Raw genomic sequence first — 124,618 nt, 5'->3', positions numbered from 1 at the left:
TTTCCCACTGAGCTACAGTCTCAGCTCTACCTTCTAAGTTCAGAGTCCAACACAGTTAGTCTTGGTCTTAGAGCCCTTTAGTTAGTCTTATGGAGGCTTATAACACAAAATCATAGACTGCTTTCCCGCCAATGAGCTACCTGCTTTTGGGTCAGGCAATTCCTTGGCCCTCCCAAAAGCTTCTGGGAGTCAGCAATGTTTGAATGGCCAGGGTTTGACAGGGCCTTAGCAGTGACCTGTTTCTGCTCCTGACAGATTAAATGTTCCCAGCTGGGGCCATGAGCTGAGCCCTCCTGCCCCATGTTGGCTTACAAAGGGGAGCTAGCTTTTGGTTAGTTGGTGCTTGCCGGACCTGCCATTTCAGCACCCAGACTTCTAGTTCCCCCTGATCGTCTGGTGACTCCTCATCTATAGAGTGCGTTTTCCAGAATACAGGCTGTGCATATTGAGTCTGAACCAAAGACCCTCTACTTAATTAATTAGTTTTGAGTACTAAGAATCTAACTCAGAGCCTCATACACGCTAGGCTGGCATCCCGTCACTCAGTAACCACCCAGAAGACCTCTGACTCCAGGCAGTAAGAATTTGCCACGACAGGAGTGTCTCTGTGCATTTGAAGCCAGCCCGAGCTCCATAGTTGGTTCCAGGACTACCAGAGCTACTGGTGAGATCCTGTCTTGAAAAACAACAGAAGGATTGTCATGACTGTGCACAGGTAGAGACTCGCCATTCTCCAGCCTCATCACACCTGATGGTTCTTTTCATTGTGTGCAATGTTGAAAAAGCAGATTTTAGGGCATCCTTTCTCCCACCTCTGCAAACCAGCCAAAACAAGCTGACACAGCTCCAAAGGGGCATATGAAGGAATTGTGTGTTTCTGACATGGGCCAAAGCAACTGTGCCATTATTTTTCATAGAGAGATTTTGTCATTTTTCTGGAGACTTATGTCTTCTAAACTCCTTGCTGACTGATCAGTAGTCTGCTGTTCATGACCATTTTCCAGCTCATAGAACATGTTCAGGCTCACCAGCATCCAAACATGCATTTACTTGCTCAACTAGATGTGACCCATTGAACATTCGCTTGGGTATCAGGACAAGTCAAGCTGTCGAGAAAACATTCTGAACTGATAGTCTCATTGACAATACTTATCTTGATAATGCCTGTCTTACTGTGCTGTTGCCATGGCAAAATAACATGACCAAGGTAACTTATGAAAGAAAGCATTTAGTCGGGGCTCACAGTTCCAGACAGAGTTCACAACTGTCATGGCAGGGAGCGTGGCAGCAGGGAGGCAGGAGCAGTGGCTGAAAACTAACATCTGATCCACAAGTGTGAGGCAGAGAGAGGAAATGGCATGGACTTTGTGAGAGCTTACCCCTGGTGACACACCTACAACAGGCCACACCTCTTAATCCTTCTTGAACAGTTCCACCAACTGAGGACTAAGCAATCAAAAGTTTGAGCCTGTTGGGACCACTCTCATTCAAACCACCACAGAGACCCTTGAGGAACCTTCTCTGGAACTGTCTTAGGGTTTGTATTGCTGTGATAAGACCTGACCAGCAACAGGTTTCAGAGGAAAGCTTATTTCAGTTTATAATTCCACAATCATATATAATTCTGGGAAATCAGAATAGGAACTCAAACAGGATAGGAGCCCACAGCAAGAAGCTGATGCAAAGGCCATGAAAGAAGTGTCATTCACTGACACATTCCCCATGGCTTGCTCGGCTTGTTTTCTTATAGCGGCCAGGGTGAGGGTAGGTACCACCTTCCGTGAGGTGGGCCCACCCACATCCATAATGAATCAAGACAGTTCAGCACAGACTTGCCAGAAATCTTATAGGTCCATTTTCTCAAATAAATCTCAAATGACTATAGCTTGCGTAAAGTTGACAAAAACTAACCACTAAGGACAGTGGTCTGATAGCACTTTGTGGACCACATTTAAGAGTTTTATTCTTAGGGGCTTGAGAGAAGCTCAGAGGTAAAATGTGCTGGCATCCAGGTGTGCTGGCTCAGAGTTAAGCATGGTACTCAGGAGGCAGAGGCAGGTGGATATGTGAGTTTGAGGCCAGCCTGGTCTATATAGGAAGTTCCTGAGCAGCCAGAGCTACATAGTCAGACTCTCTCTTAAAAAAAGAGTGCTCCCTGCTCCAGTGCTCCCTGCTTTTGCAAGCCTAGAGCTCAGTCTCCAGGAATTTGATGACATACTCTTCTGACCTCCAGGGTGCACACACACTAATAAAAAAAAGTTTTTAAATTATTTTTATTTTATGTATGAGTGTTTTGCCTGCATGTATGCCTATGCCACACATGCCTGCCTGATGTCTGAGGAAGCAAAAAGAGGGAGTCAGATACCCTGGATCTGGAGTTGCAGATGTTTGTGAGCCCCTGTGTGCTGGGAATTGAACCTGAGTGTCCTGGAAGAGCAGCCAGTGCTCTCAACTCCCAAGTCTCTCCAGGTCCTAAAAATACATCTGAAGAGGAAGAGGAGGAGGAGGAGGAGGAAGAGGAGGAGGAGGAACCGGAGGAGGAGGAAGAACCAAGATCTATATTCTCTGCTTTGTTTATATGTGGTATAAGAACTTTGGTTTGTTGTTATTAAGAGTATTGCTATGTAGCTAAGGCTGCCCTCAAACTTAGCAATCATTCTATACCTTGTGAATGCTGGGAATATAGGTATGTACAACTATGTCAGGGTAGAGAAGGCCTACAATCGCATTATTGCTAGCACACTTACATCTGTCCTCATATGGATAAGATGTTAGAGACTCATGCCAGAGTGGCTCTGCCTCTGACAACTGTGACATAACAGCACTGGGAAAGGAATGGCAAAGAGGACTTGTGATCTTCCAGTGATGCACTAATGTGACAGTATTTGGCCACTGAGGAAAATTCTGAGATCCAGTCCTAAAAGCACACCATGAATTGGTGTCTGATCTACACACCAAAGAATTTATGCTTTAAATCCCTCTTATAAAAGCTTATTACTTGGAAGCAAGAGAAAGAGGTTCCAATGAGTTTTTCTCCAGAGGCTCAGTTGGCAGTGGCAGACTTATGCAACTTGAAAATGTCAGCTTGAAGGTACCTGTCCAGCTATTTTCTTTGCCAATCTTGTATGCCACTGTAGAAGGTTTTAAACTTTCAAGGACCAGGGTAGGGGCTGCCATTTAAAGACAAAAGGAGTCAGAAATTCTGCTCCGGCTTAATTTGGTAATCTGTGGTCACTGGTGGCTTCATTTCTTCAGGTTGCTGAGGTCTCATTCAGTTCTCCATTCAGCCAGATAATTTTTACAAATGATACAAAGAAGTTTAAAGCACTGACATGACTTTATAATAGCTTTAAATTTATTGCTGGTTTATAAAAGCTGCAACAAAGCTGAGATCAATCAAAGACTTTGTTATCCCAGCTATTCCTAAAGGACGTAAGATCTACCAGAATATTTATAGAATAGTTTTACATATTCTATACATGGTTTTATTTATTTAATACAAAGTTTGAGTTAGAACATTTTTTAAAGATTTATTTTATGTGTATGAGTACACTGTAGCTGTACAGATGGTTGTGAGCCATTGTATGGTTGCTGGGAGTTGAAGTCAGTGCTCTTAACTGCTGAGCCATCTCTCCAGCCCATGGATTTATTTTATTCTTTTAAAAAGAAATCTAAAAACAAAACAACAGTTAACTACCAAAAAGCTCACAATGAACTTGGTGATCTATAATTCCGGACTTGGACGGTTGATTCAGTAAGATGGGTGCAAGTTCAAGTTTAGCCTGGGCAACATAGTTTCAGTTCATTCTGGGCTACAGAGTGAAACCCTGTTTCAAACAAAGCAAAACAAAACAAAACAAAACAGGAGAGGCATCTAAAAGAAACTGATTTTTTTCTTTGTTTCTCAGGGTCCCTTTTAATAAAACAATCATCTTTAGTAACGTATCTGTGAAATTTTCTGTGTAGGATGTCGAGAGTTTTCTTCAACCTTTCTTGTGGATGTATTTTGTGCAGCTCAGCTGGCCAGTCAGCTGATCCCAGGAACCCTCAGGAGGACCAATGTGGTCTCTAACTTGAGGTGGATCCTTTTTGGCTTTTGCTTTCCAAGTGCTGGGTTTTAATGCCTCACTACTCATGCTTTTTAGTTTTATTGATAACGATACTTAAGAACGTTACAGAATGGCGGGACACGCAAAATAGGGTTTACTGTGCCTAGACTGGAGATCCGAGGAGAATTAACTAGGTCCTTATACTGAGAGTTAGTCCCGGGAAGTCGTAGAAAAGCTGGATAGAAAAGCTGGATGTTAGCTATGTAATCTGCTTTGGGAAACGGGGAGAGGAGTTAGGTTAGAAGGAGACTCAAAAAGGTAAAACACCCAAGACAAACAACTAGAGCTGGTCTCTTTGGTCTTATTGCGAAGACATCGAACTCGCTTCACTTTCTCGGGGAACTCAGAGAACTTGGAGAGCCCCGCCAGAATCCAGCTTCTGAAGGGCCAGGCGACTCCCCGGCAGCTAGGAGGCGGAGCAGTCAGTTGCTCCCGCCCCCTTCCTCCGAAGTCGAACAGGGATTGGTCGGGAGCGTGTCGAGCTGCGGATCCCGGGACGGGCTCGGGCCGACTGCTGCGCCATCTTGGGCTGTGCGAGCGGTCTAGAGGTTCCGGGCGGTTTCGCTGGATAAAGGGCCCGGGCGAGGGTCAGGTTGGAGCCGGGAGGCGGCGGAAGCAGCGGCGGCGGGGGCAGGATGAGCGCGGAGGCGGCGGACCGGGAGGCGGCCACCTCCAGCCGGCCCTGCACCCCGCCGCAGACCTGCTGGTTCGAGTTCCTGCTGGAGGAGTCGCTGTTGGAGAAGCATCTGCGCAAAGCCTGCCCGGGTGAGCGAGCGGGCGTGGTCCGCGGCCCGGCTGAGCTCTGTCCCCCGCGGGCTGAGGCCGGGCTGGCGCGGCCGGGCCCAGCTCCACCGAGCCCCAGCCCAGAGCGTCGCCGCACAGAGTCTGAGGAAAGTTTCAGACAAAGGCTTCTCGGTCTGCAGCGGTCCTCACCGCGTCGGGCGCCCGCACCCGCCCTGCGGGGGTCGGGTCGCCGACGTCGCACGGTTCTGGGGGGCTGATTTCGTGGGGGGAGAGCCGGAGAAGGTAGCCATCGCGGCTCCTCGGAGCCTGGAGCCAGCCGTAGCCTTAGGTTCATGTTTATTCAGCCAGGGGATTGTGTACTTCTCTGTTGAACCCCGAATTAATATAAAACCCCCGAAAACAGCTGCTTGTGCAGTCGCCAGGTGGCTGTTGTGCAGGGATACAAGTGTTTGCATAAATGTTGCTGCGCAAGGTACATGTTCTTCTCCTCTTTGCGGGCATTTTTGTAAAGATACAATGTAAGTTCTTTACCTTTAGTTTGCTCAGTTCTCATCGGAATATCGCCTTGCTTGTAGGAAGGAGACTACTTTGTGAAAAGTTGGCATCGGTAGTGGGGCCGTTTTATCAAGTGTATCTAATGCTTTTAGAGTTTTCTTATTGATACATTGTTAAGGGCTTGTAGGGTGCTAAGTCTCCGAGCATAGCTCTTTACAGAGGTTATCTTCCTTAAAGAAGCCTTCACAATAAGTGGCATTAGCCTCTACTCTTCCTTGTGTGAAACAAGCCAGTGACAGCTCAATAAAAGACCCCTAATTGTCAAAACAATAGTTCTTTCTTCTAATTAGCATCCGTCTTATCTTGAACTGGGAACCTGTAGTGCTTAGTTCTTCCCTGTGAAATGCTTTATTATGAATCAGTTTCCCCCTCCCCCCCCACCTCCCCTCCCATCCCCGGACCCTCTTGCATATTAAGCAAGCCGGCAAACACTGAGCCACAGCTGTCTCTGACCACACCTCCAGATGTTGGGAGCCCCCGTGTATCATATTCTTTAGTATATTCGAATCTGTTTGCATTTTTATAATGAAGACTTGAAGAATTTAATTTCTTTTACATCTTAGATCCTGCACCCGTCCAACTTATCGTTCAGTTTTTGGAGCAGGCTTCCAAACCTTCAGTTAATGAGCAAAACCAAGTCCAGCCTCCACCCGATAACAAGAGGAACCGCATCCTAAAGCTTCTGGCTCTTAAGGTTGCTGCGCATTTGAAGTGGGATTTAGACATACTGGAGAAAAGGTATAAAAATTTAAATGGCATATTTGGAGCAGTGTTTAAATGTCTTTGTTTCTGTCTGTATTCTAGTGTTTTGCTGATAGTGGCTTAAAATAAATTACTTTTCTGCATGTTCATGGCAAAAAGATAATTAAGAACGTATTTAAACCTAGAAGTGTGTGTAGTTCCAACATCTCTAGGCTGAGGCCACAGATTGACTAGAGCCCCCAAGTTAAGAGACCAGGCAGGATAACTCAAACCATCCAACTCTATAGCAAAGGTGCTTGATTGTTTGAACAGTAGATAAACCACCCTTCAAGGTCACAGGAAAACTTTCCTCTTGTGGTACTGGAAGTTGCAGCCAGGGCCTCTGGTATCCTAGACGAGGCATTTACCACTAGTAGGCTGTAGCTGAGGTAATTATTACTTCAGGCTTCATAACATAAGAAAATCCAGACTGATCGCTTTAAATGTTTTGATTAGCCTAAGTGTCTGATGACAGTGAATAAAAAAAGTTAATGATGGATGTAGCGGATGATTTATTCTTGAATTTGGTTAATTTTTTGGCCAGGAATCATTTGCTCCTACCCCAAATCGGCATTTACTTGCTTAAAAGCAAATAGTTTCAAAGCTATGGTTGGAAAGTTGGTTATTTTAATCCTTTCTCTCAATTTAAAAAAAGAAAAGGAATACCTGAAGGACTTAGACGGAGATAACATTTTTGTGTTTTTTTTTTTTTGTTTGTTTTTTGGTCCTGGTTTGCCCAGTGTTCTGGTCTAGTGTCACACTGAACAAGCCTCAGAAGTACTAGGGACACATTGCCACCAAACCACGTGTCAACTTTTTCCTCTATTTTTATTATCTTTGTGTTGTTTAGAAAATTTGATTTTTATTGAATACTTTTTTATTTTATGCATATGAATGCTTGGCCTTCATGTATGTACATGTATCATGTGAGTGCCTTCAGAAGTCAGAAGAGGGCATCACATCCCCTGAGTTATGGATGGTTGTGAGCTACCACTTGAAGTGGGAATCCCACCCACATCTTCTGAAAGAGTAACATGTGCTCTAACCACTGAGCGTCTATCCAGTACCTTTTCTTTCTCTTTCTCTCTCTCTCCCCTCTCTCTTCCTCTCTCCCCCCTGTCTCTTTCTTTCTTTTTTTTTTTAAGATTTATTTATTTATTATATGTAAGTACACTGTAGGTGTTTTCAGACACACTAGAAGAGGGTGTCAGATCTTGTTACAGATGGTTGTGAGCCACTATGTGGTTGCTGGGATTTGAACTCAGGACCTTCAGAAGAGCAGTCGGTGCTCTTAACCACTGAGCCATCTCAGCAGCCCCCCTTTCTTTCTTTTGACATAGGATCTTGTGTAGCACAAGCTGACCATGATCTGGCTGTGTAACTGAAGAGGACCTTGAATTCATGATTATCTTGCCTTTACCTCCAAAGTTGCTGGGATTTTGCCTACCTAACTTGTTACATTTGTAAGTCATGTTTTTGTACCCAGTATAATGCTTTGATTTGTATCTTCACGTCACACACTATTAACTAGTTGCATGTGGCGGTGTGTACTCACAATCCCATCACAATCCCAGCACTCAGGAGGTCGAGGGAAGAAGATCCAGTGGTTCAGGGTCAGCCTGAGCCTCACAGCAAAAACAAGCCTCAGTTTCCCTCTTCACCACCACACGGTGTCCTTAGCCATTCCTCATGGGCAATAATTTAGTTTGCTTCTTGTTTTTTTCTCTTTTATAATTTACTTTTTTTTAAAGGCAGGGTTTCTGTTCATGAAACTTGTTCTGTAGATCAAACTGGCCTCAAATTCAAAGATCCATCTGTCTCTGTGTCCCTAATGTGCTGGGATTAAAGGTGCCACCACTGCCCAGCCTTTTTATTTATTTTTTTATTAATTAATTTTCTGTATATGGGTGGTTTTTTTATTAGATATATTCTTATTTATATTTCAAATGATTTCCTCTTTCCTGGATCCCCCTCCCCGAAAGTCCCATAAGCCCTCTTCCCTCCTCATGTTCCCCAGTAAACCCCCTCCCACTTCTCTGTCCTGGTAATCCCCTACAATGCTGGATCAAGCCTTTCCAGGACCAGGGGCCATTCCTTCCTTTCTTCTTGGGAATCATTTGATATGTGAATTGTGTCTTAGGTATTCCAAACTTCTAGGCTAATATCCGCTTATCAGTGAGTGCATACCATGAGTGTTCTTTTGAGACTGGGTTACCTCACTTAGTATGGTGTTCTCCAGTTCCATCCATTTGCCTAAGAATTTCATGAGTTCATTGTTTATAATAGCTGAGTAGTATTCCATTGTGTAAATATACCACATTTTCTGTATCTATTCCTTTGCTGAGGGACTTCTGGGTTCTTTCCAGTTTCTGGCTATTATTAATATGGCTGCTATGAACATAGTGGAGCGTGTGTCCTTATTACATGCTGGGGAATCCTCTGGGTATATGCCCAGGAGTGGTATAACAGGGTCCTCTGGTAGTATCATGCCCAGTTTTCTAAGGAACTGCCAGACTGATTTCCAGAGTGGTTTTACCAACTTGCAATCTGTGTATGGGTGTTTTGATAGCATGAATGTCTATGCACCACACATGTGCCTGGTGCCCTTAGAAGGCAGAAAAGGGCTTCAGATCCCCTGGGACTAGAGTTAGACAGTTGTGAGCTGCCATGGGGGTGCTGGGAATTGAACCTGGGTCCTATAAGAATAGACATTGCCACTAAAATCAATAAGCCATCTCTTAATCCCATTTCCAGTTTTTCACTGTTAAAATTCTAAGTTCTTAAATATTTTTTCCTAAGCAGGAGTTTACTGTATAGCTCAGGCTGGTTTCAAATTCTCTCTCTACCTTGTAGCTGGGCGTCACCACACCTTGCTTGAGATTTATACTTTAATCAGTGTAGTATTTTAGATCACCTTTTTTTTTTCTGCCATATGTTCTGTAGCATTAAATATGATTTTTTAAACATAAATTTAATATATTTTGGTTGTTTGAAACATAATCTTATGTAGCCCAGGCTGGTGTGAAGTGCTATAGTGGAGGATGGTCTCGGGCTCCTCCTCTATTGCCTCTCCCTGTAAATGCTAGGGTGTAAGGGTGTAGCACCGTGTCTGATCCCAAGTGAAACCTGAGACTGCACGAGCCGTGTGTGTGTTTGTGTGTGTGTGTGTGTTTTCATGGTAACGTATGAAGCGCTAAGACACACATGGTGTATGTGAACAGGTGGAAAATTGAATCCCCGTTGGTTTTTGGGGGGCTGGGGATGGAATTTATGATCTCAGGTGTGCTTGGCAGGGAAGCTGCTGTTCACTGCATTCCCCAAGCCAATCTGATGATGAAGTCCATATTTCTGGGTGAATTAATACTGTCATTTTGTTAAGAATTGGCTTTTTTGCAGGATGTGGTGGTATACACGTGTTAAGCCAACACCTTGGAGGTTGAGACAGGGAGGCTGCCAGTTTGAGACCAGCCCAGGTTGCATAGCAGGACCTTATTTGAAAAAGGAAAGCTAAATTTTTGAGATGTAATCTGTAATCTGTAGTTAGAGGTGTGTGACGCATGCACATTGTTCCCTCTTGTGGTCAGTCCACAGTAAGAGGTCCTGGAATCTAGCATGTAAACCTGCAGGCGTCTCTGCACACCGTAGTGTTGTTTTCACCTGTAGTGCGGCTTGTGTTGTGTGTGTGGCTCGCGCAGCTGACATGCACACATGCACCCTTGCTTCCCTGCAGCCTGTCGGTACCGGTGCTGAACATGCTGCTGAATGAGCTCCTGTGCGTCAGTCAGGTCCCACCAGGGACCAAGCATGTGGACCTGGACCTGGCCGCCCTGCCCCCCACCACCGCCATGGCCGTCCTCCTCTACAACAGATGGTGAGCGCTGGGGGGCCTGCCCCCTTTCCTTGCATGCTGTCTTTCAGAAATCGTGGGTTTTTTTTGGATTTGGTTTTTTCAAGACAGGGTTTCTCTGTGTAGCCCTGGCTGTCCTGGAACTCACTCTGTAGACCAGGCTGGCCTTGAACTTAGAAATCCGCCTGCCTCTGCTTCCCAGAGTGCTGGGATTACAGGCATGCACCACCACCGCCCGGTGGAAATCGAGCTTTTAAGGATATCCTTTTGCTCAAGGGGTTTCTGTGGGCATCCTTGGGGGTGTGAATCTGAAAGTAGAGAAATTTTATTTATGGCTGTCTAGATGAAAATGTATTACTGAAACTGTGGATGAAATCTCACCTTTCTTAAGTTATATTGATTATTATTAAACTGGCCTTTTTATTAATTTTTTCCCTATCTTTTCTTTAGGGCAATTAGGACAATTGTTCAGAGTAGTTTTCCTGTCAAACAGGCTAAACCTGGACCCCCTCAACTAAATGTGTAAGTTAGCTGACAGAACCGTCACTTGTGACATGTTTCATCATAATTTGAAATTGTTTTCTAGGCTTTTAACTCATGTTATGGAGGAGGAGGAACAGGGATGGGACAGGAGTGCGTGGAGGTTGGGTTGAGAGCTACGGGAGCTGCAGGATTGAATATGAGAGATTTTTTTCCATATAATCAAATTGTCTTTAATGCATGTTAATTAGATTTATACCTGGGGAAATTATTTTAATGCTTACAAGTATTAGCAATATGGCGTTCATTACAAAAGCTCGATTAAATGTGGAGCTTTAAACCCAATTCATAAATTCTAAGCAGCACTTCCTTGCACTTGAGAGCTAGACGCCATACTGCTGCCTGGGTATGACTTGAGATTTGCTTCCTTACACTTAGGAAGAGAATAGGCTGCTTTAGGGCACAGGCTTTAGTGGTTAGCCACATTCTTCAGGACTTGTGCCAAGGACAGCTGGAGCCAGGCTCTGTGGCTCCGTTCACTTGATGAGCCAGGATGCCAAGGAAGAGAGGATGGAGCAGGGACCAGTAATTACCTCTGGGGACACACCCAGTGTTCTCCCACAGTAGATCTCACCAGAACCATCTCGGAGCAAAACTGCCAGCATTCCAGGGAATGGCAACATTCTACTAGGGCATAAGCAATGACACTGTCTCTGTAATGTGACCCAGTCTCTCTCTCTCTGAAGATTTGTTTATTTTTATGTACATTGGTGTTCTCCCTCTGAAAGGTGCCAGGTCCTATGGAATTGGAGTTACAGGCAGTTGTGAGCTGCCATGTGGGTGCTAGGAATTGAACTTGGGCCTTCTGCAAGATCAACCAGTGCTCTGAACTACTGAGCCATCTCTCCAGCCCATATGACCCATTCTCTATTACTAGTTGTTCTTTTTTTTTTTTTTTTTCCTGCTTGGCCTGGAACTCACTAATGTAGATCAGACTGGCCTTGAACTCAAAAGTTGCTCTTTTGTTTTCTGGGTGCTAGGATTAAAGATTTGTGCAGTCATGCTCAGCTCCTGTGCCCTTCTTCCCTCCCTCCCCTCTCTCTCTTCCTCTCTTCCTCTCTCCTCTCTCCTTCCCTTCTCTCTCCCTCCTTCCCTCCCTCTCTTCCTCCTTTCTTTCCTTCCTTCTTTCCTTGTTTGTTTGTTTGTTTGTTTGGTTGGTTGGTTGGTTGGTTTTTTCGAGACAGGGTTTCTCTGTGTAGCCCTGGCTGTCCTGGAACTCACTCTGTAGACCAGGCTGGCCTCGAACTCAGAAATCTGCCTGCCTCTGCCTCCTGAGTGCTGGGGTTAAAGCTGTGTACCACCACTGCCTGGCTCCTTTTTTTAAGATGTAATTTTATTTTATGCTGCTGAGTGTCTTGCATATGTCATTGTTGCATGTAGATACCTGATACCTTAGGTCAGAAGGTCCGGATCCTGTGAACTTAAATTACACTAGGCTTTGAGCCACTATGTAGGTGCTGGGAACTGAACCCCGGTCTTTCTTGGAAGTGCACAGCTGCTTCTAACAGCAGAGCCCTCTCCTACTCCCTCCGTGTCTCTTTAAACATTAGCTCTTGTTGTCAGGAAGCCTTATTATTCTTTGCTGGTTTATTTCCTTCCCTTTTTTTGTTTTGTTTTAAAGACAGGGTCTGATGTAGTTCAAAGTTTTCTAACTTGATTGGTCTTGAAGCTCCTGATTTTCTAGTCTCTGCTGTTCGACTGTAATGGGTTATAGGTGTGTTTTATGTTTAGTTTGATTTACTTCTAAATTGAAAGTTTTATGCAAAGCACTTGAGAAGGTCCTGGTAAATAAATGATTGTCATAATAATATGTGATTTATTTGTTTAAACCAAAGAAGAAACTATTAACGTACTTTTAAAAAATTAACTTCATGCTGAAGAACAAAACTCTTAAATTTAGACTTTTACATTCGTGTCTAAAGAATTATATTTCAGTGATCTTCAATCATTTCTCTTTTAGCATGAATCAGATGCAACAGGAAAAAGAACTGACGGAAAACATTTTGAAAGTGGTGAGTACGGGCAGTGATTACAGTGTTAGTTAGGTCTTTCAGGTTAGCATGTACAGCTGCTTCTAATCTTAGGTTTGTGCATCTATAAAGGGTTAAGTTGAGTGTATGTGCATGCGCGCGCGTGTACGCGCATGTGTGTGTACTCGCATGTGCGTGTGTGCACACGCGTATGTTGCTTTTATAAGACAGTCTTCTCATGTAGCCCTACTAATTGTTGTGTTTTTGTTTATTAAATATTTGTAGCTAAAAGAACAAGCTGCCGATTCTATCCTGGTCCTGGAAGCAGCTCTAAAATTAAACAAGGATCTGTATGTTCACACGATGAGGACTCTAGACTTACTGGCTGTGGAACCAGGCACGGTGAATGGGGAAACTGAGAACTCTACGGCTGGATTGAAAATCAGAACGGAGGAGATGCAGTGCCAGGTATTTTGTTTCTGTGATTTAGGTTTGAATGTCTGTCTGTCTGTATTTATTTATTTTTAAAGAAACACTTCTATTATAGCAAAGGTTGGCCTGAAGCGTGCTTTGTGAGCAGAATTTGCGTCACCCCCCCCCCCCACACACACACACACAGACAAACACACAACTGCTGGGATTATCAACAGGTAGCACCATATGTAATTTACTATTTTAAAAATTTATTTTATGTAAATGAGAGTACACTCTCGCTGTGTTCAGACACACCAGAAGAGGGCATCCGATCCCATTACAGATGGTTGAGAGCCACCATGTGGTTGCTGGGAATTAAACTCAGGACCACTGGAAGAGCAGTCAGTGCTCTTAACCTCTGAGCCATCTCTCCGGCCCTGTAATCTACTCGATTTTTATTGGCAGTTACATTTTAGAAAGTTTTATAGGCCTTTACAGGAAATTTTTCTAAAGAAAATGAAAAAGTTTCATGAAGTTTGTTATTTCTGAAGTAGTTTCTGAGTTGATTTGCAACTCAGTACATTCAGATTAGGAATGTTTTCCTAGGAATCATATTTGCAGTACATTCATATTAGGAGTGTAAGTAGATCGCCAAAGACAGCAAACATGGCGGCAGGCTGAGAACCTCGGCCTCTGTAGCATAACTGACCTCTTAAGGATCTTTCTTGTCTCTCTCTCTGACTTTGGGCCCCTAGTTCCTGTGACCATTTTCAGTTTTACCCCAGCAAGGGACTCCTTCCCTTTATCCCAGCACTGGGTGGGCAGAAGCAGAGGAAATCAAGGCCAGTCGTCTACAGAGCAAGTACCCGGACAGCCAAGGCTATATAGAAGGAAAAAAGAACAACAAAAAGACATTTTAATTGCCAGTTGTCATTTTATGTGTTCAGCTGCTTTTTCTTCATAGATCTACTGATTAGGGTTTTTTTGTTTGTTTTGTTTTTTGTCAGCTTGATAAAAGCTGGAGTCATCTGGGATGAGGGAGATGCACAGGCAAGCCTGTGAGGTCATTTTCTTGGTTAAGGATAGATTCAGGAGGGCCCTGCCCCTGTGTGTGGTATCACCCTTGGCCTGGTGCTTCTGGGTTGTATAAGAAGGTGGATTGAGCAGACCAGTAAGCAGCACATCTCCATAGCCTATGTTCAGTTCCTGCCTCCAGCTTTGTGCTTTGAGTTCTGCCCTGAAGTCCTTCAGTTATTGAATGTTACCTAAAAGTTGGTCATAGTCTATTACAGCTATGGAAGTGAAACATAGGGCTGGAGATATGTGCAGCAGTGGAAGTGGTGGCCACGCTTCCAGAGGATCGGAGTTCAGTTTCCAGCACCCACGTGGCAGACATTAATCCTTGTCCATTTGTGGCGGGCTTCCTGTTCTCTTCTGTGATGGGAGAAATTTTTACCTATTGAAACTGGTAGCAGGCAACTGAACACTTTTTAGGTATTGCCTCTATAGTGGCTATTCCTGGTTGTCAACTTGACTATATCTGGAATGAACTACAATCTAGAATTGGAAGGCTCACCTATGATCCTAATCTGGAGGCTCAGAGATCTAAGTTTCTGACCTGGATCTTGGCCTGGAGATCTTGAAGCATAGTGGCTATGAATTTCAGAAGATTAAGACAAGGAGATCTGGAGTTCAAGATCATCCGGGATTAAAGGCATGGAGGCACATGCCTTTAATCTGGGCCACATCCTCTGTTGGAGACCTACAGCCTTTAATCTGGGCTATATCCTCTGCTGGAGATATATAAGGACATTGGAAGAAGGAAGATTTACTCACTCTAACTTGCCTGCTTGCCTCGTGGGACTGAGCAACTGCTAGATCCTTGAACTTCTATCCACAGCTGCTGCTGCCCATTTTTGGGGAGTTGGACTATAGACTGTAAGTTATCAACAAATTCCCTAACTATATAGAGACTGCCCATACATTCTGTGACTCTAGAGAACCCAAACTAATACAGAAGTTGGTACCAGAAGTGGGGTATTCCTGTGACAACCTGACCATGCTTTGGGGAGGACTGTGGAAGGACTTTGGAACGTTGAGCTAGAAAAGCCATTAGAATATTAAGAGCTCAGTGGAAAGTTCTGTGGGAGCTTTGAAGACAATGTTAAGAACAGTGCAAAAGATGGAGGCCTGGCTTGTGAAATTTCAGAGGGAAGATTAAAGACTCTTACAGTGGCCATGTTTTGATTGTGAAGATTCTGTGGTTTTGGTTAGCTAGGGCTGAAGAATCAGCTGTGAGTAACAAGATACCAGAACCACTAAAGCAAACCTTTGTGTTACTGGGACTATTGATGCTGGTTAGCTGGAGCTAAGAAATTAGCGGTGATTAAGAAGAGACCAGCATCACTGAAATGAAATCTTCTTGAAAGTGTTTTCTGAGAGCATAGAGAGTGTGTTCCAGAGATAGCCACAGTTGTATTTTGTGCTGTGGCTGGACTTGGTACTGTGTAAGAGTCACCCAGATGGTACTGGTTTTGAAGGCATGAAAGGGTCATGAAGAGCAGCTGAGGCTCTTGGCACAGTGAGAGGCCACGGAAGGCCATTGGTGAAGGTGCAGCCTCAGTTGCAATTGATGTCCCAGGACTTGAAGGGGTCATGCATAGGAGCAGAGGCTTGTCACCATGAAGAGAGCCTATGAGAGGCTATTGGTGAAGCCTAATTACAGTAGAAATCAGCAGTGTTTTGGAGATGCCAGTGCCATGAGATGACCACCAAGAACAGCAGCAGCAGTGGAGTACAGGCAGCTGGAGCCTAGAAGACAAGCTGTGTTCTACAAAAGGCAGAGCTGGAGAAGTGACCCACGCCCTTGGAGGAGCCCGGAAGATTGTGAGTTGGATCCCAGACATTGAACCATTGAAGTTTGAGTTTTGCTTTTGGTCGTGACTGTGCCCTGATATATTTCCCTCTTGAAGGAAGAAAGTATTTTAGTGGAGCCCACAGTTAAAAGACTTTGAATTTTTAAAAGACTTTGAGTTTTAAAGATATTGGACATTTTATGGTGATTGAACTTTTAATATGTAAAGACTGTGGGACTTTTAAAGTAATTTAGATCTTGGGGATGAATAAGAAAGTAAGGGTTGAGGCTTAATAGTGATGTGTTTGTGTGTCAAATTGACAAGGGGTCAATTGTACTGGCTAGTTTTGTGTGTCAACTTGACACAGGCTGGAGTTATCATAGAGAAAGGAGCTTAAGTTGGGGAAGTACCTCCATGAGATCCAGCTGTGGGGCATTTTCTCAATTAGTGATCAGGTGGGGAGGGCCCCTTGTGGGTGGTGCCATCCCTGGGCTGGTAGTCTGTTCTTTAAGAGAGCAGGCTGAGCAAGCCAGGGGAAGCAAGCCAGTAAGAAACATCCCTTCATGGCCTCTGCATCAGCTCCTGCTTCCTGACCTGCTTGAGTTCCAGTCCTGACTTCCTTTAGTGATGAACTGCAATGTGGAAGTGTAAGCTCAATAAACCCTTTCCTCCCCAACTTGCTTCTTGGTCATGATGTTTGTGCAGGAATAGAAACCCTGACTAAGACAGCCTCTCTCTAGCTTTGGCTAGCTTGAAAGGAAGAATTTCCACCGATATGTCATATACTTAGTTTAGGTTGTGAATCAGACAGAAGTGGAAATGGAGAGACTCGTGCAGGCAGCAGCAGTGACAGTGAGGTGTGGTCTGCAGGGCAGTGTGGGCTGCTGGAGGCTGTGGGTAGCTGGCAGGAGTTGTGGCGGCTAGTGTGGAGAATGGCTACGGTGGGTCTGCCCAGAGCAGTTGACTTGTCTTTTTTCCTGCTCCTTCTCTTATTTTTCTGACCTAATTCTTTGGCCTTCCAAATAATCATTTGTTAGCTTTTTTTTGTTCTGTTGCTTAGATCCAAATTAGTGCCTATTATTTTCCTTTTGATTATGTTTTTTACCTGTGTTCTTTTTTTCTTTGTTATCCTGCTAAGTTTGAGCCAGGCATGGTAGTGACGGCCTTTAATCCTACTAGCACTTGGGAGGCAGAGGCAGGTGGATCTCTCTGTGAATTTGAGTACAGCCTGATCTATGTACTGAGCTCCAGGGTGTTCAGGTATGTAGAGAAACCCTGCCTCAAAACAAACAAAATAAACGAGTTTTATCCACTTTTGTTCTGTTTATCCGAGGCAGGGTTTCTCCTGTGTAGCCTTGGCTGTCTTGGACCTCTTATGTAGACCAGGATGGTCTCTGCCTCCTTAGCATTAGGATTAAAGGTGTACACCACTACTATCCAATGCATCAACTCTTAAAATCCCGAAGCAAATTGGTTTTTAAATTTTTTTCAGGTGTGTTATGATTTGGGTGCAGCATACTTCCAGCAAGGCTCCACAAATTCAGCTGTTTATGAAAACGCGAGAGAGAAGTTTTTTAGAACTAAAGAACTAATTGCAGAGGTAAGTACAGTCATAAACGATATATAGTACTTGGTCCCTTAAAAACCTATGGAGTTTTTTGCTTTAATTTTTCTAAAGAAAAGCTGTGTTGGATACTAGAGTGTAACTTGTTTGGTTTTTAAGACAGTTTTACTATGTGGCTCTGCTTGGCCTGGAGCTCACAATGTAGACAAGGCTGGCTCAAGTGCTGGGATTAATAGGTGTGTGACACTAAACACAGTTTGGGGGTGTGGCTTCATGGTAGAATATGTGCTTAACATGTACAAGTCCTTTGGTTCAGTCCCGGCACCAACAGAGAAAGCCAGTGTGCCCATTGCAGGATATTTGGAAAGTTCAAAGGGAAGAGGACACACGAGCTATTTATATATATTTATATAATAAATAATATATATAATAAATATAATAAATAATTTATATAATAAATATAATATATATAAAAATGAGTGCTATTTTAGTTAGATCTCTATTTCTGTGAACAGACACCATGACCGTTACAACTCTCATAAACGACAATGTGTAATTGGGGCTGGCTTACAGTTCTGTAGGTTTAATCCATATCATCACGGCTAGGAGCATGGTAGCATGCGGGCAGACAGGGTGCTGAGTTCTCCATCTTGATCAGCTGGCCGCAGAAAGAGACTGTGCCACACTGGGCCTAGTATGAGCACAGGAGATCTCAGAGATCATCCTCACAGTGACACACTTCTCCAGCAAGACCACACCTACTTCAGTAAGGCTACACCTCCTGATATTGCCACTCCCTATTGGCCAGGCATTCAGACTCATGAGTGTATGGGGGCCAAACCACCACACTTGTTATCTTAGTTTCTTTTCCTGCTGCTGTGATAAAATACCCAAAAGCACCTTTAAGGGAAAAAAGTTTATTTTGGATCATAATTTAAGGTACCACATGCTGGGGTGTCAGGGCAATATGAGCTTGAAACAGCTGTTCCTCTTGTGTCCATTACCAAGGGTAGAGCGCTGGCCTGGCTCTGTGGAACGCTCCTTTGATCCTGTCCTTCAGGAGGCAGAGGCAGAAGGGACATTTGTGAGGCTAAGGTCAGCCTGCTCTACATGACAGGGCTCTTTTTATGATTCAGATGACTATGTTAAGAACAAAAGATACCTGTTTACATTCTGAGTATCTGTTTATATCTGTGTGAGGGCATGTGCAGGGGAGTGCTGGTTCACTTGAAGACAGTAGATGCGTCCTCCTGCAGCTGTGGTGGATGTGAGCCCTCACCATGGGTGTTGGGAACCAAACTCAGACCCTCGTGTGCATATGTCAGTACTCAGCCAGCTCTCAGCCGCAGATGATTGAATTTCTAAGTGTAATTTTTTTTTTAAATTGTAGGAATCTGGAAAACCAGTTTTAATTTTCTTTCCTCATTACACAAATTAAACAAATATCCTCAAAGCTTAATTTATTCTATTTATTCATTCGTTTGTATAGTGCTAGGACTTGATCTCATGGTTTGCTGCTTCCTAAGCAGTTGCTTGGCCCTGGAGCTGCACTAGATCTAGGCTTACTTTAGCTAGAGCTATTAGAAATTGCTAATTTTGTTGAAGTTTAGGTAGAATTATTTAAAATTCACTTTAAAATATGTTGTCTTTACAAATGTTTTTGGTAGTAACATTTCTAATATTTTTTAAAGAAAATTCTAAGACATAGATTTAACATTGTGTAGGCATCTAAGAGTTGCTACATAATATTTCTGTCTAATTTGTCATACCGATTGAAATGATGATTAGTCCATCAGTCAATCAGTCCATCAATAAAAATAAGTAAAACGTATCCAGATGAGTGATAATCAGTCAATCTCTGAATAAATAAAAAAAATAAAAGAAGGGCCAGACAATTAATAGCTAGGTTTTGTGGATTATATTCAGTCTGTCTTGGGTGTTTGTTGTTTTCAACCCTATAAAATATTTTTTGCTCAAGGGACATGCAAAATCAGATTACAGATTGCACTTGGTCAATGAATGATGTTCTGCTGATCTCTGCTCAAAATATTTAACCTTGTTACTATTTGAGATTTTCTTTATTGTTTTCTTGTACTATTAAAATGCACTAAGGAGTACTAGTGTGTTGCATATATTTCATTAATGGATAATGGTATCTAACTCTTACTTTGCAGATAGGTTCATTATCTCTTCATTGTACCATAGATGAGAAGCGGTTAGCTGGCTATTGTCAAGCCTGTGATGTTCTTGTCCCTTCTTCTGATAATAACTCTCAGCAGGTGACTCCATACAGTCAAGTCCATATTTGTTTACGATCTGGCAGCTATCAGGTAAGATATGAGGTGTGGTTATAGAGGCGTAGTTGACAAGCTTTAGAAACAAACTATGTTCAGATCCTGCTACCACTATTTGCCAAGGGTGGCTTGGAGCCAGTCACCTATCTGTCAGCGAGTCCTAAAAGTAATGTAATCCTTAATGTAGTTACCTCATTAAGACGATTATGTGACTTGGGTGAGACGTTATAATTAGTCATGTGTCTTCACTGTTACTGGTAACTTTTTGAAAGAGATCTTGTTCCTCACTTCTGTAGGGAAACCTGAGATCTCATTTTGTCTTAGCATAGCTCATATATCATCTCAAAGAAGGGGAGTGAGCAAGTGAGCAGAGGGCTTGTTGATGAGGGGTACGTTACAAACCGCCACACCTGGCTTTCTGTTCTTAAATAATATTTTGTTTTGAGTAGGAAATTAAATTTTCTAGAAGTTGACTGATAGGTACTAATGAATTAAAGTTTAGACAACTTTTACATCTTAGCAATACATGTTTATGAAGGGTCGAATGACCATTTCACAGGGGTCACATATCAGATATCCTGCTTATCAGATTTTTATATTCTGATTCACAATGTTGGGAAAATTACAGTTATATAGTAACAAAGAATTATTTATGGTTGGGGGGTCACCACAATATTAGGAACTGTATTAAAGGCCATATAAGGAAGGTTGAGAACCACTACATTAGAGTAAGATAGAGATTATAAGAGGCCCTTAAACTTGTTTTTGATTTAAAAAAATAAAGTCAGCTGGATGTGGTTTCAAAGCCTTTCAAAAGCTCCTTCAAGGGATAAGGCATGTGCAAATAAGACCTTCGGAATATTCCTCTTCCTCATGTTGCTATGAATGTGAATAGCCTCCACATAGTAGGTAGGTCAAGAACTATGATATAATGAGGAGCTAACAAGGGAAGAATGGACACTGGAGAGATATTTTTGCATTAAGAGCATTAGCTGCTCTTCAAGAGGTCCTGAGTTCAATTTCCAGCAATTATTTGCTGGCTCACAACTACAACATATAAAGGCTCTGATGCCCTCTTCTGACACACAGGCATCCATATAGACAGAGCACTCATACATTAAAAAACAAACAAACCCTTAAACAAACAACATATATAAACGGGGAAATTAAAGAACAAAGCCTTTATGTTGAAGCTCTGCAGTGTATGGCAGTTGGCATGTGTAGACATTTTGTCTCAGACATTGTATTAGGTTTTTATGGGGATAGATAAGACTCCACATGAATCCTATAGTTTTTGTCCTGTGTCAGTCAAGCTATGATAGTGAAGCACATCGTGGCACCTCTCACAGTGGGCCAAGACTTGATTTTCGGAGGATTATTGTGTTGACATAGTTTGTGTGGAGGTGGGTCAGTGGGCTCTGGAGTTTTGCGACCACTGGTTTCTTTGTGGTAGTGGCTAACTAGCACAGATAGAGCAGGAATCCTTTTCCCACCTGATCCTCCCTTCTCCTGTGTCTGCATAGCTCAAAAAGACCTTACAAAAGGTTCACACAGAATATGTAATATTTTCTGTAATCTACTAAAAGTGTATTTTAGATCATTTAAATGATTGGAGTTATTTCTTAGCATGCTTTTCCTGGGAAATTAATTTTAATTATTTTAAAGATTTTTTTTTTAGAAGTTTCATGAGTAAAACCTTTAGAGTAAGGTTTGTTGTTGTTGTTTCTGTTGTATATTGATTGATTGATTGATTGATTGACTGATTGATTGAGCGATTGAGTGATTGAGGTGGACTTTGGCTCTGCAGTCCAGGCTGGTCTTCACCTTCTTGCCACAGCCTCCCACGTGCTGCAGCTGGAGGTGTGTATCTATGGTGCGCTCACTCTTGGCTGAAGTTTGGTATGCTCAGGGTTTGTTTCTGATTAGAAACTGAGGCTTCATAAGTTTCTTTCCTGCGTCTCACTTGTGGTCCATGGTCTTCAACTTTGAGAAAGGAGAACTATTTGTGTTCTTCGTCTAATTTCAGAATTTTTTAAAGAGAATGCTTTATAATTTTTTTAGCTTAGGATAGCTGAACTCTCTTTTGCCTCTCCTGCGTAGTGCTGAGACTGCAGGCATGCACCACATGCCCTGTCTGAGCCCAGCGCTGATTCGTGCTAGGCAGGCAGGCCTTCTGACCCATAGAAAGGATGTTGAAAAGAAACTGCCTTGTTTCCTTTTGTTTTTTGTTTTTTTATTTTATTTTTTTTACATGAATGCAATTTTCTGTCTTTGTTCTAGGAGGTAGTGCAGATTTTCATTGAAGATAACTTAACTTTCACTTTTCCTGTCCAGTTCCGGCAGTCGGTATTAAGGGAACTCTTTCAGAAAGCTCAACAGGGGTAAGTTGAAAAATTTGTTTTGATCTTTGAATAACAGAATAAGTGTTTTGTGGGTTATGAAATCCCACTTGCAAGTTACCTGAAAATTATTAACATTATTTTCAAATTTGCTGATACAATGGACAAAAAGGTTGTGGACACTCTTTTGAAAGATTTATTTATTCGTGTGTTTTATGTGTATGAGTCCTCTGTCTTCATGCACATCAGGAAGGGATTCAGATCCCGTTACAGGTGCTTGTGAGCCACCCTATGGTTGGTTGGTAGGAACTGAACTCAGGACTTTTGGAAGAGCTCTTATCCTCTGAGGTATCTCTCTCTAGCCTCTGTGAAGACTGTTTTAAAATGCTTCCTTTTACTGGAGAGATGGCTCAGCAGTTAAGAGCACTGACTGCTCTTCCAAAGTTCCTGAGTTCAAATCCCAGCAACCACATGGTGGCTCACAACCATTTGTAATAAGACCTGGTACCTTCTTGGGTGGGGGGAGATCCTGAAGACAGCTACAGTGTACTTACATATAATGAATAAATAAATCTTTAAAAAAAAAAAAGGCCGGGCGGTGGTGGCACACACCTATAATCCCAGCACTCTGGGAGGCAGAGGCAGGCGGATTTCTGAGTTCGAGGCCAGCCTGATCTACCGAGTAAGTTCCAGGATAGCCAGGGCAATACAGAGAAACCCTGTCTCGAAAAAAACCAAAAAAAAAAAAAAAAAAAAAAACCCAAACAAACAAATAAAATGCTTCCTTTTATGTATATGGGTGTTTCCTTGCTTGGGCATCTGTATACTATGTGCTTACCTGGTGTCTTCAGAGGTCAGAAGAGGGTGTTGGGTCCTCTGGAACTGAAGTGACAGACAGTTGTGAGGTGACAGCAAACCTGTGTCCTCTGGAAGAGCAGCCAGTGTTGTTCTTAGTCACTGAGCCAGCTCTTCAGCCCAATGGGGACATTTTAAAGTTTTCTCTTAGTTTCTTTTAAAAATGCTTACAGTGAGAAAGTTATTTGGAGCACAGTTCTTATACTAACTTAATCTTTATAATTCTTTTTGTATTTTTTTGTACTTTTTTTGAGTTGGTATATGGTAATGAATGTCCTTAAATGTTACTTCTCAATACTGTTCACATTTTATAATAAAAACATTGATGTTTCTACTTTTGTGCCTTGCAGAAATGAAACTCTAGATGAAATCTGTTTTAAAATTTGTGTCTGCAACACAGTACGAGATATACTGGAAGGCAGAACAATTAGTGTCCAGTTCAATCAACTATTTCTTAGACCAAACAAAGAAAAAATAGATTTTCTCCTTGAGGTAAGGCATTTCCCCGGTGGTAATAGAACATTTGTTTCTTCTCTGTGCCTGAGAGTTGACAGGATTAACAAACGAGCAGCAGCCCATGCCCTCCCTCTCCTCCCCCCTCCCCCCCCTTTCTCCTCCCTGCCCCTCCTCTTCTCCCTCCTGCTCTTCTTCCCCTCCCTTTCCTTTTCTCCCTCCTCTGCTCGCTTCTTCTCTTCCTGTCCTTTCTCCTGCTTCCACTTCTTTCTCCCCTTCTCTCTCCTCCTCTTCTTCCTCAACTTCTTTCTGGCTTTCTTCTTTCTGGCTTTCTTTGGGGGAGAGGCGCTGAATTTTGCTGTGTAGCCCAGGCCTCAGCTTCGTTGTTCTTGCGCCTGGCCTCCCCGTGGTGAGGTGGGCAGCTGTCACGTTGTGTCCCTCCCCACGCACACAGCCCTTTCTCCTCGACCCTGTTTCCCATGCATGCTTCGCTTGCCTTCCCTGTGCTCTTTCATTGACTGCTCTGCTCCACTGCATGTGCTGCGCCTAATGGCTGCCTGTTTTTTTTTTTTTTAGAGAAAAATTATAATTCTATTTACTAACACAGTCCTGCTGTGTAAACCAGGCTGCCCTCAAGTGTACAGAGATGCATTGTGTCTTGTCTCTGCCTCCCAAGTGATGAGACTAAATGCTTACATCACCACACTTGCCTAAGATTTGTTTATTTTCTATGTGTGCTTATGTGTCTGCCGGAGTTTATATGCACCACATGTGTGCAGGTACCTACAGAGGCCAGAAGCTTTCAGATCCTCTGGAATTAGAGTTACAAGAAGCTATGTGCCATCTCGTACGGGTGCTGGGAAGTGAACCCAGGTCTTCTGCAAGAGCAGTAAGTGCTCTTAACTGCTGAGCTGTTTCTCCAGTCCCTAAGGGTTTTTTTTTTTTTTTTGTATGTTTGTTTGCTTTATTTTTTGAGCCAGAGTTACTAAATAGCCCTGACTATCCTAGAACTATCCATGTAGCTAGACTGGACCTGAACCCACAGATAACTGCCTACCTCTGCTTCTTAAGTGCTAGGATTAAAGACTTAAGCCCCCAAGTCTTAATTCTTAAAAATTAAAAATGTTTTATTATATTTATGTGTATAGTGTATGTGCACACACACACACACACACACACAATTGCACACCTATAGAGGTCCGAGGACAACTTGTGGGTGTTGTAACTCAAATAGTGTGCTTTTCCCAGCTCCCGTACCTGTTGTGCCATCTTGCCAGACCTAAAAAGTGAATAAAAGATTCACTTTTATTTATTTTTGGTGTTCTAGTGAGCATATGCACACATGTGTATCCACCTCTGTATGGGCTCAGAAGTCAGAAGAGCTTGTTAATTATCCTCTGTCACCCTCTGCCTAATCTTTTGAATCAAGGTCTCATTGCTGATCCTTGAGCTTGTGTTTTTTCCACTTTGCCCAAATCCAGCAGGGCCCAGGAATCTCCTGTCTCTGCTCTCTTGTACCTGAGCTTGTAAAGTGCGTGCTGGAATCTGACTTCTGGTCCTTAGGATCCTCAGAGTTACTGCTGAGTGGTTTGTCAGCTATCAAATTTTAATTGTTTCCTTTTGAGATACAAGCTGATTTGCTTCGCCTAGACTGGTGTCATATTTCTTACCTTGGTCTAACAAGTGCTGAGATCACAGGCATAGGCTGTGGCATGGCTTTACACTTTTTTTTTTAGTATGGACTTGATGTATTGGTTACAGGCATGATGAACTTTCTACGTTTTGTATCCAGCATCATTGCTGATCTCTTAAGTTTTTCTTATTGGACTGAAGGTGGAGCTTCCTTGGTAGGATGCTTTCCTAGCCTGCACAAAAGCCCTGGGTTCATTCCCACAGGCCTGTAATCCCGGTACTGAGATACCTTCAGGAGAAGAAGCTCAAGGCCATTGCCAGCTGTGTGGCAAGTTAGAGGCTGCCTGGAACATATGGGGCCCTGTCTCAAAGGGAAAGAGACAACAACAGAAAGCAGCATAACTTTATTTCCCCGTGTAGTGATCTGTCATAGGTGTTTGGGTTTCTCCCTGTTTTGAGGGAGCTTAGCAGTAATTTTTCTTTAAATGTTAGAAGAATTCTTGAAACTTAGTAGAAGGCAGATCCTAGATAGGAACTTAAAGCACCAAGTTGTTATTCGTAACTACTTATGTCAGAATTTATGAAAATGGTTAGTTCTACTTCCTTTCTTTAATGAATTCTTATCTTGGATTCTTAACTTAAATTACTTAAATCAGCGATTAGTGATTGAAACATAAAAGTTCAATTATTTGGAGCAATGGAGAGACAGCTCAGTAGTTAAGAGCATTGGCTGTTCTTCTAGAAAATCAAGTCAGTTCTGAGCACCCAATGTCGGTTCCCCCACCTGTAACTCCAGTTCCAGCACCACCTTCTGGCCTCTGCAGACACCAGGCATGTATTACATGTGCACAAGTACACATCTAGGCTGAACACACACACACACACACCAAACATGAGTTGTTTATTTTGAAATCTCAACATTTAAGCTGAGATGCATTCAAATGAAAATTATTCAAATTCCTAGGTATGTTCAAGATCAATAAACGTGGAAAAAGCTTCGGATTCTTTGAAAGGAAACATGGCTGCTTTTCTAAAGTAAGTACCTGTTTTGTTTTAAACTTAGAACTTAGTTTCATGAGAAAAACATTTTTTCTTTTCCTTTTCCTTTTCCTTTTCCTTTTCCTTTTCCTTTTCTTTTTCTTTTTCTCGAGACAGGGTTTCTCTGTGTAGCCCTGGCCGTTCTGGAGCTCACTGTGTAGATCAGGCTGGCCTCGAACTCAGAAATCCGCCAGCCTCTGTCTCCCAAGTGCTGGGATTAAAGGCATGCGCCACCACTGCCTGGCCATTTTTTCTTTTAGACATTTTTTAAATTTTATGTGTATGTGTGTGTATGTGTCTGTTTCTGTATGAGCACATGTAAGGGTGTCTGTGTGGAGGTCAGCCGACAAAGTATTCTGTTCTTGTGTCGTGTGGGCTCTGGGAATTCAGTTTAGCTTAGCAGCAAATGTTTTAACCCTCTTGAGCTATATTGCCCTCCCTGCACCTCTCCTGCCCCATGCCCTCAGCCAGCTTTTATTTTTTGAGATAAGGTTTTGCTATGAATATCTAGTTATCCTGAAACTCACAATCCTGTGACTTCAAAATCCTGACTGCAGGGATTGAATGTGTGTGTCACCATTATGCCTTGCTGAGCAGTGTGTGTCTGCGAGATGCTGGAGACAGACCCAGGCCTAGCTGGGCTAGTACTCTGCTGACAGGCTGCACTTGTGGCATTTATTTCTTTGATACTAGGCTTCACCACATAACTCCAGTTGGCCCTGAACTATAAATTCTCCTTCCCAATGCTGAGATTACAGGTATATACCACTTTGCCCAGCTTGAAAAGTGTCTTTTACTAGTTGTGTTTATATTTTATACTGTCTCTATATAGCCAATTAGTAAGTTTCATTTGAGAAATCAACTAAGTTGAACTTTGTCTAGTAATATCTAGCTTTAAGGTTAACTATTCAAAATGTGTGTGTGTGTGTGTGTGTACATGCATGTACCCACAGAGGGTGTTGGATCCTCTGGAGATGGAGTTATAGGTGATTGTGATCTGCCTGTCATGGGTACCAAACTCAGATCCTTTAAAAGAACAGCAAGCACTCAAAATCACCAGCATGTAAGACTGGCCGCCTTCTAGACTCCTTTTTTGTTTAGTTTATTACAGCACTGACATTGTAATTTAAGCAACAAGCAAAGGAAAAATGTAACATGTATTTCAAAATACTGTTACAGAATTTATGAAATGATAGCTTTAAATGTGGCTTATGACTACTAATTGGTCGATATGAATGTTTTTCCCAAATAGAAATGTATACTCTTGTTTTATAATGTTTCTTACTTTTCTAGGAATGTTTGTTTGGGGTTGGAAGATCTGCAGTATGTCTTCATGATCTCCTCACATGAGCTTTTCATTACATTGTTGAAAGATGAAGAACGAAAACTGCTTGTTGACCAAATGAGGAAGAGATCCCCAAGAGTAAATCTGTGCATTAAACCTGTGACTTCATTTTATGATATCCCAGGTTAGCCCTATTCTGCTAGCTTATGCTTTGTCCCTCTTCAAGTTAATACTAAGATATGCCTAAGGCTTTCTTTGTGTTTTAGTTGGTATTTGTGTGGCTAGTTAATAGATATTTAATCTGTCTGCTGTAATTAGATTTCTGTGAGCAGTTCTTGGTTCTCAGGTAAGCTAGAGGCTGATGGATATTTAGGCATGGCTCAGCTGGGGAATAGACCCAGATAACATAGTGCTCATTTGTTCTTGAGGGTAAAAGTATGAATGGAAAGGAGATTCGTAAGGAATTGTGGGACCAAAAGTAATTGCAGTGGTCACCCACTATGCCTGTGCTACTAATCGCTGGCTCAGCATTTAACTTTGAGAACATTGTCATTTTTATCTTATTTGATGTTTCTCCCATTTGTGACCTTACCTATCTGAATACAAAATACAGTTCTATTATTAGCATGATCCGTTAGCCTTAAAACCACACAGGTTTGTGAGTCACTTTGCTTGGTCATCAGTGTCTGAATGTTTAGTATAAAAAAACAATATTAACCCACAAAACTGCTAAGTACATATTTCTTATTGAATGCTGATGACCTGAAACAAAATTAGATTTTGTTTATGGTTATTTTGGTGTGCGGGGTGGGCTGGGAAACCTTCCTTCTTTTTTTTTAAGATTTAAATATTTATTTTATGTATACAATTAGCTGTCTTCAGACACACCTGAAGAGGGCATCACATCAGAGCCCATTACGGATGGTTGTGAGCTACCACGTGGTTGCTAGGAATTGAACTCAGGACCTCTGGAAGAGCAGTCAGTGCTCTTAACCCCTGAGCCATCTCTCCAGCCCCCCCCCCCTTCTTCTTTCTCTTTCCCCCTATAAAACACATATCTGGGCTGACAAGATGCTATCTGCAGACAAGCCTGGTGATCTGAGTTTAGTGTCTGGAACCTACCTGGTAGCAGGAGAGACCAGCTCCTGCAGGATGTCTGCCTTCCACATGTGGGGACACACACACACACACACATACACACACACACACTGTAAAAAATGGATTAAAAACGTTACTTTACTATTGCTAAGATTTATTGCATACACCCTTTTGTTAATATATATTTACAAGGGAGACTTGTTTATATTAATTTTTTCCATATTCTTTCAACAAATTTTTTTTTGTTTGTTTTTTTTAGACAGGGTTTCTCTGTGTAGCTCTGGCTGTCCTAGAATTCACTCTGTAGACCAGGCTGGCCTCAAATTCAGAAATCCGCCTGCCTCTGCCCCCCAAATTCTGGGATTACAGGCGTGCGCCACCACACCCGGCTTGCAGATCTTTCTGTGAGCCAGTTAATTTGACTGTTATATTTTCACTCTACTTTGTGTGTGTGTGTTCACTTTATTTAGTGCACACATTGTATATAGGTTTTCTGTGTGGAAATAAAGTTAGTATATAATTTGAGTTACATAAAACAATTCTATTTTCAAAATGTTTTCTACTTTTTATCTTAAGAAACTTCATATATGCTATTTCTCTTAGTTGTACCATATTTAAAATTAGACATTTAAGTTTGAGTTTAATCATTAGCTGAACTAGAGCTGTCTTCCTTAGCCTCAGCAAGTGTCAACATTGGCCAGTTGGAACATCAGCTTATATTATCAGTGGATCCCCGGCGGATTAGACAGATTTTAATTGAATTACATGGCATGACATCAGAGCAACAATTTTGGACTGTGTCAAATAAGGTAAGAAACTGTTAAAAATACATTTCTTTGTTTTATACTGTAATCTAGGAGAAACAATAGTTTCTGCCCCCTCCCCTTTTGTTTTGTTTTGGTTTTTGGTTTTTTGGATTTGTTTTTTTTGAGACAGGGTTTCTCTGTGTAGCCCTGGCTGTCCTGGAACTCACTCTGGAGACCAGGATGGCCTCGAAATTAGAAATCCGCCTGCCTCTGCCTCCCAAGTACTGGGATTACAGGCGTGCGCCACCATCACCTGGCACCTTTTCTTTTTTTTTTTTTTTTTAATAATAAGGATTCCTTTAATAGTTTAAGACTTTCACATGACCACAGTTGTACCTTTACCATTGACTGTGGAAAGAAAAAAGGAAAACACAAAAAGTACCCAGTAATGTGAACGGAGTTTGTGTCGCACTTGTTGCCAGAAGCCCTTCCTCCATGCATTGAAACAGAGCTGTAAATGTGTGTCAATGTAGGTAAAGGGTTATTATTTATCTGTCTTCACCTAACCGGGCTCAGGGCTTTTGTTGTCCTCTGTTTTGTTCTGGTTCTGAGAAGTAAGCCCGAGGCGGCACGCACTCTGGGCAGCACCTCCAATCCTAGTAGTTTAGTTTTGCACGGTATTGCCTTTGAGAATGTCTCCCACTTTTCTCCAACTCTTGTGAGACCTCTATCCAAAACTTTCTCCCAATTTCAAGTCTTCAATTTTATTTTTTCTTCTATAGTTTCTAGAACCAGTTAATACTGCCCATATTGGCATGGTATGAGACAGTCTGTTGGAGGCCTGAAGAAACTGATTCTCCTTTAGCTCCTTCAACTATCAGTAGTTCCCCAGCTAGGCGTGGGGCTTCATGGGCCCTTCCCAGTCCATGCTGAGTTTTGATCTCTTGTGAAGTATATTTTGCTTTCTGTGAGATGTACTGCCGCACGCCTGCACTCAGGAGGCAGAGGCAGTGGGATTTCTTGAGTTCAAGGGCAGCCTGGTCTACTGAACAAGTTCAGGATCTTCAGGTTCAGGTTACACAGTGAAACTCTGGGGAGGACCCGCCTCATCTCCCCTCCCAGCCCCCAAACTGTTATTTTCATTCAGGAAAAGTTTTTTTTGGGGGGGGGAATATTTCTTTTATGTCTATGAGCACTTTCTATGCATAACAGAAGAGGGAATCAAATTCTATTTTAGATGTTTGGGAGCCGCCACGTGGCTGTTGGGAATTGAACTCAGGACCTCTGGAAGAAAAGCCAGCATCTTAACCATGTCTTCATCCCCTCATGCAGGCAACTTTTAACAGAAAAAAAAGTCTTATAAAGAAGTTTCAGTAAGTTGATTCCAAAACGTAATCCTTAGATTTCAAGACAGTATTAAAAGATAAAATCTTGGCTATCCTAGAACTTACTCTGTAGACCAGGCTGGCCTCAGACAGAGAGAGATCCAGCCTGCCTCTACCTCTCAAATACTGGGAATAATGCCATGAGCCATCATCTCCCAGTATAAAGATAACTTTTAAAGTAGCAATTCAAGCTAAAAACAAAGGTGCACACATCTAATCCCAGCATTTAAGAAGCTGGGTTAGTAGGAGCCAGAGTTTGAGGCCAACCTTGGTTACATACTGAGACCCTATCTCAAATATAGTAAAAATTAAAATACATATGTGTCTTAGTGAGGGTTTCTATTCCTGCACAAACATCATGACCAAGAAGCAAGTTGGGGAGGAAAGGGTATATTCAGCTTACACTTCTGCATTGCTGTTCATCACAAAAGGAAGTCAGGGCTGGAACTCAAGCAGGTCAGGAAGCAGGAGCTGATGCAGAGGCCATGGAGAGATGTTCCTTACTGGCTTGCTTCCCTTGGCTTGCTCAGCCTGCTCTCTTATAGAACCCAAGAATACCACCCCAGGGATGGCACCACCCACAAGGGGCCCTCCCCCTTGATCACTAATTGAGAAAATGCCTCACAGTTGGATCTCATGGAGGCACTTCCCCAACTGAAACTCCTTTCTCTGTGATAACTCCAGCCTGTGTCAAGTTGACACACAAAACCAGCCAGTACAATATGAAACACTGGGTTGTAGTTTGTAGGATAAGAGGCAGCAACCACAGGAGAAAGTTCAAATAACATGGCAGAGTTTCTTCATGTTTTGGCTGTGAGCCTAATTGAGGCAGGATTTCTTCTGTGTAGCCCCTGGCTATCCTGGAAATTGCTCTGTAGACCAGGCTGGCTTCGAACTCCTGAGTGCTGGGATTAAAGGCCTGTGTCACCATCACCAGGCTGAGTCTAGCCTTTAACAGCTGAACCAGCTTTCCAGCCTTTTAGCAATGTTTCTGATTATATTTTTTTCCCCCTGCTGACACTATTTAGGAAAAGTCTGAAAATCATTTATATTTTATAAGGCTTAAATATATAAATGTTCTATAAATTGTTCTAAATATTAAGAATTCTCCTGGTATTTATGGTATGTTTGTTGGCATTAATTTTAAGGGGAAAATATAGCATAATAATGAAGAGGCAAAGTAGCCCTGCACTCCAGGTTCTATACTTGATGGCTGTATGTGTTTCTACCTGTCCCCTCTGTGTGCCTGCCTCAGTTTTATCATTTGTAAAATGAGGACTGGTAGTATCTATCCTGTAGTATTTTTTGTGAGAATTACCTGAGGTATTTCAAGTTCTTCGTTTTTCTGGAGCCTTTGCCATCTTGTGCGTGTTCTGTGTGTCAAAGTGTCATGGTGGCTTTGTGCTATGCCACTGCTGGGCCTTTGTCTTGACTTTAGATACTTTTGTATTGACTTGAGAAACTTTAGTCCTTCACTAGTGATCTTTACAGTGAAATCTTTACTTTCATTAACATTTTATTGCTATTTTCCTTCTGTTTGAAAATTAAGTGCTTTTTCATACTTTTTTTAAAAAACGCAATCAAATATCATTGAGAAATTCTCACCTAGATTTGCCTTTCTCTGTATGTGTGCTTATGAATTTATTTGTTTGTTTATTTTATTTTTTAGTGGGAAGTACCATCTGTATACAGTAGTGTTATCCTAGGAATAAAGGACAGTTTAACAAGAGATTTGGTTTACATTCTCATGGCCAAAGGTTTGCACTGCAGCGCTGTGAAGGTGAGTCAGATGTGGGTGAGACCTTTGTTCAGACCTTTAGACACTGGGTGATTTCGAAGTGGGCATACAGCTTGGTTCATGGGCGTGGAGCCTGAGATCAGATCTCTAACTCATAAAAAGTCAGACATGGTAGCAGGAGCCTGGGGAGACAAAAGGAGCTCCAGAATCCTTGGGCCAGCCAGCTCAGTGTGCACAAGACAGATAGAGAGATGAAGACCAACCTGAAGTTGTCACATACATACCATGGCAAATCCACCATACCCACAAATGTACACATACCTCATACTTACCTAATCAGAACAGAAAGGCCTGTTTGCTGATTATGAAAAGGATTTTTTTTTCAACACAATTTCTTTTATTTTTTTATTAGCTATATTCTTTATTTACATTTCAAATGATTTCCCCTTTAAGATTTTTATTTTTAATTATATATCTGTGTGTAAGCATGCGTATAACATGCACAAATGCCAGAGGCACCCAGAATTTAGAATTACAGAAGGCTGGGAACTCCTGGACATAATTGCTTTGACCAGACTTGGTCTCTCTTTGAGAGATGTCAGTGCTCTAAGTGCTCTCTCCATCCCTTGTTTCCTGATTTTAATGTACTGGATGAGATCAGGTCCAAGAATGATGTGATAAGTATGGATACTACACAGATACAAAACAGGAAAAGGTATTAAGTTGGAGGGATGGCTGGCTCATCAGTAAAGAGCACTTGGTGCTCTTAGGATTGAGGTTTGGTTCCCAGTACCCACATCATAGTGGCTTACAAACATTCTAACTTCAGTTCCGTGGGGTCTAGTGCCCATTTTATGGACACATCTAGTGCACGTATGTACAAACAAAACATTCATGCACAAAAAAATAGTAAGTGTATTAGAGAAGATGGTGCACGCCTTTAATTCCAGGACTTAGCAGAGGTAGATAGCTCACTGAGTTTGAGGCCAGCCTGGTCTACAGAGTGAGTTCCGGGGCAGTCAGGGTATACAGAGAAAGTGTCTTGAAGATACACTCCAAAAAGCTCCTTATGAAAAAAGTATTTGGTGTGATGGATAGTACATGACTTTAATCCTAGCACTTAGGAGGACAGCTCTCTGAGTTTGAAGCTATCCTGGTATATATAGGAAGTTCTGGACAGACATGGCTGCATCATGGGGTCCTGTCTAAGAAACAAGTAACTAAAATCACTAGCAGAACACTGGGGTGTAGCCCCTATTCCAATAAGCTAACTGAGAAAACCTTTTATTGCGATTAGGGAAGTCAGACTGTTAGAATGAGAACGAGATGGGAAGGGGTGGTGGGTGGGCAGATAGTAGTTGGCAGTGTGGGTAGGAAAGGATGTGGATTTGTTGGATATATTAGCTACGTATATGGTGGTATGCAAAGAATGTGGAATGTGAACTCTATTTCAGGGCAAAAATCTGAGTATCTTGGGTGGAGAATGGTTGTTATAAAATTTTATACTTGTATAATAGCAAAGTCTTTGTTACTGTATAATTTCTGTCAAACTTGTTTAGTAATTCATATAGGTATTTATTGTAATAAATCAACAGTAAAGAAAAAGATAATTTAGCCTCATTCCCCTAGATATAGTGTTAACCATTTCAGTTGTATCCTTCTTTTTCCTAGTCCCTGTCTCGCTATATAATGCTTTAGTTCCAAGGACTGACTGACTGTCCTCTTTCTTTTATAGGACTTTGCCCATTCCAGACAGCTATTTACAGCTTGTTTGGAGTTGGTGACAGAGTTCTCCCCGAAGCTCCGTCAAGTTATGTTGAATGAGATGCTACTTTTAGACATTCACACTCATGAAGCGGGGATGGGGCAATCAGGAGAGAGACCTCCTTCTGACCTCATCAGTAGGGTACGAGGATATTTGGAAATGAGGCTTCCTGGTAAGATTGGTTAACAAATCCAAATGCAAAATTTATTTAATTGTAGGGTGTGTGTTGGGTAGGGGTCTGTTTTCTTGACTTTACCTCTATAGGAAAATTTCTATCCTAGAAAAATTTGGGTTTAGAAGTGAATTGAGAACATTGGTAATGGGAGAAACTTTCTTCCCCGGGGGTTTCCATAATGGCTATGCAAACTGTGTGTGATTTAAAATGTGAACTCAGTGTGACTCAGAGCTGTGCTCCTAAGACATGGGGACAGTCTCTCTGCTCCTTCCTAGTTTCTAGTTGCTGCTGGTGCTCCCGGTATTACACGGCCATAAGTCATCTCTCCAGCCTCTGCCCTTGTTTCATGTGGCTGCTCTTTCTCTTAGGAGACCGTTGGTTGCATTTAAGGCCCTCCTAAACCAGTATGGACTCGGTTCACTGGTTACATACATAGAAATCTTAGTACCTGGTATGATTTCATTCAGAACTTTCAAAGGCAGGGATTTGGGGTTGGGGTGAAATGAGTTTTTGTTGACCATTCAACACATTATAGAAACCATATGTTGGCCGTGCTGGCTTCAAGTCATCTTCTGCCTCAGTCCCTGGAGTATTTGGGACTACAAGCGTGGACTACTCTGCCTGCCCTACAGTTGGGCCTCCTTTTGCCCCTCAGTCTTTCATGCTGGGATTCCAGATATGAATCATCACAGCTAGATCTTATATTGGATTTTTATGATATCCTGTTAGGAAGCTCTGGTTGGTGGTACATGGATTTAGTCCCAGCACTCAGGAGGCAGAAGCAGGTGAATCTGAGAGCTCAAGGCTATCAGTGGCACTGGAAGAGTCAGAATTGGTAGGCTCTGTGAATGAGGATGGGAAAAGAGAAGGGTTTTCCTTTAACAAAGAAAGGCTATCAGTGGCACTGGAAGAGTCAGAATTGGTAGGCTCTGTGAATGAGGATGGGAAAAGAGAAGGGTTTTCCTATAAAAAAGAAACAAAAACAAGAGTCTAGTGTGCACATGTGCAGGGCTGCCCTTGCAGATTCAGTGAGAACCTGCTCAAACAAAACAGAAGAAACTGCTGAGAGGGTCTGGAGCGATGGCTCAGCAGGTGAACTCTAGCTGCTCTTGCAGAGGGTCTGGAGTCAGTTCCCAGCATACACATGGTGACTACGGCAACCATTTCTAACTCCATGCCGGGAGATCCAATGGCCTCTTCTTGCTGCAGGCACCAGATTCATTGTCTTGGCATTGTGACTGGGGATTCTTACTCCTAACGTATGTTACGATCTGGTTACTGCTTTGAGCTACAGAAATTGCCAGCATGCTTCGGTATATTTATTTAAAAGGAAATAGTGGTTCAAACAAGCTTTGGTGACTTTTTTCCATATTACCTTTGTATTAAATTGTTTCTGGTGCTTTTGTTTCTTCATTGATTGACTTACTCATAGGAAGGTCTTCGTAGCCCACACTGCCTTTGCTCTTGCTGTGTAGTCCAGGATGATCTTGAACTTCCGATCCCCCTGCCTCCCTGAATCTTAAGGTTAAAGCCTGTGTTCCCAAGCTTGACTTCTCCAACGCTCTCCTTCCTTGCTTTTAGATATTCCTCTCCGTCAAGTTGTAGCTGAAGAATGTGTTGCTTTTATGTTAAACTGGAGAGAAAATGAATATCTTACTCTGCAAGTTCCTGCATTTTTATTTCAGAATAATCCATATGTAAAGGTAATTAACATTTAATCTAATATTATTATCAGACTATTAGTATTTTATATTATTAGTACTCTATTAATGTACCATTTCATTAGTTCCTACCAGTCTGAAATTTGTCTGATTTCTGTAGTGCCTTATCAGTTAAAGCAAGCAGTTGTCAGTTGTAGTGAAGTACATGGTTTTGTGCTGGGAATGTAGTTTAGTTTCAAAAGCTCTTTCCTAGTGTCTATGAGAACAAGACAATCCCAGAACCCATTGTTTTTGTGACAGTGTCTTAGTATATAAACCTGGCTGTCCTGAAGCCCAATGATTTTTTTTCTACCTCAGGTTCCCAACAAGTGCTTAGGTCGATGTTGTGCCACCTCCCCTTCTTTTTTAAATAGAAATTGGCTATTGTCTTTTATAAAGAGAAGCATTCCTGAGAGTGTGGCTGGGCTAGTGGGCTGAGGGTAAAGCCCGTGTTCTCTGTTTTTTGGATTTTGTTTTTTTTCAAGACAGGGTTTCTCTGTGTAGCCCTGGCTGTCCTGGAACTCACTCTGGAGACCAGGCTGACCTCGAACTCAGAAATCCGCCTGCCTCTGCCTCCCAAGTGCTGGGATTACAGGCGTGTGCCACCACCGCCCAGCTTTGTGTTCTCTTTTAATACAATACATAATCATAAAACCAAAGGGAACATTTTTAGCAGATGACTAAAATAGCCTCTTTTGAAATAATACAGAACCATCTAGTCCCTCCTTGGATCAGAAGGGAGACATTGTAGTAGGATGGCCACAGCGCAGGGTTCACAGGCACAGGCTCCCTGACACTCTCTGAGTGTATAGTTAGTGAGCAGTTAGTGCCAGCAGGCTTGATCTTGTAGGAGAACAACTTGGTTGGCTTGGTTTTCGTTGTTGTTGCTTTTTTGTTTTTAAATTTTATTATGCGTCTGGGTGTTTTGCTTGCATGCATGTCTGTGCTCTTCTTACATGTCTGGTGTCCTCAAAGGCCAGAAGAGGGCATTGGATCTGCTACACTAGAGTTGCAGAAAGTTGTGAGCATCTATGTGGGTGCTGTGAATTCACCGTGGATCCTCTGGAAGAGCAGCCAGTGCTCTTCAAACCATCTCTCAAGCCTCACACTTGAGATTTTTAGTCTGACCTACAAGGCCTTTTAAGGTGTGAATACATTGGCAGGTGCATGTCGTGCTAAACTCCTGCTGACCTCACAGTGCTCCCATGATGCTTTTCCTGCATCTGTGCTCTGGCATGCTGTCTGCTCTCCCTGCTGAGTGGCCCTCCACTGTCGTATGTGTTTTTTGGATGGATGAATCACTTTGTCTTCTTGCTAGCTCTATGCTCATCCTGATTGTGTCACAGTGCTCGCATTGTGTATGCTCTGTGACAGTCCGCCGTCCGTGTCATATAGTAAGCTCTTGAGAGAAGTTAAGTTTACATCTTGTGCTCTATATGTTATCTAGCACAGGTGCTCAAATGGTTTATAGAGTTCAGTTTATTTGAGGTGTTTATCATTTGGCGAGGGGGGTGGGGTCTAAGATTTTCCTCTTGAGACAACTTCTGATGTGTATCCTGGACTGGCCTCAAACTTCAGGCTAGCCTCAGATTCGAGCTCCTCCTACCTCAACCTCTCCTAAGGGCTGGAATTTTAGACATGATCACTACTCTAAGATCTCACCTTTAATTAAAATTTACCTGTTTAATAAATTCAGTGACCTTCAATTAGCACGTGATTCATGGTGTGTTAGTTACTTTCGTGTTGCTGTATAACTCAAAATCAGAAACAAACACTGCAGTGTATTTCTGGAGTTCAGATATTTGATGAACTATTTAGATTTTTCTGTTAGAAAATTTTTTAACAAAAAAAACACAGGAAAACAACAGTTTTTGTTTGTCACAATTCTACTTTTTCTCCAAAGAAGCGACCTAAAATAGTAGACTCCGTTAAAAAATGTAATCCGGGTTCAGTTTTGTGGGCTCTGGTTTTCTGATGGGGTTGAAGAGCCTCTTACTTCTGCCATGCTGAATTCCCTAGCTGGGTGAAGAGCGTCCAGGAGACTCTTGTGTCTCTACCTCCTGTCTTGCAGTAGAAATGCAAGCCTGGCTGTGCTGGACAACTTCCGTGTGATCCCTAGAACCCATGTTGAAAAAAATACGAACCAACAGCTAGATGTCAAGCAGCATTAGGCACTGGGCCAGCCCATTGCCCCCAGTTTGATTTCCATTCGTATTCTCCCTCTGTGGCCCATCTTTTCTCTCCTTTCTGCTTTCAGTTCTATTCTTTATTCCAAAGTTGGTCCTGCATTTTAGGGCCTTAAGTCAGCTTTAGATCATCCACCTTCTGCAATCTTAACTTTATCTTGACTGAGGCTGGGGAGGTGGCTCAGCATGTGACAGTGCTTCCCACCCAGTCTGACAGACACCCTGAATTAGGTCCCTGGGAGCCTGTGGCAGAAGGAGAGTTCTCGAGCTTTGTACTGAATACTGAATGTAAGTGTTTGGGTGTTCGGGGAGGTATCTGTCTCCCCTCCAGTGTGCCCTTATTGTCAGGCTATCATGTGAATTGGATTCTCTTGTCTACACTTTTGTTTCTCACATTACAGCTTGGACAGCTTTTAGCAGCCACCTGCAAAGAACTTCCAGGTCCGAAAGAGAGTAGACGGACTGCTAAAGACCTTTGGGAAGTTGTCGTTCAGATCTGCAGCGTGTCTAACCAGCACAAACGAGGAAATGATGGCAGAGTCAGTTTAATAAAGCAGAGGGAATCCACATTAGGCATAATGTATCGGTATGTTTCTCTCAGTGCTATTTTTGCATTTGTGTTAGTTTACATCTTCTGTACTTTTCCCAGAACATCTTTATCCTATAGATTTGTAAAGATCTTAGGCTTTGGTGTAGCTCAGTGGGAAAGTATTGCCTAATGTTCACAAGGCTGTGGGTTTATTTCTGCATACCACAACACAAAAAACTCACAATGTATGATCCTAAGAATTCTGGAGATGGGCATAGTAGCACACACTGTGAACCCCATCACTTGAGAGGTAGAGGCAGGAAGATCTCTTTGTGTTCAAGACAACCTGGTCTACCCAGAGAGTTCCAGGACAGCCACGGCACAGAGTGAGACCCTTTCTTACAAACCAGAGGGGGGAAAATGTGTTGATGAAATGGCTCAGGGGGTAAAGGCATTTGTCACCAAGTCTTACATCTCAAGTTCAATCCCACTCACAAGCTACAAGAAAGGAACCAGTTCTTGCAAGCTGTCTCCTGATCTCCACCATCGAACCGAAACATATGTGTGTGTATGTGCAATGAATAAATGTAATCACAAGGATTCTTGAGCCCTCTTTTCCTGCTCCCCTCTGCCTGGCCACTCCCAGAAATACCTTTTTGCCTACCATCAATGCAATTAATTATTAATTAACTGCTTTGTTGGGAAGGAGGCTTGTTGTGTGTGCATGACGTTAGAGGACAGCTCCACAGGTTGGTGCTCTCCTGTCTCCTCAAGTATTTCTAGAGATCCAGTCCAAGTCTTAGGTTTGCCGGCAAGTGCCTTGCCCCTCTGAGCCAGCTCACCAGCCCAGAGATTTAATTTAATCACTGAATTCAAAAGTCAGTCTACAACTAGATAGTACTGAAGAATTTATGTGATAAAATAAAGAAGAAATGTTACTAGCTTATTATACCAATGGGTATGACATACTTTTCCCTTTTTGTTTTTTTCTCAAAACAGTCTCTGTGTAGCCTTAGCTATGCGGGAATTTGCTATCAGCTGCGCTGGCCTTGAGCTCAGAGTGCCTGCCTCCACTTGCCACGTGCTAGGGTTAGAGGCCTGCACCACCACCACCTGGCTAGACAGTTTCGTAATTGGAATTAAGGGAGAGGAGGAGTAAGACATCATATTATATCTTTATCTTATTTTAATATTTGGTATTAAGTATATAAACTTTTTTTTTCTGTAGGAGTGAACTACTTTCTTTTATAAAAAAATTACGGGTAAGTTTTTTTTTTTAAATATGATTACTGAGTTTTAGGAATGACTGGAGATTTCAATTGCTGGTTTAATCACAAACAAAAATGTGTTTATAGTGATCTTTATTGGTCATGGGATAATCTGAATCTAGAGATGAATTTTATACTTGTTGGTTTAATGAATACATTGAGGTCTTTTTAAACTAAGAATAGCTTTGGCTAAGTAAGTATGGTGGTGCATGGTTCTGCACATGTGCAACACCAGCCCTTGGAGAGTTGAGATAGCATTTCAGATTTGTGGTTAGCCTGGGGTATGTAAGGAAACCTTGTCTCAAAAAAATATACAAAAATAAAGTCACTTTCTTTCCACCTTCTCCCCCCAACATATAAATCTCCCCTAAATGTGTGAGGCTCTAGCTTATTTTTTAATTGATACTAATGTCATGCTTACTTAATGGTCAATACCTAGGTTTTGTTTTTTAAATACCATTTCAAATGAATATATAGGTCAGTTCTTTGGAGGTAGCTAGAAGTCCTGCTTGGAAAGATACCAAGGGTTGGTTACCTCAGGAAGAACTGAGGATGTGCTCTGGCTGAGCATTTGCCTGGGCTGCCGGGGAGGAGGTTAGGGGATGTGGCTCCATTTCCTAACATCGCTCTCCCAAGAACGTGGGAAAAAAAGAATGAGGAAAAAATCCCAATATAATAGTGATTATAAGCTAGGAGTATAAATGTGATGATTTAAGTGTATATTATGTGCTATAATTTCATTGTGAAACTGAAAATAAAATTTAGTGTGCTCCACTGTAGATGCCAAATTCCCAAGAACAAAAAGTCTCTTGTAAGAAAATACTTGGTACTGGGCAGTGGTGGTCAGGGAGGCAGAGACGAGTGGATCTCTGAGTTCTGGGTCAGCCTTGTCTACAGAATGAATTCCAGAACAGCCAGGGCTACCCAGAGAAACCCTCTCTTGAAAACTGAAAAAGAAAAAAGGAAAGAAAATAGAGAATACTTGGTGTCTCTGAGATTGACACACATGTGGGCACACATACTTTTTAAGTGTTCTCGTGTTTTTCTTCCTCATAGGAACCACTGGTTTTGACTATTATTTTATCACTCTTTGTGAAGCTTCACAATGTTCGGGTCAGTATCTTATAATTTCATTTAAAAATTATAGGAAAAGAAATTTCTTTAAATCATACTGCTTAAAAATAAAAATCTCATTGTTCTTTCTAAAAGGAGGACATTGTGAATGACATCACAGCTGAGCACATCTCTATCTGGCCGTCTTCCATTCCTAAGTAAGTAGTACTATCTGGCCGTCTTCCATTCCTAAGTAAGTAGTATTATATAATAAATGTATTTAGAAACCATCCTACTTGGTTTCAACATTCTGGGATAAGTAAAGGCCACAGTGTGTAGGATTCTACAGACATCTTGTTGTTTTTCAGCTATAGTTGTTATCTTCCTTCCAATTACAAAAGTACATTGTTTTAGAATTCCCTACAGATCTCTTGTAAAAACAAAACAAAACAAAACCTAGCGCTGTGATTTTTTTTTTTTTCCGAGACCCAAAACCTTTTGGTTGTCATAGGACCTAGCCATCCATTCACCTTCCTTCCTTTCCACGGGGTGTCTTTTTGTAGTCTAGGCTGGTCTTGAACTCTCAGTCCTCCTGTCTGTCTCCCAAGAGTTGGGTTACAGGGGTGTAGTATCATGCCAGCTTTACGGCCCAAAGTTTCTCTTTCCACTTTCTGCCATTGCTCCTAAGTTTATTGTGTACTTGAAGCACGGGTCCCAACCTTATTTTAGCAGTCTTTGGGATATCTTTGAAGAAGAGAAGGTTTTATTACCCAGGTAAAAGGGTGGTACAGTAAATACAGATAATGTATCTCCAGCTCACAGTTAGAGGTTGGAAACAGCAGGTCTGGTGACGTGTGGGACCTGAGAGGAGAGCTGAGAAGTGAGGAGGTCTGAAGGCTCACACAAGGGCCAGTTTTATTAATAGCATCAATTGGTCCTTTGAAGGTAAACAAGAGTCTTAGGAATAGAGTATCTAGTCCCAAGGGCAAGCTTCCTTTGTCCAGTAAGTCACAAGTAGCAAGAGTATGTTTTTCCATAGAGGCATATAAACAAATAGCAGTAGCCTGTTGTAATGAATCGTCTGAACTAAACTCACTCTTATACTGGAAGAAGCATGGAGTCATAATCCAGGAACAAATCTGTGTTTTTGAAGAAACTGAGATCCTAAGACTCTTGTCTTGGCTTCTTGGAGCATGCTCACAAACACTCAGAAATCTCCATTCTTGGACCATGTTCTGACAGTAGTGCATGACTATAATCCCAGAATTCAGCAGGCTGAAGCAGGAGGATCATGGACTTGAGGCAAGCAAAGAAGCAAAAAACAAAACCAAAAAGACAACACCTCCCCTCCCCATCCCAACCCCAAATACGAAATCAGGAATGAGGGAGAAGAGCAGAAAAAAAATAAGCAGTAATTGCATTTTTGACTAGAAAACATACTTCTCCTCATTAAGAGTCCCTGTGGATTCCTTAGATGGCATTCCAAGAACAGTGCCTATGACACTGGATCAGTGGTTACTATTTTAATACTGGTTGCTATGTAGACAGAAGTCTTAGATCTGTTAACATTTTATACATCCAGTAAAACAGCATCTTAGAACTGATTGTTTGTTAATGATAGCAATAGTTCCTTCCTCTTTGTACTGGATACAGGTATGGGTCATGATAAAATCTAACCCCTTAGGCCATCAGACACACTTTGTCACATTCCCTTGTAAATGGCCGTGACATGAGCATATGCTTCTGAATGGAGGACTGAGCTCTCTTTTGCTAAGCTTTTGGTTTCTAAGAAAGAGTCACCATTAGCTGTTTCCTTGGGTGCTGGCTTGGCTTTTCTGGTTTAGTAACTGTAGGCTTCCACACTGACCCCAGGCCAGAGCACTTGGCCTGTTCCCCTCCTTCCTGCTTTTGTGTGCATTGCTATGTAAAGCACTGAAGTGGTATATTTGCCACCCCAAACTTGTAACCTCCTCAGGGCCATGGAATCCAGGGCTTTTGTGAGAAGTCCTGGGTAGATAAAGATCACATAGGAATATTGTTATTATTTGAGCCCTGGGTACTTTTGTGGCTTCTAGAAAATAGAATTTGTTGTTGCTCTAAGGAATCGCAGAGGGAAGGATTGTATTATACTGTTGAGACTTTGCTTATGTCTTTTTTTTTTTTAATAAATGCATGTATGAAATTTGAAACAGACTTTAAAAACATCATTGCATAATATTTTCCTTCAGCCTCCAGTCTGTGGATTTTGAAGCTGTAGCAATCACCGTGAAAGAGCTAGTTCGATATACACTCAGTATAAATCCAAACAACCATGCTTGGCTAATTATTCAAGCGGATATTTATTTTGGTAAGTGAGATATCAATTGCTTTATTATATGATAGCTGCAGTTTGCTTTATTAAACTTTTGAGATTTGACCATCTTTCATGATAAATTAAGAGAATAAATAGGATTGTTTCATTTATTCTCATTTTGGACTAGATGCTTTTAACTTTATGATACCTTTTTTATTTTATTGATTCTTTATGAACTTTACGTCATGCGCACAATCACATTCATCTCCACATCCGTACATATTTACCCTCTTCCCTTGCAAAAGAAAATAAAAAAGATGGACTGGAGAGATGACTCTGCGGTTAAGAGCACTGACTGTTCTTCCAGAGATCCTGAGTTCAAATCCCAGCAACCACATGGTGGCTCTGTAGATCTGTAATGGGATCTGATGCCCTCCCTCTTCAGATGTATCTGAAGACAGCTACAGTGTACTTATTTATAATAATAATAAATAAATCTTTAAAAAGAAAAGAAAAACGATAATTCAGAAAAAATTGTAAAATCTTTAAAATTGTCTATTTTACCTTTTATTTTTGTGTGTGTTTATTTGCATGCACATGTGATGCCTAGGAGGTCAGAAGAGCTTAGAGCCCCTGAGTTAGGAACAATGTGAGCCTGCTGTCATGGGGTCTTCTGGAGCGCAGCAGAGCAGACTTAACAGTTAGTGTCCCCTCCCTTAAAATAGTGAGTGATTGGGGTTTTCCTGCGGTTGATTAAGTATATATATACATACATGTCTATACACACCCGGGGGGGGGATTTTCTTTTTAAGAATTTATTTTATGTATATGAGACACTGTAGCTGTCTTCAGACACAGCAGAAGAGGGCATCGGATTCCATTACAGTTGGTTGTAAGCCACCATGTGGTTGCTGGGAATTGAACTGAGGACCTCTGGAAGAGCAGATAGTGCCTTTAACTGCTGAGCCATCTCTCCAGCTCTGAGAAAGAGTTATATTTTTCTCCTTTGTGTGTTTATGTGATTGTATACCAGGAGTGCTTGGGGAGGGGGTGATCAGATGTTAGTTTTCTTGGATTCAGTGGAGCTGAAGTTACAAGTTGAAAGCCACCTGATTTGGATTTGAGAATTGAAGTTAGGTCTTCATTGGCCCATCATCTCCCCAGCTGTAGTAATATGAGTGAGGCTTGTTTGTAAAATTGCTCTTTGCAAATTCTAGCCTGGGCCTGATAAGATGGCTCAGTGGATAAAGGCACTTGCTACCAAGCCTGGTGACCTGATTTCAATATCCAGGACATAGAGAATCAACTCTGGAAAGTTGTTTTGCCCTTTATATGTGTGCCTGTACATATACACATAAAGTAAATAATATAAACAAATGTAAAAAATTGTAATCATGTGGTTTCTCATCCTTGTAATCTCAGCCCTTGGGAGGCTGACAAAGCCGGATTGCTACATGTTCAAGACACACAGTAACACCCAAGCCAGCCAGGGCTCTGTAGCAAGACCGTCTCAAACTCAGAACACCAGTGTGTAAACATGTGTGAGCACGGAAACACACACTCAAAAAGATGGATATATAAGTATTTCTAAAATCTGTATTTTTGGAAATTAATTTCTACCTTCCTTATAAATGATTCTGTCATAGGATTTTCCAAGTCAATATGAAGTTTTCAAAATTTGTAATACTATACATTTCTGACAGGTATCATTTTGAGGATCAATGTTTTTAAAATAAACATTTCAAAATTTAAAGTTTTAAGAGATAATAAAATGAACTTTCATGTACCCAGTAATATTTTTGAGGGAAAGCAAGCGTTGAGATAGACAGGGCCTCTTTTAGTCCACTGGCCATGGGTTCATCTCTTAGCCGAGGATGGCCTTAACCTCCTATCATCTTGCGTTTGCTTTCCAAGGGCTTGGATTATAGTTATAGGTACGCACCACCACAACCAGCTAATTGGTTTTCTTGGTTTTTTTGTTTGTTTGTTTTTTTTTTTTTCATGGAGGGGAGGGGGTTTGAAATGGGTTTCTTTGTGTAGCCCTGGCTATTTTTGAACTCTGCCTCCCAAGTGCTGAAATTACAGGTGTGCGCCACCACTGCCCAGCTTCTTCCTGTTTTCAGCACTGATTTTCATCCTAGCTTCCAGAAGAATGCACTGCCAAATCTAAATATCTAAAAGCACATTAGCTATATAGGTTTTGAGGCACCTTTAAAAATTAGATTGGAAATATATTTCTAGTCTGGAAAATAAAAATTTCTATATAATAAGCCAGGCAGAGCTGGGCGGTGGTGACGCATGCCTGTAATCCCAGCACTCTGGGAGGCAGAGGCAGGCGGATTTCTGAGTGAGTTCCAGTACAGCCAGGGCTACGCATAGAAACCCTGTCTCGAAAAACAAACAAACCAACAAACAAACAAAAGCCAGGCAGTGGTGGCGCACAACTTTTTGTTTTTGTTTTTGTTTTCTTGTAAGGAAAATAGTTCATCTTTAAAGAGTTCATCTTTTTTTTATTATTTGATATATTTTTTATTTACATTTCAAATGATTTCCCCTTTTCTGCCCCCCCCCCCCACTCCCTGAAAGTCACATAAGCCCCCTTCCCTCCCCCTGTTCTCCCATCCACCCCTTCCCACTTCCCTGTTCTGGTTTTGCCTTATACTGCTGCACTGAGTCTTCCCAGAACCAGGCCACTCCTCCGTTCCTCTTGTACATCATTTGATGTGTGGATTATGTTTTGGGTATTCCGGTTTTCCAGGTTAATATCCACTTATTAGTGAGTGCATACCATGATTGATCTTTTGAGACTGGGTTACCTCACTTAGTATGACATTCTCCAGCTCCATCCATTTGTCTAAGAATTTTATGAATTCATTGTTTCTAATGGCTGAATAGTACTCCATTGTGTATATACCACATTTTTTGCATCTATTCTTCTGTTGAGGGACACCTGGGTTCTTTCCAACTTTTGGCTATTATAAATAGGACTGCTATGAACATAGTGGAGCATGTATCCTTATTACATGCTGGGGAATCCTCTGGATATATGCCCAGGAGTGGTATAGCAGGATCCTCCGGAAGTGACGTGCCCAGTTTTCTGAGGAACCTCCAGACTGATTTCCAGAGTGGTTGTACCAATTTGGTGGCACACAACTTTAATCTCAGCATTTGGGAGTCAGAGGCAGGTGGATCTCTGAGTTCAAGGATAGTCCAAGCTTCAAAGTGAGTTCAGGACAGCCAGAGCTGCACAGAGAAAAAGAAAAAAAAACACCAAAAAAAACCCCAAAACACCCAAACAAACAAAAAACCTCCATATAATAAATCTTGTACTATAAATTTAATGAAAAATCTGAGCTAGATTTTGACTAATCAGTTTTAGGAGGTTAAGAACTTATTGCGTCACTTTGACTTTTTCTTTCTTTTTTGATTGGATATTTATTTACATTTAAAATGGTTTCCCCTTTCAGGTCTCTCCTTCAGAACCCCTTTGCCATCTCCCCTCCCCCACCTCTGTGAGGTGCCCATCCACTCACTCACCCATTCCCATCTTCCCACCCGGCATTCCCCTGCACTGGGGCATCGAACACCCTTGGGCCCAAGGGCCTCCCCTCCCACTGATGTCCAACAAGACCATCCTGTGCTGCAGACGGGGCCAGCACATGGGTCCCTCCATGAGTATATTTGGTTGGTGCTCCAGTCCCCAGGAGCTTCAATTTATCTTTAGTCAGGGTTTCTATTCCTGCACAAACATCATGACCAAGAAGCAAGTTGGGGAGGAAAGGGTTTATTGAGCTTACACTTCCACGTTGCAGTTCATCACTAAAGGAAGTCAGGACTGGAACTCAAGCAGGTCAGGAAGCAGGAACTGATGTAGAGGCCATGGAGGGATGTTTCTTACTGGCTTGCTTCCCCTGACTTGCTCAGCCTGCTCTCTTATAGAACCCAAGAGCACCAGCCCAGGGATGGCACCACCCACAAGGGGCCCTCCCCACTTGATCACTAATTGAGAAAATGCCTTATAGCTGGATCTCATGGAGGCATTTCCTCGCCCGAAGCTCTGTTCTCTGTGATAACTCCAGCCTGTGTCATGTTGATACAAACCCAGCCAGGACGATTGACCCCTTGTCAGCTTGGCACACAAACACATCATCATTAAGCCTCAACCCTTACTTTCTTATTCATCCCTAAGATCTAAATAACTTTAAAAGTCCCACACAGTCTTTGCAAATTCTTAAAAGTTCAATCCCTTTAAAATATCCGATCTCTTTTAAAATTCAAAGTCTTTTTGACTTTTTTCTTATTTTTTTGAAATGAAGGCAGTTTTCACAATGTTTTCCTGCATAAATACAAAGTTTTATCACTACTCAGGCAAATACACATACAGTTTTACTCTTTTTATAAACTCTGTGTGTATGTGTGTGTGTGTGTGTGTGTGTACATGTGGAATTCAAAGGACCACCTTGGGAGTCATTTCTCCCATTTTGCCATGTGGAGGCTAAGGATCAAACTCAGGTGCTCAGGCTTGGTGGCAGCACCTTACCTGTGCGCCATGCAGAGCCTTATCTTTAATTTATTGTTCGAATGCTTTCCAGTTCTTGTATTTTAAAGGCAAGTAACTCTTTACCCTGTTTTCTACTTTAGCAACAAATCAGCATTCAGCAGCTCTTCACTATTACCTCCAGGCAGGAGCGGTGTGCTCTGACTTCTTTAATAAGGCTGTGCCCCCTGATGTATATACAGACCAGGTAGGTTGTGGGGGGCTTGTTTCCTTCCCTCTTGCCTACTGTCATGTTTTTCTTTATGAGTCCTCTTAGGGTAGAACTTAGCTATATCTGTGTCTGTGATGATGATGGCTTTAGACCAGCTTGCTCTCTATTTGGTTTCTTTGGTCTTTTGGAGGCAGTCTTGATATGTAGCCCATGTTAGCCTTGAGCTCTGAGTGATTCGCCTGCTTTGTCCTGTCCAGTGCCAGGACTGCAGGCACTGCTGCCATGCCCAGCATCTGCCTCCGTCTCAGTGCCGGTATTATAATGTTTGTTCCTGCTTTGACATTCCCACCTCACACCCAGAATTCCTCAGATTCAGCCTTTTCACAACTGAAACCAAACACTAAGCCCCAATCTTGAGCACCATGCTTGGTTCTTTTCCTCACTTAACTAATCCTATTAGAAATCTACTTAGCTCTCACATCATTTAGATTCTGTTGCCTCGCTGCCTTTCTTATGCACATATGGTGAACCTAGGAAGGGACACTAGAGTGAATGTGCACTGCCTGCCACCGTTACCCCATTGTGTGACAAGAGTACCTCAAGTCAGGAGTCAGCTGCTGTGGGAGTTACTTATGGTCCCAGCACTTGGAAGGCTCAGGCAGGAGGATTACTACGTAACTACAAGTCTGAGGCCAGCCTGGGGTGTGGCATATAAATCTTTAAAAAGCAGACAAAAAACCCCTCTTTGTCATTTTTGCGACAGGTCTCTCTGCAACGTCCTGGTTGTCCTGAAATTCACTATGTAGACCAGACTGGCTTTGAGATCTTGTCTCTGCCTCCTGAGTGCTGGGATTGATGGTGTATTCCTAAGATCCACTCTTACTATATATATGGGTGTTGTGGTCTCACTTAGGATTTTGTGTGTGCTACTGAAGGGCTGAGCTGTGTCCCCAGCCCTCTAAGTCAACATTAGTTCTTTTCTCATCTGGCCGCTAGGTCTGTAGATGAACGTGTTCTTGCTGGCTACATACTGTTGGCATATGTTTTTCTCCATCTGTACCTCATTCTGGATTATTCTTGGCTCTTAAAAGTATGTTGCAATTAACCCTAATTTAGACCTCTGGTATAACAAATAAAAACTATCAACACTTAACAAGTTTTTAAAAGTAAGATTTAAAGACTTTTTATTAGTTTATTTCCTTACAGTGCTTTTAGCAAACTTGAGTGGAACACTGAGTTCCCACAGTTGCTATCCTCCACCATCCTTCTTGTTCTTCTGTTGACATCCTGAACCAACCAGAGTGATACATTTGTTACACTCCGTGGGAGCTGGTTTTTGAAAATAATTATTGTCTTTTTGTAGGTGATAAAACGAATGATAAAATGCTGTTCTTTGCTGAATTGTCATACACAGGTTAGTTTGTAACTCTGTAGTATTGGCTTATATTTGTGTGTTAGGCTTAATATGTAAATTCATACTAGAAAGTAGCCTTTATTTTATATCATAAAGGCTGTTAGTAGCTTAGTATGTTTAAATTTCTTAATAATGTGTAGAACTGAACTAGATACAGGTAGGAATTAGTGAACATTGATCATTGAGCTTCACTGGAGGAGACACGTCACGCCTGCCTTCCTATTATGATCATATGTAAACTAGTCCCTGGGGACATGGAAATCAGCCAGGGCCATGGAAGGATTAGGACGCTCATGCTACAGGAACACAAACCATACACTTCAGCAAATGGTTTGATAGTTCCACTTTTACTTAAACATAGAGGAGAATTAGAAAAGAGTGTACTTAAATGTTCATAATGGGGGGGGGGAATTCCAGTGTCCATTAAATAATGAATGGTTCAGTAAAATGATGTATCTGTATCTCAAAATCCTGCAGTCATATAAAGCAATGAATTTCATATGTGTACTACAGAATGGATGAACTGAAAACTGCTAAGAGAAAGACAAGGCTATATATGATTTGGTTTGTTTGTAAGAAATGCTCAGAATAGGCAAGTCTACAGAGACAAAACGTATGGTCGGATGCTTATGAGACACTCAGTGGGAGAGAGAATGAAGAGGGCCTGCTATGGGACATTGGATTTCTGTCAGGGAGGCGCTTTAGAATTAATGGTGATGATTATACAGTTTTATAAAGACACTAAGACGTGTTTTGTTGTTATTGTTGTTTTGGTTTTTGTTTTTATTTTTCCAGACGGGTTTCTTGGTGTAGCCCTGCCTGTCCTGAAACTCACTCTTTATACCAGGTTGGCCTCAAATTCAGAGATCTACCTGCCTCTACCTCCCGAGTGCTGGAAGCCACCACCACTCGTTTTTTGGTTTTTGGTTCTTTGTTTTGTTTTCCATTTCAACTTTTTATTTTTAATCTTTGCTTTTTTTTTTTTTTTTAATACTAGAAACTAACCCTGATCTTTACAAATGCTAGCAAATGTTATAACACTGACCCATATTCCCAGTTCCTGCCAAGGTAAGCATCCAGAACCTACCTGATTGAACTGGATGCTTTCTTCTGTGATTAGAGACTGGTGACTAGTGTGTTTTTTGCTTTTTGTTTTTGTTTTTCAAGACAGGGTTTCTCTGTGTAGCCCTGGCTGTCCTGGAACTCACTCTGTAGACCAGGCTGGCCTTGGAACTCAGAAATCCGCCTGCCTCTGCTTCCCAGGGTGCTGGGATTACAGGCATGAGCCACCACCGCCCGGCAGACAAGTGTTTTTTTTTTTTGTTTTTGTTTTTTGGGTTTTTTTTGGATTTGGTTTTTTTTTTTCCCAGACAGGGTTTCTCTGTTTAGCCCTGGCTATCCTGGAACTCACTCTGTAGACCAGGCTGGCCTTGAACTCAGAGATCCGCCTGCCTCTGCCTCCCAGAGTGCTGGGATTATAGGTATGCGTCACCACCGCCCGGCGACAAGTGTGTTTTAAAAATGATAAATATCTACAGCTTTTAAAAGTACAATTCCATGTGTCTGAGTTCCTTGATTATTAGGACATTTGCTTGGCAGTTTCCATCTTCAACTCCTCTTCAATGAAGAAAGATCTAAAACTGTAATTTAGGTCACTGATAAATGAGTTTGCCATCAGAGAAACACAAAAATTTTGGGTAAAGGTTTTTGAAATGAAAATTAAATGGGATTCATGAATATGAACTGACTTTGTCCAACATTATTTCAAGTCTTCTACAGAATATATTTGTGGGGCTGGAGAGTTTGACTTTGTGCTTAAGAACATTGGCTACTTTTCTTCCAGAAGATCTGGGTTTAGTGCCTAGCAGCCACATGCCAGCTCATAGCCATCTGTAACTCCAGTTCAGGGATATCTTCTGCTCTCTTCTGGCCTCTACAGGTCACAAGGACACATGGTGCCAGACATACATGTATAAAACAGCAGTAGACATAGAATAAGATAAATAAATAAAAATATGAAAAAATTTAAAAAATGATAAACATATGGAAAAAGATTGCCCTCTCATAGCAGGAAGCGTCATGTTACCTTTTTAAATCATGTGTTTACATAGGTGGCAATTTTATGTCAGTTCCTCAGAGAAATTGACTACAAAACAGCCTTCAAGTCATTGCAGGAACAAAACAGGTATGATTTTTTTTTTTTATTTTTGCATAAGGCTGAAGCTTTATTTTTTGCATAAGAAGTAATGAGATTCTTTTTTGCAGCCATGACGCCATGGATTCCTACTATGACTACATTTGGGACGTCACCATCTTGGAGTACTTGACTTGTATCCTTCCACCAGTGCATGTGATATCATAGCAGTTCATGTCTGCTTAGGAAGTATTTCATTGAACATATTTTCCAAGCTAGAAACAGTTCAGGATTAAAAAAACATTAAATATATGATTGTGAGTTTGTACATATTCCAAAATGTGTGTGAATCACACACACTGAAGAATTGAAGTTAATTTTCTTCTCCTGCCTTTTGGGTCTTGGGGATTGAACTTGGGTTGTCAGACTTGACAACACACACCTTTGTCTGCTAAACTGCTTCAGCCAGCCTCAGACAGTGAGATAGTGTCATGTGGGACAGTTGTTTTCTGATTCTTAACTGATATATTTAGATCTTCATCATAAAAGAGGAGAAACAGATAAAAGACAAATTGCAGTAAGTTGCCTTACACCTTTCTTCAGTGATGTTGTTTCCAGAGTATTAAACAATTTAGATTTTTGCCATTGTGCAGAGATCTTGTTTGTCCATTTACTGCCAATTTAGTTATCATTATTTATGTGTCATGCTGACGTGAACATAGAACATTTCATATCTGTTCTAAATCTTCAAATGATTTTCCATCTCATACGATCCCTACAGTGGCTCACTGATTGCCTTTTCCCCTTTGCTGACTTCAATACAAGTATTCCTACTGTTGTTTAAACATGTCAAGAACACTCATTCTCTAAGGACTTGTGACATTTTCTATTCAGGAACATTCAGCTTCCTTCACGTTTCTGCTTTGCCGTCTTAGTGGTTAGCCTTCCCTGCCATCTTATAAAATGACAGGCCCCGCCCTCTCTGTAACTCTTACTCTTCTGTAACACCAACATTTGACATGCTGTGCATTTATGTACTGTTCTGTGAGGACTTGGCTTATTCATAGATGATAATTAGAAAGGTTCCTGGCATTTAATTATTGCCTAACAGTTACTGAATAATTTATTTAAATTTGACTCTTGTATCTCTCTCTGTTATTTAACATCTCTATGCATGTGTGTGTGTGTGTTCTGAGGTCAGAGGACAACTTGCATTAATCTGTCCTTTTCTACTGTGTGTCAAAGATTGAATCTTGGGATATCAGGTTTGGCAGCAAGCTCCTTTACCCACTGAACCATCTTGTTAGTCCAGTATTTAAACTTTTTTTTTTTTTATTGTTATTTTTTTTATTCGATATAATTTATTTACATTTCAAATGATTTCCCCTTTTCTAGCCCCCCCCCACTCCCCGAAAGTCCCGTAAGCCCCCTTCTCTTCCCCTGTCCTCCCTCCCACCCCTTCCCAGTTCCCCGTTCTGGTTTTGCCAAATACTGTTTCACTGAGTCTTTCCAGAACCAGGGACCACTCCTGCTTTCTTCTTGTATCTCATTTGATGTGTGGATTATGTTTTGGGTATTCCAGTTTTCTAGGTTAATAACCACTTATTAGTGAGTGCATACCATGATTCACCTTTTGAGTCTGGGTTACCTCACTTAGTATGATGTTCTCTAGCTCCATCCATTTGCCTAAGAATTTCATGAATTCATTGTTTCTAATGGCTGAATAGTACTCCATTGTGTAGATATACCACATTTTTTGCATCCACTCAGTATTTAAAGTTCTACACTTATTATTACTTGCCCAGCATGTGATAAATCAGTATTACTGCAGATACTTTCTTGATTCTACTCATTAAGAAAAGTACATACATACTGTTAGTACCTTTTAAGACATACTCAGATAAATGTATATGACTATTATTTAATACCCTAAAATGTGAGAGGAATAAAGAACGTGAAGTTAGCCTACTTGGTTAAATGCCATACCTTCTCCCATTATTTTCCTTTTTTCTTTAATAGTGTTTTCATTGTTGTAGTGTTTAATGTGGGCGTGCATGTGCCATGGTGCTTATGTTGCAGTCAAGAGAACAACCTTGGGTGTCAAACCTTGCCTTCTACCTTGAGACAGGGTCTTTCGTTCATTTCGGGATTCATAAGACTAGTGAGCCTACAGCCTTCTGGGAATTGTTTTCACTTCCCATCTCTCCGTAGGGACAGGATGGAATTGCAGATGTGTGCGCCATGGTGGCCACCCTTTATGGTGGAATGGGAACCTGAACTCACTCAGTTCAGGCTTGAATGACAAACACTTTGCCAACTGAACTGTCTCCCCAGCCCCCTTCCTTTCTTCCTCCAAGCCCTCTCATACACATACCTTTTCTTCCTCTTTCAAATTCATGGTCCTTCCCCCCCCCCCCCAGTAATTATTACATAACTATATGCATGTGGACAATGTTACTTAAGTATGTTGTAAGTATATGTATGTACGCAATAACTAATAACCAGTTGTGAGTGTGCTCTACTCGGGTGTAGATGATTTCTTCCACTCTGCATTCTTTAGTTGCCTGTGTAGGATTGGGGCCTTGTAGGCTTTCCTGTCTATTTTTAGTATGTCTGTTATCTTTGTTCAGCTATGTTGCTGAGGGTTTATGGGCTTCTGACACTAAAACTTGTAAAAGATCGAATCTCACAGCACTCTCTTATCCTCTGGTTCTTGAAGTCCTTTAAGACCCCTCTTCCTTAGTGATCCCTGATACTTAGGTGCAGGAGTTATTTGTTGTGACTGGACTCCATGGCTCTATACTTTGATTATTATGGTTTTATGTAATGGTCTTTGGTACAAAGAGTTTTATTGATGAGGAGTGAGAGTTTAAGGATAAATATTTAAAATGTAGTTAGTAATTATACTGGTTTAACAATGTGGTGGTTGTAGATTCTTTTCAAGATCTATGATTTTACTAGTCTGGGTAGTTGGTTAGGTTTCCTGTACTAGGCATGATTTCTCTCTTCTTGAGGTCTTATGTCCAATTAGAGAACTATTGGTTACTTCCAAGGTATGAGTCCCACTGTTTTATTCTTGGGGTTATTGCACCATGCTAGTTGTAGCTGTGGTTCATAGGTGTCATAACTGAGTAGGACTGTTGTTTCCTTCTTTTGGAAGCTCGCCTGGTGTCTTCCAGTACCACGAAAGCTAGTCTACTCCAGCTCAGGGGACCCTTGGCCCTGTGTCTAAAGTATATGGTATCTTCAGGAATAGGTACTTGCACCTCTGGGAGGCAACCAATGACAGTAGCCATTTTGGGTCTCTTGGGCAACCTTGACTATTAGATGCTTTTATTTTTTGAGACAGTGTCTTACTATGTAGCCCTAGCCATCCTAGAACTCATACAGACCAGGCTGGCCTCAAAGGCAGAGATCATCTGTCTCTGCCTCCTGAATGCTAGTATGTAAGATGTGCATTACCATACATGGCCAGCTACATATCCTACTACATATTTCTAACTACATATCCTTTGTCTCATTTGCCTCCTGGTTCTTGTACGTGCAGATACAGGTTATCCTTCAACCCCTCACATTTAGAGGCCTCTCACCCACAATTCTGCTCACTACCTTCATACTGATCTGATTGTCAAGTGTATTTTCCGTCTTATTACTATAACTCATTATGCCCATAGCCTTGTTTGACTTTCTTCTGTGTTTCTCAAACTTGAGTTTGTGACCTACCCCCACCACCAGTCAGCCCCTTCCTTCCACCTCCCCTACTCACCCACGAGCACAGCAAGTACAGTCTGCTCAGCTTAACAGACAAGGGTTTTCAATTCATCTTTTAAGCTTTCTGGGTTGTCTGATAATGAGCCAAGTCAAACTAGTTGACTGTTGGAACTCTTAAGTCCTAACCATACAGACTTGCCACTAGCGAGCCACTGTTACTCCCCTTTCACTGTTTATCTTGGTAGCCTAAACATTTTTTTAAAAGTCTGTTATTTTAGACTTTTCCTGTTAAGTCCCTATTTTGAACATTTTCCATTTTGAGTGATTTCCTTGGCTCTTGTTTACTTCGGATAGATCAGAAAATAAGACAACCTACTGGCTTTATGGGAATTAGTCTTCCATTGTGGACTTGAGTGTCAGCTGAAGTCTGCTGTTTCTAGTTACTGTTCCCCTTGAAGGTCATTTGTATTTGTATGCATTAAGTACACTCTTCAGGTGGTAAGTTATACTACTCTTGATGAAGGCAAGTTTTGCTGTCCTGTTCCCACTGACATTTTAATTAACTTCCGTAGTTGGTAACCTACTTTTTCTTTAATGTCAGTCCTTTGACTCTGTGTTACCTCTGGCCAGTTCTGATCCCTCTGCCTAGGTTTGTAAATTTTCCACTCCATACATTTAACTTTCACCATGACTCTGCTTTAACTACCCTTTAAAAGGTTAACAGATACAAGAGCCAGTACTTTTCAGTTTTCCTTCTCTTTACTGTTTATCTTCTCAAACATTATTAGATCATTGATCTAATCATTGTCCCCTACCCCCACAATAGCTCATTGCCTTTTTTGTAGTTATCTCCTGCTTATCCTTAAATTTCATTTTCTAGCTAGTCCTTGGGCCTTCATTTACTCCAGAGCTCGAGACAGACCCATGGCCTCATACATGTTAGTTAAGTGCTCTCTCTATCACAGGACTAGATTTTTATGTTCCAAACTTAGCAGAAAACCACTATGAATATTTAGGTCATGGTGCTTCTTTCTAGTTACTTCTGAGAACATAGCTACTTTGCACATTTATGAAACATGATTTGTTATTTTTTTGAAACTATTCTGTTGAAGACTTAGTTTTAAAGACAACCATCTTAAACACATTTAGTATAAGAAAATGTCCCCCTATATAAGTTAGAGAAGTCTTAAAAGTGGATCAATGTGATAACTTTTAACTTTGACTTAGGTGTACTGCTATGACAATTTTTTTTTCACTTTTCTGTTTTAAGATCAAAGCCATTGGCCAAACAGAATTGAACGCAAGCAACCCTGAAGAAGTATTACAGCTGGCGGCACAGAGAAGGAAAAAGAAGTTTCTACAAGCAATGGCAAAACTTTACTTTTAAGCAGTTAATTTTTTTTAATTTTATTTTTTAAACAATGGGGTAAAAGTAAACAGTATTAAAAGATTAAGTTTATATAATACATATGTACAATTTAGTGGTGTTTTCTTTTTAGACCAAGACAAACTGAAACAAATTAGTTTATAAACAAAAATCTTACAAAAACTTCATATCTTAACAATAGTTTTTAATTTCTTCAAAGAGAGACAAGGTAATCTGGCAGTCTGGTACCACTTTTTTCTAATGACATTAACTTTTTTTTTAGGCCCAAATTTCCTTTTCAAAGGCTAACTTAAAATATTTAATGTATAAGTAGCTATTCTATATACAGCAAGTTTAAATAAATAAATTTCTAAGAGTCAGTATACATTTAATATTTTTCTGCCATAAGAAAATAGAAGTTTAGGTCATATGTTAAAGTCTTACCATGTCTACACAGTCCTCATCTCATAATATGGGGCTTAAAAATGGACCACCAGTTCTGCAAACATAAAGCGCCTTAGGGATATATCTTAGTGCAATAAAGTGACTTTGAAAAAGTGTTTAATTTTACCCAAATTGTGATACACAAAAAGATTATAAAGCAACATTTTATCAAGTAAAACCCCCTAGTAGAAGAAGCCAAAGCATTTATCTTGTTTATAATTTCTTTGGTTCTCCCATTTAGAGCACAGTTTAAACATTTGGTTCAATGCCTTACTGATTAAGAAATATTATGGCAAGGCAAACAAACTAGTTAAGAACAGATTGAACTTTACCATTCATAAAAATTCAAGTTTTATCATTGTTTGCTACAAACAGCTTTAGATAAATTAGTCACTTTATTACAAAACAATCTTTGTAATAAGCTAAATTTTATTTTCAAAAAACAAATTGCACCATTCAGGAGTATAGGAATTTAAGAATATAAAATCTAGATTCAAAGTTCCGTGTCAGCTAATGTATCCTTTAAGGTAGCACTAGTCTAGTCCATATTCCAATGATAAAATTCCTAGTTCATCAAAAGAAACACAGTAACACTGGATTTTAAAGAAACACAGTAACAAACAGAAACAATTGCTATAGCATAAATTGTTGTTGGCTTCCATCCACTATCCTTGGGAGTGAAGTCACCTTTGTAAACAAGTTCTCTTTTATAGGAAATATTTCTTTAGTGCCAATTTTTTGAAGTTTTTGTTTTTTTCTTTTGTAGTGCCAGGGAATGAACCCAGGATTCTGTGCATCCTAGGCATTTAGTGCCAAATTGACATAGTTTTTAAATAAAAGAATGGCAGTGTAACTCCTTAGACAAGGACAGTCACAGCACTACTTTCCTGTAAAACTCATTTATATGAAACTATCCATTATTTGTTCAATTCCAACTTGTTAACTTCAGTGTTTTACTGGTGGTTTTTCCGTACTCTTCGGTGGTGTCATAATGCCTCCATTACACACTGGTGACAGCTGCCCTCCTTTTCTGAAGATATTCACATAGTTTACTTCATTCTGTACATGTGAAGGAAGTATTCAGTAATTAACAGTTAAGATAAAACAAGTATGCAGTAAAACCAGACTTCTATTTGTTTCTATCCAAGCTTAATTTAAGAGCTCTATCTTGGGTGGGTGGTGGTGGTACACACTTGGGAAGCAGAAGTTCTGTGTCAGCTCATGTATCCTTTAAGGTAGCACTAGTCTAGTCCATATTCCAATGATAAAATTCCTAGTTAATCAAAAGAAACACAGTAACACTGGATTTTAAAGAAACACAGTAACAAACAGAAACAATTGCTATAGCATAAATTGTTGTTGGCTTCCATCCACTATCCTTGGGAGTTAGAGATTAGCCTGGTTTATATAGCTATTCCAGTAAAATCCTTTCTCAAAAGAACAAAACTTCCTAATTTCTTATCTGGGCTGCTGGTCTTGATTTTTAAAGCTGCTTAATAGTAATATTTTTCTTATTCAGTCTTACGATGTGGCCCAGGCCAGTCTTGAACTTAAGATCCTCCTGCCTAGGCTTCCCTAGTGCTAGTTAGTGTGCATCCTAGGCCCGTATCACCAAGTATGCCTTAATTATCTCCTTAATGTTTTAAATCAGGATGATCACTACGTTCCCCTTTATCATCTTATATAACTGTCTAAGTAGTAATGTACAGTAGTTTCAAACCTTAGATAAACTTTGCTAACTTCAGTTCCATTAGTTTCAGGACTTAACTAAATAGCAAGATTTTAAAAAACAGTGAAATATAGAGCAAACAACCTCCTCCGTCCCAAGCACATAAAACAAAAAACCTTACCAGCAAAGCCAAATAATTTGTGTGTGTCTGGATATTGTGTCTGTCTTCCATGGCTATCTTCTTAAAAGTCTTCAGCTTTACTGGACTTACACTTTTTACAACACTGACAAAAGGCACCATCCAGTCTACACATTCCGAGATGTCATCCCACTCCAAACCTAGATTTAAAAAGTTAATAACATGTTAAACAAACTGTTTCTTACATGATATTAAAGCTGCAAACAATTGATAGTTTTCTCAAGGCTCAATCTGCAGCCCAGGGTGGCTTCCCTCCTGGCTCACAGCCTCCCGGTGCTGGGGTTATAGGCTTATGCTGCTGCTCATCTGACTCTCTTGAGGGTAGATGCTAAAGATTTATAATTATGTGAATGTGTATATACGTACACAAGTGCCCAGAGATCAGGTGAGTGAGTTAGATGTTCTGGGGCTAGAATTAGATGTGAGGGCTAGGAACCACATCTGGGTCTTCTCCAAGAGCAGTATGTGCTCTCAACCACTGATCTATCTTTCCAGACCTACGTCTAAGCTTTTAAACCAGTGCCTATTCATACAAAATAGAATTGTGGTATTTGCTTCAAATAGATTTAATTTCCACTTGACTGTGTGTGTGTGTGTGTGGAAATACACTAAGGATCAAATACACTAGGATCACTTCTAGAAAATAAAACTAAATTGTTTTATTTTGTGTTTGGTAAGGTGTTAAAGTTTCTGTAGTGTTGTGAACAGGTACAAAGTCAACAAACAAAATAGTCTTTTACCTGAAGCTTTCTTAACCACTTCAATGGAGGTAAAATGGCATAAGGCAGCGGCCGCCAGAATTCTGTATTGAAATTCTAAAGAGTCGATGGCTAAAATGCACAGATCTAAAAGCTGACAAGGAAAAAGCACAAGTAATTTAAGGGAAACATAAATATGTCCCTATTTTATATATAAAACTCTAAATAAGCTATCACCCAGTCTCAGAATTGCAGGGAAGGGAGTAAAAACAACAGGATTGTAGGTACCCAGTGATAACTGTTAGAAGGGTGAGCACTTCACCTAGATTGGAAAAGCTAGCGAAGGCTTCTAAATTAGGTTAACAGGCTGGGCTGGAATATTGGTGGGTAGAGAATGTTTGAAATAGAACATTGCCAAAGGTAACATTTCTTATCAAGTCCACTGTGGGATTTTAAATCAGTAAAGTTACACTTTTAAAAGGTTGCAGTAAACAGGACAGACTGGAATGCAACATTCTTAGCAATTAGATAGGTAAGTGGTATTATCTCGGTAATGCAGAAACTGGAAAAGTGTCAGTTACACGGCCAAATTTCAGAGCATTAAGCTGATTTCCTGGTCACTGAATGAAATGTAGTATTGTACTCACACATCAGGCAAGAAGGTGGTAGAAACTGGAGGAGTTGCAAGTAAAATACTACCACAGATTATTATCTGGGTGTTTTGGAATATTGAAGTATTTACAAGTATATGAGATCTCTTGTTCTGGAACTCATGTTCAGAACTCAATTTACTTGCAGGCCATATATATATATACTCAATTTTATAGAATATTTTTATAATGTGCCTGTTCTTCGTGACTGTCACTGAAGTCAAGTATGGAATTTTTCACAACCAAAAATTCCAGTTTGCAGGGCTGGAGAGATAGCTCAGCGGTTAAGAGTTCAATTCCCAGCAACCATATGGTGGCTCACAACCATCTGTAATGGGATCTAATGCCCTCTTCTGGGGTGTCTGAAGAGAGTAACAGTGTACTCTTAAAAAATCCAATTTTGGAACATTTTGAAAATTTTGGAATAGGGATATTAAAAATTATATACTAGAAATATCCCAGAACTTTGTTGACTTACAGATTTAAAACACAAACTCTAATCCAAATGACTAGATACTCAACACCAAATGTCAATTTTACATCCTACATAGAATAAAATCCTCAACCTCTTTAGTTACTGTTAGAATATGCTGGTGTAGGAAAATCTGATCGTAATTAAAGAACAGCAGGCCAGGCATAAAGGTATATGCCACCTTTAATCCCAGAATTTGGCCAGCCAGAACAAAGTTTCAGGACAGCCAAGGCTATGCAGAGAAATCCTGTCTTGAAAAACAAAATAAAAAGCACAAAGACAACTCATTGAAAATATAAATTTTCCCCATTTTACATAAAAAAGATTTTATTTTAATCCCCCAAAAATAGGTTTTCTTTTCTAGAATTATTAAGCAATGTAAATACTTGAAACAGAATTTTATGGATCAAATGTTTTCTTGTTGACTAAGATTTATCTCAGTATGCCATTTTGTTATGTAGTTCATGACTTATATGTTCAGTATAACAGGGTCAATACCTGGGCTATCTGGATGAACATCTCCTGAGAATACTGAGGTAGAAGAACCTTAGGAACATCTTTAACAGCATCAACTTGGAGAAAAAGATTCAACCAGGAGATGACTGTTACCGGACAAAGTTCCCATTTTAAAGCCTGTCAATGAAAATTTAAAATGCCATTAGTTATGACAAATAATGTTTGTATGTATATCTGTACACATAACACACACACAAACCTCATATTATATATATAGTAGAGTTTAGAGGTTAAGTAAACTTCCCTATCAACCATTAACCAATATCAGTATTTTTACATCAAACTTCTAGAATTATAGGCCCAGATTAAAACCTCAATTTTAGTTCTTAAAATTTTGTTCAGGGCTGGAGAGATGGCTCAGAAGGTAAGAACACCGACTACTCTTCCGAAGGTCATAAGTTCAAATCCCAGTACCCACATGGTGGCTCACAACTATCCATAAAGAGATTTGAAGCACTCTTCTGGTGTCTGAAGACAGCTACAGTGTACTTAGTACTTAGTGTAATTTATTACATAGTAATAAATTAATCTTAAAAAAATTTTTTTTGTTCAAAATTATATTTAATTTGGGGATAGGCATATGATATGACTAGTATATGGAGGTTAAAGAGAACTTTTTACATCATGTGGGTTCCCCCATGAATCAAACCGTCAATGCCTGCCAGGTAGTAAGTCCCTTTAGCCCTTAAGTTTGGCTTTTTCTTATATCCAAGGTTCATTCATAATTACTATATTACAAAATTGCAACTGATAAAGGACATTATCATTACCTTTAATATATTGAGTTCCATCTTTAAGATATCTACTTCACTGCAAGCACCATCAGTGACATAAGCAAACTCTTGGAGTTTGGGAGCGTAGATTTCCTTTAATTCAAAAAAATTTTTTATTAAGCACAATTTAAATAAAAACAAAGAATTATATATAGGCTAAATATATGTAGGCTTCAGTTTTAAGGACAGCTTCACAAAGTGATTATAAATCACAACTGCATTAAGATTTTTTGGTATGTAATTATCTGTTACATACTGTACTCATTTTCAAGGTTTATTTTTCTGGAGCTGACCTTGTATTTCAATATATATATATATGATTTGTTTTTTTTTTCGACAGGGTTTCTCTGTATAGCCCTGGCTGTCCTGGAACTCACTCTGTAGACCAAGTTGGCCTCCAACTCAAAAATCCGCCTGCCTCTGCCTCCCAGAGTGCTGGGATTATAGGCGTGTGCCACCACTGTCTGGCTTTGTATTTCCGTCTGGCTTTGTATTTCAATCTTTATCTGTTATTTCAATTAAGAAATAGTAACCTTTTTTTGGCGGTCAGACTAAAACAAGACACTCAACAAATAGGGTCTTGGACTAGGGATGTGGTTCCTTTAGTTGAGTGCTTATCTAATGCGTAGGAAACACTGCACATAAGCCTGTAATCCTATCACTTGGTAGGGGGAGCCAGGAACATCAAGGTCATCTTCCAGCTGTAGAGTGAATTTGAAGACAGTTTGGGCCACTCAGAACATCTCCAAATAACACAAAGTCTAGACATTGAACACATTATCCTAGTACAGTTATTAAAAGTATATTTATTTAACAATACTGGGCTTATGCTTACTGTTGTAGCACCTATACTTTAAGAAACAAAAGAAGGCCAGGTGTGGTATCACGTTTTAATCCCAGCACTCAAGAGGTAGAAGCAGGCAGATCTGTGAATTTGACAGCAACCTGGCCTAGGTAGTAAGTTCCAGGCTAGCCATGGCTAAATTATGATACCTGGTCTCAAAAGTGCTTGCCCCTGAGCTCAATCCGAAGTATAAGCAGGGGGAAGGAAAAGAAGAGTGTGTTTTGGCTGGTGGCAAATTTGTCTTTAAAAAGTTTTGAGAATTTGAAATAATCAGAGGGTTAGGAGAAAAGCCTGGCATGTGGAAGCAAACTAAAGACTTTGATATATAAAGATCTCAAACAGTAGTACAGGCTAACTCTAAAAACTGACATGCCATATGTTGTAGAATTTGAAGAGAACATAAAACTCAGCAGATAGACTTGGAAGGAAAAAATACATACTTTGGGATATTAATGTGCTCAATCCCTCAAAATGATACCAGTTGCAAAGAGCATTGGAAACAGCCAACAGTGTATTTAAAAGTAACAGAAGGTAATTACATATTTTTGCAAGTTTAAGGCAATTAAGTTTTCTTTTTAACAGGACACCAACATTAGACAGGAAGATATTAGGCTGGATAGATCATTTTCTTACTCAGCATAATATTTCTTCCATTTGATTGTTTAGTTTCTAAAGATTATTCTTCTGAGCTCAGGTGCTGTATCACTATGTAACAACATTGACCTATGATAACTTCTTACATCCCCACTATAAAGAATAAGACAAATTATTTTCCATAAAGATTTAGTTCAGAAAATGACAGAATACTGAGATTAATGCATTTATCTAAAAACTAACTTTACAGTAAATATATCTGGATGAAATTTAAGAACTCACCTCAAGTTTGGAAGCAATGAACAATGAGGTAATCCCAATGAGTTGAAGCATATTTTTATTTACATCCTTTTGTGTCAACATAAATCTGTCAAAAAAGTCTTGCGCAAGGTAAAATGTCTCTCTATGAAGAGTGTATACTTCGCAGACCTGAAAGAATCAAATATTCAATATTATTTCCAGAATTTATCCAAAATAGTCAGTGATATTCACTATACCAAATTACAAGTCACTTTGAGACTAAATTTTGTTTTTCAGGATGCCATTAACACAAGGGAGGGAATAACATACTGATAGATAGGGTGAGCTTGCAGCTTTTCCATAAGTTATTATTTTTCATATTTTATTGCAGGCTAATTTAGTAACAATGGTGATAAGATCTTTCCGTGGTTTTGGCTTAGTAGGAATTGCCCTCTCATTTCACTATTGTTGCTAATAAATACTGCCATTCTCACACTTCAAGCAAAGTTTAATTTTCAGTGTTGCTTCATGAAATGGGTTGCCATTATCTACCTTTTTGAAAATGAGAAGAAGCATTTTAAAGAACTATTCTGTTCCTGTCTTATACTATTTTAAAGTCAGGAATGTGATGCCTGGAGAATGACTCAGTAGCAAATAACTTGCTTGTACTGGTTCCTAGTAGCTGCATACACCCCACCTGCCCCTTATTGAGGCAATATCATTGTACCCCGCCCTAGTTTGCTTGCAATCTGTAAATCTTCTTTCCTCAATCTCACATCTCCCATCAGGCTACAGAGCAGATAATCCAGAATTGGAAGAAAATCAGTTTAACATCAAGTAATTTACAGTACTACAAATAAGAAATGCTTGCATTTTAGGATTACTGATATTCTTTTAAACCAATGGTATATTTTTCTGTTTTGAGGCAAGATTTCACTATGTAATCCATCTGACCTGGAACTTGCTATTAGGCCAAGTTGGCCTTAACCTCCCAGTCTTCCTGCCGCAGCCTTTGTGGATTACAGGGCTATCCTACCATCCACACCCAGGAGCACAATGTATTTCTATAAGCAACAGGAGCACATTATAAAGGAAGCTAACTAGGATGTAAAGGGCTTAAGGTAACCAAAATTCAAGGCAGAAAGAGGATGTGTGTGTGGGCGGGGGAGGCTTCAAAGCCTAAACTGTCCCTTTGTATGTCTGCACACAAAACCTGGTCAACTAGACATTCCATTCACCTTGAGCGCCTTAACTAGAAACAAACTTGACAGATAACTGGAAGTTCTGATTCTGGTTTGGGTTGTACTGAAGATGTGTCCTTAGGACTTTACTCTGCTTTGGTACTGAGTACACACTACCAACTCCTGATTTTATTCTTAGAAAAGGTAGCTGATCTCAGATCTAGCATATAAGGTCCTGGTTCAATCCCCAGCACTACAAGGAAAAAAATATCAAGTCAATATTCTACTTTAGGTGTTACAAACTACACCGTGGGCAACACACTCTGAAGTCTCATGGAAGGCACATACTCATATAAATATTTTTTTCATAGATGCAAAAGAAACTTCTACTTTTTAGAACATACCTCTAAAAGCCAGTCTAAAAGTATTGACCTCATCTGTGGTTCCAGGTCAGAATGCAGAACTTCAAAGTGTTTGTCATGCACATATCTGTTTTCCTTTTGTAACATGTTTTGCCAAACCTCCTGTGAGCATGCCCAGCTACATGGGGAGGAAACACATAATTTATACTCGTGACCTATACAAATTCTGTTTACAATAGCATAAATACAAGTTTCAAATATCCAACTGGAACTTGCAATTACAAATGGAAAGAAGTAGCTCTTGGGTTTCCACCTTATTGGTAAAGCTCAGGAATGCTACATTATCCTACTTTTTTATAAGTTATAAAAGTTATGGTTTAAGATCAAATTGTCTTTTTGAGACAAGGTTTCTCTGTGTAACAGTCCTGGCTATCCTGGAAGCCTGTAGACCAGGCTGCCCTTGAACTCAGAGATCTACCTGTTTCTGCCTCATGAGTGCTAAGCATGCATCATAACTCTTGCAGCAAGATAACTCTTATTAGCAAAACCAGAAAAATAAATATATGTATATGTAAAAATAAGTATATGATCACCGTGATAATTAAGTTCCAACACTTGATAGTTAAACTGACTCCATTAATTTGCTTATTCAAGTTACATGTCAATTACTACATAAATATTTTCTATAAGCTGTACTTCTTAGTCATATCATAACTGATAATAAACATGGTAAGGAGTAAGGAGGGTTGTCAATTGCAACTGCTGTTCATTTTAAAATGTCCTCATTTTAAGTAAACAAATTATTAAAGCTACATTTTAAAAAGTTCTGCTCTGTCTGGAAGCACTTCCCAAGCAAGTGAAGTAAAACCCAAGTTTGGGTTTTAAATGTATTTCTTGCTATCATTTGCAAATATTGACTCATGTAGAATGATCCATGGTTCTCAGTAAGGGAAGTAATAAACAAAACAAGTTTCCCTATTTTATTATATTAAAGTCAAAGGAAAATACATGGCATTATTTTAATTCTACCACTTTAACATTTGGTATAGTTACTGGAATTTTTACCTTAAATCTGGTAGAGGTGAGGGATTAATAAAAAGATTTTTAAATCTGTAATTTGTAAATCTAGAGAAGTCACTTGTTCCTATTTCTTTATGGGGTGTTTCAATGATAATGCAAGGGCTGATTCCTCCAGACAGTACAGGTGGCCAACAATTCTGTACAGGAAGAGAAAAAAACCTATTAGTGCATTAAGAAACCTTGGTTTTTGTTCTGCATCTTTGAATGATAGCCAATTTGATGTTCGTACTTTGTTTTTAAAGCCATGTAATTCATATTAGTCTTCATAAGTTAGATAATGAAGCCTGGTAATACAATCCTTAATGTACTGAAATAGTAACGAATGCATTTGTAATAATAAGTAAAATAACTTTAAGAGTAGTTGTTCTCTGAATCTAGAAATTTTAACAAGAATACTTTTTTTAAAAAGCTTTCTTTAAAGTATTTTCAATACTTGAATGCAAAAACATCAAAAAAAATGTAGTCAAGGGGTCACTTCGAGGATCTTTTTGAGGAATTAGCCTCTCCGAGCAAGCACACAGGAAGGGATACCAAAGCCTGGTGCCCAGCTGACAGTGACCTCACACCTCATGCCCACTCAGTAGCTAGGGGTCCTCCTGCACTGTGTCAGAAAGTGAACAAAGAGCACCCCAGCCAGCTCCAGGGGGAGGGGCTGCCAGCTCCAGGGGGAGGGGCTTACAGAAGGGAGCCAGCTGCTTCTAGGCTAACTACATATGTGCACCTCCCTCAGGTTCACCTCTATGATCATCAGAATCTTCCTACTGTCAGGCAAGAACACGTATACTTCCCAGCCCACCCGGTCCCGTTCTGCATTACCCTAATCTCATACTGGTGCTTCTTGGTGATCTCCTCTTTTCTTTTTTTGACATCCTGGAGAATAGAAAAAAACATGTAAACTAAGGTCTCAGCAAGGAGGAGTTTTGCCTTTCTCCCTTTTTCCTTAAATCACCTGTGCTGTTTTTCTCTTCTTGGCCTGAATTATCTGTGCTTCTTGGGGAGAGTCTGGCTGGTTGGGCTGGGCATGCTGCTGCTTAGCTTGTAAACGGCTACTGTGATGAGTTTCAGAAAGGAAGTTTAATTAGTAAGTCATATATTTCAAAAGCAGCAGCTAATTTTGAAACATGTCTCCAAGATTAACACTGTTACCTGCGTCTTGACATTCTCTTCTTTGAGGACTATGAAACCTCTAAATGGGGAGAAGAAAAACAAGATCAAGAACACAGTCATCCATAATCTTCACGTTCCAATTAAAACTGACCCAGAAATTACCAGCTAGCGTTACCAGAAGGTGGCCTGAACCTTTAAAAAAAAATACTGCACTATCTTCCGAAATACACTAGTTCCCTCGGTATTTCACACGCATGCGTTCATTTCCTTAGCTGCACACGGGAACGCGAGCGCGTTAAGGAATCTGCAGTGCCCCGGCGCCCGCGGACGGTCTCTGGGCCATCCACGAACTCCCCGGGACAGCCGGGGGGGAGGCTCGCCCTGGACTCGGGCGCCAGGCGCCGGACGAGCCTCCAAGAGCGGGCGCTGGAGAAGCCGGTTCCGCGCCAATTTGGAGAGCGGCTGTGGCGGGGAAGCAGGGGGTGGAGGGAACCTTCTGGTGTCACGTCCTCCAGCCTCCTTTCCCTCCTTCCCAGCCCCACCCGGCGGGCAGTGTCGCTTGCAGGGGTGATGGGACCTCAATCCCAGAAGAGCAGAAGGGGGAGGGGGTAAAGGAGAAATTGTGCTTAAGAATCTCTCCACACTGATCCACACCTCAATCCCCTCGCGCGGGAGACCTCCCCAAAATGAGGATGGACAGAGAAGCTCGCAGGGAAGCTTGCCCGTGGCCTCTCATTGGGGGATACACTCCATCCCCTGCCTCTCCTTCGCCTCCTGACAAGAATCCTGACAGGGACCGACCTAGGGAACCCCTAAGAAGAAGTCCAACTTCTTGTCTCCACCCCACCCCCACCTTCCCTCTCCCATGGCTCCCGCCAGACGCGGTCCCCTTCGCTCCCGCACACCCCGGTCCCCAATACCTCCTCACCGCCAGACCCTCCACAGCTCGGCTCAGCTGGCGCCGGCGCCAACTCAATATATAGGCCTGGCCCGGACCGCCCCGCACGCATGCGCCGCAGACTGACACCTCGGACGGCGCCTTCCCCTCCCCCGCCCGCGCCCGCCCAGCTCGCCCGCGCGCGCCGCGCCCTGCCCTCAGTGCGCGCGGGCGCCGAGTGGCCGTCCGGCTGCCCTCCCGGGCCGTGCTCCCCCGCCCCTCTCGGCGCTTCACCTGCGCGCGCCGCGGCGGCCGCCTCCTGGAGGCTCCTCCCCCATGTTGGTTGCCCACCGCGGACTCCCGCACGCCTTCCAGTTCCCGCTCATTTCCCCCCCCCCCCCGCCACGATAGCTCTTGGGTCTCGGGGTGTCGGGCTGCGGTGCGGCCCCGCATTTTGGGAGAGACGACGCGGTCCCGCCCAGGCCTTGGGAGGAGTAAGGGGGGCACCCAAGTCTTCCCAGAGGCTCCAGGAGCGGGAGCCTGAGGACCCGCCCCTCCGGGAGGAGCCGGCCAATGGCAGGAAAGGACGGCGGCACAACGTGGAGAGGCCGCAGAATGTAAACACGCCGGAGCGCGCCGCCAGCCACGTGCGGAGCAGGAGCCTTCCGCCGCGCGACGAGCGAGCGAGCGAGCGAGCGGGCGGGCGAGCGGCCGCGCACAGGAAGGCGCCTCAGCCCCCGGACGAGGTACGTGCGCACCCTGTCCTCGCACCCCGCCGAGCGGCCACTCCGCTCTCCCCTACGGCTCCCTCACAGCGCCCGCGCGCGGGAAGATCCTGCGCCGCGCGCAGCCTTTCCCGTCGGGCACCCGTTCCGGGCGCTCACCAGGTCTCGGGACCCAAGCGGGAGCTCTCCCAGTCCGCGGGGTCTCCGGGGACCTGGCCGGAGGGCAGGACGGTGGGCACCACGTGCGCGCCCCGGCCCGGGCCGAGGCCGCGCGCCCCGCCCCGCCCCGCCCTGCCCCGCCGCCAGCGCGCCCTGCGGAGCCCGCGCGAACCGCCTGCGCGGGAGAGCCTCCCGCCTGCGAGCGCTGCTGGGACGTGGCGCGCCGCCCCGCGCCGCGCCTGGATCCGGGCACTGAAGCTCGGCTCCGACCACCTCTCAGCGCCCTGCGCGTCATCAGGCCGGGCTTACAGTGACAGTCCACACAGTCCCGTGGCGGGACGCCGCTTGGGGAACAAAGACACCCCCGCCCCCGGCCGCGGGAGCGGAGGAAGGGCTCCCGGGCTGGCGCTCGGGCCGTACTCCATCCTCGTCCGGAGTGAACCGGTGCGAGGGCTCCAGGGCAGCGGCCGCGCGTCCCGGCCCGGCCCGGTCCGGTCCGGCCCTTCCCGAGATGCACCGGAGGCAGCCGGCCGCGGCGGGCCTTCAGTGCCACGCTGTTCTGAGAGCCCAGGAAGGCTTTTCTCCCGCACAGCCCCCTTCCCACACACGTCCCAAGTCTTAGGGGAGTCCTCACACCGGCAAAGGCTTGCTTCCCCAGCGCTACGTGGAGCACAGGATCCAAGGAGACCGGATACCTGGGCTAGGCTTATGGAAAGGTCACCCAACCAGTAATTGCTTATAGGGAGTTGCCTCCCTTTGCAGGAGCTGTCATCTTGTAGGCTTAGAGATCAAACCGAACCGGTTATGGCTAGAAGGCAGAGAGGTGTGTGTGTGTGGGGGGGGGGGGTACCTTTCAGTAATGTGTGATAGATAAATGAGTGGAAGCAGGAAGCAGAACGGATGGCCTACACCCTCAGCTCCGTAGTAAGTTCAGGGCCAACCTAGATTATGTGACACACTGCCCGAAAAATGCCAGCTGGTTGCCTATGTGGGTGAACTTGATCAGGATATACTGTAAACGAGGGCTGTCGTTTACATGGGATTGGTGGTAAGTATCATAAGTCCGACCGCAGAAGTGAGTGTAAATAAGTCATTAGAAAGGTACGGTGGGCAATCTAAGTGTTATGTGAGCAGACCCACAAATTAGAACGACTGAATCAACAGAAAAAGGTGCCAAGTTGGCAGTGGTGGTGTCACACCTTTAAGCTCAGAACTCAGGAGGCAGAAACAAGAGAACTCTATGAGTTTGAGTCCAGCCTCTGCTATAGAGTGAGTTCCAGAACAGCCAAGCCTAGCCAGCAAAACCCTATCTTGAAAAACCAAAAAACCAAAAAAAAAAAAAAAGTAAAACAAAGGTAATTACAAGCCTTTATTACTGCACCGATATTCACAATACTTAATTTATTGAATCAACTTAGGTGACTGTTCATGAATGGATAAAGTATTATTCAATTATGAAGAGCAAAGTTTTATTTTCTGGAAAATTAATGGGACATAATATTAAGGGAAATAAAACACATTCAAAATGGAAAGAGTGGTATGTTTTCTCATGTAGATCCTACAAGCTCAGCGGTAGAGCACTTAGCCTATCATGGGTTTGATCAGCACATGGAAGGGGAGACATGAAATAGAAAGGGCATTGTTTGTAAAGTAGGAGGTAAATATGACAAATGTTTTATGCAGGCATACAATGTTAAAATGAAACCTTTCTGTATAGCTAGTATATACTGATAAACATTAGATTTGAAAATGTACAGAGACCAATCATAGAATTGATGATTAGTAAATGTAAGCTATTCTTGCTCTTCCTCCTTAACAGAAGTTAAGAAACAATTTTAGCCCTTTTTGGTGCTGTACACAGGCCTTTGATTCTAGCAGTCAGAAGGCAAAGGCAATGGGTTTTTTGAATGTGAGGTAAGTCTGGTCTGCATAGCAAGATCTGTGTGGGTATTTTCTTAAGCATCCTAAGCGAGTATTTAGTTGTTCATGTAACATATATATTAATGACTTATTTATTTATTTTATGTATATGAGTTCACTGTCATTATCTTCAGACACATCAGAAGAGGGCATCAGATTCCATTACAGATGGTTGTGAGCCACCAAGTGGTTGCTGGGAATTGAACTCAGGACCTCTGGAAGAGCAGCCAGTGCTCTTAACTTTTGAGTCATCTTTCTAGCCTCAGTTGTTCATATTTTTAAGTTTGCTTTTGGTGTTCTTTTTCCCCTAATCATTCCAATTTTACATTTACCTGCTTTAAGATATAAAAATCTGACAACAGGTGTGGTGACTCACTCTTTTAATCCCAGCACTTGGGAATCCGGAACAGGTGGATCTCTGAGTTCAAGGCCACCCTGGTCTACATAGTGGGTTCCAAAAAGCCAGGGCTATGTAGAAAGACCCTGTCTCAAAAAAAAGTATAAAATTTCTTTATGCATTTAGAAAATTTGGCATTTTCTGAAGAGCCTACTGTACATGCTCTAAAATTTTGTGGCTAATAAACTTAACCTCTAGCATTTTTTGAAGTAATTATTTTGGTTATTTCCATATTTGTTTTCAGGAAGGGAAAAAAAGCTACAAAGGAGCTTTTCTTGGAGGCATGGGTCTCTGTTTTCCAAAAGCCAGGGCTTTTTACCTGTTGTTTTGGTTACTGACAAGCTGAGGATATTAGCCAGGGTTCTCTAGAGTCACAAAATTTATGGGTAGTCTCTATATAGTAAGGGAATTTGTTAATGACTTACAGTCTGTAGTCCAACTCCCCAACAATGGTCAGAAGCAGCTATAAATGGACGTCCAGGGATCTAGTAGTTGCTCAGTCCCATAAGGCAAGCAGGAGAAGAGAGAGCGAATCTTTCTTCTTCCAGTGTCCTTATGTAGGTCTCCAGCAGAAGATGTGGCCCAGATTAAAGATGTGTGCTCTGTCCTAGATGACTTTGAACTAGTGATCTCCCTGTCTTAATCTGGGATTCATAGCCACACTGCCTCAAGATCTCCATGCCAAGGTCCAGGTTAGAAATTTGTATCTCCCAGCCTCCAGATTAGGATTGCAGGTTAGCCTTCCAATTCTGGATTGTAGATCATTCCAGATATAGTCAAGTTGACAACCAGGAATAGCCACTACACTGAGGCAGGGTTGTGAGTCCAGGCTCCAAGGCTAATCTGGGCAAGATAGTAAAATCCTGTTTCTTTAAAATAAAGTCAAACCCAGCTTACATACTTCTTGTCTCTGGGTCTTTGCTGTGCCTTCTCTGTGTAAACCTTTCAGATTCCTTATTTTTGTACTCTATAGTTCTGTCCTCTAAATAAGACAATAGTTAACCTATTTAAGGACTGAATCTAGAGCCTGTTGTATAAATGCTGTACCACTTAGCTGGATTCCTGGCTACCTTTTTAGTTTTTGTTTTTTGAGATTGAGAAGAGGTTGCCTAGACTGGCCTTGAATTTACAACTCTCCTGCCTCAGCCTGTGACATAGTTAGGGTGTTACAGACCTGCATTACCAAGCCCAGATTTGTTCTTTTTTTTTTTTTTTTTTAATACTTCTAGTTGATCATATACTATATTCTAATGAGTAAGCTACTAGATCTAAGTGTGTTGTTAAGGGTGTACGAGACACCTGAGTATGGTAGTGAATGGCTGAGCTCGAGGCCAGCCTGGTCTATAGAGTGAGTTCTAGGCCAGCCTGGTCTACAGAGTGAATCCCAGGACAGCCTGGGCGACACAGGGAAACCCTGTCTCAGAAACTAACAACAACAAAGGAATATATGAGACAAAAAAGATGTATGAAGTAATGTTTTCTAAGAAGCCAAGAAATAACTAGAATAGTGGCAAAGGGAAGAGAGGCTGGTATCTTAACCTCTAGGAACTTTTTTTTTCTTTCAGAGTTTAGGATCCTTACTGACTTGGAATATCTTTAGAAGGCTCTGTCTTTGAACAGGTAGCAGAGTAAAAACCCCAGAGCCCTTTCTAGGATGAGGTGGAAGGAACTATTCAAATTTCTTTCCTTGTGGCTTGAAGTCTCCCCCTCCTCCTCTGCCGCCTCAGAAGCCCCCCCACCCCCTTCCATCAAATCCACTTCTGAAGCCTCTGCCTTGGCTGCTAAAGCCACCTTCACCCTTAGGGTTGGCCCAGTCTAAGGTAACTTTGTTTCCATCAATTTCTCCATCTTTCATGACCTCCTTGGCAGCTTTGCCATTTTCCTCACTATTAAAGTCTACAAAACCAAACTCTTTAGAAGAACCGGTTTTCCGATCAGTGACTATTCTTGCACGAACAGAGTCCTCAAATGATTCTTTTAAGGTTTCTTCAGTGGTATCCTCAGTCAGACCTTTGAAAAACAGAGTTTTGGATGGCTGACTTCTTGTATTAGGCAATCCCCTGGGTCCTTGAACTCCAGCCTGATTGTTCTGCCCTCAATTTCCATTTTATTACAGGAATTTAAAGCTTCTTTAGCATCTTCAAATGAAGCAAATTCTTTATATTTGCTATGTGGGGCCTAGTCCCTTTTTTTTATCTCTTATTTTGACACAAGGTCTCACTAAGTTGCCCAGGCTAGCCTTAAACTCACTCTGTAATGCAAGCCGATCTTGAATTTGGAACCCTGCCTGATCCTCTAAAGTAGGTGGACTTTCAGGCCTGTGCCACCAGACCTGGCTTCTCTCTGAGGAAAGGATTATAATCTGTAACCCAGAAATTTGGAAACTGGATAATTTTTGAAATTAAGAGCTTTTCAGATGTCCTGAAAGAGCATAAATGAATGTGTGCATGTCGTGTTTCTTGACAGCCCAGCAGGGGGCCTGAAGTAATGTACCCACAGTCAAATATAACATTTAATTTAGTGTCTGTGTCTGTGAAGGGATGTGTATGTGCAGAAGCCAGCGGTAGATGTCAGGTGTCTTCCTCAATTGCTTTCCACTTTAGTTTTTGAAATCTTTTACTGAACCTAGAGCTTGCCAATTTGGCTAAATTGGTTGGCCAGGTAAACCAGTGGGATCCTCCTATCCCCACCATATAACATTGGGATCACAGGTGTACAGCTCCTTTGTAGATGCTGGAGATCTGAACTCAGGTCCTCATGCTTGCATAGCAAGTGCAAAACAAACTCATTGCTCAAGCCCCTCCTTTTTTGGGGGGGGGGTCGTTTGAGACAGGGTTTCTCTGTATAGCCCTGGCTGTCCTGGAACTCACTCTATAGACCAGACTGGCCTGGAACTCAGAAATCCGCCTGCCTTTGCCTCCCAAGTGCTGGGATTAAAGGTGTGTGCCACCACCGCAGGCCACTGGCAAGCCCCTCCTTTTTTGTTTTTGTTTTTTTTTTCTTCATTTTTTTTAATAAGTGGTGTTTCGCCTGCACTGTGCACTACATGTATGTAGTGCCTTCTGAGGCCAGAAGAGGGCATCAGATCCTTTGGAATTGGAGTTTCAGACGGAACCACTGTGTGGGTGCTGAGTTAGGTGTCTGGGTGCTGAGGCAGATGACCTGAACCTGGGTCCTCTGGAGTACTGGCCAGCTCTCTTAATGGGTGAGCCATCACTTCAGTCCTCCTTTATTTTTGATTCATTATTTAATACTTTAATAGTTACAGAAAAACAAAACAGCAAAGACTTTCAGGCTTGGGAGAGACATTAGAGAGAATGTTGTGATAACTGAGTTTTAGGTCAGTTAAGACAGATTTGGGGCAGGGGGATTAAGTTTGTTGCCAAACTTATCAAGAGATCTTAGTTTTAAGGGCTTTTCACACTTTGGTTTTGCAAATGAAGAACTATGGACTGAATTTTGTTGTAGTTGTTGTTGAGAGAGGGTTCTCTGTGTAGCCCTGGCTGTCTTAGAACTCCGCTGTAGACCAGACTGGCCTCAAACTCAGAGATTTGCCTGCCTATTCCTCCCAAGTGCTGGGATTAAAGGTCTGTGCCACCACTGCCTGACTCTGAATTTTTATTTTTATTTTTATTAGTATGTATGTGAGAAATTATGGGAGTGCCTGTGTCACAACACACATGTGGCCATCAGAGGACAATGTTTAGGAGTCTGCTCACTTGTTTACTTTGGAATTCGGAGATTGAATTCAGGTGTCTGGCTTTCATGGCAAGCACTTTTATACACACACACAGTGTGGGGGGAGAGACCCCAATAATAAAAACAAAAAATAAGAGAAACATTAAATCTACAAGAAATGGGTTGATGTTGTTACAGTATTTTGGCAGTATAGTACTTTGGACCAAACTCAGTACCTCCTTGCTTAGTAGGAAAGGGCACTGACTCACCACCAAGCTAGACCTCTAGTCCATAGGCCAAATTGTTTAGTTACAGCATTAAAAAGTCTTTGCTTTGTCAAGTCCTTCAATAAATGTCATGCCATAAGAATTAATGTATTACCAATCTAGTTCTATGACAAGGTGTACAAGAGCAATTCACAATGATCTAAGAATCAGAATCTGAACTTCTGATCATATTAACCTATACTACTCCAGTGCTGGGACTACCTGCATATACCACCATACTCACTTTCATCCAGTGTGTCCAGGCTTTGTATATGTTAGGCACGCTTTCTACCAGATGAGTTACATCCCCATCCCTATCAGGTTTGGTTCTTAAGTGCAAGAATGTTATGGAAGATTCTTTAGGCCGGTAGTCTGTCTCTTCTGCACTTATGTACTCTGGGGCTGTAAATTGACATTCTCTAGCACACTTGTCCAATATTTTCAGATCCATAAGGCTTTATTTTGAGCTAGATGTACATACCTGTAAATTCCAGCACTTGGTAATCAGATTTAGGAAGAAAGCCACAAGTTTGGGGCTAGGCTGGGTTATATATTGAGACTCTGTCCAACTGTCCTTTTCCCTAAAACAGCAAAAAAACAAAAAATTCTTTCTTTTGAAAGTACCTATTATTTCCTAATTTCAAGTCTTTCAGACTTGCTGAATGAAATTTTTTGTTTATTTCTTTTGAATGAAATATTGATTGACTCCTTAACACTCCAACTGTTTTTCTTTTCGGACAGGGTTGTACATAGTCTAGGCTGATCTCAAATTTGCTATGTGTCAAGGATAAACTTGAGTCCCTGACCCTTCTGCCTCTCTCCAGCAAATTTCTCAGTTTAACAAAGTATTCAACATAACCAGTGGCTGGCTCTCTTCCTGAGTGGCCCAGTCTAGACTCCTCAGAGAAAAAGATCCCTCAGAATAATGATGCCATGTGACCATTTGAATACTCTTTGAGACTCCTGGGATTTGTGCTTGGTTCTTGGTGGCCTTAACCTGAGCCCCTTGGTGTTTCCAGGGAAGCTGGTGCAGGGTGGGGCAGGTGTCCCTGTGCTGCCAGGTCAACCTTTATTGTGATTTCAGAGGATTGGTTTATCTCAGAAAAAGCATGTCAGCTATTTAACTGCTAATCATTTTCGCCTGTTTAAATTTCTGAAGGGGCTGGATTTAGAATGTGAGCAATCACTGAATAAAATATTTTGATTTCTCTATTGTTGGGACAATTCTTGAGTCTGGTTGCCAAAAATTTGATGGGTAGTTTTCATCCTGTGATTTGGCTTTAAAGGGCTGGTAAACACAGATAATAGATCATATGTACTCTGCTTGCATCCCCAGTAGCTTTCCTAGTCCTCACCCCCACTTTAGCCTACTCGCACCTTTCTCTGCTCCCACAGTCTGTGGTCTCCTGCTATCTCCAGTGTTTTATCATTGGGAGACAGCCAGTAAATGCGGAGCTGATAAAATGGGTTTCTCCTTTTTTAAATTTGAAATATGTCTTAAAATATGACACCGGTTTTAAGTTAGTTGGGTGTTACATTTTACGTAAAGCTTTTATACTAAGGTTTATTGTAATTTTGAACACATCCTTTTTTGCAAAACTTAAAAGAGGCAGTACGTACTTGCTGTGAAGGCTGGAGCTAAGAGCCCCAGCCTCCAGGTAAGTATTAGGTAGTGAGTGCGGTGGCCACCTTGAGAGAACTGGAGCGCTCTAAGTTCATGTGAGATCCTGCCTCAGTAAAATGAAGCTGCAGCCACTGAGGAAGACACCCATCATTAACTTTTGGTACTGAGCTTCTTCCCTCGCTCAACACATACACACAAGATGCATAAATAGAAAAACTTAATGAAAAACTGGATTCATGTTAGACGTAAATTCTTCCCTTTCAAAGTTCTGGCCCTTCAAATACAAATTTCTACCTTAATTTGAAAAATAACAGATCAAGAGTTCAAGAGCACGCTGGGATAGTGTCTCAAGAAAAATAACTTTGGAGCTTAAGAGATAGCTCAGTGGTTAAGAACACTGGTTACTCTTCCAGAGGACCTGGGTTTGATTCCAGGTTGGTGTTTCACAGCTATCTATAATTCTGTTCCCAGGAGATCTGCCACCCTCTTCTGGCCTCCCATGGGCACTGAATGTAAATGGTGACAGGGCTTTGCTATGTAGCCCAAGCTGGCCTTGTACTTGCAACAATGCTTCTGCCCCAGTAGTTATTGAGATTTCATGTGTTCAGCAACATTCCTTTAAAAGAAACATTTACAATGCATATCAAACAACATTTTGCACAAGCAATGCTAAACAGCAAGTGCTTTAAGTAAATTGTATTAGTTTCATTACTCTTGAAATTAATTAACAGCAAGTGCTTTAAGTAAGTTGTATTAATTTCAAGAGTAATGACCATGAAAATAAAAGAATATGCTACATGTTAAGTTAAAGGACATTTTATTTACTGACAGATTAAAAAACTGTAACTCTGGGAAGTGCAAAATGCACTACTGAGCCCATTACAAAGAACTGTTGTTAATACACAATGTTTAAGCAATGCTACAGGTTTTTTTTTTGTTTTGTTTTGTTTTTGTTTTTTGGCAAAGTGCTGTGCTGTTCATTCTGTATAAAACTGACCATCTCTGACCCCAATCAGTATAAAAAATGTATATAAAAAAAGAAAAACAGATAGTGGCTCAAGAGAACAAGCTGCCATTTATGCATAGATTGATGTACAGTATACAATCTAACCAAAATGTCCCTTTTAAATTTCAAGTTGATGAGAGAAAATATTGTGCCCATAAACACATTAAAAAGGCACATAGTACAACCTACAATACTTTTCAGAATCCATAGCTCATATCCTGCCTTCAGAAGGCAGATGTGTTCACAATTTTACTAGAGTAAAGATAAAGCCACTTCTTTAAAATAACACACACAGTTATTGACTAAAGTTCAAAACTTCTGGAGGAAAACAAAACCACACACACACACACACACCTGAGGCTCCCAAATACACACCTCTAACCTCACCAAGCACTGTTTGGCTTTTTACAAGTCCATCTAGAAAACAATACTAAAACATCAGGCAAGTACGAAGCCAAACTGGGCGTTTAACAATTAGAAACATTTTTCAGTATCACAAGGAAACTTATCAATGATACACAGAACATCATCCATTTAAGCTGCCTTCCTCTGAATAGTAACTTCTCTTCCACATAAAGGATACTGTTGCCTCTGCACCTATTCCTGCCTTTCTGCATCTATACTTGGTATCTCTTTGCACCTAAGCCACTTGAATTGGTGTCACATTTCAAGAGAAACTGGCCTATGACAAAGCAGACAACACTGTCTTATATGTAAGTTTGTAAAATCGGCATTCATGTACAATTTTAACAGAATAAGAAGGTAGGGTTGCCATTTATAATACAACAGAGGCTTATGGCATGAAACTACCTTACTTTAAAGAATTTAAAGGTAATAATATCTATAGGCCTTAAAAAATAAAAAGATAATTTCAAGGCAACAATAGAAGTATACACTAGTATCTCCCAGTACAAGGAGCAGTCTTTTAACTGTCTCTAAAACAGAAAGAAAAAGGTAAAAACTTTTTTCCACTAGTCTATTTCAATGCATTTAAATGTCTATCTTCTAGTTGTAGTCCTTCATATGTACTTTTGTTTCCAACGCAAAGAAAATAAGGATAAAGAAAATATCCTCCCGTGCTGCTGCTTCTTTCAAGAGTAGACAGAGACTGAATGCCTCTGTGAAGACGGAGCAAAATAGCAAAGCAATTCAGACTTTAACAAAAGCGAAGACTGTAAACCTGTACAGATTAGAGAAGAAAAAACGACAGCCAGGCATATGGGCCATCACGAGTTTTAAGTAAACACTCTTTTTGCTAAAACCAGAGAACTAATAAAACAATAATTTGCATGGGAACTAGAAAAATATACAGAAAGGTAATGTTCTGTTTTGTTTTGAACTTCCTGCAGTGGGAAGTAAAATCTAATCTTTTTCATCTCTGTAAAACTTCCCCACCTATACACCCATACAAATACAAACTGTCACAAAAGATAAGTATGGCGAGCTTTGAGTACCTATATACAGTACAGAAGAAAACCCAGGAAATAGTAATTAACAGAATACACATTCTAAAATGTTTAACATAAAACACAAACTTTGGGGAATGAGGGGTCTACTATAAAAGCTAAAAAATAAGACTCTAGATATATGGCCGATGCATACAATGTAGTCCAGACTTTGCAAACAATATCGGTTAGGAAATGGTCAGTGTTACTAAATTCCGGAGTCTAGCTTGTTTTGTTTTGTTTTTGTCTTACAGTGCTGGGGATGGACCTCAGGACCTTGCATATGCTAGGCAAATCCTTTACCACTAAGCTACATCCTCAACTCTTGGGGTCTTCTTACTACTTGTACTTTCACTGCTTTGGAGAACACTGTAAACCACTAGTAGGTATAACAGCAAAATGATGGTGATGATAATAATGAGTATAATCAACTCAAAAAATGTATTTTTGGCCATGTTTCAAAAAATGTCTAACAGGTTAATATTGTTCTGTGTTATTAGATTTGTATCTAACACACAATAGTTGCCTAACAAAACACCTAATGACTAAGAACTTCAATTGAGTTATGTATGTAACCTTTTTCTTAAGTTCTTTTAAGTGCCAAGTTTAGATTTTAGACATAAACTTCAGGTTCTTACACAAAAACCACAGTGTGCTACCTACTTAACTATAGGTGGTGTGGTAATCTTAACCCCAAAGAAAAAAATCCCAATAATTGATTTGTTTGCTGGTTTTCAGGAACAAAACACTAAGCACAGACAAAGCAAATGAAAAGTCAGTAAGTGACAGAGATATAAGTGTGCTTAAGGGATAAATACGTGTGGTGGGAAAGTGTTAAAAAAGCAAAAAACAAAAAAAGTGTAATTTAATACACAAACCAATTCATGCTGGCCAAACAAATTCTGATGGCTGAGCTCTCAGTTTGTGAGACACAGCTTACATGTGATGTAAGGGAATAGGGAAACTACATATATTCAGAACCTCTATCCAGAAGACACTTAGCTGTTCTATTTCAAGTTACCAACATATGACCCTATAAGAGCTGCAGTATAAAATATGTACACCTCCATGAAAACAAATAGTAACAACTTCTCAGTTTAACAAACTCTACAGACGTGACCCCTTAATTAGAAAACAAATAAATAAAAGGAGAAGTCAATATGGAAAAGGCCTAAGGAAAAAATTAGTCTACATTCCTGTTATATGGAGACATCCTGGCACCTAATCACAGCCAGTGTTAACACCCTTCCCCATCTAACTGCAGCTCTGAAACCCAGCCTCATCTGCGGAGAGCATTGTACCTTCCCTGAAAGTCTCCCAGGGTCCCTGCATCAAGCTGCTTCAGGGGTAATACTTCACATAACAGTATGTTTTGTTTTTCCTTGAAATTATTTCATAAACAAATGTTTAGTTATGCAGAGGGGCTAGGGAAATGAGCAGTTTGTATATGCAGGCAATGGTGTTGTCCTTACTAGAATGTGCTTCAAGCTGTAAATGGGTTTAGTCTTCCAGAAAGTTAGTTACAAGTATGGATGGCTCATCAAAAATCCATCAAAAACTGCTCTTAAAAATAGCTGACCAGATAGAGGTAAGAAATGGACTTTCTCTACACCATGTTAACTGCTATATATGAGTGGAACCCTGCACTCTAGCCTCCTTAGCACCAACCCTGAAGGATAATCATGGCCTTCCACAACTAGGTTCAGTAGAAAGACCCTGGAAGTTCACAGAGTTCAATTCTGACAGCCCCACTTCCAACCAGTATATAGTCCTCACAACTTTGTGAGGGAGGTAAGTATTATTACTCCCCTGCTGTGGAGGAAACAGAGGCCAAAGTGGTTAAAGATATTGTGAAGTTAAAAAATGAAAGCTTGTGGAAACCAACCCATCAGTCTTCACTTAGGTGCTAACAGATGCCACCAGAAATCCCTTGAGAGGACGGGCTCCATGTCTGAGGAGTCACCACTGTGTCTCTTTCTTATAGCAGACACAAACATAAAGTCACTGAGTGCCTGGGCACACACTTGTGCATTTTCAGGTGAGCTGGCAGTTATGAATCTAGACATCTCCAAAAACCGACTGCTCTGTGGGTTATCTACAAACAGATTCCAGATATCATCTCATGGGTCTAATTTTTCCCTTTGCATATGCAACAAGTGCTTTTGTCCACGACATCTGTAGTATTTGTACCATATCGTGGAGTCACATCAGAGTTACTGAATATGTTGTTCACCAAAGTTAATGTACCTGAATTCCACAATGAACTGCAATGACTAATCTGGGGGAAAAGAACCATACATATGTCAAGTTTTCTTTCAAAAGTAAGTTCAGCCATTAATTCCATTATATCCATGGCAAAAAATCACCTGTTAATGCTCATATTAGTGTAAAAATGTACTCATTATATACAGAAAAGACTATCAAGTACTGGTCAATAAAGTATATGGCTGACCCTGAGAGTAAGTTTTTGCTTACACAAAAGATTAAATAATACAAAATAAAGGAAATTGAAAAGATGCCTATTCTTACACTTGGGGTAAGAAATGTCCTTAAGATGCTAACTCATACATATACCTTACTGTACTTAAAGACAACCCAAACACTGTCACTGTATTGATATGTTTCCAAAAGTACTCTGAAAAGGTTTTTTAAAAGTAATTGTCAGGAGCAAGGCATTATGTGATACACAGCACACAAATCTGGTTGTGATAGTGTCTAAACACACTGATACACTAGGTGATTGGTCTGTAGTTGGCTGGAAGGAGACAGCACTTTCATTGTACGCACATACATCCAATACATATGCACAAAACCTAAGGAAACCAACCACCATAACTCAACGTTCTCAGTAATTGTACTGGCGTGGGCAGGGCTGGTGAACCACCCAGCCACTGTGCTTCATTTGTCGAGTGTGGCAATCCCTGGTAAGGTTCTGGCGACGGAGGCCATTTCTGTTCAGAGACTGTCTTTCACTGTGTCCTTTTATCCACTGGGAAGGGCGAAAACTCTTGGGCTGTTCCAAAAATGTTGCCTGAGCAGCAAGCGCTGCAACACAGCAGTGAATGTGCTTCCCCATTTCACTCTGGGCTTCCATTCTGAAATAGACCAAAGTAAGTGAATCAGTGACAGTGTATGACTCAAAAAGTTACTTAAATTGATTTCTTACATTTATTTGTCTATGGTTGGATAAGAACCTGTATCCCATAGGGCTGTTTTAACAGGTGTACACTACCATATCCAGTTTATTCACTGGCAGCTGAACCTAAGTTTTCTTGTACACTATGCAAGCACTCTATAAATTGAGCTATATCCCAGTCCAAGTTTTAAGATTTTTGCCAGTTATTCAGGAAGAGTAGTTAACATATTTTGTCTAAAATTATCAGAGGAAATTATATACATATGCATGCACGCACATGCACACACGTAGAGCAGAATTAAAATAGATCCCACTAAGAAATTAACAGAGGCCGGCGGTGGTGGCGCACGCCTTTAATCCCAGCACTCGGGAGGCAGAGGCAGGTGGATTTCTGAGTTCGAGGCCAGCCTGGTCTACAGAATGAGTTCCAGGATAGCCAAGGCTACACAGAGAAACCCTGTCTCGAAAACCAAAAAAAAAAAAAAAAAATAATAGAGGGTTGGGATGCAGCTCAATGGTAGAATGCTTGTTCAGTATGTACAAGGCCCTGGGCTTGATCCTTAGTAGTAGGGAAGAACAAAAGCAAAAAAAATAAAATAAAATAAAAATAAAAAGAAAGAAACAAATATAAAAAAAAGCTAATATAAACTCAATGGTTTTAGAAAGTGGGCATTTGAGTTCCTAGTCTTCCCTGCTCAAACTGATAACACAGATCATATGGTCCCAAAGTAAACATACTTACTCTGTGCCCGTGAGTCTTATAAGCAGCTTTTTCTGGCCCTACAAATGTTAAATGGTGAACTATTAAATCACTAGTAAGATTTAAAATGCCATTTTAATTTTACTACTAGGACATGGTCATTTTTCTTTATTAAGACTGATTTACTATGGGCAACTGAAGACATATTACTTAAAATTATGGTTGCTCATAAACTTTCATAAACAATAAAGGCTAAGATGCAATAAAACATAGACTCTAAAGCCATTATAAGTACTTAGCTTCATACTCATTTGGTTTATACTGATATCCCTGAGGACAGAGAAGAGGTAGTATGTTTGAAGGACAGGGTTAGTAAGGACCATTTACTGTATAAAGTCTTGACATTTCAGTGACACTTGATTCTATCTTGATTTAGAAACATATGTACACATATAGCCCTTTTGAGACAGTATCTCACTGTGTATTCCAAGCTGTTCTTACACTAGTGATCCTCCTTCCTCACTTCCCTAAATCCTGGGATTACAATCACATACCACCATGTCTGGCCTATGATAATTCATTTACGAAAACCATGTTTGTTGGTTTGGTCCTACATGTTAATATTTATGACATAGGAATGGAAAACCAACTTCTTATGTCATCAAGTTACAGACATTTAAGTCCTAGATAGAGTGCACAGATACTGGTTTAATAAGGTTGATGAAATACTCTAGGGCTAGGTTCTTATGGGAAGATTAGAGTATGATTTGAAACACTCTACCACTGAGCTGCATCCCAACCCTCTATTAATTTCTTAATGGTATCTGTTTTAGTTCTGCTCTACGTGGGTGCATTAATAGTATATAGAAAGCATGCCCCTAAATGGGTTCAGAGTATAGGCAGTAATTATTGGTATGAGCCCATACAGTAAAAACAACCTAGGACATTCCTGGGATGTTAATAGTATTCATCTGTGGATCATGAGGGATGTCATTTCTGCATTTTTAAATTTTTGGCAATGAATATCTGCTGTAATATTACTTTGCAAAGCTGCTGATTATACACACACAAATGTACTTTAGTACTGAAATGTATCAAATGACAGTAAATAAATTTAAAGTGATAATTTGTTAATAGCCATGTTACTTTTTATGTGTATATTTTTTGAGATTTTATTCATTTGTTTTCTGTGTATGAATGTTTTGCCTGCTTATAAATCTGCACCACATGCCTGCAGTACCCATATAAGCCAGAAGATGGCATCATCCACAGGGATTGGAATTACAGTCATGAGCCACCATATGGATTCTGGGAATTGAACTTGGGTCACATGAAAGATCAACCAGTGCTCTTAATACCTGAGCCATCTTTTTAGTCCCTAATCATGTTAAATTGTTAAATGGATTCTACAGAGATGCAATCAGAATCAGTAGGGAAGAATTTTTAAGAACTAAAGAAATGCTTAAAGCAACTATAAAGCAATTAAGTCAGCATAAGCGAGTTATATTTTAAATTTTAGTTGGGATGCTGAAAACACTTAACAAAATTATGGCTTTCAGTAAAGTGGCACTTGAAGACCCAATTTATGCCTGCTACTTTGATTGTATAAAGACATGATTTTTGTTTTGGTACAAGAAAGAAGAAATATGTCTAGCCTTGCTAAAATGCAGCTGTTATATTGGGACTTATGAGGGTAGTAATTCTAGAAAGGTTAGCATTGCTCAAGTTTTATTTATACTCCATAGATGGGAAACCAGCTACATACAGTAGTCCAGTGGAGCCACAGCCTAAACCATAGAAAAGGAGCCCTTTAGATGACAGTGCAGAGCTCCAGAGGACCAGACTCACCGGAACCCTCTACCTACAACAAGGAATAAATTAGTGGCAACACTCACAATATGCTCTGATGTTGCAGGGCATGTTCCATGGACATGAATGATGGGCTAGCCAGACTCTAAGCAGATGAGATGGAGTAGGACTTGGTGTTTGTGAGAATTGTCTCAGATGTAGTCCTGAGAATGTTCTTTTGATGAAGGTCACATAGTAGAGAAGGTTGACTTGGAACACACTAATCTTAACTGACTTCCCGTCTTCCCTGAGCTTACTGGGCCTTCCCCTATCTCCATTTCCGACTACCATGTAACATATTTCATTTCTGAAATCTGAGGGCAGCCCTTGGAACAAATACTTGGATTTTTAAGATTTAGCATCATTTAAGATGACTTAGCTAAGAATATGTAAAAGAAAAATTTTTGAGACATTTTAGGTGATTTAATACCCTAAAATAATCTAGTCTATAATATACCAGAATTACATTATAATATACTTATCAGAAATACTAGTCTTTTTATTTCCCTTCAGTAGCATGATTTTATAAAGGAGGTAGGTATCTCTCTATTATACAACTGAGGCATGCTGCAATTAAAAACTCAATCTTGACCTGAATGTAGCATAGCCCAAGTTACTTAAGGAAATTTCTAGCACAATTAGTTTTAAGTCTTCTAAAGCCTTAGCTTTGTTCTGTATAGAAATAAAATTTTGCTTAGCAGACTACTTATGCATACCTGGGACCGCCTGAGTTATATTCATCATTCCCACAGCTGGCCTCACTGAGACCAGGACAGGAGTTGTGCACAGCATAGACAGACATGCTGGGATGTTCAATGAGAAGGTTTTCCATAGGACTTGTTTCCACTTTGATAGTGGTTAATCCACCTGCTGTAAAACATGGGGGAGGAGTAATAAACCAGCTCTCCTCCATTGGACAGGATTCAAACTGAAGGAAGCAGGAATCACTGGTGTCAGCCAAGCATTCCAAAGATGCAGGTAAACAGGAGAAGACAGAAGTGTGCTCTGCTGAGGACTCTTCACCAATATCTTCATCTTCTTCTTCTTCCTCTGCTGAGAAATCGTTGCAGGTATCTAGATTGTGATCCACAATGCATATGAGAGAGAATGAGAAGTCAGTTGTGGAGTCACAACAAGATCACAACAGAGTAAAGGACAATTAACAGATGTTCACAAAGGCATTTATATTTGCTTGTAATAATTATAATTTCCAATCTCTGTGTACCATTACACAGACATTGAAAAAGGGCATTAGGGCTTTCTATCCCAGCAAATAGCATATTATGATCCTGTGGGTTCCTGTTGCTCATATGAGGGTTTCCTATCAAAGTACCTCTACTTGGACCAGGCTTTAGGGGTTACAAAACTAAGAGTTCACATTTTCTGTGTGCATATGCATACATTCATGTTTGAGAGCACTAAGACGTAGGTATATGTATGTGCAGAAGTACTTCCTCTAGCTCCAGGAGTTCCCACTTTTGAGCCAGGTGTGGTGGGGTGTGCCTATTGGGAAATGAAGGCAGGGGGATCAAGAATATTTAATATTATTGTCAGCCGGGCAATGGTGGTATACCCCTGTAATCCCAGCACTCTGGGAGGCAGAGGCAGGCAGATTTCTGAGTTCGAGGCCAGCCTGGTCTACAGAGTGAGTTCTACAACAGCCAGAGCTACACAGAGAAACCCTGTCTCGAAAAAACCAAAATCCAAAAATCCCCCCCCCCAAAAAGATTATTGTCAGCTACATAGCTTTCTGGGTGCCACTTCTTGTTACGATTAATTGTTGCATTTGCCTTACCTATGAAGTCAACAAGAATCCACTCATCATCTTCTTTCTCACTAAATTCTGGTTCTTGGCTGGAAGAAGTAGTGACTTCGCCTACAAACATTTTATTCAGTCTCTGAAACATTGTTAAGGCAAGATTGAGACTTTGGCAGGATATCTTTATAGCTGAGATTTCAAAACCCTGTCTTCAGTTGGCCCAATGTCACAGACAGGAGATTAAAGTGCACAGTGTTTCTTCAACTTAAGTGAAGAGCAAGAAGAGTCATCATCCCTAAAATAAAACAGAAGATGGCTGTTTATTTACTTACTTTTTTTTTTTTGAGATAAGGTTGGCCTTTCCTTCCAATCCTCTCCTGCTTCCACCATGATGCCAAGCTGTCATTTCCCTACCCTGATGTTCTGCTATTTGTATTCATTATGTATGTCTTTCAGTATGTCTTATATTTGTTGTAAGAACAGAACAACATAGTTCAGCTTTTGAAACAATTCCTATTACTGGCACGGACAAATTTTATTCTGTGGAAACTTATCCATACAGAAACTGGGGCTGGCAACATTATTCTCTGTGGAGTGGTTCAGGAGTCATGTGTGCACATGGTACTCAAATCTTGGTTTCCCCCTTTCTCACTTTAAAGGTTAGGTAGATGGAGCTGGAGAGACAATATGGCTAAGATCACGTGTTGCTCTTGCAGATGGCCAGTTCAGCACCTCCATAGCTCACAACCAGCTATTAACTCCAATTCCAGGAGATCATATCCTCTTCTGACCCCAGAGAGCACCTGGCATACACATAATACATATACAGGCATGCAGGTAAAACACACATAAAATAAATGAATTTGGGGGTGTGTCACTTAGGAAGATGCACCAGTAAGACAGCTCAGTGAGTGGGTAAAGGCACTTGCTTCTAAGCCTGGGACCAACACAGTAGAAGGAGAGAACCAACTTACACTTATCCTCCAACCCCACACATGTGCAACACACACATTTTAAAAAAAGATTTAGGAGGCGGGCAATAGTGGCACAAGCCTGTAATCCCAACTCGGGAGGTAGAGGCAGGTGGATTTCTGAGTTCAAGGCCAGCCTGGTCTACAGAGTGAGTTCCAGGACAGCCAGGGCTACACAGAGAAACCCTGTCTTGAAAACAAACAACAACAACAAAAAAGATTTAGGAAGCTACACAACTTCAATTGATAATGACTCCTACCTTAGGAGGTCCTGGTAAGTTCTAAATGACAAAATCCAGTTTATTTTATCTAAGCACAAAGTACAGTTATAAGTACCCATTTCTACCTGGCTGTCTAATAGCACAGTAAATTGAATACACATCAAGAATAATTTTTAATTATTTTCTCAAGAATATCTCTGCTTTCCTGACTCAAAGTTCCCTGAACAGATCAACTGTTACTCTACAAATATTTAGTGAGTGCCTATTATGTATAAGGCATAGTACTGGACACAAGGGGGCAGCAGTGAAAGAGAGTCACATTGAAAGTGAAGCAGTGCAATTATGGATGTAGCAGAAAGAATACTAAATGGTCCTCAGACCTCTCCAGTGTAGCTTTCCAGTACGTGACCTTGGATACCTGAGATCTGGAGTGAAGCAGAGGTAGACGGAACACTGAGAGCCTGCATAAATGACAGCATGGCAATGCTCTCGTAGCTCAAGAGCCAGGCAGGGTCACAAGAAGCACCCAGGGGCCAAGCAGGAGCAGATCCTCCTGCAGGGCCTTAGAAGGGAGAATTACGAAGATACCCCCCCTCTTGGGGGGGGGGGAGCTGGAGAGGTGGCTCAGCGGTTAAGCACTGGCTCTTTGTTCTTCCAGAGGTTCTGAATTCAATTCCTAAAACCCACACTGTGGCTCACAACCATCTGTAATGGGATCCAATGCCCTCTTTTGGTGTGTCTGAAGACAGCAATAGTGTACTCATATACATAAAATAAGTAAATCTTTTAAAAAAAGAAAAGTCGGGAACCCTAGGCATGGACATACATATCTTTAACCTTAGTGTTTGACAGATTGTGTCTGGAGGATCAAAATTTCTTGGCCAGCTTGGGGTACATAGTGAAATGCTGTTTTAAAAACAAAAAACTAAAAAACCTAGCAGTGGTGGCCATGCCTTTAATCCCAGCATTCAGGAGGCAGAGGTAGGTGGATCTCTCAGGAGCTTGTGGGCAACGTGATCTACAGGACAGCTAAGGCTACAACGCTGTCTCAGAAGAAAAAAGCAGGGAGGGATGATCAGGAGGAACCAGGATTCTGTGTCAGTCTAGTGGGGCCATTTAGAGGCAGGGATATCACAGAGTACAGAATGGATGCTACTGCTGTGCTGAGTTAGGGGAATGTATCATGTTAGAGATTTAGAAGGTATCAAAACAATGAGAATGACAAGTAGGCTCTGTTTTGTTTTGTTTTGAGCAGGGTCTCACTCTAACTCTAGTCCAGGTTGGTTTGAAACAGTGATCTTTCTGCATCAACTAAGATTACATACATTAGATACAATGCCCAGCCCACTTTCAAAATCATCTTTAAAGAATAGTTGAACTGTGTAGCTAAACCATCTGGGGCCATTCTCCTTTTTAGAATAGACTGCCACAACTATTTGTATATAAAGGTAAAAAAAATCTCAAAACATGACATTAAGACACTTGGGGGTTGTAATGCATCATCCATCCATTAATTATTAAAAGTGGGTAAACAGGAAATATCACTTGCATAACCAGTTTTTCTGAAACCGTTTGGGCAACAGCATGATCAGGTTGCAAGGACTGCAGACTAATAGAAATCAAGAGAAATTATAGAAAAAATGGACTTGTGTGGTCTGCCTGACCCGAAAGACGAGTCATCATGAGGTTGGATGTACACAGAGGGTTTTGAGCATGAAAGGAAGGGAGAGTAAAGACTTTCAAACTTTCCCAGTTTATCTTAGGTTACGAGGGCAAATATCACGCCAAGTGTGCCTGCGCTGACTGGGCTGAGAGCCTGAGTGTTAAGGCTGTATGACCTGATTAACTAGAGCTGCTGCGGAGTGGAGAGCCACAGGAGAAGTCGTCAGTGGTCCTGAGTGAGAGCCTTGTCCTCTGCCTATGATGCCACCGGGGGACAAGCTTGGCCCTTGGATTCAGGCCCTATCAGTGACTACAAGCCACAAAATAAGGCTAGATCAAGGGTACTGGGGCATCTGCAAACTGCTTCCTTCAACTACAGCCAAATCCAGGGCTCTGGCTATGCCTGTGGTATCTGGACTCTACCATGCCCTGCTTGAATCTTAACTTTTAAAATTGTTCTGTTAATTTTTTTTTAAAATTTTTTCTTTCTTTCAAGACATGATTTCTCTGTAGCCCTGGAACTTACTCTGTAGACCAGGCTGGTCTCAAACTCAAGAGATCCTCAAGATTCTGACTCCCAATTCTGCTGAGATTAAGGGCATGTACTATCATAGCCTGGATAAAAATTTTCATGTGCGTTCATGCGTGCGTGTGTGAGTATGTGTCTGTGTATGTGTGTGTGTATACAAGCGCCTACCTGTGCACTCTGAACTGTCTTGCCAGTCTCTCAATTTAGTTTTTTTTTTTTTTAATAAAAAGTGGGTCTTATTATGTAGCTACCCTAGAACTTTTGATGTAGACCAGGCTGGCCACAAACTCACAGGAAAGCCACCTGTCTCTGCCTTTCCACTCCGAGATTAAAGGTACATACTATACCCACCCTTAATTTTCAATTTTAACCCACTTAAGTAAACTGATATTTGAGTCAAACTTCAGAAAACTTTCAACTACATCTGAACAGTTATCATATGTGAGCCCCCTTTTCAGCTGTAAACTTTATCAACCAAATACAAAGCCAGGCAGGGAGCAGTCTACTTTTTGCCCAGCCAGCTGCTCCCTTGTATACCCAATAAACAATTCTTAAAGCAAAAAACCTAAATATGCTTTAAGTATTTCCTGTGAGAGCTTTGCATCTGATTATGCCACTCATATAAGGTATACACTAGAATGTATTAGAAAGATTTGTTATTGAAAACATTAAATATCTCATTAATAATTTTATAACAATTATATATCAGTGTAGTGATTTTTTTTGATAGGTAACATAAGTACTGAAAATTTAAGCATCCACACAGGACAGTGCAGTTGTGTTTTAAAAAAATCTAGGGGCTGAAGAGATAGGCAAGCAGTTAAGAGTGTTAAAGTGATGGTTCACGCCTGTAATCCCAGCACTTGGGAGGCAGAGACAGGTGGATCTCTGAGTTCAAGGGCAGCCTGGTCTACAGAGTGAGTTCCAGGATAGCCAGGGCTACACAGAGAAACCCTGTCTCCAAAAAAAAAAAAAAAAAAAAAAAGGGTGTTTGCTTCCCTGCAAAGGGACTAGAGTTTGATGCCCATCACTCTTGGGTGGCTCAAAACTGCCTCTGACTCCAGCTCCAAAGGATCCCACGCCCTCCCTCTTTTGGCCTCAAGTACCTACATGCATATTCTTTCTAGTCTTTCTGTAGAGGGGCAAGGGGGAATAAAAATTAAACATCTTTTAAAACTTTCCCTAAACTTGAATACCCTGTCCTTCCACAGATGACCCAGAAAATGTCCCTTCATAATAGTCACTATTCCTTCAGACACCTGACACAGCTACAGAGATGGTAGCTCCAGGAGGGGAGCAGGTTCTATGGAAACCAAGAGGAACCGGGAGGCCTCAGGTCCCCCGTATGTCACCGACTTATAGTCACAACTCTAGAGCAGAAGTAAAACTGGTGAAAGTCCCAAAGAAAACATGAATCCCCAAGAGGACAGACTGACAAAAATAGCTTTGGAATTTAGCAACGAGGCAAGAGAAGCAGGATGAAGCAGCCTGTTCTTAGGTACTTGGCAGCCTCTAGGTAGGAAATGGAAACAAATTATCTGGGCCCAAGTATTGATCACCTACCCAAGCAGATTTACCCATTACTGCTTACTTGCTTTAAAATATCTTCATCCTCCATTACAAAAAAATACATGGTATATATATTTTAATCTCTAAGATGAACAAAACCATATCATAGAAGTTGAGGATGTGAGGATGGATTGGTTCTGTTTCACCACTTTGTTCAATCATTGTTAGCATCTGGTTCATTTTCCTTTGTTTTTTGTTTTTCTTGTAGGCATAATTTTTAAATAGTCATACCTAAAATTTAACATTTTATCTTGTTTCTCACACATGAGTAAAAAATGTTTTGTGGACAGAGAAAGTAAGTATCTGAGTTTACTTCTGGGTAAAACATTCTCCTTTGAGAACGTATTGAGGAGTGGGTAATCTATAAGATCTTGCTGGTATGCATTTCTTGGTTATTTTGTTTGTTTTTATTTTGAGACAGTTTCTCTGTGTAGCTTTAGCTGTCCCAGAACTCACACTGTAGATCAGACTGGCCACAAACTCCTGAGAGATCTGCCTGCCTTTTTAATGCTGGGATTAAAAGCCTGGACTACCACCACCCAAGCTGGCTCTTTTCTCAGTTTTGAGATACTCAAAGATGGTGTGGACTCAACTGTTGGTTTTGGAAGCCTGGTCCTTCTACCACATGTGGGAATTAGTTATATATTTTTTCTTTAAAGGGTATCTGTATATGGGTGTGTGTGTATCTCAGAATGCTTATGGTTTGTGATGGCCAGTTGAGATATTTCTCTATCCTGGGATGAGGAAACCGAACCCTAGAATGAAATGAAATGAAAATAACTTGTCCAAAAGTGAGAGAGCTGGTGTCCTGAGGCAGCAGCAGGGCAGGGCTCCTTCCCGCCTGTGCCTTGCTTTTCCCTGCACTTGACCTTAGGCTCAGCCTGATTCTAAAAAAAAAAGTCCGAGACTAGCACTTTTCAGTGGCTTTGGCTGCCAGCAGGCGGCTCCAAAAACATTTTTAAAATTAAAAACAACAACAAAAGAACCCACAACTTTGATGAATGCAATTTTGAAATACCAGCTGGCTAAACATACCATTGAAAAGCAACCTCAAAACGATTACTTGTGGGTCTGGAGAGTTGGCTCAGGGGTTAGGAGTACTGACTGCTTTTCCAGAGGTCCTGAGTTCAATTCCCAGCAACCATATAGATGGCTCATAATGGATTCCAATACCCCTTTTCTGGTATGTCTGAAGACAGCTACAGTGTTCTCAAATATATAAAATAAATAACTCTTTAAAAAACAAAACAACAACAACAAAAAACAAAACAAAAAACTATGACTTGCGGGCCAGAAAGATAACTCAACATGTCAACATGTCTGGTGGCAAGCCTGATGACTTGAGTGTGATTCCTGGAATCTACATGGTGGAAGAAAAGAAGCTAGCAGTTCAGAAAAACAAAGATGTTAACACAAAGGTTTGTTCTTTTAGTCAGAAAACAAGGGCTGGCCTTGAACTCCTGGTTCTCCCACTGCCGCCTTTCCAGTTCTGCACTTCTAGGCTGGAGCCACCAAGCCTTGGCTTTGATTCAAGTCATTTAAAAATTAATTTTGAACTACAAAAATATCAAGCCAAGAAAGTTGTCTTTGCTCCGTACACCTCTATTTAGCTAATTTACAAGGAGATTATTCCCCTGTGGACTCACCACATCCTGTTCTGAAGTCTTAAGTCAGTGAACAGAGTTAGCTTGGTAATTCACTGTTTTGTTAGCCCTAACTTTTGAAAGCAGTCATTTCCAAGAGAAATACACAAGGGAGCAGAAAAGAATAAAAGACAAGATGAAAAAACAAAAGAGACACTGGTCACAAAAATTGGTAGGCCACGGTTTCCAGCAAGGACTTTGAAAATTATAGTGGCTGAGGCTGAACAAGCGGCCTGGTGCTCTCACACCTGCCAATGAAAGGTATTCCGATCACCACCACGCTGCCATTCAAGATCTCCGGGCGTTTGTAAGGATGTCGGTGGGGTGGGGTGCGAAGACCCTGGGTCATCCTCTCCTCTCTCAAAACTACTCAGCATTCTAAAAGGGCTCATTCAGCCAGGCCCGCCTTAGTCTTTAAGGGGTTACAGGTGGAAAGGGGGTCCCCCTTAATCTACCCTGAACTTTTACACGGAGTAAGAAAACATACCATGAAAGTAGAACAAAATGAAGGAATTGCACGGGAAATCCCTCTGCAGATAGTAAACACCGCTTCCTTTTAATTAGCTGTGTGGCCTTAAAACTAATCTTTCTGTGCCTCCGAGTTTCCTCCGCTCTAATGGGCAAAGTTGGGGCCTCGCGGGGCGGTCGCGACGGTGAAACGAAGTCTTGAGAGCCCACTGCAGTCTCTAGCACGCCCCAAGTGCCAGGGATCGAACTGATGAGGTTCCCGCAGGTGCAGGCTCGGCGAGGTCGGGAGGGCTCGGGGCGACTCGGGGTAACGGAGCAGGGTTCCCGTCACCCGCAGGTCCTCGGTGTCGCCGCGCACGTCACGGTAGGGAGAGGGCCGGGAGGAAAGCCAGGAAGTGGGCAGCCAACCGCCGCCCTCCCGCCCGGGTCGCCCGCACTTACGTGAGCCGAGCGGAGCGGCGAGCGGCTGGGAGCGGCGGGCGCTGAGGTAGCTGCGGCGGGCCGGGCTCCTGCGCTGCGGGCGGGCGCTGCCCTGGCGGCCGCCGGCCCGTCCGGATCCTTTTGTTGTTGTGCAGCTCCGGGAACAGCTGATCGGCTTCCCGGCCCCGCCCCGAGCCGCGCCAGCCCCGGGCCGACCAATCGGCTGCGCGGGGGCTCCGGGGCCGCCCTGCGAGAGGTTGTCACCAACGCACGTGACCTGGCAGGGCCGCCGGCCCGCCCCGGGCAGAAACAAGCCCCGGCAACAAAGCGGGAGCCCCGGAACAGTCCGGGCGAGCGGAGGAGGGGAGAGAACAGCGGCCGGGAACTGGCCGAGGTGGGAGCCGGCGGGGCCAAGAGGACAAGAGCCCGACCCCGCAGGCGCTTCAGCTGAGTGAGGAGCCCAGAGTGGGCACAAGGCGCTCAACCCCCTTTTGCTGGGAGGTGGTCAGGGAGACCAGTTGCTCCTCCGGCCACTGTAGATAAACCCGTGGTCGTGATGCTGGAGGCAGCCCCCGCTCGGCATTCTTTGAAAAGGTGCCCGTGTCCCGCTCCTTCCCCACTTCTTAGAAAGACAGACAGAAAGCCAGGGTCTAATCTGCTCTGGGAACTTCAACTGGAAGCTCACAGGTCTTGCCCCCAAGAGTCTGCCCTAGAAAGACCAGTCAGGCAGAGGAGGCCACCATTCTAAAGGCCTTAACTTCCGAAAAGAGGAACCCCGAGTGAAGAATTAGCTGTTTCTTCCCAGGCGTCCGCATCTAAGGTCTTACACGATCCGAGAGGGTTATGACCTTTTTTTTTTTTACAAAATGTAAACATTCACATGAGACCTACGCACTCACCAGCAATTTATAGTGAGAAGAAAATGAGACACTGCACTTACAAAGAAAGGGATTCTAAGCCAAAGCTCTTCCTCGCATACATTGGGGGATTAACTAGGAATGGCAGCAGTCATGTCGGTGCCTGTCAGTTATGTGGATTTTGTGGGGCTGAGATGTAATCTTCTGGCCTTGGTGAGATGTATAGCTCAAGTAGTCTCAAGAGACTCTGAGATCTCAAACCGTCGATTTTCAGCCTGTGTGTCACCTAAGACCATTGGAAAACATGGCTGCTTACAATTTACAGTAGCAAATTGTAGTTGTGAAGTAGTAACAAAAACAATTTTTATATTTTCGGGGTCACTACAACATGAGAACTGTATTAACAAGGTTAAGAACAACTGGGCTATACAGATGGGTGAACAAAGAAACAGGTTATAGATAAAGATGGCAAATACCTGGCTTCCTCCTCATTCTCTTGACGTGAGACTAAGACCTCATTAGTGTGCCTTTTCTCCTGTCAGCAGGGCTTCCCTTCTTGGTGAGTGGTCCAGTCTGGTCAGATACATTCAAGGCTGGTCCTGGACATGTTTACCTGAAGCTGTGGACCTATCAGCTCCCTGTTGTTTAATCTACCAACCACAGATTAGGAGAGGGGGACCCATCCCAGGCCATGAAAAACACTTAAAACACCCAGCCTGAGAGGGGGAGAAATGGACTTTGATTTCTAAGACTCTCTGCTCTATAGGGAGTCAGAGAATTGTCTGACACTCAGGTAATAATAATTGTTGATCATTTGACTGCACATGTTTCAAGGGTGTATCCATGCACAGTCTGGATTTTAGATTTTGGAAAATCAAGTTCTTTTCTGTTAAATATTATTGCTATGTTAGGAGCCCCACCATTTCTTGTTTCTCTTTAAGAATCCATCTAGAGGCCACTCTGCCCCGGGATTAAGGGTGTGTGTGGGTGGGAAGGAATGCATCTAGAGGTCATCTTCTCATTTAGAACCAAAATGTATTAACAATTATGAAAGTCTAGTTTTTTTTTTTAATCAAGAAAACTTACTTAGTACAGCTTAATACGTTTGTTATTCCTAAAGGCAAAGTGTGAAAGCAGTACCTTGTTATGACAGAGAAAACCGGATATAAATGATGCTTCCTTCCAGAGACAGCCACCATCGGCCTCCATCATGAAACCTAGTCCTCTACCTCATACATACACACCTTGAATCTGGGCAAGCCCTGTCAGTGCTTTGAGCCACACAGTAAACCAGTAATGATATTCTAGGACTCACACTTATGAGCAGTAAGACTCTGGCAGTTTCTGCTTTCTAGTCTGGAAAACAATCACAAGACAGGACAGACTGTCAGTCACACTGTGAAGAAGTTCAAACCAGCTGTGTAAAAAGGCCACAAGGGAACAGTCCCCGGAGCCCAGTCTGTCCAAGCCGTGATACCAGACGGGAGAGAGAGAAAAAGACCCTCTGGGCGGTTCCAGTCTCAGCAGATTATTTATGATAAGATGTTTCCACCGAGTCCTGCCAAAAAGGCAGAATCCTGAGCAAACAAATGGTTGCTCTTTTTTTTTTCTCTTTTTCTTTCTTTAAAAAACCAAAAAACCTCACTGTGTAGTCCAATCTGTCCTAAAATTCCTGATTCTCCTGCCTCTGGCTTCCAGGGGCTTAGGTCACAGGCATGTGCTACTATACCCAGGAAATAATTGTTTTAATGGTAAATTTAATGCAGGAGGTTTGCTGTTTTGCTTTGTTTTTCAGAACTGAACCTAAAACAACAGATGAACAAGATACAAAATGAAAAGCCAGAAAGCCAGTAGAGAGAATTTGTACAGTATCTGCAATCTTTCTTAGCACTTGTGAGGTGGAGTCAGGAAGGCCAGGAGTTCAAGGTCATCTTCCAAGCTGAGGTCTATCTGGTCTACCAGAGATCTTGTCTCAAACAACACACCAACCAAACCCAAACAACAAGAACAACAGAAATCCTACCGCCAACAACAGCAACAAATCCCCCAAAAGGCCTATCACAGACATACCCATTTCTTATTAACAAGTTATTTATTTTTTCATCAGGCCAAGCTTGCTAGCTCAGTGATAGAGTAACCACAAAAGGAAGGGAAAGCCATATGCTATCCGGGCATCGCTTGCTTTCTGTTTATTTTTGCTGATGTATAGTCTTACCACCCGTACTTGTTTTATTCCTGTGACATACCAAGAAACACTGATAGTTGTTTGTAGAAAGTTCATATGTCTGTCCCTATGAGGAAGTAGTATTTCATCACTGAGATTGTCTGGAGGTGTAGGGGACTAGAGATAATAAAAGGAATGTTACTCTTAGTTTTACAAATTGTTTTGAAATTTCTACTAACAACAGAAATCACCCAAACCCTTGACTGCACAAGTCACCAGGGTGGATTGTTCCTGCTACCTCTCTGCCTGGAACACTCTGGTTTGCATACTTATATGAAGAAGGACACAGGATTAAGGTCACCTCTGCAGCATGGAGCTGTCTGCATGCATCTGAACTCAAATCCCACACCAGCAACACAATCTTCTCTGTGTTGGATGACAAAAGACCTGGCCATTCCTTGCCTGACCAGACCCAGTGAATACAACCATCCTTTAATTCATAGGCTAATTCTCAGTGTTGCTATAGTACCCAGTTCCAGGCTGCCCCCCTGCTGCGGGTGGCTTTCTCTCCCCATCTGTCAGAGTACCCTTGTCTGTTTTCCATGGGACTCAATACACTCTATCTACCAGAAAAAATTCAACCTCAAGTTTTGTTTGAAGGATCACAGGTCTGGGTCACATTTATGCCATCATCCAGAGACAAGTAATGCTCCTGCCTCCTGCTCACAAAATTAGGTTGTGGCTGTCACCCTGCCAGCCACACTGAGATTGCTAAGAGTATTGTTTCCTCCCAAGCCACAAAGGAGGACCCTGCAGGCCTTCTTCCAACATAAATCACCAAACTGTTCAGCTAGACTGTACAACTATAGAGAATCCCAAAGTGAAGTCGGCTTGGTCATTTTCAATCTGTTTACCGACAGTCTACTGGGCTTTGACTACAGGCCAAACTGTTGCTGGTTGTCTAGAGAAAATGCAAAGCTGTTCTAGATTGCATTTAAGATGGCCAGCCACTTAAAATTCCAGTGATATCCATTATTCCAAATGTCAAACTGTACCAGAAAGCCTGGGACAGAAGTGTGGTGGTTTGAATAAGAATGGTTGAGGAGGGCTCAGAGGTTTGAAGAGTGGCACTCTTGAGATGTACTAAGGGGTGTAGCTTGTTGGCGTGGGTGTGGCCTTGTTGGAGGAAGTATGTCACCGTGGGCCTTCAAAAGCTCATAGCATGCCCAGTGTTTTTCTTCCTGCTACCTTCTCATCTGGATGTCGAACTCTCAGCTACTATCTAGTACCAGTTCTGCCTCCCAGTCATGGTTACAATGGACTAAACCTCTGTAAACAAACTGTAAACAAACTTAAATGCTTTCTTTCATAGAGTTGTTGTGGTCCTGGTGTCTCATCGCAAGAACAGAACAATGACTTAAGACAAGGAGAAAGGAAGAAATTTCCTGGATCCCACTTCTCTTTTTGTGTGTTTTGTCTGCATGTGTCTGTGCCCAATATCCATGCCTAGTGCCCACAGTAGCCAAGAAAGGGTGTCAGGTCCTAAGATGAATTATAGACAACTGATACAGGCTGGGAATTGAACCCAAGTCCTCTGGAAGATCAGCTAGTGTTCTTAACCTCAGACCCATCTCTCCAGCCCCTAGTGTTGAGACAGGGTCGCACTGTGTAGCCCTGGCAGGCTGTAACTTGCTGTGTAGACAGACCACTGTGGTCTACACCTGTGTGGCTCTTACCCTTGCCTCCCACGTGCTGGGATTACAGGTGGAACTTTACCCTCTAACTGAAACATAGAAAACGGAGCTAGGGAGTGAGGGCTCACTCCAGCACTGTAAGCACAATAGCCTCTCAAGACTCTCCGGCTTCTGGGCTGGAGATGCGACTCAGCAGCAGAGCGTGCGCCTGACACGCGGAAGACTTTAGGTTCCGACCTTTGCACCCTGGACACAGGAGGCAGAGGCGGGGGCTCTGCAACTTGTGTACTGTCTGTAAATTGGCTTTGTAGTTTGTGTTTCGGTGCTTGGGGTGGAACCCATAAAGGTGTCTAGAGCCAAGAGAGAATTTATGCCTACCTAACCCAGATCTTAGCTGTTGCTTTTTGTTTGTTTGTGTTCCTGTTTTGTTTTGTTTTGTTTATTTGCTTGAGACAAAGTCTCATTAGCTTAGGCTAAATTTGAACTCATGGGAGTTCTGCTTTAGACTTCCAAGTGTGGGAGTAAAGGCATGCTGGGCTCTGACCTGAACCTTGTGCTGACTGCTCCCCCTTCCCCACCACACATCGTTCCCCCTCCTCCACCACACACCATCCCCCCTCCCCTGCCACACACCATTCCCCTCCCCCACCACATACTGTCCCCCCTCCCCCACCACACACTGCCCCCCCACTGTTCCCCTCCCCCACCACACACCGTTCCCCCTCCCCACCACGCACTGTCTCCCCACTGTTCCCCTCCCCCACCACATACCATTCTCCTCTCCCCCAGCACACACTGTTCCCCCCTCCCCCAGCACACACCCATGCACTTGAGCAGTTCTATCTTCCCAAAAGCAAGAGTATAGAAACTGTCCCATCCCACCCACCGCCGTCCCCCAGCCCACCCCACCCAGGAGAGCCAGTTTCTCGGATACCGTATTACCCATAACTCAGAGCAGACTTGAGAGTGAGTATGAGAAGTAACAGTTTAGAGGGCTGGTTTTGGACCTTGACTTTAACCTCTCCTTACCCTAGATTTTTGATTTATAAAATAAGGATTTTTTGAAGGCCCTTTTCAAAGCTGTTCTAAGGGCTAACTGAAGTAATAAATATGAAGTATCTGATAGGATGTTTGGCCCACGTTTTGGGTGTTACCTGAGTGTGCTAGCTTCTCTGACCTTCTAGCAAGTGCTAGGTAAGAGGAAGGTTTCAAGAAAGGCCTCTCTTTCCAGGAGATGAGCTTTGAGCCAAACCCTAAATGACCCCGTGAGCAAGCAGGCTCTTGAGGCTCTAAGAAACGACTAATACGAGGCCCTGCTACCACCAGTCACTGCAGAAGACTGGCAGTGTAGCCAAAGGGTCGGCAGGGAAGGCAGTGGTCACCTAGCTGGACGGGGCCACTGTCGGGAGGGGCTTGCAAACCAGAGCAAGTCTGCATTGTATTTGAGATATGATGAGAACCCAGGTTCTGTGGTATGGGTCTGTCATCCCAGTGACTCAGAAGCATAGGCAGGAAGATGGCAAGTCCTTCTTGAGCAACTCCTGTTACTTGAAATAAAAGAGTTTTAAGCATTAAGGGTAGGAGATACAGCTCAGTGCCCACTGCTTGTCGACTGTGTACAAGGCTCTAGATTCAGTACCCAGTATTGGAAAAGGAAAAAAAAAAGCTGCTGAGAAATGAGTAGGCACAATGATCAGCAGGCCCTCAGTCAGGAGGAGAACCCAGAGGCGAGCCGGGAAATGGGCAGCAGCCATCTTGAAAATGATCTTGGTTTATTTTAAGGTTGAGGTAAGGCTGTTAAGTGGGCTGAGGTGTGTCTGGGGTGGTGGTGGGATTCTGACTGCTGGTGGATCCTAACGCAATTAAAGGGAACGGAGGTGATCGAGGAAAGATGGGGCAGGGCGATGGGGCAGGATGGGGGCGGGGGGGGGCGTGTTAGACTGGAAAGGCTCTTCATGCCTTTCGGTGGAAATGTCCAGGGCCATTGGAGAGTTTGGTCTGCAGCTCCAGGGAGAGGTGGAATGGCTGAGGTGAGGGTGTGACTTCTCAGTGTTTCCATCATATTAAAACAACAGAGGTGAGTAGAACGCAGAAAGGAAGACTTGATTCAGAAGAGAAACAGCCCACCAGAGAGTGGGAAAAAGATGCCATGCTAGACTCCCTAAAAGTAGCTTCCTTCAGAAAGTCTGAGCAGCTGCAAAGAAACCCCAGCGAGAGCCCAGGGACAGGGCATTTCAAACCTCTAGCCCAGTGGCTTTGGATCTGTTGGGTAGTGGTCAGTGGTAACCCTGATACAGCGGTTTGTGGGGACTGGGAAAGTCCTGGTTGGGAGAGGTTTAAAAGAACAATGGGAATAGAAAGTCTAGTTATAGGGCTGGAGGGATGGGTCAGGGGTTAAGAGCACTTGTTCTTAAAGAGGACCTCGGTTTGATTCCCAGCTACATGGGGGCTGGAATCGTTGCTTCCAGAGCTTGGATATCATTCTCTGTGGACACCAGGTGCACTTGGGGTACACAGGCATACGTGTGAGTAAAACACTCATAAAATAAATAAATCTTAAAAACACTCATAAAATAAATAAATCTTAAAAACAAAATTTAAAAAGTCTAACTGTATTTGTCTGTTCAGCAGCCTTAACCAAGTTCCCAGAACAGAGAAGTCACAGAACAGTTGATAGTGTCTGGGTAGAAATCTGAGGGCAAGCAGTGAGACCAGGTGCTGTGCCTAACTTTCCAAATCTAGCCACACTCTGAAGTGCCAAGGCCAGGCCTCTTAACATACATTTCAAGGTAGGGGGCACGTTCGGTTCATACAACTATGCAATCCTTTTAAGATTTATCTTTATTTTAGGTGTGTGAGGGTTTGCCTTCAAGTACACCTGCAGCACCATGTGTGTGCCTGGTGCCCTTGGGAACCACAAGAGCGTATCAGATCCCCTGGACAGTTTCAAGATGTTACGTGGTTGCTTCTGTCAGCGCGGCATGTGGTCTTCATCACTGACTCTTCTCTCTAGCTCCAAGAGAACCTTTTAAAGGGAAACTTGAGCCAGGCACAGTGGTATAGACCTATACCCTGGGAGACACAGTGGTATAGACCTACACCCTGGGAGACACAGTGGTATAGGCCTACACCCTGGGAGGCACAGTGGTATAGACCTACACCCTGGGAGGCACAGTGGTATAGACCTACACCCAGGGAGACACAGTGGTATAGACCTACACCCTGGGAGACACAGTGGTATAGACCTACACCCTGGGAGACACAGTGGTATAGACCTACACCCTGGGAGACACAGTGGTATAGACCTACACCCTGGGAGGCACAGTGGTATAGACCTACACCCTGGGAGACACAGTGGTATAGACCTACACCCTGGGAGACACAGTGGTATAGACCTACACCCTGGGAGACACAGTGGTATAGACCTACACCCTGGGAGGCACAGTGGTATAGACCTACACCCTGGGAGACACAGTGGTATAGACCTACACCCTGGGAGACACAGTGGTATAGACCTATACCCTGGGAGGCACAGTGGTATAGACCTATATACCCTGGGAGGTAAAGGCGGGAGGACCAAAAGCTAGAGGCAGTCACAGCTACATAGAGTTAAAGGCCCGACTTGGGTATCTGAGACTGTCCCAAAACAAAAAATGGAAGTGAAGAAAAAGAATGCTAGAGAGGACAGTTCCGGGCAGCTGGAAGGGAGTGGGAGGCAGGGACATTGTGGTCGCATCTCAGATTTCTACTAGGGGAGAAATGACACCCGGGTATTACTCATGAGAAGGGTGTCACAGAGAAGCTGAGACTGGCAGGAGAACCGATGGGGTCATCGCAGTAGCAAGGCCTACCTGAGAAGGGGTGGGGTCAAGAGGTGTTAAATGACTTGGTTGTGTCACATAGCCTGTGAGTCACTGGGACCTTTACCTGCCCCCAGGAATTATCATTCTGCAACTGTTGAGAGCCACCAAACTCCACTTTAATCCTTTCTTTTCGAGGGACTGGTGAGAATTCTCCTTCAGGAGCCAGAGAAGGAAACCTGCTCACCTATCAAGTGACAGCTGCCCTGGCGACCTATATACTAGATACTGAAGGCTTGTGAGGTCAGCAAGTTCATGACAGGACAGGAAGAACAAACTGAAACACCTTAGAAACCAGGTTGAGTATTTTGAAACTATGGCCAGCCTTGGCCTATTTGTTCGGACAGAGCTTAGTGAATTGATGGTGAGCTTGGCGGGTCTCCCAGGGCCATTTCAGGGGTTACATCATGGGATTTACATATGCAGATCAGATCCTCTTTCGGTGCCAAGGAATGCGTGGCTTTGCGATGGTGCTCCTACAAACTCTCTTATCTCAGCCTTGTGCTTTGCAGCCCAAATGTTAAACACATCAATCAATAAATAGACCTTGGCTTCACATTCTGTACAGAGCGATCGAACAGGCACACACACACAGAGTCTCCTAGCTACGAGACAACCTCCGTGCTGCCAGGTGGCAGGCTTCCAACCCGTGCTCCTGGACATAGGCTCACCTGAGAGACAGGCTAAGGCCCGCGCCTCGGGAAGGCCCTGCCGTTTCAGTCATGGCAATCTCCAGGCCTTGCCTGCGTTACTTGAAGGCAAACCTGGATCCGACGGGTACCTCTCTAAGCTCACCCAGAGAAAACGGCTCCAGTGTGTTCTGTGGACTGCCGTGCGGAACCAATGAAGAAAGAACAGAGGGAGGCGGCTTTAGTACGAGGGATGGGTGCCCTGCTTGCTGCTCAAACCGGAGCATCCCAGTCTCGTTAACCCCAAACCAGAACGTCAAGTCCTCGCATTTGTCTCCTATCTCCTCACCAGTCTTCCTGTGGGTGCTCCCTGCCGCCTCGCCTCCCGCCTCTGGAAAGCACCTGGAGCAGCCACCCCTGGGACTGCTGTGAAACTTTGTTTTTCCTAATGGTAGGTTTTTGAGTTTCTGTGGTTTCAGTTTCTATTTCTGTTGCCAACGTTTGTCATCTCTTCTCTCATACCTTCTATGGGTAGTTTCGCATTTCCCAGGCATTTGTCCTCTGCCCATCATGTCAGCTACGTAAATTGTTGACAAAGTTGTGCCAGATCAATCTGTCGCTATTGGTCTTGTGAAAGAAAGACCAAACTCAAGCTGGATGTGCTGGCGCGCGTCTGTCATCCCAGCACTCGGGAAGCGGAGGCAAGGGGATCTCAGGCTTGAGTTTCTGTATGGTGAGCTCCCGGCCAGACTGAGCTGCAGTGTATGACATGAGCACCTGACGCGGAATGAAATAAAAGTACGCTGGACTGCCACGCCTCCAACTGTTGATTGACTGATCACCTGCAATTCTCCTCGAACATTAGAAACATAGTTTCCCCTGTCTGAAATGTTGACCTGTAATGCACTGCAGCTGAGCTCAGTGACTGTCTCCGCCCTTTCCCTTTTGAGACTTCCTCTTTGTCCTGGTTCTTTGTTGACAGATAACAGTCACTGTCATAATCTTTACAGTTTTGTATTCTGTGTGAACTCCAGACCTAATTCATTCAGAACTTCTCCTTAGATCCATTCATAAATCAAAACATTTGCCTAATAATAATTGATGAATAATAGCTGAATGAAAGGGCGGGGCGTGGTGGCACACGCCTTTAACCCCAGCACTTGGGAGGCAGAGGCAGGCGGGTTTCTGAGTTCGAGGCCAGCCTGGTCTACAGAGTGAGTTCCAGGACAGCCAAGGCTACACAGAGAGACCCTGTCTTGAAAAAACCAAAAAAATTAGTTGAATGAATAATAATAATTGACAGGTTCCAATGTTTTTGTGGCCACCACAACAATTTACTGAATTGAAATCAGTATTAGCATTATCACTCCTATTTACTAGGTCAGAAAACTAATGTCTTCTGGAGAGCAGTCGCAGAACTTACAAAGAACGCAGGTGCTATGTGTTGGTGTCCAGGATGTTTTGATCCCATAAGAATGGCTACAGTGGGAACTGAAGTGTGCCTTAGGAGGGGTCATGTTTGCCTAGCATGAAGGAGGCCCCGAGTTTTATCCCTGACAGTCCTTAAACAGTGTACTGACTCATACCTGTAATACTGGCGGTCAGGAGGTGGAGGGGAAAAGAAAAACAAATCAGAAATTCAGGGTTTCCCTGGCACACATAAAGTTCCAGGCCAACCTGAAATACATGAGACCTTTTCCCAAAACAGACGGACACTCCCATCCTGGGGCTGTGATCCACCAGCTCCACCCTGGGGCTGTGATCCACCAGCTCCACCCTGGGGCTGTGATCCACCGGCTGTATCCTGGAGCTGTGATCCACCGGCTGTATCCTGGGGCTGTGATCCACCGGCTCCAACCTGGGGCTGTGATCCACCGGCTCCACCCTGGGGCTGTGATCCACCGGCTCCACCCTGGGGCTGTGATCCACCGGCTCCACCCTGGGGCTGTGATCCACCGGCTCCACCCTGGGGCTCTGATCCACCGGCTCCACCCTGGGGCTGTGATCCACCGGCTCCACCCTGGGGCTGTGATCCACCGGCTCCACCCTGGGGCTGTGATCCACCGGCTCCACCCTGGGACTCTGATCCACCAGCTCCACCCTGGGACTCTGATCCACCAGCTCCACCCTGGGGCTGTGATCCACCAGCTCCACCCTGGGGCTGTGATCCACCAGCTCCATCCTGGGGCTGTGATCCACCAGTTCCACCCTGGGGTTCTCACTCACTGGCTCAGACTCCTCAATCTCCTGGAAGGTCTGTTCCCTGCAGGTTGCAGATAGCCATGCCATAGTCCCCAGCACTTCTGACGCAGTAGCTTTAGGGTAGAGTCTGTAGCTGTCTCCTTCATCCTGAAACTTTGTGGTGGGAAAAGCATACCAATTAATGTTTTAAAATACTAAGACCCTAACAGGAAACAGACAAAGGATATGACCAGAGAGTTTCCAAAGAAGGAAACGCAACTAGTAAACAGAGATTAAGAAAAATGTTTGACATTATCAGCAAGGAAAGAAATACAGATTAAAACTACAAGATGATACGTTTTAAAACTATCAAATGAATGAAAAACTATTCGTGCCATTTTACCCAGTAATTCCAGGTCAGGGAAATCTAAGACAGTAAGCTAAAATGTGGATAGGAAAAAAATGACCACAATTTTATCTACAACAATAGAAAGTGGTTCAAATGCTTAACACTGAGAGACTGGCTTAGAAAACTGTGGTGGTTTGAATAATGGCCACCAGAGGCTTTGTCACCAGAGACTGGCACCACTTATGAGGGGTGAGAAATATTGGGGGATGTGGCCTTTCTGAAGTAGCTGTAACCTTGGGGCTTTGTCTGGGTGGGGGTGGGGGTTGAGGTATCAAATAGCCCAGGCCAGGCCAGCTTTTCTCTCTCTCTGCTTGTCTTTGGATCAGGAAGGCATGTGGCTGAAGTGTCCCTGCATGGAGACCTAGAGGCCATTGTGTGAGGCTGTGAAGGTGAAGCCTGGGTCACCTTGGAGACCCCAAGAGATTAGAGATGGCAGAGCCGTGGGATACCCACCAAGGAGAGTTGCTGACGGAGCAGAACCAGCCCAAGAGAGAGAACCAGGTTACAGCCAAACACTGAAGGGAATTGGAGCTCTGAGGAGCACTTGGACATCAGACGCAGAGGTGCAGTTTGGAGTTTGCTCAGATGGCTTTCTGTCTTCCTTTGGTCCAGTATTTCCTCACCGTGCTCCCTTCCCTAATGTTTTGGAACAGTGATGTACACCCTGTGCCATTACTATTAGGAGTATGTGATCTGCTTTTTGATTTTACAGGGGTTTGCAGTTAAGTGATTGCATGGATCTCAGAAGAGACTTTTAAACAAGTTTGAGACTGTTACAGACGGTGAGGACTTTCTAAGTTAGACTAAATGCATTTGCATTATGTTATGGATACAAGCGGGGGACCAGGGAGTAGAGTGTGGTGGTGTGACTAGGAATGGCCTCCACAGACTCAGGTGTTTGAATATTTGGCACTGTTAGAAGGTGTGGCCTTGTTGGGGTGGGTGTGGCCTTGTTGGGGTGGGTGTGGCATTGTTGGAGTGGGTGTGGCCTTGTTTAAGGAATTGTGTCGCTGTGGGGGCAGGCTTTGAGGCCTATACTCAAACTACACCCAGGGTAGCACACAGTCTCATTCTGCCTGCCGATCAAAATGTAGAACTCTCAGCCCTTTCTCCAGCACAGTGTCTGTCGGCATGCTGCCTTCCTTGACATAATCATAATGGACTCAACCTTTGAAACTGTAAATCAGCTCCAATTCAATGTTTTCCTTTAAAAGAGTTACTGTGGTCATAGTATCTCTTCACAGCAATAAAACCCAAACTAAGAGTGTCTCTTCACAGAACAGTGATATAAATCATTACTAATATTAAATCACGTATGTTATAATAATATAGTATAATATGTAAATATATTATATTTATGTGATATAAATATAATATATAAATATAAAAATATATACTATAATATATAAATCACGAATATTAAATTATTAATATTAAATCACAAATATGCATAAAATATCTAGGAAGAATTTATGGTAATAGGAAAATGTATATATTATGTTGATTTTTTAAGGATTAAGCTCTGTGCAGATGTCCTTGTAGATTAAGAACCTGTCAATTAAGCATGAACCCCAGTTTGTTTGCTAGAGCCACACGGACCAAAAAGCCAGGAGGATCTCTGGGGCTTGCTGATTAGTCAGTCTAGCTGAACTGGTAAGCTTTGGGTTCGGTGAGAAACTCAGTCCCAAAAATACAGTGGAGAGCGATTGGACCTCTGACCTCCACTCTCATGGGCACACATGTATGTACAAACTACACACACACACACACACACACACAGAGGATTAAATTGTATACTGAATCACAGATTTCACTTATGGGAATACTGTGGTAAAGGGAATCTCAGTCACATGGTCACCCACAGTCACTCGAGAAGACTTTTCTGTAGAGTTCTGCACTAAATATCAGGAGTACAAAGATAACTCAGAAAGTTCTGTATCATGTCTAACTGAAATTTGAAAATGATCTGCCTATTTATAGCCTTCAAAACCTGAACAGTCTGATCTCATCTGAAAAACTAATCTTCAGGAGTAAATAACAAAGACTAAAAGATGTAAATATAACTGTAATCTAAAAATAACACGGCAAGAATTAGCCCAGTTTAAGGTGGCAGCTGGCTGCACAGCTGGGCCTCTCACCTCTCTGCCCATGTCTGCATCCTCAGGTCAGAAAGCTGACCGGGGACTGTAGAGTGGACGTAGCTGCTGCTGAGTTCTGAGAGACCTCACTGCAGGAGTGCACATGACCTTGGCCCTAAAGGGCGTTAAGCCAAGGTTGGGGGCTGTACCCATGGTATAATACTTACCTGGACAAGTTTGAGTAAGGCTCAAAGTCACTGTTCTGTTGCTGTGAACGGACACCATGACCAAGGCAGTTCTTATAAAAGAAAGCATCTGATTGGGGGCTCACTTACAGTTTTAGAGGGTTAGTCCATGATCATCACAGCAGGAAGCAGACAGGCATGGAGGTGTAGTTTTACATCCTAATCTGCAGGTAGAAGGGAGGCAGACAGACAGACAGACAGACAGACAGACAAGAGCCTGGTATGGGCTTTTGAAACCTTAAAACCCACTTCCAGCAACACACCTACTCGAACAAGGGTTTACCTCCTAATCCTTCCCAACAGTTTATGGGGACTGAGCATGCAAATAAGTGTGTCTGTGGGGGCCATTCTTCTTAACAGCACCACAGAGGCCCTGAGTCAATACCTAGTGGGAAGGGGGAGGAAGAAACAAAAAGAGAGGGAAGAGAGGAGAGTGAAAGGAAGGAGAGAGGGAGGCAAAGGAGAGACAGTGTAGAGGGTGAAGCCAATGGTACCATAGAGCAAGGCTCAGAGTCCTCATATTTGTCTCCTGACAAATCCTCCTAAAAAGGATTTTAGTGGCACCATGCCGCTGCCCAGACTGTGGTCAGAGCCACTACAGACACATTGTCCTGGAGAAAGCCATCCTGCCCACCTCTGTGACAAAGACTAGCTTAGAAGCACCTGCTTCTGTCGGGGTCAGCCTGGTTGGCACCCTGTACTCAGGCTGCTCACAGATGAAGAAGAGTCCCCTGGTATTCCCAGTTCCTTGCATACATTTCACAGAGTCATGGGTCTCAGACACCTCAGCCATTTCTCCTGGGTTTCTGAGACCTAACTGTGTGCCCAATATATATGTTTTGGTCATCTATGAACTACAAATATAATAAAGGTTAATAATGTTATTAGCTAGTGATTCCATAATGTAATGATTACTCAGGCTTGCTGTGATCCCAGAGCAAGCAAACACCCTTTGCTGCCCATTCTGTGAGGGTCTAGCAGGCTGCTGGGTATCTCAGTGGTAGGGCACTCGCCTAATGTGCAGGGCTCTGGAGTCATCCCCCAGGGCTGAAAGAAAAAGTAAAAAGGGTGAGACAATTACACAGTACATAATACTTCATAGCAAACAATCATGTTGTAGGTTTATGAATTTATGATAGTACACCTTTCATCATTATTTTAGAGTATATGCATAATTAAAAGAAAAGTTTAATATATGCACAGTCAGGCATGGGAGTGCACAATGCAGAGCTCAGGAAGTGGAGGCAAGAGAAATGACACGTGTTCAAGGCCAGCCAGGTCTAAATAGTAAGTTCCCAGCCAATTATGAGACCTAGCCTCAAAAAACAAAACAAAACAAAACAAAACAAAACCAAAAACAGGGCTGATGATATATCTGAGTGTGTAAAGGCATTATTTGCAGACAAGCCTGCTGACCCATGTTCTGTCCCCAGATCATACGTGGCCAGAGGAGAACAGACTTCAACAAGTTGTCCTCTGGCCTCATGCGCATATCGTATACCTTTTAGAAAGCAGCTTTTCAGGAAAGTGTTCTCCTTGGCGTGAGCAGAACTGTGCCTCTTGAGAGCTAGTGTCTGAAATAGCGGCAGTTTGGCAGGGAAGGGAGTCATATGGGGCGCACGCACTCACGTACATACACAAAACAAATGAACACCACTCTTAAATTTTTTTCTGAACTTCATTAAAAAGGAAAAACATGGATGGTAGCGCATGCTTTTGATCCCAGCACAGATACTCAGGAGGGAGAAGCAGGAGGAGCTCTGTGAGTTTGAGGCCACCCTGATCTACATAACAAGTTCTAGGCCAGACAGGGAGACCCTGTCCCCCAAAGCAAAACAAAACACCAAAAACCATCAAACAGACAAAAACCCTATCCACGGTTGTAATCCAGCCGAGCCTCATAGGTCGGTGTTCGTGTGTCTGTTGGTTTCATTGAGACCTGGATCACTGCTCCAGTACCATCTAGTCTTGCATACGTGCACTCCTACATTTTGTGACAGTCACGAAAAGATGAAAATCACTTCCCAGGTCCCTTCCCCACCCTTATCGGTGTGTGACTCTATTTTAAAGACTTCTGACTCACCACGTAAAGAATGACGCAGTTGCCTATAAGGCAGCCGGCTGTATTTCTCGTTTTCTGGCAGTGTCTCCTCCACATTTGTCTTCCAGCTCAGTTGGTAGATTGTTTACCTAGGAAGTACGGCACCCACCCAGGATTTGATTCTTTGAACTGCACAAAACAGGGTGTGGTATCTCACATTTGTATTTCCAGCACTGAGAGGTGTGAGGCAGGAGAATCAGAAATTAAAAGTTATCCTCGGGGACATAGTAAGTTTGTAGCCTGGGCTACATGAGACCTTATTTCAAAAGAAAAAGATTCAAAGTTTTGGTCAGTGGCATAAAAAGACATAGAGTGTAAAATCGATTTAAAGGAAAATGAATTTCTGTTTGTTTGTTTGTTTGTTTTCAAGACAGGGTTTCTCTGTGTAGCCCTGGTCACTCTGTAGACCAGGCTGGCCTTGAACTCAAAAATCTGCCTGCCTCTGCCTCCCAAGTGCTGGGATTAAAGGCATGTGCCACCACTGCCCAGCAGAGAATGAATTTCTGATTATAGAAATAAATGCAGACTGGCTGTGGTGGAGAACATTTTTGGCCCAACCATTGGGAGACAGAGGCAGATAGACCTCTATGATTCAAGGCCAGCCTGACTTGCATACAGGGTTCTGAGCCAGACACGACCACATAGTGAGGTGTCAAAAGAAAAGAGGTACAATTTGAACATCTGTTTCTAATGACTGTCTCCAAAGGGAGGGGAAGAAGTGTGCTGTGGTCATGGCTGTAATCCCAGGACTTGGAGGTAGAGTTGGGAGGATCAGGAGTTCAAGGCCAGCCTGTATTGTATAAGAAAAAGAAAATTCTCTTTTCTTTTGGCTTACAGTTCAAGATACAGTCCCTCACGGTAGGGAAGTCAAAGCAGATGTTCACATGGCATCCACTGTCTGGAAGCAGAGGGAAATCTGCTGCTGCTGCTGCTGCTGCTGCTGCCGCCACCACCGCTAAGCTCCATTCCTTCAAGTATGTAGTCTGGGATCCCAGCCAGGGAATGGTGCCTCCCACTGTAGGCAGGTGGTTAATTAACAAACTCAAGATAATCCCAGAGTGGCATGGCCAGGGGCCCATCTGCTAGGTGATTACATGTGCTGTCAAATCAATAACAACTGTCACTCTGCCTTTTGTTTGGGCCTCCTATCACAAATCATAGAGTTCCCAGAGTTCCATATTCTACTTAAGAGAAGCATCACAGGATCTGGGTCCACGTCAACCAGCAAAGCATATTCCCTATGCCTTGTGATTGGCTTGGAGCAAATAATGGAAACAAATTAAGTCGAAGCCACTGCAATAAGGCTCCTTCCCACCACCATATTCTTGACTCTTGAATATGAACCTTTGTTTGATTTGTTGGTGCTAAGGATCAAACTCAGGGCCCGGTGCTTGTACAGACTCTTCCACTGATTCGGTCCCCAGCAACTAAACTTGAAACTCGCAGGCTGAGGCAGCCTTTGCCATCTTGCATCTGTGTGCAACCTGAGGATGAAGCAGCAGACGGAAGGGAGCAGCTATCTGCTTTTAGCCAATGCACAGGAGCGCTGACTTTCCGTCAGGGTGCTGACACAGGCTCCAAATCCTAGCACGCCAGAGGCAGGATGCCTTACTTCTGGTTTTATTGCTATGAAGAAACAACATGACCACAGGAACTCTCTTGTAAGGCAAACATTTAATAGGGACTGGTTTACAGTTTCAGAGGTTTAGTCTGTCATGGCAGCGCACAGGCAGATGTGCTGGGGAAGGAGCTGAGAGGTCTATATCTTGACCCTCAGGCAGCAAAAGGAGTGGGTGTACCACACTGGGCCTAGCTTGAGCTTAGGAGACCTCAAAGCCCACCCCCATAATGACACACTTCCTCTAACAAAGCCACACCCACTCCAATAAGGCCACACCTCCTAATAGTGCACTCCTATGGCCAAGCATTCAGACCCGGGTCCATGAGATACCTGTTCAAACCCGTGCACCGGAGGCTCACTGCAGGATTGAGACCACCCTGAGCAACATGGAAACCGTGTTTCAGAAAGCCTAGAGGATCTGGGCTTTAGCTCAGTTGGTTGAGTGCTTGCTTAGCATGCAGGAAGCCCCAGGTTCTACCCCCAGCGCAACATAGACTGAGTATATTTATGTGTATCTGTGATCCCCGCGCTCAGGAAGTAGAGGCAGGAGGATCAGGAATTCAAGGTCATCTTAACCTCCACGGCAAATTTTAGGCTCACTGGGGCTACCTGAGACCCCGCCTCAACTAAAACAAAAAAAAACAAACAAGACAAAAACCAGAAAAATAATAAAACCTTTGCTAACTTTCCAGTTCAATGGTATGTTCCTCTTCAGATTACAATTTTTTAAAAAATTATTGTTGTTGTTGTTGCCTTTCGAGACAGGGTCTTGCTGTGGGGCCCAGGTTGACCTTGAACCTGAAGCAATACTTCTGGCTCCAGAATGCTGGCATCATGGGTGGGCACCACCACACCCAGTGTCCAAATAGAGACTTCTGTCTTTTAGTACATTATCTTCTTGGTAGGAGGACAGGATGTACCAGGTAAAAGGAACTGCTGTAAACAGGCCTTTCCTCTGTGGTGCCACAACAGGGAGGGGTCCTTCTCCAGCCCTGTGGTTAGGTGTCAGCATTTAATGAGCCTGGGCCTCCAGCTATGGACTCCATGCTCGGCCCTTGGGAGGACAGAGTGACTAGAAGGATTTGAAGTGAGTGCTCCCCCCTGCCAACTGCCAGTGCTGAGCCAGGTTGTCTCCAGGTGACCAGTCCCTGCTGGAGCCAGCTCGGGAGAGCAGAGTGTCCAAGAGGGTTCCTTCCTCCAGTTTCCAGAAGCAAAACTCGCAAAATTATGAGATTCTTTAGAGTGTTGAATTCCACAGGTGACCAACAGCACTGAGGCTCCAGGAACTCATCGTTACCAGACCCTGCCCAAGTCTGCTTCGGTGAGCTGTGAGTCTCTGGTCACCCAGAAGACAGCTTGCTCCTGCATTCTCTCTGCACCTCCGAGGGCAGAACAGTCCTACCCTCACTCACTGGACTCCAAGAACCTGTGCAAGCAGGTTCCCTGGGGGACCAAAGAGAAGTCACCGTTCGGCTACAGCTACTTGGGTGGCCTTGGTGGGGGATTTGAAGGCTTAATTGGAAAAGTGTTTGAGTGCTGTCTTTGAGAGAGGACTTTTTGTCCACAGACTGTGTGAATGGGGGCGGGCTCCCGGGCCGAGGGAACCCCAGGTGTAAAGATAAGACGCAGGAAAGTCCCAGGTGATCTTGGAGGGGTGTTTTATAGTGGTGTTTGTATGGAAGGTGGTTTTAACAGCTGGATGGTGACATGTTTAGGTAATGTCACAAAGCAGGGGTTAGAGGTGTGGACTCTGGCGGCAGACAGACCTGTCTGGTCAGCCCTCCGAGGGCTGGTACAACGCCAGGTACAATTCTTCATGAGTTCTCCTGACTGGTCGAGCTGCCTCTCCTAGACGTTGGAAAGGCTAGATAATCATTACCTGGCTTATCGCTCAACAAGGTAGTGGCTCTCTGATCCGACTGTAGCCAGAGGGGCGGGAAGGGAAAATCTGTAGAGGGATTCTGGAAAGTTCTCTCCCTAGTCATAAAAGACTCGAAGAACTTTTTTTTTCCTTTTTCCCTTTCAACATGGGTGTGTGACAGTGTCAGCTCTGGAGCTATCACAATTATACTGTAATCATGAAAATACAAACTAAAGCTGCCAGCCAAGGTGCTGGGGGTGCAGAGAAGACACAGTACTTTGTCGTCAGTGGTGTCGGTGTGCCTGTATGTACGCTCCCCAGGTTTGAACCTTCATGTTGCTGAAATGATGTGCTTTCAGGTGTGCCCACCCTGAGGCCTGTGTCCTAGGAAACAGTCAGTGGGACCCCGCAATGGCATGCTGTATACACATGTCGGGCGACCCACAAGCCATCGTGATAGGCCTATGCACTAGTTTAACAGCCGCTCAGAAATAGAAAAGACGGGAAGTAATTCTCTTACCTGAAAGTATGGAAGATGGCAGCTATCTTCCATTTTCCAAAAAATTAAATACTTAAGTTGGGCATGGTAGCTCAAGACTCAGAGGCAGGAGGATTGTTACAATTTCTAGGCCAGCCTGATCCACATAGCAATTTCTATACCAGCCTGGGATACATAGCAAGACCTTAGATAAAACAAACAAACAAACAAACAAACAAACACCCAGTGAAGGGGCTGGAGAGATGCTCGCTGGCTAGAAGTGCTGGCTATTCTTTTTTGTTTGTTTTTTTTTGTTTTTTGGATTTGGTTTTTTTCAAGACACGGTTTCTCTGTATAGCCCTGACTGTCCTGGAACTCACTCTGTAGACCAGGCTGGCCTTGAACTCAGAATTCTGCCTGCCTCTGCCTCCCAGAGTGCCGGGATTACAGGCATGCGCCACCACCGCCTGGCTTGGCTATTCTTGCAGAGGCTCCCAGCACCACACAGTGGCTTACAACCATCTGTAATTCTAGGGCATCTAATGCCTTCTCTGGCCTTCATGGATACCAGGCCCATACATGTTTCACATATGTACATGATGGCAAAACACTCTTGCACATAAAATATAAATAAGTACTTATAAAACCACAATACTCTAAATAAATATCTAGAGCATGTAATATAAAGATGTATTCTATATGATTTTTTAAACTTTTTTTGTTTAAAAATTATGATTGGAGCCAGGTGGTGATGGTGCATGCCTTTAATCCCAGCACTTGGGAGGCAGAAGCAGCAGACTTCTGAGTTCGAGGCCAGCCTGGTCTACAGAGTGAGTTCCAGGATAGCCAGGGCTGTCTCAAAAAACAAACCCAAAAAATTATGATTGGGCTGGCCGGATAGCTAAGTAGGTAAAGTTATCCTCTGACTTTCACACATGTGCTGTGGAACACACAAACACACATAACACATATGTGCATGCACACACACACACACTAATATTTTTTCTAAAAATCCCAGTGGCTGAGGTGGGTAGATGGCTCAGCGGTTAAGAGCACTGGTTGCTCTTCCAGAGGTCCTGAGTTCAATTCCAGGACCCATGTGGTGGCTCACAACCCTCTGTAATGGAATCTGATGCCCTCTTTTGGTGTGTATCTGCATTCCTATACATAAAATATATTTAAAAAAAATTCCCAGTGGTTATTTTTTTAAATCTTCATTAACATTTATCAAATCTTGTGTAATAGGATTGCGGGGAAAATGAGACTAGAATCAGAGCCCGGGTGACCCCAGAAAGCCTGCAGGAAGACCCTTCATTCTGAAAAGGGAAGAATGGAGTGGAGAGACGGTCTAGGAGCCGCCCCGGAGAACCGGAGTTCAGTTCCCAGCACCCACATCAGGCAGCTCACAACTGCACACAACTCTAGCTCCCGGGGTGGGGGTGGGGTGGGGTGGGGGCGGGGCGGATGCCCTTTTCTAGCCTCCAAGGGCATGGGCACACACCGTGGAATATACTAAAAAAGACAGACACAGATGCAAACAGACATTTAAAAAATAAAAATACCGCCCCCCAAAAGTAGAAGGAGGAAGAAAGAATTTTCCAGACTTGGTGGTACCCACTTGTAATCCCAGCCCTTGGAAACTGGAGGCCGAAAAATCAGAAGTTTAAGGTCATCCTTAGCCACACAGCAATTTTCAGGCTAGCCTGGGCTATTCAAGGTCATGTTTTTTAAAAGGGTGGGAGGAGAAGAAAGAAAAAGATACAGCTCTGGGTTGGAGACACACGCTTAGCATGCAGGAAACCCTGCATTCAATCCAGAGTAACCCCCACTATGAGGAACCTTAGAAATCCTGTGCCCTCAGTGCTACTTAATTGGTCAGTAATATTTCTAATTAAAAAGAAAACACATTATGACCTGTATTAGTTATTCTCTATGCTATGATAAAGACCATGACCCAAAGCAACTTGGGGGGAAGGGGTTTATTTCAGCTTACACTTCCAGGTAACACTCCACCACTGAGGGAAATGAGGCAGAGACTCGAGCAGAGGCCATGGAGAAATGCTCACTTAATCTGCTTTCTTATGCAGCCCAGGACCACCTGCCCACGGGCACTACCACCACCCACAGTTGGCTGGGCCCTCTCACATCAGTTATTGATCGAGAAGATGTCCTTCAGGCCTGCCTGCTGGACAGTTGTAATGAAGCCATTTTCTAGGTTGAGGTTTCCTCATCTCTGATGACTCTAGTTTGTGTCAGGTTGACAGAAAACCAGGCAGCACAAGGGCAGCCGATGCTCACACAGGCTCTGCCATGAGGCTTAAGAATGATGCTTCCTGCCAGGCCCGATGACTGATTTCCTGGGATCCCCCCTGGTGGAAGGGGAGAACAGATGCTTGCAAGTTGTCATCTGACTGTCACATACTACACGGCACACCCACTACATAGTATATAAATAAATGTAATTAGAAAATTAAAAACGAGCCGTTTGTTCTTCTTGCTGTCTATGCCCAAAGCCTTGGCTCACTACTCAGAGCCACTGAGCCTCCAGGATTCACTGCTGGTGTGTTTCTCTGTGGCTTTTCTAAATTTGGATAAACCCCCGGAGACGCATAGTTTCCAGTGTCTAAGCTGGCGCGACCATATGTTTATATGCACTGTGCTGCAACTCGCACTGGTTTTGTTTTTTGTCTTGCCCCTCTCAATCACCTTCTCCAGCAAATCAGGATGCAGATCTCCCCTGCAGGGTCCCCGGCCACAAGTACTCCACCACCTGTGTCTCAGCCACCGCGGAACATTACAGGAGAACAGGAAATCAAGCAGGCAGGTGCTAGAATTTGTTTAGAATTTTATCAGAGCACGCCTGAATGTGTATAGAGTCACCAACAGGGATGGTCCTGGCTTGTAAATCTGCCCAGTTGTCAGCGAGTTAGTCTAGGATTCCAGAATGAAAATCCCCACCCATCCCTAAGAGGCTGTGTTCAGAAAGGAAGCCAGAGATAGACCACCGGGTCTCTCCGAGGGTGTAGCCCCAAGTGCCGCATAAGGCCTGGCAATGCCTTCTTGTTTATTTCAGCGTCTCCAGCCTAACATCGGATTTCACTCATGAGTTAACTTTGTCAGTTTTATTATCTTTACTGTAGCTGCCTTCCTCAGGATCACCCCACCCAAGGGCTCATCTAACAGTATCAGGGAGACACAAGCTGTCAGGCCTAGCATAACAGCGAGCCAGGGTTTGATATCCAGCAGTGCAAAAGCAACCGGACAAACACCAAAACCACGGAGGTGTTACAGAGTGCCTGCGCATTCTAGAGCCCAGCTTTGGGCCTAAGCTCAACTAGCATGGCTGTTGACCTCCCTGCGTTCCACTTCCATAACCAGAACCTCATTCTCTCTGTCCCTCTCAGTTCCCATGAGGCCATTCTAATGACAGTTGGCTTGCACAGAGAGGACTCGAGCCAACACTAACCATGAATTAAAAGATTTTACAAACTGAATTCTTTCCACCTTTGAAATGCTTCTTCTCTTTCTTCCACAGTGAGCAGCCTCTCGGATAACGACCAGGCTCCCAGAAAGGCGTCCAGGCTGCACTGCATTTGCATTTCTCACTGTCATTCCTGTTTGCAAAATTTCTTAGGCCAGTGTGTTGTGAAAGTAGACATGAATGTGCATTTTTAAATTACGGGACTCAGAGGCCAGAGAGATGGCTCAGTGGGTAAGGACGTGTGCCGGACAAACACAAGGACCGGAGTCTAGATCCCGGCACCGGTGTAAAAGCTCCAAGCGCCGCTCACACCTCAAGCCCAGCACTGTAGGGCAGCAGGGACGGGAGGCTTGCTTAGGCTGGAGGCTGGCAGTTTAGCTCCAAGTGCAGTGAAACTGTGTCAGAGGAATAAGGTGGAGAGTGCTAAAAAGGAGTCTGGTATCCCCTGCTGATGGCCACTCAGACCTGAGCACACACACACTTACATACACACATATACACACTTATACACACATATACACATATACATACTTATATACATATATACACCTACATACACACTTATACACACATAGACACACTTATACACACATACACCCATATACACTCATATACACACTTATACACACATGCACACTTATATACACATATATACCCATATACACAATTATACACACATATACACCCATATACACACATAGACACACACACATATACATACTTAGGCACACATAGAAACACACACACATATATATACTTAGGCACACATAGACACACTTATATACATATACACACTTAAACACACCTATATACCCATATACACACATATACTCATACACACATATACACACATATACACTCATATACACACTTATACACACAAATAGACATATACACCCATATACACACTTATACACACATATAGACATATACACCCATATATATACTTATACTCACATATAGACACATACACACTTATACACACATATATACACATATACACACTTATAGACACATACACTCATACACACTTATAAACACACATACACTCATATATACATTTATACACACATACACTCATATACACACTTATACACACATATACACACTTATACACACATATGCACTCATATACACACAGATACACAATCATATACACACCAACCAGAAAATTAAACAAAACAAAACAGTGGTGCATGCCTTTAATCCCAGCTATCATGAGGCTGAGGCAGTGGAATCTCTGTGAGTTTGAGGCCACCCTGGTCTACAGAGCTGCTTCTAGGACAGTCAGGACTACACAGAGAAATCCTGTCTTGACACACAGAAAGGAAGAGAGAAAGAGAGAGAAAGAGAGAAAGAGAAAGAGAGAGAAGGAAGGAAGGAAAGAGAAAGAAAGGAAGGAAGAAAGAAAGGGAAAAGAAAAAAAAGAAAAGAGATGCTTTCCATGGTCCCAACCCCCAGCTAATTATGCGCTTCGGTCTCCTCACGTACGTGATGAAATGGCCATCCACCAAGCGGGCAAACAATGCAACATCGCAGGCACATGGCTCAGCACAAAGGAATGAAGTGCTGACACTTGGGCAACATGGGTGAGCCCGCAAGACTCTGAACCACGTGAAGAGGCCATACCAGAAGCACACACGACTGTGAGATCCAGCTTGCATAATGGACCGGACAGCGGAATCCACACTGACAGGCAATAGATGAGCAAAGTAATTAGCGAAATGTCCTTAAATTACCATGATGATGTTTGTATTCAAAACTCTGAAATACTACTACTACTACTACTACTACTTGCCTGGTACATTTTAAGCAGTTAAAATACATGATGTATGAGCTATATCTTATTAAGGCGGCCATGAAAACAAAAACACGAGATGGCCCTTTAAGTTTATTATTATGATGATTGGAGGGGACCCGCATGCGCTGCACCTATGTGGAGGTCAGAGGAGGCCTTTGTGGAGCTAATTCTCTTCCTCCACCATGTGGCTCCAGGGCTTAAAGTCAAGTCATCAGGCAGGCTTGCAGCGGCATCCTCACAGAGTCATCCTAACAGCCCTGAACAGTCATTTTCTGTAGATAGGGGAAGCTTGGTGAGTCTCAGGCCAGTGGTGACTGGGGCTTGGCCAATCCTGAGTGCTGTCAATCACGGTGTTCTTGAAGTGTTGTTTTCTAAGGCTCCCTCAGTGTCCTGAGCTTCATCAGTGTGACGAGCCTGGGAGAGACATCTAGAACCATCGCCACCTAAAGCCTGGTCCTGGAGAGGGGCTGTGGGGGAGGCTGAGAGGGGTGCTCTGTTCCCATGACCAGGATAAAGACTCATAAGGTGGAATTACGGTGAGGCTCTGTGTGACTTGGCATTGTGAGACACGGGTGTTAAAGATCAAAGTCTCCAGCATTGAGGGGGAACAACTGCATCTGTTTCTTCGTTTTTGCCAGTTGGGGAAGGCCTCAAGCTTTGCGAGAAGGGCTGATCTGAAGAGATAGGATCCCAACGTCATTAATGCCAAAGCTGAAGTCCCTCAAGATTCAAATCCTGGCCGTGGTAGAAGGTACCTGTAATCCTAGCACTCAAGCTGAGGCAGGAGGACCAGGAATCCAAGGCCAGTGTGGGCTACCAGATGGGGCTATGTCATAAGTAATCACAATCCTAACAGATTAAAATCCTGAAAGCCAGACAAGCCCAAACGTAAAGGAGGGGCAGAAAGCCAGGCTCTGCCGTGGGGCTGGACGCATTGTGGCTTAGATGCAGGATAGAAGTCTGGTGTAGACATTAGTGTGGGATTCTGAAGTAGAGACGGTCCATCCTCGTGGGTGGGTGCTGTCTTAACCATCCAGGGCCCTGAAAAAAAACAAACAGAAGGCTAGCTGGTCTCCCCGGAAGCTGGAAGCGCTTTCAGCCTCAGGGCTGAGAGTTGCAAGGTTGGCTTTTCTGGTTCTCAGGCCTTTGGACTTGGCATCTTGAAGAGCTGCCTGTGTGGGAGTGACTCAGAGCAGGCTCCGGGTAACCCTCCGCACCCTCTCCCCAGCCCCCATGGTCCTGGAGCCTGGCCTGGAGCCTCCACTCAGCTACACCCCAACCTCTGCCCACAGAATTGCGGGGTCCTGCATGCCCTCAAACAACCCCAGTGATAACTCTTTCTGCATTTCACTTTTTGACCTATTTCTTTATGACCACCATTTATCTTTTTCAAAACTGTTATATCTGTATAAGGGTTGTTAGTTTGCCTGGATGTTTATGCCTGCAAAGCTGTGTGTTGTATAAGTCAAGTGCCTGATGAAGTGTTCTGTCCATCATGTTTTCAACGTGCCTCAAATAAATGCTCTTTTCGTCTTATAATTATCTCAGTGTGGTGGCACACTTCTGTAATCCTGCACTTGGTAGGTGGAGGCAGGAGGATCAGGAGTTCAAGGCCAGTCTAGGCCATGTGAGATCTTATCTGGAAATAAAAATGTAGGATTTCAACCTTCAGGATCATGGCATCCAGAGCTATATGCTTTCCCCAGGATAATTGTCCTAACCCAGGTCACAGCTGACAGTGTGGCAAGCCAATGTCACAGATTAAATCAATGGAGAGAATAATATGTAATCTGAGGACATCCACTTTTTTTATGTAGGGTTTGAAGACATCTTATACACCACCCCCAATTGGAGAGTCAACAAGATAGCTCTGTGGATTGATCCACGTGGTAGAAGGAAAGAACTTCTTACTGATGGTTGTTCTTGGACCCCCACAGGACCATAGTATACACCCAGCCCATCCCCCATACATGTTTTAAAAGGGCTCCAAACAGAACCTTTCTGCAGCATCACTCTCTGTGTATGTGAGGGGATGTATGTGTGTGCATGTGCGTTTGGGAGTGTGTGTGAGTATATGTGTGCATGTGTGCGTGTGTGCGTGCATGTGTGTGTGTGTGTGTGTGTGTGTGAGAGAGAGAGAGAGAGAGAGAGAGAGAGGAGAATGAATGTGTATGTGTGTTCATGCATATGGAAGCCAGAGGTCCACCTTGGGCGTCATTTCTTTTTTTTTTTTAAAGATTTATTTATTTTATGTATGTGAGTACACCATTATCAGAAGAAGACATCAGACCCCATAACAGATGGTTGTGAGCCACCATGTGGTTGCTGGGAATTGAACTCAGGACCTTTGGAAGAGCAGTCAATGCTCTTAACTGCTGAGCCACCTCTCCAGCCCTTGGGCGTCATTTCTTAAGTATAATCCATGGTGGCGCATGCCTGCAATCCCAACACTCTGGGAGGCAGAGACAGGTGGATTTCTGAGTTCGAGGCCAGCCTGGTCTACAGAGGACAGCCAGGGCTATACAGAGAAACCCTGTCTTGAAAAAAAAAAAAACAAATCCCAAAAAAAACAAACAAACAAAAAAAACCCAAAATGAAAACAAAACCAAAAGTATAATCTGCTTCACTTTTTTTCAATTTATTTATTTATTGTGTATATGAATACACCATTGCTCTCTTCAGACACACCAGCAGAGGGCATCGGATCTCATTACAGATAGTTGTGAGCCATCATGTGGTTGCCGGGAATTGAACTCAGGACCTCCAGAAGAGCAGGCGTTGCTCTTAACCGCTGAGCCATTTCTCCAGCCCAATGCACCTCATCTTTAAAAAATTATATATATTTCTATTGTATGTGTATGAGTGTTTCCCTGTATGTATGGATGTGTACCACATGTGTGCCTGGTGTCCGTGGAGTCTAGAAGAGGACACCGAATCCTCTGACACTGGAGTTACAGACAGTTGTGAGCTGCCTTGTGGTGCTGGGGACTGAACCCAGGTCCTCTATAAGAGCAGCCAGCGCTCTCAACTGCCGACCCAGTTCTCTGGCCCCTTGCCTTAACTTTTTGAAACAAAATCTGTTACTGGGACCCGGAGCTCAGTATTCAAGCAGGCTGTCTAGCCATTTAGTGCGTCCAGGGACCCACCTGTCCTACCTCCCAAGCGTGGGGATTATCGATTTGCCATCACATTGGGCTTTGTTTTTCCAGGGCTCTGACACCAACCCCCACAATTGTAAGGCAGGTACGTATACCAGCTGAGCTGTTGTCTCCCGGCCTCATCTCTCAAAGTTTATACATTAAGTAACAGCTGTGGGTCAGGCAGTGGTGGCGCACGCCTGTAATCCCAGCACATGGGAGGCAGAGGCAGGTGGATTTCTGAGTTCGAGGCCAGCATGGTCTACAGAGTGAATTCCAGGACAGCCAGGGTCACACAAGAGAAACCCTGTCTTGAAAAACATAAAAAAAAAAAAAAAAAAAACAAAAAAAAAAACAAAAAAAACAGCTGTGAAGAAGTGGTGGCAGCCAGCCGTGGTCGCCCATTCCTGTAATCCCAGACCTTCAGAGGCTGAGACAGGAGGATTTCCAGGAGTTCCAGGTCAGCCTGGGATATAGTGTGAGGCCCCGTCTCAAAAACAAACACAAAACACATAACACATCTTCAGCATCAGACTGCTCAGAGTGATTCAAAGCCTGGACATTTTTACATAGAAAATAAATCTGGTTTCAGAGAAAATTTCTCGTGGCAGGAATAAAGGTCATAACTGGTTAACAAAAGATCTGGAATACCCAGTAACTTGAAGTGTAATTTAACTGGTTACCAGTACCTTCTCCCAGCCAGCAAACCTTCAGGATTCCCAGTCTGGGTTTAGAGCTTCCTGCCGCGGAGACAGTAGCCCGACAGCGGAAGCCTGACCCAGGGCCGGGTTTTGCTTCGACTTTGATTTCACATCTCGTTATTACTCACTTGGACACGTTGTCCAGAGCTGGCGCAGCAATAACTCTAAACTTCAAAAGTCTCAGGGAAAAAAAAAAAGGAGTTGCTTCAGGGAACTGCGTGTACCACACAAAGCGGGTTGGTTTCCAGCCCCTCCTCCCTCCACTCCACTTCCAAAACAGACCTCTGAAAAGCCAGGAAAACAACGAGGAACCTCCGAGATAACGAAGCTGCCCGTGACCCCAGCTTGCTCGACGAGTATCTCGCAGGCCTTAGCTAACTGTGTCGGGGACACTGTAGCTTGGTTTTTCTGCCTTGGATAGCATTTGTCTTAGATAAGTCTGAAGACCTGGGGCCAGGGTTTGCTCAGGGTTTGCTGCAGTCTGAGGGATGTAGCTGCGTTGATTTAGGAGACAGAGGGAGGCCAAAATCCAGCTGCGAGTCCTGGCTGTGGTGATTTGCCAAATGGCTCTCCTCACGGGTAAGGGTGGGAACAGTGCTAAGGTTCACCTCAGATTGTTGTAACCGTGTAATGAGGTTGCATAAATGAAGGAAAACAATCATCTAGAACGTTCCTGTCTATTCTTTCTAGAAATAAATTGTTTCCCTTTCTTCCTTTATGTTTATTTTTCTTTAAAAATATTATTTGTGTGTGTTTTCTGTATTGTATGGGCATGTGATGTGTGTGGTGTATTTGCATATGTATACATCCATGCTCATTCTTGTGTGTGTGTGTGTGTGTGTGACTGCGTGTGTGGGTGTGTGATGTGTGAGTGTAGCATATGTGTACGTGTTCATCTGAGCTGGCGCACAGCACACAGAGGCCAGAGAATATCCCGTTCCATCACGCTGTCTTATCTCTCAC

At 42.8% G+C, this 124,618-nt stretch overlaps 4 protein-coding genes and 1 long non-coding RNA gene across 12 annotated transcripts; 1 reads left to right on the top strand and 4 right to left on the bottom strand.

Moving 5' to 3' along the window:
* The first annotated feature begins 4,585 nt into the window (after positions 1–4,585).
* On the top strand, positions 4,586–56,605 carry Ints8 (integrator complex subunit 8). Its single transcript, XM_052176067.1, has 27 exons — positions 4,586–4,874; positions 5,972–6,146; positions 9,880–10,020; positions 10,447–10,518; positions 12,497–12,548; positions 12,792–12,974; positions 17,268–17,375; positions 19,514–19,669; positions 21,914–22,014; positions 23,178–23,319; positions 25,877–25,947; positions 27,244–27,419; positions 29,009–29,142; positions 32,134–32,244; positions 33,938–34,139; positions 35,724–35,845; positions 38,430–38,614; positions 39,786–39,819; positions 40,882–40,938; positions 41,035–41,096; positions 43,107–43,225; positions 47,813–47,916; positions 49,244–49,294; positions 51,406–51,479; positions 51,560–51,624; positions 51,962–52,005; positions 56,410–56,605. The coding sequence occupies exons 1-27, from the start codon at positions 4,745–4,747 to the stop codon at positions 56,524–56,526; spliced, it is 2,988 nt and encodes a 995-aa protein (XP_052032027.1). The 5' UTR covers positions 4,586–4,744; the 3' UTR covers positions 56,527–56,605.
* On the bottom strand, positions 56,573–68,350 carry Ccne2 (cyclin E2). Of its 3 annotated transcripts, none has more exons than XM_052176068.1 (12): positions 68,255–68,350; positions 67,374–67,413; positions 67,177–67,276; positions 67,044–67,097; positions 66,213–66,364; positions 65,190–65,325; positions 63,647–63,793; positions 61,924–62,019; positions 61,136–61,270; positions 59,558–59,669; positions 58,800–58,957; positions 56,573–58,008 (listed from the first exon to the last, which is right to left on the bottom strand). In XM_052176068.1, the coding sequence occupies exons 2-12, from the start codon at positions 67,385–67,387 to the stop codon at positions 57,895–57,897; spliced, it is 1,218 nt and encodes a 405-aa protein (XP_052032028.1). In that variant the 5' UTR covers positions 67,388–67,413; positions 68,255–68,350; the 3' UTR covers positions 56,573–57,894. The 3 variants fall into 3 exon arrangements, with proteins under 3 accessions (XP_052032028.1, XP_052032030.1, XP_052032029.1); XM_052176070.1 differs by having other exon boundaries at positions 67,177–67,273; XM_052176069.1 differs by having other exon boundaries at positions 68,263–68,300.
* Positions 68,351–77,780: 9,430 nt separating this feature from the next.
* Tp53inp1 (tumor protein p53 inducible nuclear protein 1) lies at positions 77,781–104,432 on the bottom strand. 5 transcript variants are annotated; one of them, XM_052176076.1, is made up of 5 exons: positions 103,911–104,432; positions 103,604–103,759; positions 86,911–87,169; positions 85,832–86,189; positions 77,781–82,526 (listed from the first exon to the last, which is right to left on the bottom strand). In XM_052176076.1, exons 3-5 carry the CDS (start codon positions 87,020–87,022, stop codon positions 82,277–82,279), a joined length of 720 nt encoding a protein of 239 aa, XP_052032036.1. In that variant the 5' UTR covers positions 87,023–87,169; positions 103,604–103,759; positions 103,911–104,432; the 3' UTR covers positions 77,781–82,276. The 5 variants fall into 5 exon arrangements, with proteins under 5 accessions (XP_052032036.1, XP_052032037.1, XP_052032035.1 ...); XM_052176077.1 differs by having other exon boundaries at positions 104,084–104,432; XM_052176078.1 differs by lacking the exons at positions 103,604–103,759; positions 103,911–104,432 and adding exons at positions 83,310–83,347; positions 94,379–94,529 and having other exon boundaries at positions 82,429–82,526.
* Positions 104,433–104,883: 451 nt separating this feature from the next.
* LOC127680545 (uncharacterized) lies at positions 104,884–108,787 on the bottom strand. 2 transcript variants are annotated; one of them, XM_052176072.1, is made up of 2 exons: positions 108,565–108,787; positions 104,884–105,916 (listed from the first exon to the last, which is right to left on the bottom strand). In XM_052176072.1, exon 2 carries the CDS (start codon positions 105,848–105,850, stop codon positions 105,125–105,127), a length of 726 nt encoding a protein of 241 aa, XP_052032032.1. In that variant the 5' UTR covers positions 105,851–105,916; positions 108,565–108,787; the 3' UTR covers positions 104,884–105,124. The 2 variants fall into 2 exon arrangements, with proteins under 2 accessions (XP_052032032.1, XP_052032031.1); XM_052176071.1 differs by lacking the exon at positions 108,565–108,787 and adding an exon at positions 106,605–106,916.
* Positions 108,788–109,368: 581 nt separating this feature from the next.
* LOC127680547 (uncharacterized) lies at positions 109,369–111,586 on the bottom strand. The gene is made up of 3 exons (XR_007976967.1): positions 111,411–111,586; positions 110,558–110,831; positions 109,369–109,521 (listed from the first exon to the last, which is right to left on the bottom strand). It is a non-coding gene; the product is annotated as an uncharacterized LOC127680547 (long non-coding RNA).
* Between the last annotated feature and the right edge of the window lie 13,032 nt (positions 111,587–124,618).

The sequence above is a fragment of the Apodemus sylvaticus genome, chromosome 3 (assembly GCF_947179515.1).
Source record: "Apodemus sylvaticus chromosome 3, mApoSyl1.1, whole genome shotgun sequence".
In the NCBI taxonomy this organism is placed as follows: domain Eukaryota; kingdom Metazoa; phylum Chordata; class Mammalia; order Rodentia; family Muridae; genus Apodemus; species Apodemus sylvaticus.
This window is presented reverse-complemented; position numbering and strand designations above follow the sequence as displayed.

Excerpts from the sequence above, each read along its gene's own strand:
- Tp53inp1 (XM_052176076.1), bottom strand. The coding sequence starts at position 87,022 with ATGTTTCAGAGACTGAATAAAATGTTTGTAGGCGAAGTCACTACTTCT. Across the intron at positions 86,190-86,910 it reads GATTCTTGTTGACTTCATAG|ATACCTGCAACGATTTCTCA; the intron begins GTAAGGCAAATG and ends ATCACAATCTAG. Across the intron at positions 82,527-85,831 it reads TATAACTCAGGCGGTCCCAG|AATGGAAGCCCAGAGTGAAA; the intron begins GTATGCATAAGT and ends GGTCTATTTCAG.
- Ints8 (XM_052176067.1), top strand. The coding sequence starts at position 4,745 with ATGAGCGCGGAGGCGGCGGACCGGGAGGCGGCCACCTCCAGCCGGCCC. Across the intron at positions 40,939-41,034 it reads TGAAGCTTCACAATGTTCGG|GAGGACATTGTGAATGACAT; the intron begins GTCAGTATCTTA and ends TCTTTCTAAAAG. Across the intron at positions 51,480-51,559 it reads TCATTGCAGGAACAAAACAG|CCATGACGCCATGGATTCCT; the intron begins GTATGATTTTTT and ends TCTTTTTTGCAG.
- LOC127680545 (XM_052176071.1), bottom strand. The coding sequence starts at position 106,703 with ATGTCCAAGTGCTCCTCAGAGCTCCAATTCCCTTCAGTGTTTGGCTGT. Across the intron at positions 105,917-106,604 it reads TCCGTCAGCAACTCTCCTTG|TTTCAGGATGAAGGAGACAG; the intron begins GTGGGTATCCCA and ends CCCACCACAAAG.
- Ccne2 (XM_052176068.1), bottom strand. Across the intron at positions 67,098-67,176 it reads AGAAGAGAAAAACAGCACAG|GATGTCAAAAAAAGAAAAGA; the intron begins GTGATTTAAGGA and ends TCTATTCTCCAG. Across the intron at positions 58,009-58,799 it reads CAAATTATTTGGCTTTGCTG|AATGAAGTAAACTATGTGAA; the intron begins GTAAGGTTTTTT and ends TCACATGTACAG.